At 38.1% G+C, this 144,179-nt stretch overlaps 2 protein-coding genes across 4 annotated transcripts; one reads left to right on the top strand and one right to left on the bottom strand.

The window, feature by feature from the left end:
* The first annotated feature begins 52,367 nt into the window (after nt 1–52,367).
* Nucleotides 52,368–73,934, top strand: LOC103994817 (calcium-binding protein CBP). Its single transcript, XM_009415254.3, has 5 exons — nt 52,368–52,970; nt 73,035–73,081; nt 73,171–73,346; nt 73,459–73,477; nt 73,585–73,934. The coding sequence occupies exons 1-5, from the start codon at nt 52,478–52,480 to the stop codon at nt 73,687–73,689; spliced, it is 840 nt and encodes a 279-aa protein (XP_009413529.1). The 5' UTR covers nt 52,368–52,477; the 3' UTR covers nt 73,690–73,934.
* A 7,063-nt stretch (nt 73,935–80,997) lies between these two features.
* LOC135645815 (magnesium-chelatase subunit ChlD, chloroplastic-like) lies at nt 80,998–120,645 on the bottom strand. Of its 3 annotated transcripts, none has more exons than XM_065164582.1 (15): nt 120,293–120,645; nt 117,058–117,236; nt 116,178–116,262; nt 115,776–116,092; nt 110,351–110,474; nt 107,984–108,076; nt 89,329–89,424; nt 86,726–86,860; nt 86,388–86,588; nt 85,903–86,067; nt 85,510–85,617; nt 82,122–82,256; nt 81,878–82,039; nt 81,324–81,444; nt 80,998–81,247 (listed from the first exon to the last, which is right to left on the bottom strand). In XM_065164582.1, the coding sequence occupies exons 1-15, from the start codon at nt 120,563–120,565 to the stop codon at nt 81,162–81,164; spliced, it is 2,280 nt and encodes a 759-aa protein (XP_065020654.1). In that variant the 5' UTR covers nt 120,566–120,645; the 3' UTR covers nt 80,998–81,161. The 3 variants fall into 3 exon arrangements, with proteins under 3 accessions (XP_065020654.1, XP_065020655.1, XP_065020656.1); XM_065164583.1 differs by having other exon boundaries at nt 85,903–86,058; nt 120,293–120,644; XM_065164584.1 differs by lacking the exon at nt 89,329–89,424.
* Nucleotides 120,646–144,179: the final 23,534 nt, after the last annotated feature.

Below are 144,179 nucleotides of genomic sequence, written 5' to 3'. Positions count from 1 at the left end.
AAGCCGATTTACGTCTAAATGCAGTTTTACGTCTAAATGTTGAAACTCGTTCGTAAAATTACAGAGGACAGTTTGCAGTTATCACTAGGATCAAAATGTAAGTGTAAACTGCAAAGAAACTCGTTCGTAAAAGCACGGAAGACAGTTCTGCAGAATCAAACGTAAACGTAAACTGTAATGTACGAAAATATGAATTTACGTCTGAATGCAGATTCGGAAGAACAGCACTTAGAACTTGTTCGTGAAAGCGCAGAGAGCAGTAGTAATGAAGGAGGTTTGCAGTAATGATAAAGTGCTCAAAACTAAATGCAAACCAGAGATTTAGAGTGGTTCGGTCAGCCTTGACCTACTCCACTTTTGGCTTCCTCCACCGACGAGGTCGCCGACGTCAACTAGGGGCCTTCCTTCAATAGGCGAAGGCCAAACTTCCCTTTTACAGTTTCTCTCCTTTTGACAGGCTCAGGAGACAACCTTTACAGACCTTTCTCTCCTCACTTTACAACTGAAAACTTGAAGAATAGAAGGAGGAGACTTAAAGGCTTTACAACACTTTTGAGCTCTTAGAATCACAGAAAAGATCAAGATTTCGGTGTAGGTCTATATCTTTTCAGTGCTGAATGGGTTGGGAATTTATAGGCCCCAACCCAATTCAAATTTGGAGCTCAAAACAATCAAATCCCGGAATTCTGGGATCAGGCGGTTGCACCTCTTGACTGGAGAGGTTGCACCGCCTGGCAGAGCTCGAAGACCGAGCTCAGGCGGTGCCACCTCTCTGCCAGGGAGGTTGCACCGCCCAGTCTTGCTCGAAGACTGAGCTCAGGCAGTGCCACCTCTCTGCCAGGGAGGTTGCACCGCCCAGTCTTGCTCGAAGACTGAGCTCAGGCGGTGCCACCTCTCTGCCAGGGAGGTTGCACTGCCCAGTCTTGCTCGAAGACTGAGCTCAGGCGGTACCACCTCCCGGCTGGAGAGGTTGCACCGCCCAGTCTCGCTGGGAAGCCTAGCCCAGGCGGTGCCACCTCCTGGCCTGGGCGGTTGCACCTCCTGGTGCAATCAGGGTCCGAATGGTTCATTCCATTCGGCCCAATTTCAGTCTTTCAGGGGCCCAATTGCCCCAAGATTAAGCCAATGGGATCACCTCCCATTTTCCAACTTAATCAATGTGCTAACTACGATTAAATCTAAGACAACTTCTGCAGCTTTGCTTCGGTGCGTCAATCGCTCCTTCCGGCGAGTTTCCGGCGAACTTCCGTCGATCATCCGATGAACCCTCGGTGATGCTCCTGCGGACTTCCGGCAAACTCCTGGACTTTGCGACGATCCATTTGGCAAGTTCCGACGAGCTTCGCTTGGCAAGCTTCTGGACTTCTCGGATCTGTTCTCGCAGAACCTCCGACGACCGTCCGAACTTCCGTCGAACTCTCGAACTCCCAACGTGATCATGAACTTGACTCCGGCGCAACTCCTGCTGCTTGTCTATCTTTCATCGTAGTTAATCCTACACACTTATCTCAACACATAGATTAGACAACAAATGACAATTGACTTCATCATCAAAATCCGAGATTCAACAGATACATCAAAAGGGGTTCAAACTCGTTCTTCTTTCAAGAATTTTTGTGCTAACGTTGCCTTCCTTTCTCAAATCGAACCTAAATGCATTGATGAGGCCTTAAAAGATGATTTTTGGGTCATTGCAATGCAAGAGGAATTGAACCAATTTAAGAGGAATGAGGTATGGAAGCTTGTTCCTAGACCTAGTGACCATTTAGTCATTAGTAATAAATGGGTCTTTACAAACAAGCAAGACGAATGTGGTATCGTGGTTAGAAACAAGGCTAGATTAGTGGCCAAAGGTTTCAACCACGAAGAAACCTTTGCTCCTATGGTAAGATTAGAAGTCATAAGGATGCTCCTTGCCTATGCTAGTAGTAATAATTTTAAACAATTTCAAATGGATGTCAAAAGTACCTTCTTAAATGGCTTTATTTTCGAAGAAGTATATGTCCAATACTGTTGCTAAATGTGCACCTAAGTCTTTTCAGCAGATTTCTATTGATGATGTTTATACCAATCATTTTGAATTGTTTCTTCATCGGGTGGGATACAAATGTCATGGGCAAGTAGGAATCGAGTGATTAACCCTCCATATGGCAACATAGTGTCTTTAGCTATAATATCCTTCATGTGTTGCCGTATAGAGTATCCAAAACAGTTATGTTGACCGGTCATAATCCAATACATTATGCTTATTTCTACTAGACTCATTTCATCAAGATGAAATTGCTTAGGGAATAGTATGCTTGTTATGATATGATGAAGGATTTTAGAGTTAAAGGACAGTAAGTGCTCGCAACTCTTGGGTATTATGCCGAGGTCCGGATTTACAAAAATAGTTTCGACGGCTTCGGAGTAAGTTGCTCCGATTATATTGACATCCCATTTACCTCTAAAATAGCATCCCCAATCTTTTTCGGTGATTCCAATTAGTTCACAAATAGTACTATCAAAAATTCTAATTTGTGTTCCTAGTAGGTAGGTACTTAGGCTATCATTATCCACATATAAGTTTGCATAAAATAGCCTAACTAACTTAGGATAAATTGGTTCATTTATTTGTAGCAGAGGTAGGGCATCTAGATGTGCAAACCACCTAATGGGTTCTAGGTTTCCTAGTTCATTGAGATCAACATGTTTACCCTTATGGATATATCTTGTTTCGAAGTTTGAAAACCTAAGAGCTACTTATTTGGATCTAAAAAGGTCTTGGTCATTTGAATCTCCTTCAACCCTTTTCCCTTTTGATCTCTTAAGAGCCATTATCTAGACAAGATGATAGATGAAACCGTAAGGAGTAGGTAAAACAATGAGAAGAGAGGAAGGATTTTAGATTTTACCTTAGTGAGGATTTCTTGGAAGATGGAGAGCTTGGACCAACAAGAATCTTTCTCCAAGGCTTCTAAATGCTGGAATGAAGGTTTAGAGAGGTTGTGGGAGAGTTTGAAGCAGGTTCTCACGGGTTGGGGGCGGTGTCACCGCCAGCCCTAACCCCTCAGCTTATAAAGGGGCTCTCGGGCGGTGCCACCGCCAAAGTGAGCGGTGCCACCGTCTAGCGCCCGAGTGCTCAGGCGGTGCTACCGTAGATTCTGGCGGTGCGACCACTGGCTTGTCGCGGAAGAGAAGAAAAAAAAATTCTTTCTCCCCCCCCCCGTTTTGTTTTTCAGAGGTATTTGACTCAAGATATGTTGAGATATTGGGTTGTACTTTAATGTATCATTTGGAATCGAAAGAGAAGGATGAAATCAACTCCACAAAAGAACGGAACAAGGATGATACATTTTTTGAAAAATACATTCAAACAAGCTTATTTTCAGGGACAATTTAACATACCTAGTTCCCTTCTAATGAATTCAAATTGGTCTTCATTTAAGGCTTTCATCAAAATGTCGGCTAATTGATGCTTTGTGTCAATGAATTCTAGAACGTCATTATTGTTAAGGATATGATCGCATATGAAATGATGCCTAATATTGATATGCTTAGTTCTAGAGTGCTGAATTGGATTTTTGGTAAGACATATGACACTTGTATTATCACATTTTATGGGAATGTTTTTCAAGTGAATTCCATAGTCTTCTAATGTATTTTTCATCCAAATAACTTGTGCACAGCATGCACTTGCAGCAATGTATTCGGCTTCCGCCGTAGATAGTGCAACTGAATTTTGTTTCTTGGAAGTCCAAGAAACAAGTGCATGTCTTAAAAATTGGCATGTTCCGGATGTACTTTTTCTATCTATCCTGCATCCGCCAAAATCGATATCTGCATATGCTATTAAATCAAATTTATCATATTTTGGATACCACAATCCTAAATTTGGAGTTCCTTTAATATATCTAAATATTCTTTTAACACTCTTAAGGTGAGATAATTTAGGATTGGATTAAAATCTAGTACAAAGTCCTACACTAAACATGATATCCGGTCTAGTCGCGGTGAGGTAGAGTAGACTACCTATCATTCCCCTATATGTTTTTTGATCGAAATTTTCACTATTTTTATCCATATCTAACTTAGTCGAAGTACTCATAGGGGTGTTTATTGCTTTTGAATTATTCATGTTAAATCGTTTTAACAATTCTAATGTATATTTAGATTGGTTAAGAAATATACCATCACTAAGTTGTTTGATTTGTAATCCTAAAAAGAAGGTTAATTCACCCATTAAACTCATTTCAAATTCATGACTCATACATTTGGCAAATGATTCACATAGTGATTCATCCAAAGAACCAAAAATAATATCGTCAACATAAATTTGCACAATAAGAAAATTATTTTTAAAATATTTGATAAACAATGTAGTATCAACCTTGCTTTTGGTAAAATTATTTAAAATAAGAAAGGAACTAAGCCTTTTGTACCAAGCTCTAGGAGCTTGTTTCAAGCCATAGAAATTTCCCCACCAGTAGAACACCCTGAAACACCAATTCTTAGGGGAAATGAATCTCCTCCTCCTAGTCCCTTTGGCGCAACACCTTCGGCTCCTGTTTCATCCTCCGAATAACTCATTATGGCAAAATTGTCTTAGATCAAATCACAACAAGAACAAATTTCACATCCAGCAAATTGAAATTTTGAAGAAACTACGACAAATGAATCAAAAAATAGATGTCATATATCAGCACTATGGATTACCTCCTAAGGATTAATAGATGTAGTTTCTTATTCTGTTCTGATTACTCTTAATGTTGAGTTAGAAGTTTGTCATCTTTTCTGAACAAAAATTGAACCTTTGTTGAGATGTATTGTTAAATTCTAGATAATTGCTGATTTGTTTTGGAATCTGGATAAATATTTCTTGCGAAATTAATTTTATATGATGAATTCAATTTTTGTATGATATGATCACAAACTGTGTTTCAAGTCTCATCTCCTTATTTTTTGTTGATGACAAAGAGGGAGAAGTGATGACTTTTACGTATTATGAATAAAAATGAATTTTGCGCATCGATAGCATGACTTATATGAATTGCAAAAGCTTGTCTTATATGCCTTGCAAAATCCTTGATCTTATATGCCTTGCAAAATCTTTGATCTTATATGCCTTGCAAAATCTTTGAGTATATCGCAAGATTGGTTGATCATATGAAATTATTCCTCACATTTATGTCATGAAATTTGTGTTGACAATCTTTATCATTTTGAAACTTTTAGTAATAAAAATTGTCTCTCATCATTTGACTTGAAAATGATTTTCAATAGCTGAAAATTATGAAAAATATGAAGTTTCGTATTTGCTCATGCTTAATAAGACAACGATAAGTTCAACGTTAGAACTTATCGATTTATGCTTGAATTCAAAAGGATGGAATTCAAGTGATTTTATCTTCTCACAATATAGCATATAGATAGGGGGAGTTATATTTAACTCCGTCATCAATTGATTGTCATCATCAAAAAGGGGGAGATTGTTGAAATCTCATATTTTGATGATGAAATCAATTGATGGGTTAATTGATCTAATACATATTATTGAGTTTAAGTGTGCAGGATTAACTACGATAGCCTAAAAACATAAAGTAAGGATACTGGAGTCAAGTTCGATGGACGATTGAGAGTCCGAAGATTCGTCGGTGATGCTATCTGAACCAACCAAGAAAGATCAAATATGTATCGGAACTTTCGGAAGTCTGCCGAAGAGATCATCAGAGGTTCGCAGAGATCACCGAGAAGGCTCGGCTACTCATTAAATTCGTCACAAGATCGGGAGCCTGCTGGGAGTCCGCCGGAAGAAACCCGAGGGCATATCGAAAGTCTGCCGGAAGATCACAGGAAAGCTCGCCGAAACAAAACTCGACGTTTTTCGGATGAAAACTTGCTTAGGATTATGTTTTTGAGTATGTAGTTCACATGTAATTAGGGTTAGGATTAAGGATGATCCTATATCTTGGTTAGGGGCCAATTGGACCCAAAAGTGACCTGGTTTGGGACGGAATTAAAGCCCAACCAGAGATCTGCAAGGACGGGCGGTGGCACCGCCCAGAGCCCGAAGTGTCAGGCGGTGGCATCTCCTAGCACCCGAGATCAGGCGGTGGCACAACCACCGACAGGCGGTGGCACCGCCAGTATACCGTCTGACAAACATTGACAAGCGGTGGCACCGCCAGTATACCGTCTGATAGACATTGACAGGCGGTGGCACCGCCAGTCTCGGAAACCCAAGAGAATTCAAAGTTTGGAGCCCAAATTTGAATCCTCTTGGGGCCTATAAATACCCCTCAATTCTCAGTAGAGAATACAACTTTTGCAAAGCATTAGTTTGAGATAAGAGCCTTAGTAAAGTCTTAGCAAGTCTTGTTTTCAAATTGCTTGAGTGTTCACCTCCTTTCTTCTTATTGAAAAATTGTAAGAGCGTGAACCAATTGTAAAGGTTGTAAGAGGGGTATTAGTCCTTCCCCTTCAAGTGATTTGCTAGTGGAAGTTGGAAGCCTCATTGAAGAAGGCTTCGCAAGTGGATGTAGGTCATTTGACCGAACCACTTTAAATTGGCATGTTCATTGAATCTGTGAGTACTTACCTTTCTGCAATCGTTTCCGGTTTCTTACTTTATTCAAGTTATAATCAAAGCGAAATCTCCTTGCATTTTACGAAATCATTTTTGAACTTACAAGTTTTAATCTACTGCACTAATTCACCCCCCCCCTCTTAGTGTCGCTCCGATCCTAACACAACTTTTGTTGTAAATTTGGGCATATAGCTTATTGTTATCCATTTAAAAATGTAGTCCACGCAAATTGATTTGGGCTCCTAAAAAAACCTCAAATGACTCAATGCAATAGGATAAGCTATGTAGATCAATTTTTGAGGCACCCAAGGTCAAATTGATACCTAAAAATCATCCTTTTTTATAGAAACATTTACCATCATAAGCTAGGAGCAAGAGATGATACCTTGATAGTGGATGCTCAAGGCATATGATCGGAGATCCATCTCAATTCTCTAAGCTCACTAACCTAGACGAAGGATATGTCACATTTGGAGACAACAACAAGAGTAAAATCATTGGCAAAGGAACTATAGGTAACACATCTAACTTTTTTAGTGAAGATGTATTGTTAGTTGATGGCTTAAAGCATAACCTTTTGAGCATTAGTCAATTGTGTGATAAAGGATATATTGTTAAATTTGAATATAATGCTTGTATTATAGAAAAACCACACAAAAACACATCTATGATTGCTCTAAAACAAAATAATTTATACACTATCGACATTTATGATTTTTGTAATGAAATGTGTTTTTTTATTTTAAATGATGATGCTTGGCTTTGGCATAGGAGATTAGGTCATGCTAGCATGAAACTAATCTCTCAAATTTTATCTAAAGAACATGTAAAAGGAATTTCTCATATCTAGTTCGTCAAAGATAATGTGTGTGATGCATGTCAACTAGGAAAATAAATAAAAAGTAACTTTAAACCTAAGAACCAAATAAGCATCTCTAGACCTTTGTAATTGATACATATGGACTTGTTCAGACCAATTTCTACATCAAGCCTAAGAGGTAGCAAATACGTATTTGTCATCGCGGATGATTATAGTAGATACACATGGACTTATTTTTCGACACACAAAAGTGAATGCTTTAGGTATTTCTCCAAGTTTTGTAAACTTTTTCAAAATGAAAAGGGTTTTATGCTTTCGTCAATTCGAAGCGATCATGGTGGTGAATTTCAAAACCGTGATTTCCAAGAATTTTGTGAATCTAATGGATATAACCATAACTTCTCTACTACAAGAAATCCTCAACAAAATGGAGTAGTATAAAGAAATAATAGAAATTTATAAGAAATGGCAAGAACCATATTAAATGAACATAGCCTACCCAAATATTTTTGGGCCGAAGCCGTAAACACGATATGCTATGTCATGAATAGAGTTCTAGTAAGACCTTTACTTACCAAAACTCCTTATGAGTTGTGGAACAATAAAAAACCCATTTTTTCATATTTTAAAGTTTTTGTGTGTAAGTGTTTTATCTTGAATGAAAAAGATAACTTAGGAAAATTTGATGCTAAATCCGATGAAGGAATTTTTCTTGGCTATTCTTCTATTTCTAAAGCATTTCGTATCTTTAATAAAAGAACTTTGATTATAGAAGAATCTATTCATGCTGTTTTTAATGAAGTTTCCAAAGGTAAGAAAAATGATTTTGATGATTATGTTAATTTTGATGCCTTGAATTTAAATGAAACCCTTTCTCTATCTAGCAACTTGGATGTACCTACTTCTGAAATATCCTGACCCAAGGATTGGAAGTATGTAGATACTCATCCTAAGGAGCGAATCATAGGAGATACATCTAAAGGGGTTCAAACTCGTTCCTCTCTTAAGAATTTTTGTGCAAACGCCGCTTTTCTCTCCCAAATTGAACCTAAATGCATTGACGAGGCCTTGAAAGATGATTCATGGGTCATTGCAATACAAGATGAGTTAAATCAATTTGAGAGAAATGAGGTGTGGAAGTTTGTTCCTTGGCCAAATGACCATTTAGTTATTGGTACTAAATGAGTCTTTAGAAACAAACAAGATGAATTTGGTATCGTGGTTAGAAACAAGACTAGATTAGTGGCCAAAGGTTTCAACCAAGAAGAAGGTATTGATTATGAAGAAACCTTCACTCCTGTGGCTCAATTAGAAGCCTTAAGGATGCTCCTTGCTTATGCTAGTAGTAATAATTTTAAATTATTTCAAATGGATGTTAAAAGTGCTTTTCTTAATGGCTTTGTTTCCGAAGAAGTTTATGTTGAACAACCGCCCATATTTAAGAATGATGATTTCCCTAATCATATGTTTAAATTGACTAAAGCTCTCTATGGATTGAAACAAGTCCCAAGGGCTTGATATGAGAGACTTAGCTCATTTCTAATTCATAATAATTTATCTGAAGACAAGGATGATACTACATTGTTTATTAAAAATTTTAAAATAATTTTTTTATTGTTCGAATTTATATTGATAATATTATTTTTGGTTCCATGAATGAATCTCTTTATGAATCATTTGCTAAAAGTATGAGTCTTGAATTTGAAATGAGTTTGATTGGGGAACTAACTTTCTTTTTAGGCTTACAAATCAAATAACTAAGTAGTGACATTTTTCTTAGTCAAACAAAATATACTTTAGATTTGCTAAAAATTTTTAATATGGATAGCTCAAAGGCTATTAATACTTATATGAGTACCTCCACTAAGTTAGACATTGATGAAAGTGGAGAAAGCTTTAATCAAAAAACTTATAGGGGTATGATAGAAGTTTACTATACCTCACCGCAACTAGACCGAATATCATATTTAGTATAGGTCTTTGTGCTAGGCTTCAATCTAATCCTAAGATATCTGATCTTAAAACAGTTAAGAGAATTCTTAGATATCTTAAAGGTACCACAAATCTAGGATTATGGTATCCAAAATCTGAAAACTTTGAACTAATTGCATATGCTGATGTGGATTTTGCTGGATGTAGATTAGATAAAAAAAGCATATCCGGAACATGTCAATTTTTAGGACACGCACTTGTTTCTTGGTCTTTCAAGAAACAAAACTCGGTTGCACTATCTACAACTGAAGCTGAGTACATTGCAGCTAGTGTATGTTGTGCATAAGTTGTGTGGATGAAAAACACTTTAGACATGTGGATGAAAAACACTTTAGAGGATTATATGATTCATCTTAAAAACATTCCCATAAAATGTGATAATACAAGTGCAATATCTTTAACAAAAATTCTCATTCAACACTCTAGAACTAAACATATTGATATTAGGCATCACTTTATACGAGATCATGTTAATAATCATGATGTAATCTTAAAGTTTATTGATACGAAACATCAATTAGCCGTTATCTTTACAAAACCTTTAAGTGAAGAACAATATGATTTTATTATAAGAGAGTTAGGAATGTTAATTTGTCCAAATGCATGAATTTGATGTATATCTTTTCCGGATTATCTTTTTGTATTTCATAAATAGAGCTTTCATTAACTTATTTCATTTTTATCTTCCTTGGTATCAAGTTTACTTTATACCCTTGCTCCATCACTTAATGATTTTTGATACACTTAATCACTTCATGGATTTCATTGACAAATATATCTCTTACGGGTTTATCTCTTGTGAATTTTTTTTTAGAAATGGATTTGACTTATGAATTTCTTTTTCATATGACGCTTCTTCAAACCACTCTAAAACTCGGTTTGCATTTACTTTGAGCAATTTACTTTTATAGTAAACTGCCTCTCCTCTTTACTGTGCTTTTACTACGCCTACGTCTCACAAACGCTTTCAAGTAAACACATTGTGAGATCATTTTTAATCGTACGAAGATTTAACGAAACCATCACTTTTCATTTTGTGCAATTTACATTACTGCAAATCTCTTTAATCTTCTCTTACACTTTTACGAAAAGCTTTCAAGTTTAAATTCTCTCTGAAATGGATTGAATAAAAACCATTTTCGTCGGAATCAATTTTAATCAAAACAAAGTCTTTCGAATTCGGAAAGTTTTTCACTGCACTAATTCACCCCCCCCTTTAGTGCCACTCTTGATCCTAATACATTTAAGAGGTATAGTCCACATAAGCTAATTTGTGTCCCGAATGAACTATAAATGACTCAATGCAAAATGATAATTAGGTACATCGATTAATGAGGCACCCATAATCAAATTGTTGTTGAATCTCGGATTTTGATGATAAAACCAATTCATAGTGTTTATGATTTGATCTGCGTTTTGAGTGACACAGGAAGCTTCGATCAAGGAGAGACAATTAAAGTAGAAAGAATCATGTTGGGCTAAAGAAAAATATATCGGTCGACGTAACGGCATAAGGCTTCGGGCCATGGGTTCGGGCATCGAGCCAAGAAGAGTGAAAATTGCACCAAGGAAATAGGAGTTGCAGTGGTCAACTGGCTGATTGGGAAATAGGCCGCAAGAGAGGATGATGTGCCAATGAATCGGACGAAGCGTCGATGAAACAATGACATGTCAGACAATATGATTCAAGCTTTGTAATAATTGTCTAAGATCGAAGTATGCTTTAATTGTGTAGAATTAACTATGATAGCGATCAAGGCATAAAGCAAATAAAGTCCCGGAGTCAAGAACTAGATATCGTTGGGAGTTCGAGAGTTCATCAAAAGTTTGGACATTCATCGGAAGTTCTACCGGAATTGACCGAGGAGTCCAGGAGCTTGCCAAAGAAGCTCGTCGGAACTCGCCAAGAAGATCATAATGAAGTCCAAGAGCTTGTTGGGAGTCCATTGGAACAATACCGAGAGATCGTCGGAAGTTCCCGGAAAGCTCGTCGAAAGAAACCTAGACTAATCGAACCATATTTACTTAGTATATGCCTTAAATTTCGTAGTTAATATATAATTAGAATTAGAATTGGGTCAACCCAATTAGGGGACAATTGGGCCCAAGTTTGGGTTGTGTTGGGCCAAGAGAAAGGCCCAAACAGTGATCAAACAAGTGAAACTATAATGGTACAGTCTTCGAGAATATGTCAGGCGGTGGTACCACCAGTCTGGGCGACGGTACCGCCTAGTGTTAGGCTACAGGCAGTGGTACCACCCGTACCCTAAAATTTTGAGGATTTGAATTTTGGCTACATTTTTGAAGTCATTTGGAGTCTATAAATACCCTAGCTTTTCCTACATGGAGAAACAAGAAAAGTGAACAAAAACTCTATGTTTCTAGAGTTGAAAACCATTATAAAGTATAGAGTCCCTCCTCCTAAAGTTTATAGACCATTCTAAGGGAGAGTGTGATGGAAGCTTTGTAAAAAGGAGGTGTAACGGTTCTCTCCTAAGCCTGCAAAAGGAGAATAAAATTGTAAGAAGGAGGTTGATCTTTGCCTATTAAAGGAAGATCGTTAGTGGATGTCGGTGGCCTTGACGGAAGAGGAATCAGTAGAGTGGATGTAGATCACAATGACCGAACCACTATAACTCGGTTTGCATTTACTTCTTGCAATTTATATTTACTGTAAACTGCCCTTTTTTACTTGCTTTACATCAACTACACTCTTCTGTATGCTTTTAAGTTAACATCTTCTGAAACAGGTTGAATCGCAACGAGATTTTCAAACCGAGATAATTTTTATCGCTGCACTAATTCACCCCCCCTCTTAGTGCGGACTCGTTCCTAACAGTTGATATCCGAGCCATGTTATTTCTCATTTGCTTTAAAACCTAAGAGAAATGGCTCTTTTCAAATTTCAAGAGGGGTTTTCGATCGTTCGTCCTCCTATGTTCAATGGGATGGACTACACTTATTGGAAAACTCGAATGAGAGTTTTCTTACTTTCTTTATATTTAAATTTATAGAGTTTTGTTGAAAATGGCTTTCAAAAATCTTCTAAACTAATGAACGAATGGAATGATTTGGAGAAGATTTTTTCTTTAAATGCTAGAGCTATGAACGCTCTATTTTGTACCTTAGGCTAAAATGAATTCAACCGAATTTCTATGTGTGAAATGGCTTTCAATATTTGGTATACTCTTGAAATCATACACGAAGGTACTAGTAGAGTAAAGGATTCTAAGATAAATCTATTGATATATGATTTTGAATTATTTCGGATGGAACCAAGTGAGACTATTGGAGACATGTACACTCGTTTTACGGATATCATCAATAGTCTAAAATCTCTTGGCAAATGTTTTTCGAATTTGAACTTGTTAATAAAGTTTTGCGATCTCTTTCTAAAAATTGGGACTCTAAAGTAACGGTCATTCAAGAGGCTAAGGATTTGAATACTTTTTGATCGAAGAACTTATCGAGTCTTTGATGGCCTACGAAATGACCAATATAGCATATAACGAACTTGAGAACAACCTTCCAAAGAACAGGAAGAATTTGGCACTTCGAACAAATGAAGACCACTCGAGCGAAAGCAAGTGATAATGAACTTGAACTTCTCACTATAAAACTTAAAAAGTTCATTAAACAAGAATTAAAAAATAAAAATAAACTTAAAAAGAAGTTTCCAAAGAATAAAAAAGCACTCAAAGTGACTTGGAATAAAACGAGTGCATTCGAAGACGAGGAGCTAACCAACAAAGGCAAGGTGGCAAACTACGCCTTAACGGCTTTCGACAATGAGGTAACCAAAACCCCTTTGCCTTATTTCAAAATTACTTGATGCTTTTTCATGAGTTGTTTTTAAATTAGTTAGTAAAAAATAAAAATTACAAATTACAAAAATGTTATATCATGCTTCATTTTATTTTGAGAAAATGATCACAAAAATTACATGTTTTATGATAAATGAACAAAATGTTAATATAATGCTTGTAGACCTAGTAAGATTAACTTTATGTATGTGTTTAAGAAGTATAAATGTGTATCTAAATTGATGATTTTCGAATGTGATTAAAAATGCTTCATGTTTAGTGAAATCATGCTTGATGATTCTTGTAATTTATGGTTTATTGATCTTGATGATTTCTATGATGAGATTTCCTCTTTCGATTTTAAACTATGATGTATGGTTTTCATACAAAAATCTTGAGCATCCTAATATGAAATCAATCACATAAAATGAAATACATAAAAAGAAAAATATATTATCATTAGAATCAAAATGATAAACCAAATCATTTGTTTAAAGAAGCCTTATGTTTAATGTGTTATATTTTTTGTCATGATGATGCAATTTATTTTTCAATCTTAAACGATGATGCATGCTTTGACTTGGCATAAAAAACTTGGGTATGCTTGTGTTAAATAAATCAAATAAAAAAAGGGGAAGGAAAATATTTTTCTTAAAGAATTTCTCAATCCCTAGTTTATCGATCTTTCATAAAAGAATATCAATGAATGTATGTTTGTTATTTTTTGAATCTCTTGAAAATGATTTTGAGTTGACGATTTGAATTTAAATGAGCTTTTATCTTGATTTTTCAAGAATTATAACTTGAGATTTCTTATTCATGAATCAAGTTCTCATATGAATCTATTTATATTGCCTTCATTGAACTTTTAGAAAAGTGATTTTGACGATTTGAATTTGAATGAGTTTTATCCAAATCATGATCTTGGTTTCTTAGAATTACTTGAGATTTTCTGAATCAAGATCTCTTCTTTATACTACTATGATTTTTTCTTGGTATTTTATTTAAAGAAGAGATTTACTATATGAATCATGTCTTTTGGTATTCAAATGGTCTTATTTTTTATGACATGATTTTTTTGTATTTATGATTTGTATGCCTTGTAATGATTGAAATATTTTATACTATTAAGTTCTTCCCTTCTTCTTTCTTGTTTACAATGACAAAAGGGGGAGAAGTAATGATCATATATGGTAGGATGTAATTTGACAAATTGATACCATCATGATATGAAATATCTATGACTCGGAATGATGCATGCAGTAATTATTACTTCATTATGATGATGAATATGATGTATTGCATATGATGTGAATCATGATTAAAATTGCGTTGACTTGAATTCAAGGTTTATCTCAATTATGGCGCAATAAGAATGACACTTTATCTTTCTCATAATTTAAAAATTGATGAATTGCACCATTGTATTATTATTCCCCTCTTTTTTCCAATGACAAAGGAGGAGAAATAATTGCTAGTGTGCACATCTCAAAAGAGAAAGATTTGCTAGCTTGCTCAATTCAAGAAGATGCAAAAACATGCTAGCCTACTCATATCAAAAGAAGAGCAAAGATTGCTAATTTGCTTATTTCAAGAAGCAAAAGTTGCTTTCTTGAACATCTCAAATATTGTAGCTTATATTTTCTAAAATGATGTAAAAAAAATTATGCTAACTTACATGATGAAAAACTTGTTAGAATTGCTAGTTTGAACATTGCAAAGGAAGCAAAAATTGCTAGCTTGCACTTCTCAAAAGAGAAGAAAGAATGATGCTATCATATGAATTTTGCTAAGTTACACATTTCAAGAAAATGAAAAAATGATGCTATCTTGTACATTTCATAAACTTGCTAGTTTGAACATCTTAAGGAAAAGAAAATATGCTAACTTACACATATTTAAATTTGCTAGCTTGTATGTTGTAAAACTTGCATATCTCTAAAAACTGATAGTTGCACTTCTCCTTTTTATTGATGACAAATGGGGAGAAGTTATGATGATAATCATGCATGCAATGATGTACTTGGATATTTTGAATATGCATGATTTTATGATGCATGCAATGATGTGATAAATTGGTTGTTTCAATACTCATGTTGCATACAAGATTGAAATACTATGATTTTAAAGTTTCTATCAATATGGCATATTGATAGGGGGAGTTTGTTTACTCTGGGAGTTAAGGTTAACTCCATCAATCAATTGGTTATCATCATCAAAAAGGGAGAGATTGTTGAATCTCAAATTTTGATAATGAAATCAATTGATAGTGTTTATGATTTGATCTATGTCTTGAGCGACATAGTAAGCTTCGATTAGGGGGAGACAATTAAAGTAGGAAGAATCATGTTGGGCCAGAGAAAAATATATCAGAAGATTGGACGTCGAGTCGAAGGATCGGTCGACGTATCGGCAGAAGGCTTCGGGCTATGGGTTCGAGCATTGGACTAAGAAGAGCAAAAATTGTACCAACGAAATCGAAGTTGCAGAGGTCAACTGACCGATTGGGCAATAGACTGTAAGAGAGGACGATACACCGAAGAATCAAACTAAGCGTCGATGAACCAATGACATGTCGAACAACATGATTCAAGTGTTGTAATAATTGTCTAAGATCGAAGTAGGTTTTAATTGTGTATAATTAACTATGATAGTGATCAAGGCATTAAGCAAATGAAGTCCCGGAGTCAAGAACGAGATATCCTTGGGAGTTTGAGAGTTCGTTGGAAGTTTTGACGTTCGTCAGAAGTTCTGTCGAAATTAACCGAGAAGTCCAGGAGTTGCCAAAGAAGCTCATCAGAACTCACTAAGAAGATCATCATGAAGTCCAGGAGCTTGCCAGGAGTCCGTTGGAACATTACCGACAGATCATCGGAAGTTCGTCGGAAGATCGTTGGAAGCTCGTCGGAAGAAACCTAGACTAATCGGACCAGATTTGCTTAGTATATACCTTAAATTTCATAGTTAGTATATAATTAGGATTAGAATTGGATCAACCCAATTAGGGAATAGTTGGGCCAAAGTTTGGGCTATGTTGGGCCAAGAGAAAGGCCCAAGCAATAACCAAACAAGTGAAACAATCGTGGCAAAGTCTTCGAGAATGTGTCAGGCAGTGGTACCACCAGTCTGGGCAGTGGTACCACCTATACTCAATCTCCAAGATTGTCAGGCGATGGTACCACTAATATGGGTGGTGGTACCGCCCAGTGTTGTAACATCCCCTATTTTTAAAAAAATTTAGTAAAAGGTTTGTTTGTAAAAATAAGGATTATTTAATAATTATTTTATATTAAATGATATTATATTAAAAGTTTATGGCTAGGGACCTAAGAGTAAATATTAGAAGTTTGATATAATTTATGAAAGATTCAGAATTAAGTTAAAAAAAAAATAATGGACATGTGTCACTAGCTAACCTAAGTTTGGTGCCACTTATCTTTGCTCTAAAGATGACACTTAGCCCCTTTCATGCATGCATGACACCTTACAACTTTTGCATTAGCCAAAACCCAAATAATTAGATGAAAGGTTAAAGAAAACAAACCTGAAAAGTTGCAGCCAACGTGAGTTTGAGAAGAGAAGGGAAGAAGAAGAAGAAGAAGAAGAAGAGCTTGAGGTTTTTCATCAATTTTCTCACATTTGGGATTCAAATAATTTTAAGGCAAGTATTCTAATTGTCACGCCCCGTTGAATTTTTCTTTTTTTTTTATTATAATTCAACAACAATTCATTCCAAGATCCGTTCACACATTTGAGGATACTGAGAAAACATTCAGGTCATTCATATCTATAATTTTCCAATTCATAAAACCTGTGCAGTTTATAATCATACTATAATATCACTTAATGATTCACAAAATCCAAAGCCAACTCAACTAAACCATAACCACATCATAAATCCATAAGCGTAGCAATCTATACAATCACAAAACCAACATGTATTACATGTTTATATCATTACACAGTTTAAACTTTAACATTCCCAAAATCCCAACGCAAGAGGTACTTTCCAAATATTTACAAGATACATCAATCTAGATTTGTCGTTGATACACATAAAAGAACTTATACAATATCAACTTATTAATTACGAAATATTTGCCCCAAAACCTTCTAGCTTTCCACTGCCTCAACCCAATTCTAGCTTTTCAATGCATAACAAGCTACCCTGAAAAATTTATATAGCAACGGGGTGAGCATAAAGAGCTTAGCAAGCGACTAACATATCCATGGCGATAGGAGAAGTTCAAGCAGGCTTAGTATCAAGATAACAAAAGCAGAAATACAAGTGTTCATTTGAAGTCATCTCATTTGATATAAAATCACAAAGGTTTACCTCGTTCAAAAACAGGCATTAGACATAACAATAGGAGAAAGGAAATTGGAGCATATCATTGGCATAAGGAGCATATCGATGACATATGATAATTTCAAGGCATAACAAAGACGTAAGGAGCATTTTGGATATCTATGGCATATGAAACAGTTCGAAACATATCAATGGTGAATGAAATGCTTTAGAACGTATCAATGGCATATGGAAATATTTCGGAAGCATAAGAAGCATTTCAGAACATATCAAAGAACAAATATGAAATAGAAGCTCAAACGTCGTACTCTAGCATAGTGCATGTGAGGATTAACTCAGTGGTGGCTCCACGCCGTGATGAGTTCTCGACTCCATCCATGGGTAGCCCTTTACTACTCGAGCCCTCTCACCCTGCCCAAGTGCTAGGTCGGCTCTGAATTTTATATCAAACAGATAGAAGGTGAAGTGGGATCATAACATAATATGGTCCATCCATTTCTGGATGACCACCAAGCATAAGTCTCCCACGTCTGGGAGCTCCATCCACCCACGTCTGAGTGAAGTCAATGGGGCCGGCAGAGCAATCGCGGGCTCTAAGCATAACTCCCTTTACCATTTCTGGCAAAGGTTCACAATATCCCACAAGACACTAGAGTACAAAAAGGGTAGTAAGAACAATAACATTGACACATATCAGAAGCACATGCGGAACAACGAAGATATGCATGTGCCTTTATCAAACTAGGAAATGCAAACAAAGCATTACATAATAAATTTCAGTTATACAATAATTTCAGGATGAACAATACAAGAACTTCAAAGGACTAATATAAAGCTCAATTGAAGAAGAATTTAGCAGAAATCATATTTCCAATAGGATGAAAATTGAATAGGCAAAACCCAACAAAGTTTTCAATTCTGATAGAATTTGAATGGTACATTTCCTGAATTGTTTGAGTAACCAAGCATGCTCCAAATCACTAAAAATAGATGTCATTGGAAAGCTGTATCAATCTATTTTCGGATGAACTCAGATTTATAATTTTTTGAGTTTTTAACAGGAAGTTACAACAAATAGAGTAAAGGAAGGTCAGAATTGATCATCTCTGTTTTGCAGAATTGATAGAGTCAATTTAAACAGATGTTTCAGAAGGAAAACGTACTTTAAAATTACTAAATTATATGTCAAAAGAAAGATATACGAATCTAGTTTCAAAAGAACTAAGCTTTGTATAATTCAGAATTTTCTCTAGAGAGTTATGAGCAATTTAGTAATAGAAGGTCAGATATTTCAGTCCCTATTTTGCAGAATCTGTAGGGTTAATTGAAACATAAGTCTTAGTAGGCATTTAAACTCCAAATCATTCAATCTTAGTGTCAAAATAAAGATATTTGAGTCTACTTTCAAATGGATTAGGTTTTACCTAAGTCAGAGTTTAGTGCTAAAAGTTAGATCCAAAACAATGTATAGAAGTCAGATTACCGAAAAATTTCAGATTCATGGCTTTGTATCAAAAGGAAAGAACGGTTTGGTACTAAGCTGAAATCTTTTGCATTATGAAGAATTAAAAGGAAAACAGAGATTAGGAATTCTGTAGGAAGAGGTTAGAACACTTGCCTTAAACAAATTTGATTCCCAAATGGGGGGAGTTGATGCAAAACCTCAATCAAATCTTCTTCTTCAATTCCTCTTCTTCTTCTTCCCTTCTCTTCTCTTCTTAAACTCATGTTGGATGCAGCATCTGAAGGTTACATTTAGTTTATCCTTTAATCTCTTATTTAATTACTTTTGGTTAACACAAGAGTTGCAAAGTTTCAAGGTGGCAAGCATGCATGAAAAATGTTAGGTGTCATCCTTAGAGCAAATTTAGGTGACACCATTAGGTTAGCTAGTGACACATGTCCACTAATTTTTTTTTTTAACTTAAATCTGAATCTTAAATAAATTATATCAAACTTCTAATATTTACTCTTAGGTCCCTAGCCATAAATATTTAATCATTTAATATAAAATAATCATTAAATAATCCTTATTTTTTACAAACAAATCTTTTACTAAATTTTCAAAAATGGGGGATGTTACACTAATCCCATCCCACAGTAACCTTAATCTCTATTTCCATTTTTATTCTGCAAAATTTGAAAGATTTCAACTGAGAACCAGACCTTCTTTCGTTTTGATATAAAAAGCTATGAATCTGTAATTTTTCGGTAATCTGACCTCTATGCAATGTTTCGGTCATAACATTTTGTAATAAACTCTGATTTAGACAAAACCTATTCCATTTGAAAGTAGACAAAAAATATCTTTATTTTGATACTAAGATCGAATGATTTGGAGTTTAAATGCCTACTAAGACTTTGTTTAAATTAACCCTACAGATTCTGCAAAACAGGGACTGAAATTTCTGACCTCTTGTTACTTAACTACTTATAACTTTCTGCTGTGAACTCAGATTCATACAAAGTATAATTTATTCGAAGCTAGACTCAGAAGTCTTTCTGTATATATCTGATTTGAAATTTTTGGAGTATAATTGCTAACTGAAACATCTACTTTCATCGACCCTATGGATTCAGTAAAACAGAGCTAATATTTTCAGACCTTTCGCTATGAAATTATCTGTAACTCCCTGTTGTAAATTCCAATTCTTGTAAAACTTCATTTGCCTAAAACTAGATTGACAAAGCTTTCTAATGACACCTATTTTGTATAAATTGGAGTATAATTGGTTATCCAAATAGTTTATAAAATGTTCCTATCAAATTCTGCCAGAATCGAGCTTTGGTTGATTTCGACTTTCCTTGTTTCTTCTATTTGGAAATCGATTTCGGAAAAAACTCTTACTTCAGTTAAGCTTTACATTATTACCTTAAATTCCTGTATACTTTTGTCCTTTATTTATTTGTACATCTGCAGCTATCATCTAAAGTTCATGTTTGCATCGTAATGATTCGGCACATGCATCCCATTGTTCCGCATTTGCTTTCGATATGTGCCTCTTCCATTTTCATTTCTTTGGACATTTAATTCACCTAACTTTTTTATTTCAATTAAGCTATATATGATTTCTTGAAATCCTTGTATGCTCTTGCTTTTGTTTTCTTTCAAATCTGAATACATTTATGAAAGATTATGTTTGTATCGTATTGACTCGAAAGGCATATGTACATTTTGTTGTTCCGCATGTGCTTCCGATATCTTCCAATTCATTATTTACAATACCCTTTTGTACTCTGGTGTTTGTGGGATTATTTGGACCTTTGCCAGAAATGGTAAAGGGTATGTGCTTAGAGCCCACGATGCTCTAGATTATGTTTGGTGGTCATTCAGAAATGGATGGACCATATTATGTTATGATCCCACTTCACCTTCTATCTGTTTGATATGAAATTCAGAGCCGACCTAGCACTTGGGTAGGGTAAGAGGGCTCGAGTAGGAAATGGCTACCCGTGGATGGAGTCGAGAACTCATCACGGCGTGGAGCCACCACTGAGTTAAACCTCACATGCACTATACTAGAGTACGACGTTTGAGCTTTTATTTCATATTTGTTCTTTGATATGTTCTGAAATGCTTCTTATGCTTCCAAAATATTTCCATATGCCATTGATACATTTTGAAGCATTTTATTCACCATTGATATGTTCTGAACTGCTTCATATGCCATTGATATCCAAAATGCTCCTTATGTCTTTGTTATGCCTTGAAATTACCATATGTCATCGATATGCTCCTTATGCCAATGATATGCTCCAATTACATTTCCTTGATTGTATGAACAAAACGTGCTTCGAACGAAATGACATCATAATTCTGCATTCATGATATCCAAAATGCTCCTTACGTCTTTGTTATGCCTTGAAATTACCATATATTATCGATATGCTCCTTATGCCAATGATATGCTCTAATTACCTTTCCTCGATTATATGAACAAAACGTGCTTCGAACAAAATGACATCGTAATTCTGCATTCATGATATCCAAAATGCTCCTTACATCTTTGTTATGCCTTGAAATTACCATATGTCATCGATATGCTCCTTATACCAATGATATGCTCCAATTACCTTTCCTCGATTGTATGAACAAAACGTGCTTCGAACGATACGACATTGTAATTCTGCATTCAAACAAACATGCTATTGTTTCATCTTGTATCTTTGCTTTGTATTTTGATACCTTATTTGTTTGAAACCTGTCCTCTTTGCTAAGGATATGTTAGTCATTTGCTGAGCTTTATATGCTCACCCCGTTGCTATATAAATTTTTCAGGATAGCTAATCGCTCGCTAAAATATGTAAATTGGGTTGAGGCAGTGGAAGGCTAGAAGATTTTGGGGCAAATATTTTGTACTTGATAGGTTGATGTTGTATAAGTTCTTTTTGGGTGTAATGGAATATCAATGACAAATCTAGATTGTTGTATCATGTAAATATTTGAAAAGTACCTCTTACGTCAGGATTTTGGAAATGTTAAGTTTAAACTATGTACTGATATAAACATGTAGTACATGTTGGTTTTGTGATTGTATTAATTGTCGCGCTTATGGATTTATGATATAGTTATGGTTTAGTTAAGTTGCTTTTGGATTTTAAAGAATCATCTAGTGACATGATGTATGATTATAAACTACACAGGTTTTGTGAATTGTGGATTGTAGAGGTGAATGACTTGAATATTTTTCTTAGTGACCTCAAATGTGTGATTGGATCCTGGATTGTTTGTTGAATTATAATTTTATCAATCTTGAGTTAGGTTCACACCTCCTAAATGAGAATTAAATTCGGGAGGGGCGTGACAAGTGTCAAGCTACAAGCGGTGGTACTACTTGTACCCTAAAATTTCGGGGATTTGAATTTTAGCTCCATTTATTAAGCCATTTAAGGTCTATAAATACCCTAGCTATTTTTGCATGGAGAAGTAAGAAAAGTGAACAAAAACTCTGTGTTTCTAGAGTTGAAAACTGTTAGAACCCTTGTAGATTCTAAACTTAGGGTTGATCTCTTTAGGGGATCGGCCTCCTTGGAACTCTATAGGGGTTCCTCCCTCCAAGTTACTGCTCAAAGGCTGTAGAAAAGATTCATCTATTGCTTATTAAAATAGGATGAATATATGACTATTTATAGGGTTTCTAAACCCTAACTCCTAATATGACTCCTACTCAATTAAGACTCCTAATCAAGACTCCTAATAGGACTCCTACTCAAGACTCCTATTCCTTTACAACTCATAATTCTTCTCCAAGAAATAACCTTCAAACCCTAGCTGGCCTCTTCACCTCTTTAATAGGGGTCGTCTTAGATAGGTTTTAAATAAATGCCCCTCTCAATTAGGATTCTCCTAGCTAGAGTCATAACAGACCCGCCCTCTTCAAATCAGCCTTATCCTCGAGGCTGACAATCCATGAATTCTGGGAATTTGATCTTCAAATTATCATAGTTCTCCCAAGTGACACCTTCTACTGGTAAGTTTGCCCACTATATTAGCACTTTAGTAGTGGGTCATCGTCGTCGAGTCACGATCCGTCGATCAATAATGGCACTCGACTGGGTATGGAGTTCTCCTTGGGTAGTCATATTTGGTGGGTGGCTTTGGGCTGTCTCCAAACACCTATTCACCACTTCTATCTAGTCATCGGTTTATGGGTGATACACCATACTCCTTTTCAGTTTAGTGCCCTGCATATAGAATAACTCTGTCCAAATTTTGCTCATGAAGATGTAAGTAGAATTTGGCACAAGCACAATGTGTCCCTTATAGCGTAATTCTTTTGAGTCCCAACTGTAATGAGTCTTTGGATCTTCCTGCCATTCCCTCTTAATATCCTCAGGGATGTTGCTAGTCGAAAGTGAAATGGCTAAAAATTCAACTTGCTTAGGTAGCCGTGAAAGCGCATCTACTACAACATTCTCTTTCCCCTTTTTGTAAATTATTTCATAATTATATCCCAGAAGCTTTGTTACCTATTTTTGCTACTCAGGGGAAGATATCTTTTGTTCCAAGAAATATTTTAGGCTTTTATGGTCGGTCTTGATTTGAAAGCATCGCCCGATCAAGTACGATCTTCATTTGGCCACCACATACACAATCACGAGCATCTCCTTATCATAAATAGTCATTTTGAGATGGGAAGGAGATAATGCCTTATTGGTATAAGCAAGGGGGTGGCCATCTTGCATTAGTATAACACCAATTCTGACTCTGGAGGCATCGGCTTCAATAACAAAAGTTTTGCCTAACTCGAGTAGCGCTAGTACGGGCATTGTCGTCATTGCAGCTTTAAGTTTATCGAAGGCGGTGGTGGCTTTGTCCAACCATTGGAAAGCATCTTTTTTTAGCAAAGAAGTAAGTGGTACACTGATCTTTCCATTATTTTTTATGAACTTATGGTAGTAGCCCATTAAACCGAGAAAGTCACATAGTAATTTTATGTTCCTCGAGGTCGGCCAGTTTTGCATTGCTCTAATTTTAAAGGGGTCCACTGCCACACCTTCCTCTGATATGATATGCCCAAGATATTCCACCTTCTGTTGAAGAAAGCAAAAATTCGTAGTGGTTGTTGTGCGTTCAAAATGTGGTTTTTGGTATATCTTCTTTGCACACTCGTATTTGATGATACCTGGATCAAAGGTCCAGCTTTGTGAAGACTTGTGCTCCCTTTCATCTAGCAATTCATCTACTATTGGAATAGGGTATTTGTCCTTGACTATTATTCTATTGAGAGCTCGGTAATCAACACACAATCGCCATGTTCCATCCTTTTGTACGAGGAGCACCAGTGAAGAGTAGGGGCTGTAACTTAGCCAAATAACTCCTGGAAGAATCATCATACAATGATCATACCGAAGGGTAAGAGGTAGGTTGCGCGGTTCGTCAAATATATCTAAAAATTCAACAAACAAAGGAAGTAGATTTGGATCTTCAAATTTTATTGGCTCTCCCTTAGTTTGCTGCTCAAGTTGTACCAAAAAGCTACTGCATGCTTTATACAAAACCTTCTCCATTTGTTGTATGCAAATCGTTGTTACATCGCCCTCACATTTCCCGTGCAATATCACATGTTTTTCCTTACTGTAAAATTTCATAATATTTCAAGAAACATCACGTAATGTCATCAACCATTTAATTTTGAGCATGGCCTCCTAATCATCAAGAGGGAGGAGGAAGAAATATATAATTATCTCTTGGTCCTGCAGTAGTAGTTTCGCCCGCGGGCATCTTTGGTCGCACTTTAGGGTTCTGCCGTCGGCGACCTTTACATCGGACTTACTACAACCTTCGATGTGAAGTGTCATCCGAGTTGCAACCTTACTATTTAGGAAGTTATTAGTGCTGCCCGTGTTGATAAGAACAGTGATCGATTGTTGTTTGAGAAGGCCTCCAACTTTCATCGTTTGCGGGTTTGAGTAGCCAACTAGTGCATGTACCGTAATGTCGGTTGGTTATGGCTCTTCTTCTGCATCTTCTTCTTTCTGTGTAAGGCTCTCTTCTAGATGTTCAATGACCTCTTCTTATACTAGTTCAATTATAAGAAGTCTCGATTTACTACAATAATGCTCACGGCTCTACGGCTCGTCGTAGTGCCAACATAACCCCTTCGCGTATTGCTCCCAAAGCTCTTCTCTTGTCAACCTTTTTGGTGCAGGGACTCGGTCGATAGTATATGGGGCTGAGGGCTTTAGTATTGCTGGTCGAGGAGTGACCCTAGTCCTCCAAGCTTCATGATTCAATCGCTTCTCCTGTTGTCGTGCGAAAGAGATAGCTGTCATAAGCGTGTATGGTTGTTGCGCTTTAACTTCTCCTCGGATCTCCGGCTTCAAGCCCTCAATGAAGGTCCCCAATAGCTATTTTTGAGACCAATCATAAGTTTGATTAGATAACCTTTCAAACCTGGTTTGGTACTCCTGAATGGTGGAGGTTTGTCGGATCTTTGCTAGTTGTCCGTCAATATTCTCATAATCAGTTGGTCCGAAGCGGATCAGTAGTTCTTCTTTGAAATGTCGTCATGAGAGGATTCTATGAGTGTGTTCAAACTAGTCAAACCATTGTATAGCATCCCCTTTAAGATGTATAGCCATAATTTTCACCATAGATGCGTCCGCGGTTTTGTGGCTTCGCGCACGAGATCCAACCAATCGGGTCTCCTTCTTCCCATCTAGGGAAGTCCACCCTCATGCGTGGATAGTTGGAGTTGGTCATAGAGCCTCTCCTCCCTTGGAAGTCATCTCTTTGAGCTTGGTGCGATTGGGCAAAGCTCTCTCCTTGATGTGATTTCTTCGGGTTTAGTGGTCGGCCCAATCTGAGTTCGGTAAAGAGCGTCTGAATCTTATCCTCCATTCGTGCCTCGAAGGCTTCGAATTTAGCATTGATTACCTCCTCAAATGCCATAGTATATGCCTCCAAATATATACCTCAGAGGAGAGAAGATCTCTCTTTTATTGTCGGGTACAAAGATCTCTCTTTTGTTGTTGGGTTAAAGGCATGTACAGGTTGAGAGAAGTGATGGTCGAAAGGGTTGGTGGATCGATGGATGTAGGCTATAATTTAGGCTTGTTTTGTAGTTGTTTTGGGTGCAATTTGGTGTGGTTTGGTGGAGTTTTAGGGCTGTGGATGAAAGTTTTAGATCTGTGGTAGATGGCAGCAAAGGTTTGATAGAAATCAATAGAAGTTGCTGTAGGTATATGTTGTCTTGTAAGAGCAGAATTGTCGTCGAAGAAACAATGATTTCTCGATGAAATTTCCACCAAAACTTGAAATTTGAGGAGGGAATTGACAGAAAAATCTTAGTTTATATGACAGCAAGGATGTCCAATTTAATCAAGAAAATTTCAGCAGTATAATAGCAAGGAAATTAGTGCAAATTGTGATAGCAGAATTCTCGTCAAAAAATTTTAGCAGTTTACGATGAAAATCTACAGCAACACAAAATCATTTTTAGAGATGAATTTCTCAATAGATCAATCTTAGATAGAAGCCTAAATGATCTATAAAGTGTATAAGAAATTTCATTCAAAAAAGATTGTAAATAAATGGGTTAAGGAAACAATATGCGGTTGAAATTTTCTACGGCACATATTTTCAAGTGTAGCAGAATGGATGTAAAATATCAGTAGTTTATATTAAGAATTTTCAACTAAACTAAAGGAAAATCTACTATTAGGAAGTTTCAAAGCTATCATAAAAATTTTATAGAGATTTGGATAGAAAAACTTAGTAGCAAGATCAAACAAACTGTGCTCTGCGGTTGAAATTTTACAGTGCAAATTTTCAAGTATAGCAGTTTGGATGTAAAATATCAATGGTTTATATTGAGAATTTTTTGACAAAACTAAAGGGAAATCTGTTATTAGGAAGTGTCAAAGCTGTTATAAAAATTTCGTAGAGATTTGGATAGAAAAAATGTAATAAAAAGATCAAATAGACTGTGCTATGGGGTTGGAATTCTGCAATGTATCTTTCGTCGTAGAGATGAAAACTTTACGATGAAAAGTTTATGCAGCAATATAGGAACAATTTTTTTTTAGATTTTTTAATAAGGATAACTAAATTGCAGAAGCAGTAAGATAGAAAACCAGAACCTATTGCAATTCATGGGGAGATCAAAGGATGATCTGCGATGGTGGAGATGACGATGGAATTTGGTGATGATCTTTTAAGCAATTGTGGGAATTGCTTTGGGCGGTTGTGGAGGGCTGATGGATGGCTATGGAAGGGCAGGGAGATACCAAGAACGCTGCTCTAATAACAAGTGTTAGAACCCTTGCAGATTCTAAATTTGGGGTTGATCTCTTTAGAGGATCGACCTCCTTGGAACTCTATAGGGGTTCCTCCCTCCAAGTTGCTGCTCAATGGCTGTAGAAAATATTAATCTATTGCTTATCAAAAGAGGATGAATACATGGCTATTTATAGGATTTCTAAACCTTAACTCCTAATAAGACTCCTACTCAATTAAGACTCCTATTCAAGACTCCAAATAGGACTCCTACTCAAAACTCCTATTCCTTTATAACTCCTAATTCTTCTCTAAGAAATAACCTTCAAACCCTAGCCGGCCTCTTCACCTCTTTAATAGGGGTCAGCTTAGGTAGGTTTTATATGAATGCCCCTCTCAATTAGGACTCTTCTAACTAGAGTCCTAATAAAAACCCTTGTAAAATATAGAGTCCCTCCTCCTAAAGTTTAGAGACCATTCTAAGGGAGAGTGTGAGGGAAGCTTTGTAAAAACGGAGTGTCAAGATTTTCTCCTAAGCCTGCAAAAGGAGAATGGAGTTGTAAGAATGAGGTTGATCTTCGTCTATTAAAGGAAGATCGTTAGTAGATACCGGTGGCCTCGACGGAAGAGGAATCAGTGGAGTGGAAGTAAGTCGCGACGACCGAACCATTATAACTCAGTTTGCATTTACTTCTTGCAATTTACATTTACTGCAAACTACCCTTCTTTACTTGCTTTAAATCTACTATACTCTTCTATATACTTTCAAGTTAACGTCTTCTGAAATGGGTTTAATCACAACAAGATTTTCAAACCGACGTAATTTTTACCGCTATATTGATTCACCTCTCCCCCCCCCCCCCCCCCCCTCTTAGTGTTGACTCGTTCCTAACAATTGGTACCTAAAAGAAAACCCTCTTTCTTATAGATATGTTTTCAATCATAAGCTAGAAGCAGGAGATGGTACCTTGATAGTGGATACTCAAGGCATATGCCGGAGATCTAACTTAATTCTCTAAGCTCACTGGCCAAGACAAAGGGTTTGTCACCTTCGGAGACAACAATAGAGGTAAAATTATTGGCAAAGGAATTATAGTTAATAAATCAAACCTCTTGATTGAAGATGTGTTATTAGTAGATGGTTTAATTAGAGGATATATCATAAGATTTGAATCTAATGCTTGCATTATTAAAAGACCACACAAAAATACATCTATGATTGCCTTAAAACATAATAACATGTATACTATTGACATTGATGATCTTTATAATGAAATATACTTTTCAACTTTAAGCGATGATGCTTGGCTTTGACATAGGAGGTTAGATCATGCTAGCATGAAACTAATCACTCAAATTTCATCTTAGAGAACTTATAATAGGAATCTTTAGCATCAAGTTTATCAAAGACAAAGTGTATGATGCATGTCAACTAGGAAAGTAAATAAAAAATAGTTTCAAGTCAAAGAATCAAATAAGCACCTCTAGACCATTTCAATCGATCCATATTGATTTATTTAGACTAATTAATATAATAAGCCTAGGAGATAGCCAATATACTTTTGTAATTGTTGATGATTATAGTAGATACACTTGGACATACTTTTTGGCACACAAAAGTAATTATTTTAAGTATTTTTTTAAAATTTTATAAACTTGTTCAAAATGAAAAAGACTTATGATTACATCTATACGTAGTAATCATAGTGGTGAGTTTCAAAACTGTAATTTTCAAAACTTTTATGAATCAAATGGGTACAACTATAATTTCTCTACTTTAAGAAACTACAATGTTTTTGGATCGAAGCCATTAACATAGCTAACCTAAGCCATTACAATGTTTCTGAGCTTATAAGAAATGGTAAAAACTATGTTAAACGAACATAGCTAACCTAAATGTTTTTGAATCGAAGCCATTAACACGACATGCTATGTCATGAATAAGGTTCTAGTAAGACCATTACTTTCCAAAACTCTTTATGAATTATGGAATAAAAAAAATCTAATATTTTATATTTTAAAGTTTTCAGTTATAAATATTTTGTTTTAAACGAAAAAGATGCTATAAGAAAATTTGATGCAAAATTAGATGAAGACATTTTTCTTAGATATTCTTCTACTTCTAAAGAATTTTGTGTGTTTAATAAATAAACTTTAGTCATAGAAAAATCTATTTATGTTATTTTCAATGAGGTTTTCGAATTTAAGAAAAAAAATTTTGATGATAATTTTGATTTTGACGCTTTAAATTTGAATGAAACCTTATCTCCCACTAGCAAATTGGATGCATCTTCTTCCAAAGAATCCTTACCTAAGGATTGGAAGTATGTAGATACTCATCCTAAAGAGTTAATCATTGGAGACACATCAAAAGGTATTCAAACTCGTTCTTCTCTTAAAAATTTTTGTGTAAATGCAGTCTTTTTATCTCAAATTAAACCTAAATGTATTGACGAGGCCCTGAAAGATGATTCATGGGTTATTGCAATGCATTAGGAATTAAATTAATTTGAGAGAAATGAGGTGTGGAAGCTTGTTCTTAGACCAAGTGATCATTTTGTAATTGGTACTAAATAAGTCTTTAGAAACAACCAAGATGAACTTAGTATCAATATTAGATTAATGGTCAAAGATTTCAACTAAGAAGAAGGTATCGATTATGAAGAAATATTCGTTCTTGTAGCTAGACTTGAAGCCATAAGCCATTAAGCTCCTTCACTTATTGGGTGAATTAACTTTTTTCTTAGGATTGCAAATTAAATAACTAAGTGATAGAATTTTTATTAGTCAGACTAAGTATGCTTTAGATCTCTTAAAACGGTTTAATATGGATAGTGCTAAAGCTATTAATACACCAATAAGCACTTCTACAAAACTAGATATAGATACTAATGGAGAATATTTTGGTCAAAAAACTTATAGAGGCATGATAGGTAGTTTATTATCCAAATTCTAAAAACTTTGAGTAACATGCTTATACCGATGATGATTTTGCTGGTTATCAAATAGATAAAAAAAGCACATAAAGAACATGTCAACTCTTAGGTCATGCAACTGTCTGTTAGGACTCTAGCTAGGAGAGTCCTAATTGAGAGGGACATTTATGTAAAATCTACCTAAGCCAACCCCTATTAAAGAGGTGAAGAGGTCGGCTAGGGTTAGGAGGTTGTTTCTTAGAGAAGAATTAAGAGTTGTAAAGGAATAGGAGTCTTGAGTAGGAGTCTTATTAGGAGTTAGGGTTTAGAAGCCCTATAAATAGCCATATATTCCTCCTCTTTTCTTAAGTAATAGATGAATCTTTTCTACAGCCTTTGAGTAGTAACTTGGAGGGAAGAACCCCTATAAAGTTCCAAGGAGGCCGTGTTAGAACCCTTGCAGATTCTAAACTTGGGGTTGATCTCTTTAGGGGATCGGCCTCCTTGGAACTCTATAGGGGTTCCTCCCTCCAAGTTGCTGCTCAAAGGCTGCAGAAAAGATTCATCTATTGCTTAAGAAAAGAGAAGGAATACATGGCTATTTATAGGGCTTCTAAACCCTAACTCCTAATAGGACTCCTACTTAAGACTCTTACTTCTAACCAACTCCTAATAGGACTCCTACTCAAGACTCCTATTCCCTTACAACTCCTAATTCTTCTCTAAGAAAAAACCTCCTACATGAATGCCCCTCACAATTAGGACTCTCCTAGCTAGAGTCCTAACAGAATGTCCCTCTCAATTAGGACTCTCCTAGCTAGAGTCCTAATATTTTTACATGATTGTCCCTCTCAATTAGGACTCTCCAAGCTAGAGTCCTAACAGACCCGCCCTCTTCAAATCAGCCTTGTCCTCGAGGCTGATGATTCATGAATTCTGGGAATTTGATCTTCAAGTCGTCATAGTTCTCCTAAGTGGCATCTTCTTTTGGTAGGTTCGCCCACTGTATTAGCACTTCATTAGTGGGTCGTCGTCGTCGAGTCACGATCCGTCGATCAATAATGGCACTTGGCTGGGTCTGGAGTTCTCTTTGGGTAGTCATATTTGGTGGGTGGCTTTGGGCTGTCTCCAAGCACCTGTTTAAAACTTCCGGTTGGCTGTTGGTTTGTGGGTGATATGTCATACTCCTTTTCAATTTAGTACCCTGCATATAGAATAACTTTGTCCAAAATCTGCTATTGAAGATGTAAGTAGAATTTGTCACAAGCACAATGCGTCCCTTATAGTGTAATTCTTTTGAGTCTCAATTGTAATGAGCCATGGGGCTTGGTGCTTCCTCCAATTTTTTTATAATCTTACTAGTATCTGAATCTTCCTGCCATTCCATCTTAATATCCTCAAGGAAGTCGCTGGTCGGAAGTGAAACGGTCGAAACTTCAACTTGCTCAGGTAGCTGCGAAAGCGCATCTGCAAGAACATTCTCTTTCCCCTTTTTGTAAGTTATTTCAAAATCAAATCCAAGAAGTTTTGTTACCCATTTTTGCTGCTCGGGGGAAGATATCTTCTGCTCCAAGAGATATTTTAGGCTTTTATGGTCGGTCTTGATTTGAAAGTATCGCCTGATCAAGTATAATCTCCACCTCGTTGCTGCGCGCACAATGGCGAGCATCTCCTTATCATATGTTGACATATTTTGATCGGAGGGAGATAATGTCTTGCTAGTGTATATGAGTGGTCGACCATCTTGCATGAGAATGGCTCCAATTCTGACTCTAGATGTGTCAGCCTCAATAATGAAGGGTCAGTTGAAATCTGGTAGTGTTAGCACCGGCATCGTCGTCATGGCTGCCTTAAGTTTGTCGAAGGCAGCGGAGGCTCTGTCCAACCATTGGAAGATATCTTTTTCTAGTAAGGAAGTAAGTGGTGCACTGATCTTTCCATAGTTTTTCACGAACTTGCGGTAGTAGCCTATTAAACCCAGAAAGCCATGTAGCAATTTTATGTTTCTCGAGGTCGGCCAGTTTTGCATTGCTCCAATTTTGAAGGGGTCCACTGCCACACCTTCCTCCGATATGATATGCCCAAGATATTCCACCTTTTGTTGAAGAAAGCAAAAATTCGTGGTTGTTGTGTGTTCAAAAGGTGGTTTTCCATATGTCTTCTTCGCATGCTCGTATTTGATGATACCTGGATCAAAGGTCCAGCTTTGTAAAGATTTGTGCTCCCTTTCATCTAGCAATTCATCTACTATTGGAATAAAGTATTTATCCTTGATGATTATGTCATTGAGAGCTCGGTAATCAACACATATTCGCCTTGTTTCGTCCTTCTTGCGTACAAGTAGCACCGGCGAAGAGTAGAGGTTGCAACTTAGCCGAATAACTCCTGTTTCGAGCATCTCTTTTATAATCCTTTCTATTTCATCCTTCTGGAGATATGGATACTGATATGGCTGAGCATTTGCTGAAGATTTGCCTGGAAGAATCATTATACAATGATCATGCCGATAGGTAAGAGGTACGTTGCGCGGTTCGTCAAATATATTTGAAAATTCAGCAAGCAAAGGAAGTAGATTTGGATCTTCAAATTTTGTTGGCTCTCCCTTAGTTTGCTGCTCAAGTTGTACCAAAAAGCCGCTGCATGCTTTATGCAAAACATTCTCCATTTGTTGTGTGCAAATCATTGTTATGTCGCCCCCACGTTTCCCGTGCAATGTCACATGTTTCTCCTTACTATAAAATTTCATAATTAGTTTCATAAAATTCCAAGAAATATCACCTAATGTCGTCAACCATTTAATTCTGAGCATGGCCTCATGATTGTTAAGAGGGAGAAGGAAGAAATCTGCAATTATCTCTTGGTCCTACAGCAATAGTTTCTCCTGCAAGCGCCTATGATCACAATTCAAAATCCGTCCGTCGGTGACCTTAACATCAAACCTGCAGCGATTCTCGATAGGTAATGATATCCGAACAGCAAGCTTACTATTTAGGAAGTTAGTAGTACTGCCCGTGTCGATGAGAACAGTGATTGGTTGTTGTTTGAGAAGGCCTCCAATTTTCATCGTTTGCGGGTTTGAGTAGTTAGCTAGTGTATGTACCGTAACTTCGGTCGGTTGTGGCTCTTCTTCTGCATCTTCTTCTTTATGTTCAAGGCTCTCTTTTGGATGTTCAATGACCTCTTCTTCTATCGGTTCAATCATAAGAAGTCCCCCTTTACTACAGCGATGCTCACGGCTCCACGGCTCATCACAATGCCAACATAACCCCTTCGCATATCGCTCCCGAAGCTCTTCTCTTGTTAACCTCTTTAGTGTAGGGACTTGGTCGACAGTAGGGGGGGCTAAGGGCTTCAATATTACTGGTTGAGGAGAGACCCTAGTCCTCCGAGCTTCATGGTTCAATTGCTCCTCTTGATGTCGTGCGAAAGAGATGGCTGCCATAAGCGTATACGGTTGTCGCGCTTTAACTTCTCCTCGGATCTCCGGCTTCAAGCCCTCAATGAAGGTCCACAATAGCTGTTTTTGAGACCAATCATGAGTTTGATTAGATAACCTTTCAAACCTGGTTTGGTACTCCTGAATGGTGGAGGTTTGTTGGATCTTTGCTAGTTGTTCGTCAATATTCTCGTAATCGGTTGGTCTGAAGCGAATCAGCAGTCCTTCTTTGAATTGTCGCCATGAAAGGACTCCATACATCCCCTTCAAGATGTATAGCTGCAATTTTCACCATAGATACATCCGCGGTTTTGTGGTACCGAAAATATCGCTCCGTGCGCGAGATCCAACCAATCGGGTCTCCTTCTTCCCATCTAGGGAAGTCCACTCTCATGCATGGATAGTTGGGGTTGGTCATAGAGCTTCCCCTCTCTTGGAAGTCATATCTTTGGGGTTGGTGTGATTGGGCAAAGCTCTCTCCTTGATGTGATTTCTTCGGGCTTAGTGGTCGGCCCAATCTGAGTTCGGTAAAGAGCATCCGAATCTTATCCTCCATTCGCGCCTCCAAGGCTTCGAATTTAGCATCGATTGCCTCCTTAGATGCCATAGTATATGCCTCCAAATCTATGATGTTAAGATCTCTCTTTTGTTGTCAGGTTAAAGGCATGTATAGGTTGAGAGAAGTGATGGTCGAAAGGGTTGGTGGATCGGTCGATGTAGGCTACGATTTAGGCTTGTTTTGTGGTTGTTTTGGGTGCAGTTTGAGGGTGTGGTTTGGTGGAGTTTTAGGGCTGTGGATGAAAGTTTTGGATCTGTGGTAGATGGCAGCAAATGTTTGAGAGAAATCAGTGGAAGTTGCAACAAGTATGTGCTGTCTTGTAAGAGCAGAATTGTCGTCGAAGAAACAGCGGTTTCTCGACGTAATTTCCACCAAAAACTTGAGATAATTGAGGAGGGAATTGATAGCAAAATCACATTTTATATGACAGCAAGGATGACTAATTTAATCAAGAAATTTTTGGCAATATAACAGCAAGGAAATTGGTGCAAGTTGTGATAGCAGAATTCTCGTCGAAAAATTTCAGCAGTTTACGATGAAAATTTATAGCAACACAAAAATCAGTTTTAGAGATGAATTTCTTAATATATCAATCTTAGATGGAAGCCAAGATGATATATGAAGTGTATAAGAAATTTCATTCAAAAAAGATTGCAAATAGATGGGTTAAGGCAACGATATGCAGCTAAAATTTTCTGCAGCATAGATTTTCAAGTGCAGCAGATTGGACATAAAAGATCATTAGTTTATATTGAGAATTTTTCGATGAAACCAAAGGGAAATCTACTGTTAGGAAGTTTCAAAGATGTCATAAAAATTTCGTATAAATTTGGATAGAAAAAGCACAGTAGCAAGATCAAACAGATGGTGCTATGCGGCTTGAATTCTGCAATTCAAGTGCAGCAGATTGGACATAAAAGATCAGTAGTTTATATTGAGAATTTTTTTGATGAAACCAAAGGGAAATCCACTGTTAAGAAGTGTCAAAGATGTCATAAAAATTTCGTAGAAATTTGGATAGAAAAAGCACAGTAGCAAGATCAAACAGATGGTGCTATGCGGCTGGAATTCTGCAATGTATCTTTCATCGTAGAGATGAAAACTTTGTGACGAAAAGTTTATGCAGCAATATAGGAACGGTTTTTTTTTTTTGGATTTTCGAATAAGGATAACTAAATTGCAGCAGCAGTAAGGTAGGAAACCAGAACCTGTTGCAATTCACGGGGAGATCAAAGGATGATCCGTGGTGGTGGAGATGATGACGGAATTCGGTGACGATCTTTTAAGCAATTGTGGGAATTGCTTTGGATGGTTGTAGAGGGTTGATGGATGGTTGTGGAAGGGCAGCGAGACGCCAAGAACGCTGCTCTGATACCAGGTGTTAGAACCCTTGCAGATTCTAAACTTGGGGTTGATCTCTTTAGGGGATCGGCCTCCTTGGAACTCTATAGGGGTTCCTCCCTCCAAGTTGCTGCTCAAAGGCTGCAGAAAAGATTCATCTATTGCTTAAGAAAAGAGAAGGAATACATGGCTATTTATAGGGCTTCTAAACCCTAACTCCTAATAGGACTACATGGCTATTTATAGAGCTACTTGCTAGTCATAGGTGCCCAGCAAGCCAATCACGTGAGTAATGACACGTGTGACTTGATACATAATCTTTTTGCTTGTTATATTTTGGCGTATATCACTTTATAACTATTGCATAAATGCATACATATATTGTGATGTCCTTGGATTTGTGCAATGGGAATCGGATCGTGATGAGATCACGATAATAAGATCGATTCACCTTTAAACACATATCCTAAATAATCCCGGTCATAGGTTACTCGAGAGGGACATCATGATAACCGGATAGACTGGTGTGCTGTATACCCGTCCATATGATGGATGCAGCTGGTCTCATAGCTGCTCATGTAGGGACACTAGGGATACAGTACAGGTGCTCATTGGAGAATGAGTTCACTAATTGATCCGCTTACGGAATGCTGGATGGTTGATGATGCCTTATTGTCAGACAGCGATTTCGTAGTCCTAGTGGTGTATCTGGTCCTTAGACTTGAGACACCAAGGATGTCCTGTATGAGTGCTCCACTCTTTGATACCAGACTTATAGGTTTGGCTGTCCCCAGATCTAGTACAGCTGGTCATTGGGAGTGGTAGTCGACCTTACGAGGGCTATTGAGTGTCAATAGAGGACCATCCACTCTCGGCGTCATGAGAGGAATATCCTATGTGTTCTTGCTCAGACAAATCCCTGGCCAAGGTCATTCGGGTTGAGAGAGAAAGAGTTCTCCGGGAGAATCCGATTAGAGCAAGACTCGAGTAGAAACCGTATGGGTCTAACAGCACCATGCTCGATATACAGTCTCTAGGATATTAGATGGATGAGGGACTATAGGTACATGGTAACTGAGGACAGACAGGTCCAATGGATTGGATTCCCCTATATCGTCTGGGGACTACGGCGTAGTGGCCTAGTACGTCCGTAGTCGATGAGTCAAGTGAATTATTACAGAGATAATAATTCACTCAGTCAGAAGGAGTTCTGACAGGTATGACTCACGGCCAGCTCGATATTGGGCCTAGAGGGTCACACACATATGGTAGGCATTGCGATGAGTAGAGGTTCGGATATGAGATATCCGACGGAGCCCTTGTCTTATTGGATGCAGATCCAATACCCACTAGGGAAGAACCCATTAGGGTTTGACACGGGATCTCTATAAATAGGAGGGATTCACAGCCTCATAGGCTAGAGTCTTTGCTTGCCTTTCCTATTCTCCTCTCCCTCTCCACCTCAGAGTAGGCCTGGAGTTTTAAGGAGCGTCGTCGCAACCCTGCTGTGTGGATCACCGCTAGAGAGGAGGACGCTTGACCTCCTTCACCCTCTCCTAAGGATCTGCAAGGAAACAGGGATATACGATCTCCCTAGGTAACACAATCTCTATACGCAGTTTTGTGTTTTGTAGATTTTTGCGCACCAATCTTCGCACGACGACGAACATCTTTTTGGGAATCGGGGATTTTTGTTTTCTTGTTCTTCCGCTGCGCATATGATGTCGCCCCCAATGATTTCCCAATAGTGGTATCAGAGCCAGGTTGTTCGTGCGAATGATTGGTTTTGAACTGCGTGTGTTGTGTTTAGGAAGAATTTTGACGTCAAAATCGTTGACGCAAAAGTGAGGAAGGGCAGCAACAGTTGCTGCCCTCGATCTGCATGTCTGCAGCCACCTGCAGCGGCAGCCGCAACCGCAGCCAGGCAGCACAGCGCCGGCGCATGCGCAAGCGCTGTGCCTGCAGCAGCCGGCCGGCGGTCTGCTTGCAGCAGGCTTGCTGCTGGCGGGGCTGGCAGCCCACGGGCAGAGGCGCCGCAGGGCAGCGGCGCTTTCCGCCGCTGCTCCCGCGGGCGAAAACCCCCCCCATAGTGGTGGCCGCCCGGCGGGACAGCACCGCCTGCGGAGGCAGCGACGCCCGAAAGGGGAGCCCACCTGCAGCGGCAGCGCCGCCAGCGAGCGTGCCGCCTGCAGGCGAGGGCAGTGCCCTCGCCCCGCCGCACAAGCCGCCGCCGGCAGGGTGGCGGCGGCGACAACAGCAAAAAGGGGAAAGGGTATTAGGGTTTTCTGGGCAAAAGATAGTTTTGCCCCTCGGAATTTGAGAAATTCCAGTTTCTATCTTTTGTCCAAATTATGAAAATACCCTTAGGAATTGAGAAATTCCCTACATGTCCCTGATTTCAGAAAAATATTAATTAATTAAAAGGTTTAGTTGATTATTATTTTTATTATTATCTAGTAGTCCTACATGATGATGATTATTTATACATGTGATGTATGATGTGTGGACGGATGATCATGGACCGTGTGATGTATGTACTTGTGATTATTATTATTGAGGTCTACGAACCTCCATTATATTTCTCGTTTATTGTCGGGCCTACGTGCCTATGATTAAGTTGTAATCACATGAGGAGGCGCAGCGGGAGCGTGGATGCGATAGCGGGACCCACGAGACGGACGATCGTGATGCATGGAGATGCATCAAGATGTCGACGAAACCGACGAGGACGAGATGAACGTTCACAGGGCATGGAGATGCACCGTTGCACACATAGATCTTGATGTGAGTGATTAGGCCTATTGGCTCGGGCCTAATCATATTAGGTTGTGGTCCATGATCATCTGGTGTGATTGCTTATACACATACTAGATATGTATATATATTTGCATGCGATGTAGATATATATTAAATATGTATATGTGTGACATGTCATATTAGGAGACCAAATTATAGAAACATCTCTCGATAATATTAAGTCGGTAAACGTGAGGCAATTAGATTGACCCACGTGGCCTTCCATCGTTATGAGTAGGAACCGATTCCCGGTGTAGGTTGAGTTGGTCGAGTCCCTCGAGACTCACCTATATCGCGATTCGCTATCTTGCTTACGACATAGAGATGTCACCGGTGACCTGAGGGCATGGTATGCTTGGTCGAGTCCCTCGAGGGTATATCATCAAATCAGACTCATCTTGTAACGAAGGTGTTGACTTAACCGAGCATCATGGTTGGTCGAGTCCCTCAAGGCCATGGTGATTCGGAGGCCGAACAAGACGGGAATCACAAGGAGTTGTGATCGGCAAGAGTTGCCTACCTTTTAGGCTTAGTGTGATTGGTCGAGTCCCTCGAGGTTACACTAAGATGCTGATTGGATCCTGATCCCCACTAGAAGTCTGCCAGAGACTTCCGTTTTACGTGCTGAGGGTGTCACGTGACTCGATAGTAAAATAGTGGGAGCATATTAAGATAGAAGTCCATATCTTGATAGTTTATTTCTTGCAAAATCTGCATGTTATTCATTTCTGCTACATCTTTATTTTCAGAAAATGTCGCTTTCAAATCCCTTACGTGGCATACTTGATGTCAACCGCCTCACTGGTCCAAATTATACGGATTGGCTCCGTAACTTGAGAATTGTTCTCACAGCGGAGAAAATCGTGTACGTCCTTGATACAGTGATGCCTACGCCCGAAGAAGGGGCAAGCGAGGATGAGATCGCTCGCTACGTGAAGTACATTGATGACTCCACTCTTGCTCAGTGCTATATGTTGGGCTCTATGACTCCAGAGTTACAGAGACAACATGAAAAGATGGATGCCAGATCCATTCTCCTACATGTCCGTAAATTGTTTGAGGAACAGGGAAGGACTCAACGATATGAGATATCCAATAGCCTTTTCCGCGCTAGGATAACTGAGGGGACACCTGTTCAGAACCATGTCCTAAAGATGATTGAGTGGATAGAGAAACTCACAGGTCTAGGAATGGTCCTAGAGGATAACTTGTGTGTGGACATTGTGCTTCAGTCCCTACCAGATTCCTTTTCACAGTTCATAATGAATTTTAATATGAACAAGCTTGAGGTGACTCTCCTAGTGCTCCTCAATATGTTGAGGGAGGCAGAGAGTACTATTAAGAAAGAGAAGCCAGTTCTCTACACTGGTGAGACCAGAAAGAAAAGGAAAGCAGAAAGGTCCCTTAAGAAGGGAAAGGGCAAGGGCAAACAAGGTAAAGCAAAGGTTGCTAAGAAAGACCCAACAAAGGACAAAGGCCAGTGCTTCCACTGTGGTAAAGATGGGCACTGGAAGAGAAACTGCAAAGAGTACCTTGCAGAAAGGGCGAAACAAAAGCTTGATGAAGCTTCAGGTACATTCATGATCAGTCTCTATTTGTCAGACTCTTATGATAACACATGGGTATTGGATACCGGTAGTGCTTATCATATATGCAATTCGTTGCAGGTTCTGGCAAAGCCTAGGAGACTAGAGAGAGGCGAGATGGACCTCAAGATGGGTAATAGAGCAAAAGTTGTTGTATTAGCTGTTGGCGAGGTCACCCTACATCTGCCTAGTAGAGCTTTTATTGCATTAGATGCATGTTATTTTGTTCCTTCTATTATCAAAAACATTATCTCCATTTCATGTTTAACAGTTAGTGGATATAAATTTATTTTTGAGAACATGGTTGTTCGATATTATTAGATGATAAGATCATCACGAAAGGAACATTGCATAATGGTTTATTTATGTTAGACACCACTCCACATATCATGAATGTAAATGTGTCCAAAAGGAAACGAGATGAGTTGAACAGTGCATACCTGTGGCATTGTAGGCTAGGTCACATCCATGAAAGAAGGATTCAAAAGTTGCTAAATGATGGATATCTAGATCCATTCGACTATATGTCTTATGCAACTTGTGAGCCTTGCATTCGTGGAAAATTGACCAACTCTCCATTTAGTGGAACTGGAGAGAGAGCCACTGAGTTGTTGGAACTCATACATAGTGATGTATGTGGACCCATGTCAACTCATGCCATTGGAGGTTACTCATACTTCATTACATTTACTGATGATTTCTCAAGGTATGGATATGTGTACTTAATGAAGTACAAGTCCGAGACCTTTGAGAAATTCGGAGAGTATAAGAATGAGGTGGAGAACCAGACTGCAAAGAGTATCAAAACTCTTCGATCAGATCGAGGAGGTGAGTACTTAAGTACAGAGTTTACTCAGTTCCTCAAGGACCATGAGATATTATCCCAATGGACACCTCCTTACACACCTCAGCTCAATGGTGTCTCTGAAAGGAGAAATCGTACTTTATTAGATATGGTACGGTCCATGATGAGTTTCGCTGACCTACCCATCTCATTCTGGGGATATGCCCTAGAAACCGCAGCTTACCTTCTGAACAGAGTTCCAACTAAGTCGGTAGTGTCTACACCATATGAGATATGGAAAGGGAAGAAGCCTGATCTTAAGGTTGTTAAGATTTGGGGCTGCCCAGCCCACGTTAAAAGACACAACCCCGATAAGTTAGAATCAAGGACAGAGCGATGCAAATTTGTGGGATACCCCAAGGAAACTTGTGGGTATTATTTCTATCATCTCGAGGACCAAAAGGTCTTTGTAGCTAAGAGAGCAGTGTTCCTTGAGAAGGAACACATTCTTGGTGGAGACAGTGGGAGAATGATAGAGTTGAGCGAAGTTAGAGAACCAAGCTCAAGCACCACTCTACAGCCCGAGTCTGTTCAGGTACCTAATACACAAGTTTCAACTTTACGCAGGTCTGATAGAGTATCTCATCCTCCTGAGAGATATGTGGGACATATTAGAGGAGAGGATGCTGAGGATATTGATCCTCAGACCTACGAGGAGGCTATTATGAGTATAGACTCCAGGAAGTGGCAAGAAGCCATGAATTCTGAGATGGATTCTATGTACTCCAATAAGGTTTGGAACCTAGTTGATGCGCCCGAAGGTATTATACCCATCGGTTGCAAATGGATCTTTAAGAAAAAGATCGGAGTAGATGGAAAGGTAGAGACCTATAAAGCAAGGCTAGTGGCTAAAGGGTATCGTCAAAGGCAAGGTATTGACTACGACGAAACCTTCTCACCCGTAGCAATGCTAAAATCCATCAGAATTCTATTGGCTATTGCAGCACACTATGATTATGAGATCTGGCAGATGGATGTGAAAACTGCATTCCTCAATGGGAACCTCGAGGAGGAGGTGTATATGATGCAACCTGAGGGATTCGTGTCCAAGAACTGCCCAGATAAAGTGTGTAGGTTGCTTAAATCCATTTATGGACTAAAGCAAGCTTCCCGAAGTTGGAACATAAGATTTGATGAGTCAATCAGATCTTATGACTTCGTTAAGAACGAAGATGAGCCTTGTGTGTACAGGAAGGTAAGTGGGAGCGCTATCACCTTTTTGGTGTTATATGTGGATGACATCCTCATCATTGGGAATGACGTAGGAATGCTATCCACAGTAAAGACTTGGTTATCTAGACACTTCTCCATAAAGGACTTAGGGGAAGCATCCTATATCTTGGGGATTAGAATCTATAGAGATAGATCCAAGAGGATGCTTTGGTTGTCCTAGTCCAGGTACATAGAAACCATTGTCAAAAGGTTTGGCATGGAAAATTCCAAAGGGCAAACATGAATATGATACCTTATACCTCAGCAATAGGGTCTATCATGTATGCCATGCTATGTACTAGGCCTGATATAGCGCATGCTCTGAGTGTCACGAGCAGGTATCAGGCGGATCCAGGCTTGGAGCACTGGAAAGCAGTAAAGTGTATCCTTAAGTACTTGAGAAGGACTAAGGATCTTTTACTAGTATATGAAGGTAATAGCCTTAAGGTTGAAGGCTTCACTGACTCAAGTTTTCAGTCTGATGTCGATGATAGTAAGTCGAATTCAGGGTATGTGTACACCTTGAATGGAGAAGCAGTGTGCTGGAAGAGTTCCAACCAAGATACCACTGTTGACTCGACCACAGAGGCGGAGTACATTGCTGCATTAGATGCAGCAAAGGAGGGAGTCTGGGTGAAGAAGTTCATCACAGATTTGGGAGTCGATACAGATAGCGACAAGTCGACTTCCCTTATTGCAACAACTATGGGGTGATTACTCAAATAAGGGAACCCGGGTCTCATCAGAAGTGTTCTGAGGAGGTTCCAACTTATCAGAGAGATCGTAACCCGAGGAGATGTAGTAGTGGAAAGAGTTCCATCCGAAGATAACATTGCAGATCCACTGACAAAGCTGTTGTCTCAGATTGTCTTTGAGCGTCACAGGAGTTTGATAGGGATCAGACACATAGGTGATTGGCTTTAGGTCAAGTGGGAGATTGCTAGTCATAGGTGCCCAACAAGCCAATCACGTGAGTAATGGCACGTGTGACTTGATACATAATCTTTTTGCTTGTTATATTTTGGCGTATATCACTTTATAACTATTGCATAAATGCATACATATATTGTGATGTCCTTGGATTTGTGCAATGGGAATCGGATCGTGATGAGATCACGATAATGAGATCGATTCACCTTTAAACACATATCCTAAATAATCCCGGTCATAGGTTACTCGAGAGGGACATCATGATAACCGGATAGACTGGTGTGCTGTATACCCGTCCATATGATGGATGCAGCTGGTCTCATAGCTGCTCGTGTAGGGACACTAGGGATACAGTACAGGTGCTCATTGGAGAATGAGTTCACTTATTGATCCGCTTACGGAATGCTGGATGGTTGATGATGCCTTATTGTCAGACAGCGATTCCGTAGTCCTAGTGGTGTATCTGGTCCTTAGACTTGAGACACCAAGGATGTCCTGTATGAGTGCTCCACTCTTTGATACCAGACTTATAGGTTTGGCTGTCCCCAGATCTAGTACAGCTGGTCATTGGGAGTGGTAGTCGACCTTACGAGGGCTATTGAGTGTCAATAGAGGATCATCCACTCTCGGCATCATGAGAGGAATATCCTATGTGTTCTTGCTCAGACAAATCCCTGGCCAGGGTCATTCGGGTTGAGAGAGAAAGAGTTCTCCGGGAGAATCCGATTAGAGCAAGACTCGAGTAGAAACCGTATGGGTCTAACAGCACCATGCTCGATATACAGTCTCTAGGATATTAGATGGATGAGGGGCTATAGGTACATGGTAACTGAGGACAGACAGGTCCAATGGATTGGATTCCCCTGTATCGTCTGGGGACTACGGCGTAGTGGCCTAGTACGTCCGTAGTCGATGAGTCAAGTGAATTATTACAGAGATAATAATTCACTCAGTCAGAAGGAGTTCTGACAGGTATGACTCACGGCCAGCTCGATATTGGGTCTAGAGGGTCACACACATATGGTAGGCATTGCGATGAGTAAAGGTTCGGATATGAGATATCCGACGGAGCCCTTGTCTTATTGGATGCAAATCCAATACCCACTAGGGAAGAACCCATTAGGGTTTGACACGGGATCTCTATAAATAGGAGGGATTCACAGCCTCATAGGCTAGAGTCTTTGCTTGCCTTTCCTATTCTCCTCTCCCTCTCCACCTCAAAGTAGGCCTAGAGTTTTGACGAGCGTCGTCGCAACCCTGCTGTGTGGATCACCGTTAGAGAGGAGGATGCTTGACCTCCTTCACCCTCTATCTGCAAGGAAACAGGGATATACGATCTTCCTAGGTAACACAATCTCTATACGCAGTTTTGTGTTTTGCGGATTTTTGCGCACCAATCTTCGCACGACGACGAACATCTTTTTGAGAATCGGGGATTTTTGTTTTCTTGTTCTTCCGCTGTGCATATGATGTCGCCCCCAATGATTTCCCAACACTACTGAGTTATTAGAACTCATATATAACGATGTATGTGGTCTCATATCAACTTATGTCATAGGTGGTTACTCCTACTTCATTACTTTCACTAACGATTTCTCTAGGTACGGACATGTGTACTTGATGAAGTAAAAGTCTGAAACTATCCAAAAATTCAGAGAGTATAAGAATAAAGTAAAAACTAAAGTGGAAAGAGTATTAAGACTTTTCGATCAGATCAAGGAGGCGAGTACTTGAGTATGGAGTTCACCCAATTCCTCAAGGATCATGGGATTATGTCCCAATGGACACCTCCTTATACACCATAGTTCAATAGTATATCAGAAAGGAGGAATCACATGTTATTATATTTGGTGCGGTCCATGATGAGTTTTGCCAACCTACCTATCTCATTTTGGGGATATGCCCTAGAGACCACAGGTTACCTTCTGAACAGAATTCCATCTAAATCAGTAGTGTTTACACCATATGAGATATGAAAATGGAAGAAGCCTGATCATAAGGTTGTTAAGATTTGGGGCTGCTCTACCCACATTAAAAGACACGACCCCGATAAGTTAGAATCCAGGGCGAAATAGTACAAGTTCATGGGATATCCTAAGAAAATATGTGGGTATTATTTCTATCATCCTAAGGACCAAAATGACTTTATTGCTAAGAGAGCAGTATTCCTTGAGAAGGAATATATTCTTGGTGGAGATAGCATAAGCATGATATAGTTGAGTGAGGTTAGAGAACTTAGCTCTGGTACCATTCCGGAGATCGAGTCTGTTCAGCCACTTGACACATAAGTTCCAACTTTGTGTAGGTCTAGTACAATGTCACACCCCCTGAAAGATATGTTGAACATATTAGTAGATAGGACACTCAAGATGTTGATTCTCAAACCTATAAAGAGGCTATTATAAGCATAGACTTTGGGAAGTAGCAAGAAACCATGAATTCTGAGATAAAATTCATGTACTCTAATAAAGTTTGGAACCTTATTGATGCACCTAAGAGTATCATACCCATCGGCTGCAAATGGATCTTCAAAAAGAAGATTGGAGTAGAAAGAAAGGTAAAGACTTATAAGACAAGGCTAGTAGCTAAGAGGTATCGTCAAAGGCAAGGTGTTGACTATGACAAATCCTTCACACTCGTAACTATACTAAAATCTATCTGAATTATATTGGCTATTATAGTACATTATGACTATGAGATCTAGAAAATGGACGTGAAAACCACATTCCTCAATAGCAACCTCGAGGAGGAGGTGTATATGATATAACCTAAGGGATTCGTATCTAAGTAGAGTCCAGATAAAGTGTGTAGGTTGCTTAAGTCCATTTATAGGCTAAAGTAAGCTTCCCAAAGTTGAAACATAAGATTTGATAAGACGATCAAATCTTATGACTTTGTTAAGAATGAAGATGAGCCTTGTATATATGAGAAAGTAAGTGGAAGCATTATCACCTTCTTGGTATTATATATGGATGACATTCTAATCATTGGGAATGATGTAGGAATGCTCTCCACAGTAAAAACTTAGTTATCTAAATACTTCTCCATGAAGGACTTAGGGAAAGCATTCTATATTTTGGGGATTCGGGTCTATATAAATAGATTCAAGATGATGCTTGGCTTATCCCAATCCGGTACATAAACACCATTGTTAAAAGGTTTGACATAGAAAATTTCAACAGAGATTTTATTCCAATGAGACATGAAATTTCACTTTCTCATAGTATGTCCTTAAAAATTCCTAAAGAAAGAGCAAACATAGATAGGATACCCTATGCCTCTATGATAGGATCTATCATATATGTTATGCTATGTACCAGGTCTGATATAACACATGCTGTGAGTGTCACAAGAAGGTATCAGGTGGATCCATGCTTGGAGCATTGGAAAGCAGTAAAGTATATCCTTAAGTACTTAAGAAGGATTAAAGATCTTTTACTAGTATACGGAGGAGGTAGTCTCTAGGTTAAGGGCTACACTAACTCGAGTTTCTAGTTCGATATCGATGATTACAAGTTGAATTCAAGGTATGTGTTCACCTTGAATGGGGCAGCAGCGAGCTAGAAGAGTTCCAAGCAAGATACTACCATTGACTCGACCACAAATGATACATTGCTATGCTATGGTAGAAGTGGCAAAAGAGGAGGTTTGGATGAAAAAGTTCATCATCGATTTAGGAGTCATATCGAGCAGCGTAAAATCGATTCTCGTATATTACGATAATAATGGGGTGATCCCTTAAGCAAAAGAACCCAAGTCTCATTATAAGTGTTTTGAGGATGTTCCAGCTTATTAGAGAGATTGTGACCCATGGAGATATAGCAGTGGAAAGAGTTTCATCCGAAGATAATATTACAGATCCATTGACGAAGCCATTGACTCAAATTATATTTGAGTGTCACAAAGGTCTGATGGGGATTAGACATATAGGTGATTAGTTTTAGGGCAAGTGGGAGATTGTTAGTTATATGTGTCCTATAAGCCAATCACATAGTGATGGCACCTATGACATGTCGCGATGATCTCTTTGCTTATTATTACTAGTATTTTATCATATATTATTCGGATATTATGATTGCTAGTCATAGGTGCCCTACAAGCCAATCACGTGAGCGATGACATGTATGACATGATATATATTCTTTTTGTTTATTATTATTATGATATTTTCTCACTTTATATTGCTTATTGTACGTATATATTATGATGTCTATGGATCTGTGCAATGGGAATCAGATCGTAATGATATCATGATAACGAGACTGATTTATCTTTAAACACAAACCCTAAATAATCCTGATCATAATTTATTTGAGAGAGACATCGAGATAACCAAACAAACTGATGTACTATATACCCGTCCATATGATAGAGTGTAGAAAAATCTAGGGGCGACATCACATGTGTAATGGAAGAACATAAAATCAAAATCCCAAATTTCCCAAAAGGTGTTCATCGTCGTGCAAAGATTAATATGCAAAAACCTACGAAACTAAAAATCACGTGGGAGATAGTTGTGTTACCTAAGGAGATCGCATATCCCTGAATTCTTACAGATCTATGGGAGAGGATGAAGGAGGTTAGGCGTTCTCTTCTCTAGCGGTGATCCACATAATAGGGGTTGCGAAGAAGCTTAGTCTATGGCTCTTTGGTTCTTTCCTATTTATAGAGGCCCCTTGTCAACTTAACCCTAATGGATCTTACCCTATTTGGTATTGGATCTTCATCCAATTACCCTATCTTCTTAGATTAGTGGATCTCTATCTAATAATCTCTCATTGATTCTTATTGGATCTCATCTAAAGATCCAATAATTCAGGGGTTTATTGGATATCTAATAAGACAAGGGATCCGACGGATATCTTATATCTGAACCTCTATTCGTCGCAACACCAACCATATGTGTGTGACCCTCTAGGCCCAATATCAAGCTAGTCATGAGTCATACCTGTCAAAATTCCTTCTGGCCTAGTGAATTATTATCTTCATAATTCACTCGACTTATCGATTGTGGACGTACTAGGCCCAATAAATTATTATCTTCATATATTTATATGATATGCAAGTATACCATTATTCGATCTAAAAGAAGCTATGATGTTGATCTGCAAAAAAAATTAGACTCACATTCTCTTTTTCTTATCTTTCATAGGACCATTTTATGCGATGAAATTAGAATAGAGACAAAGGAGAGATGAGAAAAGATTTATAATCTCTCAACTTATAACTTAACGTCACATTACATCATGTATTGAGTCCCTAGAAGAATCTGTTTATTTATAAGTGAGACCAGAGAGTCTAGGATAAATAATTAATAGAGTTCTTCTCATCAAAGTCATCTCCTAAAGAATTCTATCATAATAAAAATAAAAAATATTAGTCGATAACTATAACCAGAATCCAATTAGACATCTCAAGATCTAGAGATGAGGTGCTTGATATATACTGGTTCTGTTTGTTTTGTTCTTTCAACATTGTTACTACCATAACGAGGTGGAAGTTTGATTGTTTCGAGCACCTACCAAGATGGATACAGTGAGTTGGAAGAAGAAAAACTTACGGTATGGAGTGTAACATAAAAATTGAGCTATAAGAGGGGTTTTATCATCATTCTAATAGAGGAGATAATTGAATTCATTATCAATTGTTAGTTGGTAGTGTTCAAATGTTTCTATTCAATGTCGGTGATTTCAAGTTGCAACAATATGATGCCAAAGTTTGTGACATGCAAAGTAGACACACACAAATTTGGTCGACTATCAAATTTATGGTCGATGACTGCCCTATCAGACCTTGTCATGGAGATTGTGTTGTCATCATTGGCATTTCAGATGACTCCGATTACAGGTAGATGATCTAATTTTTTCAAATTTATTTTTTTTTATCCTGTTTTGAGTTTATACAAATTCTTGTGTGGTTTCCTCGATGAATTATTTGCAAAGCATCTTATCTGTACTTTTGGTAAAATATAAAAATACACCTGTGAAATTATTTGCAGTAGGCTTTGAACCTTCAGTCATAGCACACCTTTGTGAATCTGCAGCTAAGCATTGTTTCGATATCAATTTTGTAGTTACAGTATGATCTTGCAACATTATGTATAAAAAGTTTGTTATTCTGGGAATTTGTGTAAAGTCTCAATTCAATAAGCTGGAGCAGAAATGTGTTTGGTGTGACAGAACTCTAACAATTTGTGTTTTTATTTCTTTTTCTGGAATGTCGTGGTGAAGATTGTATTCGTTATATACTCTGTTTGGATAAACTTTTGATGTCTATTCTCATCAGTAGACTTCAACAATTATTGAAATGCTGTTATGAGACAGCATTTGCTGCAGAAGATCCAACTGAGTTCCCTCCTTTTACTTAAACTATACCCTGCATGGAGTTCCTCTGTGTTGTCGCCTTCAGCGACCTCTGGACCTAGTTTTCTTCTCCTTTTATTACGCGGCTCCATATCTGGAGAATAGTTGGCCTTCCCTTACCACCATCATACCATGAACGAAAGTGCACTTTAGGCAAAGCTGCAGAAGATCCAACTGAGTTCCCTCCTTTTACTTAAAACTATACCCTAATGCTACATAGGCTTAGAGATGTAATTTGTAGGATAAGAGTTTAGGTCAAACTTTACTTTTTGACCTACTAATATCTTTTTCACCAAAACAACTGGTAGATTGATGAACCTTAGTTCATGAAGATTATTATTGACAGTCCTCATTTATTATTTATGTTTTTGTTTTAATATTTTTTAATATATCAAACTATCCCTTTATAAATATCCTCTTCTTCCTATTCTTTGTACCCCTCTTTTTCTTCTCCTCTTCTTTCTCGTTCATAGACAATAAAGTTGACGGAGACTGTGTTGTCAAAAGATTAATAACAGACAAGTAAGCTGGAGTTGGCAATCAGTGATAATAGCTTCCTCCTCTTTTAAAACTAGTAGAGTTAGTAATGATGGTGTCAGCAAAAGATAGATGGCAAGCAAATAGGTTGGAGTCGACGATCAACGACAATGACTTCCTCATCTTCGGAGCAAAAGAGCCTATGACGATGTTAATGAAAGATCAATGGCAAGCATGCAAGCGGGTGTCGAACGATGTAATAGAAGCTTCCTCTTGTGGACAATGATCGACATTAATTGACGATGGAAAGAGTTGATAACAATAAGAATGGTGGATAGTAGAGTGGGCAGGTAGAAGCCATATGGAAAAAGAAAGCAGATGAGAGTCAAAATAGAGTTAGAGTGATTATGAATAATTAATTAATTAATTAATTTATTATTATTATTATTATTATTATTTATTTTTAAAAATTATTAAAAATAGTATATTGTCAGAATCTGTTCGACCAATCTTTTCAACATAGGATTGTTTCTATCCATAAAATTTCTTCATCCAGAATTCTATTCCAAATACGATCATAATTAGATAACTTCATCCTATCTGGTACTCATAATTACAAAAAAAAACTTGTCTATCCTTGTAAAAAGTATTAAGAATTTTTTTTTTAAAAAATTATTAGCAATGGTTTATTTACAAACAAGTGGCACCAACCGTGGATAGAGAATGTCTTTCAGCATAATGACCAATCTTTAGTCACCATGAATGAAAGAAATGGTGATCTTCTTCTATGATGGATAAAATTAGTAATAGATATATTATTTGTGGCTATGATCATTGGATTTGAGATTCCCATTCAGAGTAGAGATACTCTACTTTCAATTTGATTCGTCTTAAATATATCATTTAAGGTAGGTTATATAATTTAAAATTTATGAACAAAATGTTCTATCCGTTGGCGTTGACAATTATCTTATATATAGGTTTGATTGTCAAGTAAAAGAAAAAAAAAAACTTCTTTAGGGAGGAAAAAAGATCATAAAATATATAGGTTTGATTATCTTATATATAGGTGTGGAGGGAGGACATGAGAGCAGTGCGGGTGGTGAGTTTCTTCTTAATTGATTGTGGGTAATTTTTCTAGAAAAAAAATATTCAGTTTTTGAAAAGATGAATCATTTTGGTTTTTTACAAATGATATCTCCTAATTCAAATGATAGTTCAATTATCCTTCAAAAAATTGATTTTATTATTTTGCCTATGTTCCAGGCATCCTATGGACTGGTATGGGTACCCGATCCAAGTGGACAGAAAAACACTATAAATTGAGTTGTTTATATACAGAAAATATTATAAGTTGAATAAAAAATATTGTAAAAAGAGTTTTTTTTTTTATATTCTTGTCATTCATTTCACTTTATATCATGTCAACAAATACAATATGATGCAATTTGCATTAATACATTTCATACAAGTTGTGTTTTCTCTCATAGAAAACAGTGTAAACAAATACAATATGATGCAATATGACATAGTTGGCACTTATGGATTTCATATAAATCATAAAAATCATTTAGGGTGTTTTGGAACATCATTACAATATTTTCGTTTAGAAAAAACTATAAAATGAATAGAAAAACACTATAGATGGGTCATTTCTCAAATTCTTGTCATTCTGTGTCAGCAAGTGCAAAAGGATATAATTTATACTTATGTATTTAATATATGTCATAAAAAGTCACTTATGGTGATTTGGAACGTTGAAAACATATAGCTATCTTCCAAAACACCCTAATACAAATTATGTCTTATTGCATTTATTGACATAGTATAAAATGAAATGAATGATAAATATTTGGAAAATATTCTTTCGATAGTGTGTTTTTTGTTTGCTTTACATTGTTTTTTTAATATATGAATGAAAATATTATAATGTTCAAAAACATCCTAAATGACTTTGTCCGATTTGTTTGAAATACATTAGTACAAATTATGTCAGATTATATTTATAGACATAATATGAAGTGGAACGAACGACAAGAATGTAAAAATAGTGTTTTCATAATGTTTTTCTATATATGAACAATCGCTTTATAGTACATATTTTTTTAATCCATTTATATCGGTGGATCCTATGGACTAAAACATGGGTAGGGATGATACTATCAACTTTTATTTTTGAATATAAAGAAGGATTGTGGAACTATAAATCTCTTTATTTTGAAAGTGGATCATATACCACCCCGCATCGCTATGCTCTAACTCACCAATCGCCCATCCACAGCCCAACTATCTTATCCTTGTTAAGGCGTATGACCTGAACGAGGATAATAGGAAAACCATACGATAATTTCATCCGAGTTGGAATTTGGGTTTGCGAGACGGGAGGGATTTAAATCTGGAATCTATTATCTATCTGAATTTGGGCCGAATTATAAGCAGACTGGGATTTAAATCAATTCGAAAACTGACTCGACTCAAATTTGGATTTGGGTTATTAATTTTGGGTTGTTAAGATGTCTGACCCGAACCTGAATGACAGGAAAACCATACCATACGATAATTTCATCTGAGTCGAAATTTAAATCTCAAATCTGCTGTCCGGATTTAAATTAATTCGAAAACCGACTCGTTTGCGAGACGTGTTTTTCTCTATTAATTTTGGTTTTGATATTTGGGTGTTAACCATGCAAAAACGTGTTGGGCCCTAAAAGGCCACACCCACACCCTATGGCGCCACTTTGATATTTTCCCTGCCGGAACACCGCTTCCCTTCTCCTCCCATCTCCACCTCTCCATCGACACAATCCTGATGGCAGGCTATCCTCCGGGTTCCGGTTACCCACCCTACGGCGCACCACCGGGAAACCCCTATGGCGCTCCCCCGTCTTACGGCGTTGCGCAGCCACCCTACGCCTCCACCCTGCCCTACGGTGCTCCCGCTCCCACGCCGTCGGCACCGCCGGCCGAAGTGAAGCCCCCGAAGGAAGGTAAGGCACAGGGTTACGGGGGCTACGGGCAGCCTTCTGGGTACTATGGCCATCCCCCTCTGGCCGCGTCAGCACCGCCTCCTCCTTTGGGGTCGTACGGCGCCGGCCCGTTCGCGGCTCTGCTGCCATCGGTGTTTCCTCCGGGGACGGACCCGAACGTGGTGGCGTGCTTCCAGGCTGCGGATCGGGACGGCAGCGGGTTCATCGATGACAAGGAGCTGCAGCAGGCGCTGTCGTCCTACAACCAGAGCTTCAGCTTGAGGACCGTCCATCTCCTCATGTACCTCTTCACCTCCTCCAATGTGCGCAAGATTGGTAATCTTTTAGTGTCTCGTTTCCCATCCTTTGCAAACCACCTTTTCTTTTTCTTGTCAATGTTACCCTCTAATTAATACCTTTAATTAATTGTATAATGTTGTCATTATTTTAGCGTGTACCTCACTTAAGAAACTTATGGGGACTCTTATCTTTTTCTTGATATCCTCTGATTCTGCAAAATCATTGTGACTCGTTTTCAGATACAAATTAGATATTTTGCAGAAGTATCCTTTCATATGCCTATTTCCAGAATTAATTCTCTTCCATTCTTTATCTTCCAAGTTTTAGTTGTCTCTAAGTTCATCCAATTTCTTCATGTCTAATATATACTGAGTTTGTAGAACGTCCTCCGTCATGACTTCTTACAGCATAGAGAAATGTAGAAGATGATTGAAGCTTAAGTGATTAGTTCACTCAGTAGTGAATTATAGCTACGAAAGTTCAATAACAGTTGATAACTTAATGTCTTAGATCTTCTAAGCAACTTTTACTTGATTTATTGACAGTGATTTTCTATTTACTTGACTTTTAGAACACATGTCTCATGTGATAAAAAAGGTTGGTGTATCCATAGGTTTTAGCTAATCTCAAAAACTCAATGTTAGGCAGATCAGTCAGATCAAATCAGCAGGAGCAGAATCGGCTAAAAATAATCTGAATTTAAAAATAATGTATGAAAATTAAAGAAAATTATCTATTAGTGAGGGCATACTTCTGATCAAGAGGTTGGAACCATTTTATGATTAGACATTTTCACAAAAACACCTATTTGAAAATGCTAACAGATTTTTTAAACCTTAGTATCCTTAACATAGAATTACTTGGCATCAAAACGATTGAAAATAAGACGATGAGAATGATAAAGTGCCAACAAAAAATGATGAAACATACATTTGAAATTCCATGAAAAAAGAAAAAGTGTGACCTAAATTCAACGGGACTTAAAATTAGACTAAGATCTTACCTAACTACTAATTTTCTTTTGAAGGATTTTTATGGTGGAGTAACCTAATCTTCTAAATTTTGACTTGGCTAGGACCTTTTATGCACGTCAAAATCTGGTTGGACCAGCACATACCGTTTGAAATTTACTAGTCCAACCTATTTGTGGTATGTGAATCAGACAATTTTGTCTGACCTGATCAGAAACAGATTTTTTATTTTATTTATTTTTTAAAAGGTGTACAGTTGAAAAAAAGTTGTCATTTAGCTGTTGACAATGAATGTTGGCAGTCAATAAAAATTAAACATAGAGGGAAAACAACAGTAACAGCTCTTTCTCTTTCCATTGCTCAGCTATCGATCAAAACCTTTGTCGCCAATGCCTTGTATCCACCTTTTCCCACTTTGCCACTGTCATTTGCGTTGCTGCCTTCTTCTATGGTACACAGCCATCTCCTCCTCCTCCACTTCCTCCTCTTTCTTATCTTCCTTTCCTATTCCTCCTCTCCTCCTCTTCCCTTCTCCTTCTCCTCTCTTCTCTTCATCTTTTCTCTTTGGTCCGTGTTGGCTGGTACGAGGGCATACCATGCGTCAACTTGCTCCACGTATTAGGATTTGTACTGGTCTGACCAAGAACTAATATGAGACTCGGACCAGAATTTGAAACCTTACTTTGATGCATGACTCATTTTAGCTTTGTGGTATTATGTCATAATTATCTGATATGTTTTTATCTTTTTCTTGAGCACTATATGGCAGATAATTATGGTCAATCCTCACATGATAAGGCTCATCTGTACATTAAATTCACTGAGGTACTTCTCTTCATCAAATTGCTCATAAATTGAAAGAATCTTGTGTAAAACTAGAAAAAAAGACAAATTTAAGTAGATGTTGAGACTTCCAACAACTTGTTTGAGGGCATGATCAAAACTTACAAACTTGGATTCAGATATGGAATTCTTATAAAACTAGTTTAGTTCAATCCAAACCCCGGATCAGAATCAACTGAAGCTAGTCAAGTCCTTTTAATGGCCGAGGGTTCATCTAATTATTTTTGCATTGCATATGTTAGCCAACCTAGCAATAGTTTGACTTGCCAAAATATGGGAGTCAAGTGGCCTTTTGGTGAGTCAAGATGTACTTGTGAATGTTCAAACTATCTATAGCAGTACCTACATTGATTTTAGAGGGTTAGGAGTTGGACTTTAGCTTGAACAAGAAACCATATGGATAAGATAGACAACTCTTCTTGAGTGCATTCTTTCTTTGAGGGAAAAAGGTACCCTCTAAGAAGATTGGAGAGTGAGAAGGAAAGACTGTGAGGTGAATTACAGGAGAGAGGAGAAGAGAAGGGAGCGGAACTGTGAAGGGACTATTATTAGTTTAAGTATAAGGCATACGCTTAAGGTAGACTATTGGGATTTGGAATTCAATTAAGACTTATATTTTCCTCGGTAATTCTATCCTCATGTCTTGGCTGACACACTAGGACTTAGAAGTTACCTTACTGGTCTATCCTCATATCTTGGCTGATCCTTTTGTGATGATAAAGGGGTGGTTGGCCACATTTAGTATTGGTTGGCCCCATTCAACGATTGGTTGCCTCTAGCTTGGGTGACAAAGTTGTCACTTCTCAGTGAGCTGTGAAAATGGATCTAAGTCTTATATTCTTTCTTCAAGCATTTGTTATCTCACTTTTCAATTAATTAAAGGACTATTAGACTAAGTTTGAATGAAATTAAACCCTAGCCACTCTTCTTTATAGGATAGAGGCGACTAGGTGGGGTTTATTACAATCTCACAGGGTTTTTATTAGCTGCTTCTTGGTTGAGTAGGACCCAACCCTTGTCACGGACTTAGCTGGGTTTGCCTAAGTCGTGCGGTACGCTTACGTGTCCGTCCTGAGTAGGACCCAACCCTTGTCACGGACTTAGCTGGTTTTGCCTAAGTCGTGCGGTACCCTTACGTGTTCGTCCGCAAAGGTCAGCCTCCCCAAAACCTCCCATGGTCCCTTGGGACCTACAAAAGAGAAAACGGGTTAGAGAAAGCGCCTCACTCGGGATCCACAAGCAAACATTTCAGGAAACACTTAATAGACAATGTAAATTACAAACAGACTTTACAAGCTCTGAACGGTTGCACAACAAAGGGTCAAAATGATCCACTACAAACCGAATATCTCTCATAAGTGTCCACATGACACAACCTTTATTTACAAGCCTAAAACGACCACCAAACCCAACTAAAATGGGGTTGGTAAGCCTTTAACCGTCCCTCTACATGCTGTGCAAAGTATGAACAAACCAAAAGACACGGACATACATAAGTATTACATCAAACATCCTGTTTAGAATTTTGTCCGTGACATTCTCCCCCACTTATTCCTTCGATGTCCTCGTCGAAGCCTTTGCCGACACTGCAACTCCTCGCCTTTGCTGAGTCTTCAATCTTCTGCTCCAACTGCAATGCGCCTCTTGGCTCCCAACTGCTCTCCGTTGCTGTTGTTGAGTAGTCGAACTTTTGATTCGCTATGTTGTTTCCACTCGCCAATGACTCTGACTCTAGTGTAGGGTTGGTTGAGTTGTGTTGATCCCTGTTGGTTCCTGCGGATCCTCCAAATGAAGGAAAAAACCATCCTTACTATGCGCCAGTCTCTCAAATGCCTCATGCTGCTTGAACTGGGTGGATGCTTGTTGGAGCTTTAACGAGCAACGCCTCGTAAACTTTAGAAGCTTTGGGTCTTTCCTCCACAAAATTTGTCTATCGACTTTTATTTCACTTAGTTGTCACTTCCAAGTAGATTCGCATCACTTCTGCTTTCGATTGACATTCTGTTGGGAAATGAAGCGGATAATCTACTCTCAGTAGCACTGATCACCATTGGTGAGGATTTGACAACTATTGTCTTTCATTATCTTCGAACGGTCTTTGAACCTGTGTAGAGCTCCTCTACTGGATAGATAAGAGAATTGGGGTACTCGGTTTCGCCCATTCTCTTAAGAGTTGAGAAGACAATAGTTACTTGACTTCGCCCGCCTCCTCAAGGGTTGTACTCCATGCATCGAGCTGGTTACTGACCTTCGCCTACTCTTTGCTCACACTTCTGAATCACTCGAAGTGTTTGTACTCCTTGCATTGAGTTAGCTACTGTGATTCACCTTCTCAATGCCATCAAACTTCTGGAATGCAGGAAGTTTTCACCCCAACTTGGAGTAAGTCTCTAATAGTTTTGGTCGCCTCTAGGATTGTATCGTCTTCTCTATCAACCCTGTCGTCTACTCCACTGAGTAGCAAAGGTGCAACACCGCATACTGCCTGCTTTGTTCCATGGTCGTGCACTCTTGCATGACCCGAAGTCCTTCACTTTCGGTTATTTTGATGAGAAGCTCGTTGACATCGGTCGAAGTTCCTTGGCCTTTAACCTTCAACCTTGTCTCGATATTTGGAGTTTGCCTCTGTATACTGTACCTCCTCGGCCCCTTTCACGAACAAGCGCTCTCCCTCAATGAGAGTAAGGGATCAATGACTTTCATGGAAGTTTCGCCTTTGCGGTACCATGGCGTTGCTATGCCCATGGCCCTACTATCCGTCGCCTCGTATTTGCATCCATTTTCTTCACGATCAATAGATATGTCCCTGTGGCTCTCCTCCGAGTCCACCTCCATTCTAACTGATGCTTGATTTTGGGTAGCTAAGTCCTTTTGGACTCATCATCGCTTACTCGACCCTTTCGACCCCCTGCTTCAACACCTCTGTGTTATCCAAGCAGCTCCATTTTGTCGATAGAAAGACAGATTGTAACTCTCATGCATGGCCTCTACCATCATGTATTAGGGTTTGCATCGATTCTGTTCTTCTTAGCTTCCTTGGTAGCAACGTTCGCTTACTCGACCTTGTCCTCTGATTCGTCGGGCTCTCTTAAACGAATATGGGCTTTGGAGCAGTCCAACTCTCCAGCTGCTTCGATTATACCTCTGCATGATCAAGTCTCTCCCTTGGGACTCACTGGTACTTGCATTCGAACTTTTCCCTTAGTGGAACACAGCCCCCATATGCTGATAACCAAGGCTTTCATCCGATGCAAAACTCAATGCACGCACGGAAGACCCGCATCTGCGGTACCATGGCCTTCACTCCTTGAATCCATAGTCCTTCTTGTCATCGTGTTGTTCACCGAAGTGGCGCTCCCAATAGCTCCTGATCATACCTCTGTATGATATAGTCCCTCACGGGACTTGATTCGTGTGTATCGCATTGCCACGAACTATTCCACCACGATCCGTTGCACCATGTCGCCTCCTGGTGACATCTCCATTGCATTCTGATCCTTGTGGGATGAACTCGAATTATGATCCCTCTATGTATGGCCTCGACAAATACATCGCAGAGTCTCTTCCACCTTCGATTTTGTTCGCTCCTTCAGCAATCGACCTTCATTCACCCGCTCTTGGGTCACACCTAGATGAAGCACTGCTCTAGGACAGTCCATCGCTTAGTAGCTCCCGAAGTCCACTGACTTCGCTGAAAATGAAGCACCATTATCTGGATCCTGGGCCTCTGCCCCTAACAGCACAATCTTCGCTATGCATCGCTTCCTTCATGGGAACTTGCATGGCAACACTATGGCATATTCTTCAAGAGTATCCGCCTTCGTGTCCTCTTGCCTCGTGTCAAGACCTTCTGAACCCAACTTCGCCTCCGCAAGTTGAGTCGCCTTAGTTCCTCCATCAAATGCTTCTCCGAGATAAGGTGCATGTGCCCAGAAGCTCCCTTCGTCTTTGACACCATACAAGATGAGTCCGCTCCATCAGAATGAAGGACCCATGGAACAACATGATCCTGCTCTTGCCTATGCAAGAGTTCATGTCTTTGACCTCTGTCTAAGGAAAGAATTATGCCTCCACTCCATGTTCCATCTTCTATGCCGGCTCCCTTCATGCGGCTTGGGTACTTCGCCAAGTTACACTCAAGTTGCTCCGCTCCTCGTTTTGCATTGAGTTGATGGTGGCCCTCACGCCCACCATTCCACGGGTTTGCCCTCTCTTAAGTCTGATCTTCATATCGACTCCAAGTGTGCCTTCAGTTATGTTGCTTTGGGTCATTCCCCTACATGATCTCGCAATGCATCTACCAATGCATTCTCTCAAGCGAGATCATGCGATGACTCCTCACCGCTCGCTCGGTCCATTGAGCTTCATGGAGTTGTTGTTTTTGAGGTACTCCTCCTCAACATGTGCGGTCTGTTGCACATGATTCTCCCTTTGGAGAACCGGGACCTATCCCTTCTGGATATCTATCCCGTTGGAGCAACATCTCTCTTCACTTCTTTCTCTCTGAAAGTTTCGGAGACCATCATCCCCTTGGACTACTCCGATTTGCTGAACAAACTGTGCATTGTTCTGCCTCCTGCAAACACACTTGCTAGATTGCGACTCCACGTCAATACAGCCCCCGCTGCACCACTCAAGACCTAGCAACGTGCTGAACTCGCTGCACACTTCAGCCTCCTACGGACATATCCTTTACATGCCGAAGAGAAAGTTTCAATGCTCCATGGCGTTAAGTTTTGGTCGCCTTGGGATGACCGTGAACATTCCATCATCCGCATATAAGCCCATGCATGAGTATCGAATTCTTCGAGTTAGTAATTTCCCTCACCTCTGTGAGTTTTGCACAACTCTTTCGGTCGCTGAGCAATTCATTCCACCTTGCATGGTCTCATTCTTTACCAAGCGCCTCGCTTGCCTTGAGCATCATCAAGTATGGTTGTCAACGTCGAGCCGTAGCTCGAACTTGGCCATCCCAGCCTTTGCGCTACGCATTCTTCTAAGCTTGTTCTCGTGGTCCCTCTTGCGCGAAGGGTTGGCCATTCCTCTGAATGCCAATCTCAGATGCCCGCTCCTTCGAGCGACTCCTTTTCCCTACATCTTCATGCTTGTTTTCCCCCAAATGGTCGCGCGTGTGTTGACTGCCCTCAACGCAGCCCCGCTAGAATTCCTCTAGGGTTCTAACATCTGGTATCAGAGCAGCGATCTTACTGCTTTTGCTGCCACCCCTACCGCCCACCACCAGCCAAGCAATTCTCGCAATTGTTCTTGACGTCGCCATCTCCACCGTCATCTTCTGGCGTAGATTAAATTAATTTATTGTCGTCACCTCCAATTGCATCAAGAGATCTGGTATTCTCCTATCACCAATATCTTTTGCTGTTGTAATTTTTCATTCAAAATATCAAGAAAAAGTCTTTTTATCTATCCCGTGCTGCGAATTTCTTTCGTCGTAAAAGTTATTATCTTTACGAACGAAGGATTATTGCAGAAAATTTTAACCTTATATTATTACTTTTAACCGATTTATTTGCTATCCTTTTTGAACAAAATTTCTTATATGCTTCATAGATAGTCTTGGCTTTCATCTGAGATTGATCTATTGAGGAATTCATTTCTAAAACGTTCTTGTGCTGCTGCAAATTTTCGTCACAAACTGTTGGAATTTTTCGACGAGAATTCTGCTATCGTAACTTGCATCGATTTCCTTGTTGTTATACTGCCGAAATCTTCTTGATCAAATTTGTCATCATTGCTGTTATCTAAATCGAAATTTTGCTGTCAAATTCCCTTCTCAAATCTCTCGATTTTTGCTGTAAATTTCGTCGTGAAATCACTGTTTCTTCGACGACAATTCTGCTCTTACAAAACAGCCACAAAACAAGCCTAAACCGCAGCCAAGATACACCAATCCACCAACCCTTTCGGCCACCACTTCTCTCAACCGATATATGCCTTTAACTCGACAACAAAAGAGATATCTTAACATTACATATTTGGAGGCATATACTATGGCATCTGAGGGGGCAATCAATGTTAAATTCGAAACCTTCGAGACGTGAGTGGAGAATAAGATTCAGACTCTCTTTACCGAACTCAGCTTGGGTCAACCACTAAGTCTGAAGAAATCACATCAAGGAGAAAGCTCTAACCGAAGAGATGACTTCCAGGAGAGGGGAGGCTCTGTGATCGATCCCTGCTATCCACGTATGAGGGTGGACTTCCCTAGATAGGAAGGAGACCTGATTGGTTGGATCTTGCGTGCGGAGCGATATTTTCGGTACCACAAAATTGCGGACGCATCTATGGTGAAAATTACGGCTATACATCTTGAAGGGGATGTTATACAGTGGTTTGATTGGTTTGAACACACTCATGGAGTCCTCTCATGGCGACTATTTAAAGAAGGATAGCTGATCCGCTTCGGACCAATCGATTGCGAGAACATTGACGGACAACTAGCAAAGATCCGATAAACCTTCACCATTCAGGAGAGTACCAAACCAGGTTTGAAAGGTTATCTAATCAAACTCGTGATTGGTCTTAAAAACAGCTATTGGAGATCTTTATTGAGGGCTTGAAGCCGAAGATCCAGGGAGAAGTTAAAACGTGACAACCGTACACGCTTATGGTAGCCATCTCTTTCGCACGACTTCAAGATGAGCGATTGAACCATGAAGCCCGGAGAACTAGGGTCTCTCCCCGACCAGCAATACCGAAGCCCTTAGCCCCCATTATTGTCAGTCGAGCCCTTGCACCAAAAAAGTTGACAAGAGAAGAGCTTCGGGAGTGATTTGCGAAGGGGTTATGTTGGCATTGTGACGAGCCATGCAGTCACGAGCATCGTTGTAAAAAAGGGAAACTTCTTGTGACTAAACCAGTAGAAGAAGAAGTCATTGAACATCCAGAAGAGAGCTTTGAACATAAACAAGAAGATGCAGAAGAAGAGTCACAACCGATCAATTTTATGGTACATGCGCTAGTCGGTTACTCAAACCCGTAAACGATGAAAGTTGGAGGCCTTCTCAAACAACAACCGATCATTATTCTTATCGACATGGGCAGCACTAATAACTTCCTAAACAACAAGGTTGCTGCTCAGAAGACACTCCACATCGAAGGTTGCATCAAGTTCGATGTAAAGGTCGTCGACGGTAAAATCCTAAAGTGCGATCAAAGATGCTCGCAGGTGAAACTATTACTGCAAGACCTAGAAATTATCGTCGACTTCTTCCCCCTACCAATTCATGATTATGAGGCCGTGATTGGCATAGAATAGTTGACGACGCTAGGTGATGTCTCTTGGAACTTTTTCAAATTAATTATGAAATTCTACTGCAAAGGCAAACATATCATCCTGCGCGGTAAGCGCGGAAGCAACATAACCACCGTTTCGACCCAACAAATGGAGAAAGTTCTACACAAGGTAAATTGTGGGTTTTTTATGCATCTCCAGTAGCAACCAGAGGGGAAGAAAATAGAAATTGAAGGTCAAAATCTTGCCCAATTGCTTGCTAAATTTATCGATATTTTTGTTGAACCGGGCGATCTTCCGCCTACTCGGCAACATGACCATCAGATTCTAATTCTTCCGAGCAAACCACCAGCGAACACTCGGCCGTATCGTTATCCTTACCTCCAGAAGGATGAAATTGAAAAGATTGTAAAGGAGATGCTTGAAACAGTGGTGATTCGGTCAAGTTGCAGCCCCTATTCCTCATCGGTACTACTTGTGCATAAGAAGGACAGAACTTGACGGATGTGCATCGACTATCGAGTTTTAAATGACATCACCGTCAAGGACAAGTACCCAATACCAATGGTGGATGAACTTCTTGATGAGTTAAACGGAGCTCGAATCTTTACGAAGTTGGACCTTCGATCCGGTTACCACCAAATTCAGGTATGTGAATACGACATTCCAAAAACTGCATTCCGCACACTTAACGACCATTATGAATTTTTGGTAATGCCTTTTGGACTCATTAATGCTCTTTCAACCTTGTAAAGTCTCATGAACGATATTTTTCGGAACTTTTTTCGTAAATTTGTGATGGTATTTTTCGATGATATTCTCATTTATAGCCCTTCTCTTTAGACTCACTTTCAGCATTTACGGATTGTTTTGACGATCCTTCGGGAGAATACTCTTTTTGTTAAGCAGCCAAAGTGCAGCTTTCTGTAGCAAAAAGTAGAGTACCTTGGGCACATAATATCAGGAGTGGTGGTAGACCCAACAAAAATTGAAGCAATGCAGGGTTGGCCGAAACATACAAACGTGAAATTACTACGTGGGTTCCTTGGACTAACGGGCTACTACCGAAAATTTGTGAAGGACTATCGGAAGCTAAGTGCACTTCTCACTTCTCTATTAAAAAAAGATGCCTTCCAATGGTCGAACAAAGCCTCCGTTGCCTTCGACAAACTTAAGGTAACCATGACGACCACGTCGGTACTAGCGTTACCAGGTTTCAGCCAGTGATTTAAAAAGGCGCTCGGGCGCTTGCATAGGCGCTCGGGCGAGGCGAGGCCCGAGCGCCTCGCTTCACTTCCAAGCGGCGCACTTTAAAGAGGCGCTGCCTGGGCGCTCGCTCAAGCCCAAGCGCTGGGCGCTTCGAGCGAGCGCCTGGGTTAAACCAGGCGACCGAACCAAGATTTTAGGTCTGGTTTGGTCTCCGGTGGTTAGTTGGTTCAATCGAACCAACTAAAATCGATGTCAGTTGTCGCTGCCCAACCCTAACCCTGCTCATTGCCGCTCCCGCTCCTGCTGCTCGCCGTTGTCGTTGCTCGCTGCCGCTGTCGCCGCTCCCGCTGCTCGCTGCTCCTGCTCCCGCTCCCGCTCTCGCTCCTACTGCCGTTGCTCGTCGCTGTCGCTGCTCGCTGCTCGTTGCTCGCTGCTACTGCCGCTGTCGTCGCTCGCCGCTCCCGCTGCCTCCTTACACTCCCGCTCTCGTTGCTACTGTCGCTGCCGTTGCCGCTACCGCTTCCTCTTTTCTCAATCAGCACCCCCTTACACTCCTCTTCCTTCTTCTCCTTCTCTATACTGTTAACAGTATACTAATAATAGTATTTGTACTTATTAGATTAATAATATATTATTTTGATTTTAATACTGTTAATTTTTTTTTAATTTAATAGTATATTTTTATTTAAAATTTTAAATAATTATATTTATTAATTATATTATATATTTTTATATTTTAGCGTCTCGCTTCGCTCGTGCGAGCGCTTGGGCGAGCGCCTAGCACCTCGGGCGTTTTTGGACCTTAGCGCCTTTTGTCGCCTAGCGCTTTTTAAATCACTGATTTCAATCGACCCTTCATCATTGAGGTCGATGCATCTGGAGTTGGAATTGGAGTCGTTCTCATGCAAGATGGTCGACCACTCGCATACACCAGGAAGACGTTGTCTCCCTCTCATCAAAAAATGTTAATATATGATAAGGAGATGCTCGCCATTGTGCACGTAGTAATGAGGTGGAGATCTTACCTGATCGGCCGACGATTTCAAATTAAAATCGACCATAGAAGCCTCAAGTACTTTTTGGAGCAGAAGGTATCCCTGAGCAATAAAAATGGGTAACCAAACTTCTAGGATTTGATTATGAAATTATTCACAAAAAAGGGAAAGAAAACGTTGTTGTAGATGCATTATCACTAGATTGGCTAGAGTTGAGGGCAAAAGGGGTAACTCACTTAGGAAGCAGCCCCTAGGGCTAGGGTTTGGAGCCGTATAAACGCATGTAGCCTCCATCTCTTTAGGAACAAGATCTATCTACAATTACAGCCATATGGCCGACTTCTAGAAGGGTGGAACCCCTATAGCGTTCCAAGGATTGATCCCCCTCAAAGATCAATCTATATAGAATTCCTCTGGGGTTCTAACATCCGGTTCAGCAAAAATATCGGTAAATTCAGCAAGCAATTGGACAAGATTTTGACCTTCAATTTCTATTTTCTTCCCCTTTGGTTGCTGTTGGAGATGCATCAAAAAGCCACCATTTACCTTGTGTAAAACTTTCTCCATTCGTTGGGTCGAAATGGTGGTTACGTTGCTTTCGCGTTTCTCGCGTAGGATGATCTGTTTGCCTTTGCAGTAGAATTTCATAATTAATTTGGAAAAGTTCCAAGAGACGTCACCTAGCGTCGTCAGCCATTCTATGCCAAGCACGGCCTCATAATCATCAATTGGTAGGAGGAAGAAGTCGGCGACAATTTCTTGGTCTTGCAGTAATAGTTTCACCTACGGGCATCTTTGGTCGCACTTTAGGATTCTGTCGTCGACGACCTTTACGTCGAACTTGCTACAACCTTCGATGTGGAGAGCCATTCAAGCTGCAACCTTACTGCTTAGGAAGTTATTAGTATTGCCCGTGTCGATGAGAACAATGATCAGTTGTTGTTTGAGAAGGCCTCCAACTTTCATCGTTTGTGGGTTTTGAGTAACCGGCTAGCACGTGTACCATAAAGTCGGTCGGTTGTGGCTCTTCTTTTGCATCTTCTTCTTCATGTTCAAGGCTCTCTTCTGGATGTTCAATGACATCTTCTTCTACTGGTTCAATCACAATAAGTCTCCCTTTTTTACAACGATGCTCATGGCTCCACGGCTTGTCGCAATACCAATATAACCCTTTCGCAGATCGCTCCCGAAGCTCTTCTCTTGTCAACTTTTTTGGTGCAGGGGCTCGATTGGCTGAGGGTTTCGGTATTGATGGTCGGGGAGCGACCCTAGTTCTCCGGGCTTCATGGTTCAATCGCTCCTCTTGAAGTCGTGCGAAAGAGATGGCTGCCATAAGCATGTACGGTTGTCACGCTTTAACTTCTCCTCGGATCTTCGACTTCAAGCTCTCAATAAAGGTCCCCAATAGCTGTTTTTCAGACCAATCACGAGTTTGATTAGATAACCTTTCAAACCTAGTTTGGTACTCCTGAATGGTGGAGGTTTATTGGATCTTTGCTAGTTGTCCGTCAATGTTCTCGTAATTGATTGATCCGAAGCAGATCAACAGTCCTTCTTTGAATTGTCGCCATGAGAGGACTCCATGAGTGTGTTTAAACCAGTCAAACCACTGTATGGCATCCCCTTCAAGATGTATAGCCGCAATTTCCACCATAGATGCGTTCGCGGTTTTGTGGTACCGAAAATTTTGTTCCGTGCGCGAGATCCAACCAATCAGATCTCCTTCCCATCTAGGGAAGTCCACCCTCATGCGTGGATAGTAGGGATTGGTCACAGAGCCTCCCCTCTTGGAAGTCATCTTTTCGGTCAGAGCTCTCTCCTTGATGTGATTTCTTCGGGCTCAGTGGTCGGCCCAAACTGAGTTCGGTAAAGAGAGTTCGAATCTTATTCTCCATTCGCGTCTCGAAGGCTTCGAATTTAGCATTGATTGCCTCCTCAGATATCATAGTATATGCCTCCAAATTTGTAATGTTAAGATCTCTCTTTTGTTGTCGGGTTAAAGGCATGTATCGGCTGAGAGAAGTGGTGGCCGAAAGGGTTGGTGGATTGCTGTATGTTGGCTGCGGTTTAGGCTTGTTTTGTGGCTGTTTTGTAAGAGCAGAATTGTCATCGAAGAAACAGCGGTTTCACGATGAAATTTTTAACAAAAATCGTAAGATTTGAGGAGGGAATTTGACAGCAAAATCTCGGTTTTGATAACAACAATAATGACAAATTTGATCAAGAAGATTTCGGCAGTATAACAGCAAGGAAATCGATGCAAGTTGTGATAGCAGAATTTTTGTTGAAAAATTTTAGCGGTTTGTGATGAAAATTTTCAGTAACACAAGAACGTTTTATAGATGAATTTCTTAATATATCAATCTCAGATGGAAGCCAAGACAATCTATGAAGCGTATAAGAAATTTCGTTTAAAAAGGATAACAAATAGCTCGGTTATAAGCAATAATATAAGGTTAAAATTTTCTGCAGCAATCCTTCGTTCGTAAAGATGATAACTTTTACGGCGAAAGGAATTTATAGCACGGGATAGATAAAAAGACTTCTTCTTGGTATTTTGAATGGAAAATTACAGTAGCATAAGGTATTGGTGATAGGAGAATACCAGATCTCTTAATGCAATTGGAGGTAATGGCAGTAGATTGATTTGATCTACGATAGAAGATGACGGTAGAGATGGCGACGTCAAGAGCAATTATGGGAATTGCTTGGCTGGTGGTGGGTTGCAGGGGTGGCGGCAAAAGCAGTAAGATCGCTGCTCTGATACCAGATGTTAGAACCCCAGAGGAATTCTATGTAGATTGATCTTTGAGGGGGATCAATCCTTGGAACGCTATAGGGGTTCCACCCTCCTAGAAGTCGGCCATATGGCTGTAATTGTAGATAGATCTTGTTCCTAAAGATATGGAGGCTACATGCGTTTATACGACTCCAAACCCTAGCCCTAGGGGCTGCTTCCTAAGTGAGTTACCCCTTTTGCCCTCAACTCTAGCCAATCTAGAAATCCTACAAAAAAAAGGCAAGGAACGAGAATTAAAAGAGTCTTAAGATTCAAGAGGATAGGTTGGAGATTAAGTTAGAAGATGAAAGAAAACTCATGTTAGTTAGGAAAATATTATATCTAATTTCTAAAACGATTCTAGCTTGACACTATAGATAACATGTCCCATGATAAGGGTTGATAGCCTTATTGGTGTAGATTCTCCTATTTGGTGCTTAAGCTTAGGAGTTTAGGAACAAGAACAACAATAATCATAGTCGAGTTGGGGAGGGATTTCTTTGATATTTTTAGCATATTTCTCAATGTATTTGATGGATTATTGTTTCTACTTAGGTTTGGATTTATGGCCCGTCATACAAATTGACATATTAGTAAACCCTTTAGCTCATTTTTGGAAACATGTACTTTTCTAATTCAATAAAAATAGTTTGTTTATCTAAGGTGCTTAGTTGCTAGCTTAAGAGGGTGTTTTTTCTTCTCCATGGAGACAAAACACTTGAAGTGTCACTTCACATGAAATCATTTTAAAACCTTTACAATTGAGAAGTTAGTCTCAATGAACTCTTACTCTTTGGATTTTAGGTTAAAAGATACTGATGATGAAATTTTATGTTGAATGATAAAGGATATAAACTCTCCGGGTTGAAGCTTCATACCTTTATATGTCTTTTATGTGGATGATGAAATTCATACCATTGGGAAAAGAAATGTAGCCTTACATCCATCGAACATTCTGTGGAAAACAAGGATTTGAATATCGTACTGTATCGCCCGGTACGGGCGGTACATATCGGTCCGCTAGTTGATCGGCACGCGGATCGCATGCTTCCGGGCGGTATCAACTGGCGGACAGGTGGAGGAGCACGATGGCGAGGAAGACGAGGCTGCAACGCTCATTGGACGAAGAAGGCATGATGGAGAATGGAGTTGGACATGGCGGGACACGAAGAAGCGCTCCGTTAGGTGGAACGCGGTAGGGGGTGGGTCCTCGCTCCATCATGCGAAACACGATAGGGGGCAAAGGGATCATGGCTGCTGTGGTCAGGGAGGTTGCGATCGACGATGAAGGAAGGGATCCTGGCCCAGGTTAGAGTGTTGCTTCCCCTTCTCGCTCTTGTCGTCATCTTGGTCTTCTTCCTCGCAGTTGTTGAGGGCGATAGCGGTGGGGGAGCGGGAGATGAGCTTGCCCTGAGTTGGATCCTCATCAGATTTGGCTGTCGCAGGAGTATTGCGGAGTGCCTTGTGGGGGATGAATTTGAGCTGGGGACGGAGGTGACCCGCCACATCCTCGCCCGCTCTGCCATCACCCCCTTTTCACCTCTCGAAACCTTCTCGCATTCCCTTTCCATCACTCGGTACATCGGTACAGTATGAAATTAAAAACCTTGGTGGAAAGAAAAACTTCAACTCCTTCAATAATCTTGTGATCTAGAATTACGATTTCTATCCTACTTTTTATATTAATTAAGTAAAAGGAAACAAGTTACAAAAATAGGAAGAATTGACTAACATTTCATAAATAAAGGCATATTTATCATTTTATCAATATATTTTCATATTTGTTTTGACAAATAATCTTCCTTGATGAAGTATTTTATTGATACGCTTCCTTTTTTATTAAGTCTTCATCTATCATGAATTCTTAAATCTTTAATCAACCCCAAGATATCAATTTCTTTTTTCTTTGAACCCTTCTGATGAAGTCTAAGATTAATCTCCTTTGATTTTTTTGTTTGTCTTTTTTTTTTCCTTTTGGATAATCTTAATAACTAGTATAGGATTATGGAAGCTGTTGTCAATTGACAACCTATGACATTTGCAAAATCTTTCTAAACTACTAATCCAAAATAAACTAGATAATCTTGCAGTTTCCACTACATGTGAATTTGTTTCAAGTTTAATTGATTGAAATTTGGATCAGTTTTGATGATTTAATATATTGGCTTAAGTAGCAGATCTGATACCAAATCTGACGAAGGATAGGTGCTCTGATAACAAATCTAGGGTGGACAGTTGCTCTGATATCATCATACCTGATAGACGAGCATGGCAAGCAGGGAGAGTGAACTTTTTATGGACTTGAGAAAGGTAAATAGAGAGGAACTTAAAGAAAATTCCGGCATATTATGATGTCAAAAGATAAGAGTGTATAATATAAAAAAAATTAATTATGAGTCTAGCTCAATGACTAGATTAAAGGGATGAAGATATTGTATTACTATACATCTTACATGTGTGATGAAATCGGACCATAGAAAAAGTCGACCTTACGCCACTCGCATATAATATGAGAAAAAAAAGTTAATCTATCAATTTTCTATAATTTTCAACTACAATCTGTCCCTCCTTTTATAGACCTCAAGTACAAGAAAAAAAGGGAAAAGTTACAAAACAAAGAAGGATTTGATGAGATTCTATTTGAACAAGGCATATCAAGCATTTCATCTTTTTCTTTAATGAAAAGTATAGTTCCATAATAATTTTTGACAATTTTTTCCGTCTTTGTTAATTCTTCAATTATGACTAAAGTTTCTTATAGTGATGTTTTTGACAATTCTTTCCGTCTTTGTTAATTCTTCAATTATGACTAAAGTTTCTTATAGCGATGAAATCTTCAATGAACCGTTTAAGTCTTAATCAAACCTAGATCTATTAATTTTTTTCAAATCTCTAATGAAATATTAGATAATCTACTTTTTGTTTTTTATTTGACTTCCTTTGTTTTTCCATCTTTTGTACAATCATGGTCGAATATCAGTTGGTTCTGGTGTCCCATGTTTCGGTACGTTGAGACATATCTGTATTCCCAAAAAAGAACAAAAGATAGCTTAGATTTCAAGAAGAATTCTATTTTAGAGTTAATTTTATAATTTCTTGGTATATAAAATTATATTTTGATAAGAATAAAGTGTATCTAAGTCATAAATGAATAGAAATTCTAGGTTATAAGGATGAAAAATTGAACTTGTCTTTCCGGATCCGCCGAGGAACAACTTAGTCGGGAGAATGGACCTAAACGTAATTAGCCCTAAATATCCCAATTTGGGCCTAAACGTAATAGAAAGGATCTAATTGGGCCTAAACATAAGAGAATGGTCTTAATCATGCTTAATCTTCCTAAATATGCATTAATATGTTCCTAATTATATGAAATGATAAAACATAGAAGTAAAATACTTTTGATTGGAGAGAAATTTGATCAGATTCAATCCCTCTTTTATCCAAATCAAGAGGCTGATTCCCACTAATTGTCGATTAGGAAGATTAAACGAGTGTAAGAAAGAGTGAGAAAGAGAGTGAGAGTCAGTGAAGAGGGGAGAGGAGGATTTAAAGGGTCAAAACAGGGTCCTACAGTCAATTTTATCTGATCATTGGAACCTGATTTGACCTGTAGAAGACTGGTATAGTTGAAATGGTCTGACTGTTACCAACCTGTATCTATCGATAATGGTCGAGTTTCGTCTGTATCAACCGATACAAGAGGCATACCAACTCGTACACCCACCCCTAACCATGTACTACCTAAAATGAGCTGGTTAGCTGGCAGACCGATAGGTACTGTCTGTTTCATATCGGGCGGTATGTCAAACCATAATGGTAACTAATATAAGATTGTAAAAGATATTATGTGACAACTTGTTACATTTGTAAAATACCCTCTAAACTAATAAATTTTCTTCAAACCTGATATAAATTAAAATGATCTCACTGCCTGATCCCATTCTAGTGATAAGCTATTGAGAAAAATTCATTTTTCTTTATGGGATCTGGAAGCAATTAATACCTTATTATGTCTTCTAGATCCATGGAGAAGAATCTTTTCTCCTTCTATGAAGTATGAACCATGTGGGATGTTGTCTTATGCTATACAAATGCCTTTGACCTTCGATATTTGGCACCTTTAGTGATCATAGAACAAATTAATCATTTCAATGAAATGATGGGAGGTGGTGGCATAAAGAGAAATGTGGAAGGCAGAAAGGGGTTAGAATTAGGACAAAATATACAACAACAATAAAGCCATAAGTCTCAATTATATGGGATCGACTATATGGAACTTTTACCGCCATTCAGATATGTAGAAAGTCATATGTTTTGTTAAGTTTAGAGTACTTAAATTCTTATTTATAGTTCGTATTAAGGTCTCTTTAAGTATTCCTCTCTCTCTCCTTTTAACTTAAATCCTTAACTAGGACAAAACATGTTAAAAAAAATTAAAGAATGATAAAAAATGGCAACTGCCCTATAAAACAAATTTTCATTCGTTGAATTTACATTTTAGTCAATCTTTTAACTAGACCCTCTAAAAAGTAAAACATATGTTCTCCTTTTAACCTTTTAAGGAATTATCAAAAAAGGAAAACTTGAGGAAAAAGATCCTTTTTCATGAAAAATTCATCATCTCATACAATGCCATATGAAGAGGCTTGTAGACTGCTTCAAGATGCAAATTCTACTAAAAAGGACATGTTAGCATCAATGCCACTTAAAATAAGATTGAAAAAACAGAATACATGGAAAAAGGAAAAGTAGAAAATCATAGTCTGAATTCAGTTGGAATTAACCTAGAGTAAGATTAAGCTAACCTACTAAATTTTAACTCAAGTAGAAGCTTAGATGCTCTAGAAGATGCATTTTCAATTGCCAAAATTGGGAAATTATAACTAGTTTTCTAGTTCTTAAGGCATCCTTTTTTTTCATCTTTAGTGTCCAGAAATTAGCCTCAACAAATTCTGACTTCTTTCTCAGAATTTTCTAGAACTTTCTACAATTGGATCTAGATCTGCTTCTTCTAACAGATCTAGAACTCATAACAACACTGATTTGTCACCATTTCCTTTTGTCTAGTTTTGGGTGGGATTTCTATATTCTAATAAATTTATTGCAAATAGAAGACTTTATATGTCAGGAGGAGAGAGATTTAATGCTCATAGTGATGGGCCTTCAATGCAAATTCTTGTTGTTGAATTGATATTATTGGATGTGAAAAATGGTTTATACAATAGTTGATCCCAATTTTGTGATGAGTTGTGGAGAAATTCTTTTTTTTTTGTGCAAATGGGATAGTATAGTATTTAATACTTTCTTCTGTCTTGTAGATACATAGAGAATACTCTTATTCCTTCTTTGAACCATGTGGGAAGATATCCCATGCCATGCTGAGTGCTTTTGCCTTTGATATTTGACACCTTTACTCATGATACAATAAGCTTACGGATTTTTTTTTTCTTTTAAGAAAATTTGTCATCCCTTACAATTTGATGTAAAGAGACTTGCAGAGTACTTTAGACGCAAGTTCTAACATGTCAGATTCAACACCAATTAAAATAAGACGAATGTCATGGAGCCTGCAAAGACAAATATACAAGCAAAAAGGAAAAGTAGAAAGCTGTGGTCTGAATTCAGTGGATTCAACGTGGAATAAGATTTGTTCTAAAAAATCTGGAATAAGATTGAAGCTAACCTACTAAATTTTTACTCGACTATAACCTTGGATGCTTTAGATGGTGCATGGAATTGAGAAATTATAAGTAGCATTCTGGTTTCTAAACCTTTCTTTTTTTTTTTGTAACTGGAAATGTGCAGATTTCACTTCGGTTCATGTCTTACTCAAGAAAACCAATCATGTACATATGCTAGTCTTAAAACTTAGGAAACTTGACATGCGTGCCTGTTTTCTGTGATTGTCAAAGACCAGTTCTACTTTTTTTCCAACTGTGTCTGTTTTGAGTGGCTTTTCTTTGTTGTTTGTTGACACTTATTTTCTGTCTCATCTAATAAGGATGCAGTAATATCTGATTTTGTTCTCTTTCCTTCAATACACCGCAGGGCCAAAAGAGTTCTCCGCTGTCTTCTACAGCCTGCAGAATTGGAGGGTACAAGATAACTCTTTTGCCACCAATATTGAGCTTTATTTGCTATCTGGTCCTTGATATACGACATATGGTAATGGTTGCTTTTCCAGGCTATCTTTGAGAGGTTTGACCGTGACCGGAGTGGTAAGATTGATACATCAGAGCTTCGTGAGGCACTTCTGAGCCTTGGGTTTGTGGTTTCTCCGACAGTTCTGGATTTGCTTGTGGCCAAGTTTGACAAGTCCGGAGGCAAAAGCAAAGCCATTGAATACGATAACTTCATAGAGTAAGAGTTAGTTTATGTTTCTGGAACAGGATAAACTATATCTTATGCACGGTGGTATCTAGCCTTGACCTCTCTGCTTGCTTATGGTTGGTTTGTTTTATTTGAAATGCAGGTGCTGCCTCACGGTCAAGGTAATAATTTTGCTAGATGCTTATATGATGTATATGTATATAAAATATTTCCACAGGTTTATTTATTTTTGGGTTTTCATGTGAATGATTAATGAACTGTGTCGCAGGGGCTGACAGAGAAGTTCAAGGAGAAGGATACTCAATATTCAGGATCAGCAACTTTCACCTATGAGTCTTTCATGTTAACCGTGTTGCCCTTTCTCATCGCATAGGGGTGATGGCCTTGGTTTCTCCTTGAGATTGTGTGACATCACAATTGTTGCTTGGTGATAGGCTATATTCTAAGCCTTATGCTTCTATTAACGTGGGTTGTCTGTGGAACATCAAGAGAACCCATTTTGCCAGTGTTGCTAGGGAGATTTCAAACATGATGGGCTTGTCGGGCTCATGTAGGATCGAAGCAGTAATGTGAATGTGGATTGACTGCTAAATATCGACAGAATCGTTTGTGCTTTTACTTTTGTGCGAATTACTGGTGTAATAAATAAAAGGTAGTAGTGCCACTTACCGACATACTCTTTGCAACACTTTCAGTGGACACGGTTGAGATTGGTATCCATGATCCTTCCTTGGTATTATTGGGTATCATATAAATATATATATATATATATATATATGTATATGTATATATAAATATATATATATATATATATATATATATATATATGTATATGTATATAAATATATATATATATATATATATATGTATATGTATATATATATATATATGTATGTATATATATATATATATGTATATATATATATATGTATATGTATATATATATATGTATATGTATATATGTATATGTATATATATATATATATGTATATATATATGTATATATATATATATGTAAACATATATATATATATGTAAACATATATATATGTATATATGTACATATATATATATGTACATATATATATATGTGTATATATATATATATGTGTATATATATATATATATGTATATACATACATATATGTACATATATATATGTGTATACATATATATGTATACACATACATATATGTACATATATGTATGTATACATACACATATATATACACATACACACACACACACACATATATATATATATATATATATATATATATATATATATATATATATATATATGTATGTATATATATATATATATATGTATGTATATATATATATATATATGTATGTATATATGTATACATATACATATGTGTATACATATGTGTATACATATATATATAAATATATATGTATATATATATGTATGTATGTATGCATGTATATATGTACATATATATATGTACATATTTATATGTATATATATGTACCTATATATATGTATATATATATATGTATATATGTACATATATATATATATATACATATGTACATATATATATATACATATATGTATATATGTACATATGTATATTTATATATATACATATATGTACATATATGTATATATATGTATATGTACATATGTACATATATGTACATATATACATATGTATATATGTACATATATATATATATATAGTACATATATACGTATGTACATATATATATATGTACATATATATGTACTTATATATATATATATATATAGTGTAATATCCCTCTTTTAAAATTTATTAATAAGGATTTATATGTAAATAGGAGGATCTATATGTAAATATAGAAATTTTAAGGATTAAATTGTTAAGTTGCAAAAAAAAAAAAATTTGAGGAGCTGTGGGGCATGGGGGGAAGAAGAAGTAGAGGGAGAAGAGAAGAAAAGAAGAAGAAGAGAGGAGGAAGAAGAGGGAGAAGAGAAGAAAAGAAGAAGAAGAGAGGGAAGAGGGAGAGGAGAGAGAGGTAGCTACAGCAGTTAGGGCTGCAGCACCTCTGTTTCCAGTAGGAGGAAACAGAGGAGTGCATGTGTGGGGCGTCGGGGAGAAGATGGGAAGAGGAAGAAGAAGAAGAAAAGAAGAGGGTGGCTGCGGCAATAGCTGCAACGAGGAGCTGTGGGGCGTTGGGGAGGAGAAAGGAAGAAGAGGAGAAGAAGAAGAAGAGAGAGGAGGGTGGCTGCGGCAAGGGCTGCAGCGAGGAGGTGTGGGGCGTCAGGGAGGAGAAGGGAAGAAGAGGAAGAGAAGAAGGAGAAGCGGGAGAAGAGGTTGTGACACCTCTGTTTCCTGCAGGAGGAAACAGAGGAGAGGGTGTGTGTGGTGCCGGGGAGGAGAAGGGAAGGAGAGGAGAAGAAGAGAAGAAGAAGAGCAGGGGAGGAAGAAGAGGCTGTGGCTGCAGCGGCAGCTGGAAGAGAAGAATGAGAGGGAAGAAGAGGAAGAGGGGAAGGTGGCTGTGGCTGCAGCTGCAGTAGCAACTGTGGCGGCGCGGTGGCTGCGGCAGCGGTGGTGGCTGCAGCACCTGCTTTTGGGAAAGAGAAAGAAAGGAAAGGGAAAAAAAAAGGGGCTGCGGCCATGATTGCGGCTACGGCGACAGCGACTGTGTTTGCAGCAGCTACGAAAAAAGGGGCTACGACTGTGGCAGCGGCAGCGGCGGTGGAAGGGGCTGCGGCCATGATTGCGGCTGCGGCGACGACGGCTGTGTTTGCAGCAGCTGCGAAAAAAGGGGCTACGATTGTGGCTGCGACAGCTGCGTTTGGGAAAGAAAAAAAAAAAGAAGGAATGAGAGTAAGGGAGAGCAGGTGAACGTGCCCCTATGTTCTGCACGAGCTGTAGTTGTGGAGGAAAAAAGAAGATTGGTACAAAAATAGGGAAAGGAGACAGAGAAAAATAGAAGAAGGCTTCGAGTGTACACCTTCTTCGGATCTTCGGATCAAAATCTTCGAAAGGCAAGTATCCCGATCTTTTCTCCTACAAGTGTTTTGACCCTTCCTATTACAAGTGTCCCGATCTTTTCTCCTGCAAGTGTTATCTTTTTTATTGCAAGTGTTATCTTTTCTATTGCAAGTGTTCTGATCCTTCCTACTACAAGTGTTCCGATCCTTCCTATTGCAAGCTTTCTAATCTTTCTTATTGTAAATGTCCCGATCTTTTCTCCTACAAGTGTTCTGACCCTTCCTATTGCAAGTGTCCTGATCTTTTCTCCTACAAGTGTCCCGATCATTTCTCCTGCAAGTGTTATCTTTTCTTTTGCAAGTGTTATCTTTTTTATTGCGAGTGTTCCAATCCTTCCTATTGCAAGTGTTCTGATCCTTCTTATTGCAAGCTTTCTAATCTTTCCTATTGCAAGTGGTCCTGATCTTTCCTTACTGTAATTTTATCTCTACATTTGCTTTGAATATGAGGAACTTTGAATTGTTCGAGCCTTGCATTTGATATATCTCCTGTTTAGACGTAACGATTTAAATATGTGAAACTTCCGAGATTATGACCTTTTTACCTTATTATGGTTATAACTTTATACATTGACCTCTGATTTGGACAAAACATGTTTGATATGAATATAGACTCATAAACCTTTCTTTCGATAACTTATTTTAAGAATTCAGAGTAAGTTTTCCTGTCCAAACTTCTGTTTCAAATGAGCCTACGAATTCTGCAAAACAGGGATCGTAATTTCTAACCTTTTGTTACTGTACTGCCTATAAGTTCTTGTTGGAAACTTTGATTTATTCCAAACTTATTTCATTTTAAACTAGACTCGTAAATCTTTCATTTGATACCTAGATTGAAAGATTTAGAGGCCAAATGTCTGCCCAGTTTTTTGTTGAAACCGACCTTGTGAATTCTGTAAAATTGAGAATTGTTCTTTGATCTTGGGTTACTAAATCTATTGTAACTCTTTGTTAGAAACTTCGATTCATACGAAACTTATTTTATTTGAAAATATATTGAAATATCTTTCACAATAGCTTTCTTGAGTATATTGGAGCACAATTGATAGTTTGAATCATTTGTTTAATGTGTCTCTCGAATTCTGTCAGAAATCGAGCTTTGGTCGATTTCGCATATTCTGGTTTCATTTCTTTGGAAATTGATTTCATCTAACCTTCTTATTTGAATTGAGCTATATGTGATTGCTTGGAATCCTTATATGCTCTTGCTTTCATTTCCTTTTAAATCTGAATACATTTGTGAAAGATTATGTTTGCATCGTATTGACTCATAAAGGCACATGTACATTTCGTTGTTCCGCATGTGCTTCCGTTATGTTCCAATTTATTATTCACAATACCCTTTTGTACTCTGGTATTTGTGAGATTATTTGGACCTTTGCCAAAAATGATAAAGGGTATATGCTTAGAGCTCGCAATGCTCTAGAGTATGTTTGGTGGTTATTCAGAAATGGATGAACCATATTATGTTTGGAATCCCACTTCACCTTCTATCCGTTTGATATGAAATTCAGAGCCGACCTAGCACTTGGGCAAGGTGAGAGGGCTCGAGTAGGAAAGGGCTACCCATGGATGGAGTCGAGAACTCATCATGGCGTGGAGCCACCACTGAGTTAAACCTCACATGCACTATGCTAGAGTACGACGTCTGAGCTTCTGTTTCGTATTTTGTATTGATATGATCCAAAATGTTTCTTATGCCATTAATATATTTCAAAATGCTTCACATACCATTGATATATTCCGAAATGTTTCATTTGTCATTGATATGCTCTGAAATATTTCATACGCCATTGATATGCTCCGAAATGTTTCATTTGCTATTGTTATTCTCTGAAATGTTCTAGATGTCATTGATATGCTTCGAAATGTTTAATCTGTTATTGGGATGCTTCGAAATGTTCTATATGTAGTTGATATGCTCCGAAACATTTCATACGCTATTGATATGCTCCAATTACTCTATGCTCCATTTGTTATGTACCAAATATGTTTTGAATGACATGACACATATGATTTTGTATCTAATGATAGGATATCTTGAAAATTCTTAGATTCTATCTTGCATTTTGATATCTTGTTTGTATGAAGATGTCACTTCTCGTTCTAAATATGCTTTGTCAATTACTGAGTTGTTTTTAGCTCACTCCGTTGTTATATAAATCTTTCATGTCAACTTGTCACTCTCTAAGATGTTTTTATTGGGATGAAACAGTGGATAGCTATTCGGACTTGTGGGCAAATATTGTTGGTTATTATGTTATTATTGTATAAGTATATTTTGTATGTAATAAAATGTTGTAGATGAATCGAAATTAATATACCATGTAAAAGTGTTAGAAGATCTCTCTTATTTTGAATTTCGAAATGTTAAGTCTAATTTATGATAATATGAATTTATGATAAATGGTTAGAGTTCTGATTGTATAAATTACTAAGCTTATGGATTTATAAATGTTGTTCATGTTTGTTAAGTTGGCTTGAATTACCAAAAATATAAATTATCGAGTGATATTATATATATATATATGTACATATATATATATATATGTACATATATATATATATATATGTACATATATATATGTACATATATATATATATGTACATATATATGTAATACGTAAATATATATATACATATATACATATCCATATGTACATATATATATATATGTACATATATATGTAATACGTAAATATATATATACATATATACATATCCATATGTACATAAATGTATATGTACATATATATATATATGTATATATGTACATATATACATATATATATATGTACATATATGTATATATATATGTATATGTAAATATATATATATATATGTAATATATATATATATATGTACATATGTATATATATATGTATATATATGTACATATGTATATATATATATATATATATATATATATATATATATATATATATATATATATATATATATATATATGTATATATGTATACATATTTACATATATACATACATACCTATATATATACATATATACATATATATTTATATATACATATATATATACATACATATATACTTATGTATATGTATATATGTATATATACATATATATATATGTATATATATATATGTATATATATATGTATATGTATATATACATGTATATATATATATATACATTTATATATATATATATATATATATACATATATATATACATTTATACATATATATATACATATATATATATATATACATATATATATATGTATATATTTATATAAAGACTTGATTAAAACTATCAATGATATTTCCAAATATTTAGGCCCATTAAATGATGGACTTTATCACAATATGATCAATTAATTGTACCATTAAAAGCTTTTGTCAAATCAGGTATTATCTAACAGTTAGTTCCACTGATTCTAATTAATTTCTTCTAATTATGAAATGTTCAAAATGTTTCACCAAAGCCATAGAAACACATTATCGACTTTTTTATGCCATTAAAACTTTATCCTTCACAACAATCAAGCGCAATTAATTAGATGGCTATAATCAGTTGGTGGTTTTCACATAAGAATAATGACGCTCACTCCATCCTGTATTAACGTATGAATGGGAGGGTATAGGATTAAGATTGATGTATTACATTTGATTTCTTTTCTTAGGCTTCCAAGTTTTCCATTTTAGCAGTTTCGATGGATACAAATTTTCCTGGGAAGTGGAGAGATGCATTTATAATACATAAAAAAATTACTTGGGTTTTATTAAAAAAACTTGATAATATCTCACGGCATTAAACAAAGTTATAAAAATTATCTTTGCCACTGTATAATAAAACCAAACCAGATCCGAGACCGGTGGGTCAATTGGTATATTTGATTAAAAATATTTATAATATATAAAATTAATCAAAATTATATGTAGTAAAAAATTGAAATATTAAAATTAATAAAAATAAATAACACATGATAATATCTAAAATGTTATCACATTAATTCAACCCAAAATAAATTGTACAACAATATAAAAAATAATTTATTTAACATAATTATCATGACTTGAATAACAACAGGCTTACATAAATTTTTCATAGATCAAAATAGATTTCACTTTAGTCATCAAACTATTCTAAGGAGTTCACTATTTATCTTGTTCTGAATTTTAAGATATTTTTTATTTGTTGCAACATTTGGTTCATTCTTCTAACGTTTACTTCTAACGTTTACTTTGACGACTAAAGGAAGTCGTCAATGGTCGATCAGAAGAGAGGATAAAGGGAGTCGTCAATGATCGGCCGACCAAAATGATAGAGGCGAGAATGATCACTTTTTTTCTCACTTTAACCTTAATTTCAAAACTCACATCAATATTCTTTAAAATACATATTGTTTTAAAAAAAAAACCAATGGCATTTAAGTAATTTTAAGTAAAAAATGGATTAATTTTATTTACGTCTATTCATTAAGTTAAACCATGTGAGTTATCCAAAAGTGATCGAGTTCAATTTATTCATTTCGATTTTTTAAAGTAACGAAACCATTAAAAAAATCAAACTCAATCAATGCCTAATTTTTCTGGTCCAAACATTTGGTTTAATTGGGTTGAAGTAACTATTATGATAATAAGCTGTATAAACGACCTGACTTCTTGTGTCCTAGTGAAAAATACACGAGGACATCATTCTCTCATTCCTATATTTTCTTCACTAGTAAAATGTATGACAAAGCTGAATACAAAGAACTTACACTTGCAATTTTCCCTCTTACAAATAATCTACAAAAGTTCCGAGTACAAAACAAACCTTTGAAACATACATCAAAAACCAATATTTGTCACGTCGATTATGCACTTTTCAAGGCTGACAAAGCTTCCTTGGTTGTCGCAGAGATAACAGCATCAGAAGCATTTGGCAAGTAATAATACTTCCCTGTCAAGTATAACAAGGCCTTATTATTATTACATGAAGCCATTGTTGGTATTAATATACACATGGGAGTTCATACCTTGGGCAACTCGTGCAATCTCCTTGGCAAATCCGGTAGAAACAAATTTGTTCTCTGTGTCTATCACTAGAAGTGACATCCCTGCCTTGTATATTTTCCCAGCTACATCTAGAATCTCATCCTTCAGGAGATAGAAATTGAATATGATTATTGTGAATGTACTGTGATTTTATACATAAATACTATAGAAAATGAAGCAATAATATCATCATAGAAACACAAGGATAGTAAATACTCAATATTATACCTTCGATGTTCTGTGCGTAAGAAGATTGAATGGACAACAGATACAACACAAGAAACTGAACTTTCAAGAGGAGATGCAATTCAATTTTGTTTCAGACTTCAACCGTATTATGATTTGTAGATCTATGATGATCAACATTTGTGCATTGTACCTTTGTCATATTGTGTAGATTTAAGTATTTATAAACTGAAGACTTCTACAGAAATGCAAGTATATATCAGATTGAAAAAAAAGGATTGACAAACAAATTTTATCAATCAACCATTATGCTTAGAAATCAATAGACCTTCTTGTGTTATTTTTCTACCTTGAGTTCCTGAGAAGAAGGTTTAGGAGTATCTGTAGCAGCAGCAGCTTCTGGGTCAGTGGATCTCTTCAAAGATATGTTAGCCCTTCCATCAGTAATTGCAACAATCATAACACGTCCAACATCTCCACTTTTTTCAGCATTTAAACCAACCCTAACTGCCTACGAAAGGGAATTTAGATTAGCCATGGAAACAGAAGCAGCAAAGCAATTTCTACAAGATTACTAAAGTATAATTTGATACCATGCTTAGACCATGAGCCAAGGGAGAACCACCACCACATGGGAGTCTCTCAAGCCGTTTTCTGGCCATTGCTATTGACCTCGATGGAGGAAGCAAAACTTCTGCATAATCTCCACGGAATGGAATGATTGATACCTGATTAAGAGCAATTACAAAAAGATCTGAATGATGAACAACAGAAACAGGTAAAGGGTATATTCAATAATATCAACAACAGAAACAAGTGATTAATGAAATTGACTAATATATTTAAATGGGATTTGATTAAAAGTGATCGACTATTCATACTAAAGAAACTGTGCACCAGAAAGGTAAAGGATAAGAATTAAAGAACCACTGTGCTCATTCTTTGGTGAAAATTTGGAAGAAAGGAGCATTTAGACTTGTCCATGGTTGTCTATCCAAAAGTCAGGGTCTGCCACAACTCTAGAAGTTTTTGAACTTTTTAAATTAATTCTTTTGTATTCTCTGAACTTTTAGTTTATTCGAGTGATCAAGGCACCTAGAACACACCTCTAGACTGGTCCTTTCCTTCGTGGGGAAAGCATTGGTACCAAGTTTCCACCTGCACCACCAGAAGAAGGTACGACCCAACTCTAAGAACACTTTTAAGAGGATATAGAAGGCGCTGGTGGCCCATTAAATGGAGAGGACAAAGTTCCATAAGTATTGGAGGTTTGAATGACGTTTAAGAGGAAGACCCCATGGACTGGTTGAGAGCATCCTCAAGCCAGAAAGTGAAATATAACAAGGTCAGTTTAAAGCAAGGTTCGCCGTACCGTACCGTACCGGCATTTCGACCCGGGCTCAGTACGGTACGGTACTGATGTACCGGGCAGTACATCAGGACGTACCGAGCGGTACACCCTGGTGTACCGAGCGGTACACCCTGGTGTACCGAACAATTTTATACTTTTTCATACTGTAGCAGTGCTACAGTATAGTACTGTAACACTGTAGTAGTGCTACAGTATAGTACTGTAACACTGTAACAGTGCTACGGTATAATAATGTAGCATTGTAGCGGTACCGGACGGTCCGCGTACCAGTAACCTGTCGGACCAGTATGTACCGCCTGGTACGGGCGGTACACTTCGATATGGCAGACCTTGACTTTAAAGGTTATTTAAATGGATGAAGAAGCTCAACACCTTTGCATCCAGAACAGAATAAGTCTTGGATAGCCTCTTCTAGTGTTTTTTTTTTCCCTCTTACCATGACTAATTAATTATTCTTTCGATTATAGAGATGCTTCAATGTAAATGATGCCTACAATCATTACTGGGAATTGATTCATGCACAATACCTTGTGGTGGTGATGCTACTTGAGACTCGCACCAACCTCTAAAGTCTGTCTCAATAACTCGTTCGATAGAAACTAGATCTCTTTTGATGTCACTGCTATTGGTAGTTATAGAGCAGTGATTATTGCTTGGAAACAAAGCACTGGTACAACATGGTTCCTCAGATCGATGGATCCTATCCAATCGTGTTGTGATAATTCTATAAGATTCATTCAATTATAGTAAAACTCACAAGAGAGAAAGTGAAAAAGATGTGTTCATGAGATTAAAAATCTAGTGAATCACACAATAGGACAGTTTAATCACATGATGGAATCAATACTTCTGTATCTGTGAATGCCTTACCCAATATGAGGCTAATGTGAGACCTAGACTGGCACCCTTCCCACAAAAGAGTAAGTCTGGAAAGGGTAAGTTTAGATTTGTTACTGATTTTCTTATCATTGTCAAGATATTCTTCCCTTCCTCTCCTTATCATATTGTATAAATTAAATGCATATATTTTTACAACATAGAATTTTATCTCCAATTCATTCATTTCTTCAAAGCCTCTGATCTAGCACACCTGGTTTACAATATTGTTTTCTCTATGATTCATTAAGAGTTTTTAAAGAACTCAGGTTATCACCTGTCGCAGCTATTTCACCTGTTTGTAACAACTTTAACACCAATGTTAACTGGATAATAACAGAAAAATTGGGTGGTCAACCATTCAACCTTTAGACTAAAGTCCACAATTTTCATGGTTGCATTTGTCATCCCCAGATTTAGGCTTGAAGTCTAAAAGCTGCCACTTCATTTGGAGTAAAGCAAACATAATTTTGCAAGGATCAGGGAGAGATTAGGCTGAATGTCTGCTAAACCTGATTGGATGTTTCAGTTTGTAGGGCTAGTAATTTGGAAAAGATAGATGCAGTGTCTTTTCTGGTGAGAACATGGAACATCTAAATAATATCTTGAGAAGAGCTTTATCTACCCCCTAAAAATTGCACACAGGCATTGCATAGATCATGAAACTTGATTATCCAAATCATCAATTTTAATCTATAAATCTTAAAAGACTATTTATAGAAGAGATAACTTCGTTTTAGACCACAAGAATGAAGTTAACATATTATATTCAATACGTTTGGATTCTTTCAATTTAGGATCACATATGAGCAAGTACGAGATTGTGAAAATAATTGAATTTTTTTTCTTGGCACCTTAGTTTGCTAGAGCATCCTTGATGGTGCTAATTTGTTATATAAATTCTTCCAACTCACAAAGTTATTGCTTCTAAATAATCATAGCATAATACATGAATACAGGTAACTGTATATATACATATTTGTCAGGTGAAAACTCATGTAACTATTATTTACAATCCCCACAAGCAACTACATCCTATGATACTTCAATTCCCTTACAGCAGAGAGTATATCCACAAGTGCCTCAAATATCTAACAACCAAAACAACTAACGAGGCAAAACAGCTTATGCACACAGAATAGCAGATCTGAAATTTATTTAAATTTGTCAGGGCATAAGTCTGAATTTACATCTTGAAAATTAATCTACAAAGTATAGGCACAACACCAGATAAACTACTCTACAATACAAATAATCCATAAAAGTTTTAAGTTGTATACTAAATATTGCCTCAAAAAATGAAATAAGTACTACAATTTCACATGAAGCAGGACCTAGATGCTTCACTTGATTTACATACGATTTATTGGAAATCGACATTTTCTAGAAGCAGAGCATGCCAAGAAATGGGTGAACTGGCAATGAGCAAACTACCTGCCAGATGTGTAGTGGCTTTTATCACTTGCATCAACTATGGCAACAAAGCAACAAACTAGTGATTGGAGTCTAGAAATGAGGATTTACGCCTAGGTGACACTGCTCATTTCAAAAAGTACCATGAAGCAATCAATTATTACTTCACGTATCTACATTCATTAGAGCTATATAAGATCAGATGTGGCAATTTTCATCCCCTGATAGTCAAACGCAGATACTATTTAAGTTCAAATGCTGAAGATGCTATTCCATAACAGGAAAAAAAATCTTTTATCTATGTATGAAGCACATCCTACCTGATCCCTGCTCGTATAACTTTCTGCTAGCAATTGTAATGCCGCACCTTTTGCATTCTGCATACGATTTAGTGCCATGCTTCCACTAGCATCAACCACGAAAATTACCTGTCAATACAGAAATAACAGTTTGCTCAAACAGTCACAGTTATGCTACATAAAGACCAAGGAGGCTCTAAATATGATTCACGTAGAAAAAGATCAAAGAGTAAAATGACAACTTTAAGAGACTTCAACCAAATATTCTTGTATTTAAAATATTAACACTACTTAATTTTCAGACTGAGATCAATAAAGTATGAAACTTTGGCAGTTCATTTTGCAATGTGTGTGGACAATGATAAAAAAATAAATTGAGTCAAAGAAAAAAAAAAAAAAAAACTTGAAACATACAAGAGCACCAGCTTTTCGTGCCATTCTTTTTGCTCTCATGTCAGATTTTTCTACAAAAACTTTTCTTGATTTGTTAGTCTCTTTCTCCCTTCGTAGCTTTTGATATGGTGCAGCAGCTCTTAGTGTTGCATCAACAGCCAGTCTCTTTACAGGACCCTGCAAGTGCTAAACATTTTATTTTTAAACGACAATTATGATTAAGGGAACATATGATGGTGACACAAGCAAAGAAGCACTTGCCTCTTGCAAATATGAGCTAGCTCAAAATAAAAGGTTCTTTTGTCCAAGAAATGTGAAAAAATAGCACTCAATGATTTATTGAAAAAGAAACAATTGACAACAAAGATTTTATCAGACATACAGATAGAGCTGAAATAGTAGAAAACGCAGGAACAATTTGACATGAAAATAATCTTAACTAATAAGAGCCACCTGCTATGTCAAAAATAAACATTTAGATGACTGAGAAAAGATAACCAGGGAACCTTTGGAAGCATAGGCTTGATATATCTGCCCCTGTCTTCTGAAAAGATAACATTCTTTGCTCGCCCAGCTTTACCTCGACGTCTTTGTGCTTGTTGCGCAAAAAAGAGAAGCTTTTCATCCACGACCCCACCTTCAGCATCAAAGATAAACTCATCAGGTATTTGCTGCTCTTGCTGTTCATTCTCCTGGTCATTGTCTTCCTGTTATCATAGAATTTAAAATTCTGAAGCATGATTTTATGTTTCTAATACTAAAATGGAAAGCTATAGACAATGAGTATTGCAAAAGTTAAACAGAAAATCAATAAAAATTCCAAAAAGTAATTTTTTTTAATTACCTCTTGATCTTCTTCTGGATTTTGATCATCTTCAGATTCTTGATTTTGTGGAGGTGGTGGTGGTGGTGGAGGCTGATTCTGCTGTTCTTGTGGGTTCTCATTAATAATTGAACGAGGTAGGATAACTAGCTCTACCTGAGTATGACAAATACTCATCATTTGGCTTCTTGCCATAAAGTTTATGTTCCAATCATGATAGAATGAAGCTGGATGGCGGTGAGATGATAATTATAGATCTAGATGATGATATCAAACCATGAAAAAAAGAGATTAAATTGAACCAAATAAGAACATTCATGCAAACCAAAGATTACCAATCATTAAAATTAATGATCATATCCATCACAACTCAGTAAATATTAACCATTTCAAAGTCATCTTATGAATGCAGTTTTTCTCAGATTTTCAATCATATGATTAGTGAGAACACCTTGCTGCCATTGATTTTTTGATCAAAATATCACCAGATGGTGAGAAATCCACAAGTAATCTCTAGCAAAATCAGCATTCACAAGTGCAACAAATTACTTTGCTGACAAAATAATGACCAAAACTAGATATTTAGCAAAAGCTATCTGATGACCAGATTATTTGTGAATAGTGCTGTTAAATTAAGGATCAAAACATAGTCATTAAAGATTCAAATTTATAAAAATATGCTTTCTATGAACCTGGTTTGATAAAGGGACATTCATATCAAGGGGGCTCCAACCAATGCGGTATCTGGTGGGGAGGGTCAATGTATACTACCTCACCTCAAATATAGAGAGAGATTGCTTCTATGACTTGAACCATCTACTGGGTCCTTTGATTAAGTTACAAATATCAATTTATAAATAGGCAACGGTAGACCTACCAAGCAACCATAGATTCCAAGGATCAAATAATTGTTTTGGAGATCTAAAATTAGAAGTTACCATAATTATACTTGGACACAAATTTGTAAAGCATTTCATATGATGTCACATGTTTAGTAATAAATACTCTTCAAAGTGCTTTGACATTCAAAATACTTATATGGGTATTAGGCAAGAAGAAGTGATCCTCAAATCACAATGCACAAAACCAGAAAAGTTGAAAGGGAAAAGATAGATAATTGTGCATATGCAATAACATGATGGTAATTGTCTCTGAGTCCAAACATTTTAATACAATAACTACAGAAAAGGAGAAGAACAAAGGAGTGCTTCCTACAATTAGGCAGTTAACTGCAGGGTAAAAGTCAAAACATTTAAATTAGCTATTAAGTATTAACATCAATTAAATGGGACCCTCACTTTTATAGATATTTTTTGAGATGGTAGGTGATCATATGACGAGTGTGAGCAACATTTCTAAAAGCGTAAATGGAAGATGCTCCAATGGTCACCATTTTAACGATAGAAGTGAAATAAAAAAAATTCTTGTGCATGCAAGACAAAATCATTATTTCACATATATATAGATCTCATGAAAAGGAATGTGAAAAAAAGTTAGTATGAACTCGCATGGAATCAAACATGCCACTAGAGTTATATCATTGCCATAGTAAGGTATACTCTTATAGTAAAACAAACTAAACTTGTCTTCAAATCTGAAAAGCACTCAGGTTGCCTAAGAATTTTAGAATTAGCAATTAGGAATATCTTCAAAATCTAATTTCTAGTAAAATAATTGTAAGAGTAGAAAGTTAGATTAAGAAAGAATCATTATGAAAATATGCTGTAGGTTAATTATTTTTTAAAGAAGATAGAAAGAAGGAACAATTAGAGTTATGATCAGGGTCTTAAATAATATTGATGCTTGTGATGGAATCTTATTGGAATTTACTAACTGATATGGTATGGTGCACCGTCGTACATTAATAAGAGAAAAAATTATAAAATTGATTATAGATCATACCAGATAGTACGATCAGCACATCAATATGCTGGCATGATACAGTGATTACGATCAGTATGACATGGTGTTTGAAACTGTCTATGGTTGAGGATAACATCATATAACTGTTTAAGGTGGTACAGGCATGTTTGAATGAGACTTATAGATGCATTAGCAATATGAGGCAAGAAACTTAGGATTAGTGCTCCTAGAAGAGCTACATCTAGACCTAAGAAAATGTAATTAGAACCAATGGGAAGGGATTTGATGAGTCTTCATCTGACTAGTGATATATGCCCTAGCAAAACTCGATAGGAGGAAAACATCCATGAAACCAAGCCCAAATTGTTGACATTACAGCTTTTTTCTATTAAGTTACACTGATTTGCTACCAATGTATACAAAACTCAAAAGAATGTGCAACCAACTCCAAACAGATGAGGCTTGAGACATTACAGATATATGCTATGAGTGCTGTTGACTTGCCTACATAGCATACAGAATAATATGCACCAATTTTACTATGCATACTTTTGAAAATTGAGAAGTTGATCATAATACATACAAGCTTCCACAAACCACCTGAGGCAACAAAACAAGATCAATTTAGATATGCTAATAAGAAAGAAAATATGATAGAAACCAGAAGCTATCCATTTTGAGTGGTCACAACAAGTGACTTGCTTAAATAATTGGACAGCATTATCAGACTAACAAATTCTGGACAACTGAAAGGAGCTTACAGCTTTCTTGAGATCATCCACAGAGACTTTTTCACGCCCCTCCAGAGCAGCTAGACATTTTGCTACTCGAGCAGCAAATAACTCAGCTCTATGCCCCTATAAGAAGGCCCTTGCTTTAAAAACAGAAACACAATTGTATAATATGGTAATCAACAGTTGCATTGTCCATATATGTGCATAAATCAACTACTTAATAATTTATCATTGCTTCAGTCAATATAAGATATGTAATTTGAAAGCCCGAAAGAAAATTGTTGAATCTCGGATTTTGATGATGAAATCAATTGTAATTTGTTTGATCTAACCTATATATTGAGAAAAGTGTGCAAGATTAACTACGATAGCAGTAAGACATAAAGCAGGTATTGTGCTGGAGTCAAGATCGAGATCACGTTGGGAGTTCGAGAGTTCGTCGGAAGTCCTACCGAAACCAACCGAGAAGTCTAGGAGCTTGCCAACGAAGCTCGTCGGAACTTGCCAAGATGATCGTCGTAAAGTCCAGGAGCTTGCCGGGAGTCCGCCGAAGCATTGTCGAGAGTTCGTCGGATGTTCGCCGGAAGTATGTTGGAAGCTCGCCGGAAGAGCAATTGACGCACCGGAACAAGAAGAGCTGTGATCTTATCTTAATTATCGTAGTTAGAGCATAAATTAAGTTAGGATTGGGAGGTAATCCCACTAACTTAATTAGGGGCCAATTGGGCCCTTAACAGGGCTGATTTGGGCCGGATTGAATAGCCCAATCAGCCCTTGAAAATATGGCCGGCGGTGGCACCGCCCAAAAGACCCAGTCTCCCAAGTGGTATGGGCGGTGGTACCACCCCTGTCAGGCGGTGGTACCGCCAAAGCTCAGTCTCCGAGCTTTGTCAAGTGGTGGTACTGCCCAGACTGAGCGGTAGTACTGCTCAGTGTCAGGTGTCAGGCGGTGGTACCACCCAATAATGGCGATGGTACCGCCAGGACCTCGGAAATCCAGGATTAGACACTTTTTGGCTCTATTTTTGCCTACAAAAATCCCACCCTTTCTTGCATGAAAAGGCACGAAAGCATTGAGATAATCTTGAGTTGTTGGGATGTAAAAGTGTTGTGAACAAGTGCTAGAGTCCTCCTCCTCCCTTTCTAAGTGTTGAGATCATTCAAGATAAGTGTGAGACTTGTAAGGGTTCTCTCCTGAACTCGTGAAAAGGAGAAAGCGCTGTAAAAGGTGCCTGGTCTTCACCTATTGAAGGAAGGCCTTTAGTGGACGCCGGAGACCTCGTCGAAGGAGGAATCCGAAAGTGGATGTAGGTCACGTTGACCGAACCACTCTAAATTCTGGTTTGCTTTTCATAAGTGCAATTTACTTTAACTGCAAATCATTTCATAGCAAACTGCTTCTCCTCCTCATCTTGCTTACGCTCTCATACGTTTCAAGTTGCTATCTTCCGATTCAGTTTTCATCGAACGTACGAAATATTTTATACGAAAATCGAAGAATTTTCCGTTGCACTAATTCACCCCCCCCTCTTAGTGCTGCTCTTGATCCTAATAATTGGTATCAGAGCAAGGTTCACTCTCGTTTGGTTTAAAACCCAAGAGAGATGACATTTGCCGGCAACCAAGAAGGTCATTCAATTACACGTCCGTCCATGTTCAATGGGACGGATTACACATTTTGGAAGACTAGAATGAGGATCTTCGTAATTTCAATGGATTTTGAGCTTTGGAACATTGTCGAAAACGGTTTTCAAAAGTCATCTCTTCCAATGAACGATTGAAATGAGTTGGAGAAGAAGACTTTCACTTTAAATGCCAAGGCTATGAATGCCTTGTTTTGTGCATTAGATAAAAACGAGTTTAATCGAGTATCGATTTGTGAAACGACTTTTGATATTTGGCACACACTCGAAGTGACTCATGAAGGCACTAGTAGAGTGAAGGAGTCGAAAATTAATCTTTTAGTGTACACTTATGAGTTATTTCGGATGAAACCGAGTGAGACTATTGGAGACATGTACACTCGATTTACGGATGTTATCAATGATCTAAAAGGACTTAGTAAAGGTTTCTCGGATTTTAAACTCGTTAATAAAGTTTTAAGATCCCTTCCAAAGAGTTGGGACCCTAAAGTCACGGCCATTCAAGAGGCCAAAGATTTAAATAATTTTCCTCTCAAAAAACTAATTGAGTCACTAATGACCTATGAGATGACTTGTAAAGCTCATGAAGAGCTTGAGGACACCCTTCCAAAGAACAGGAAGGATATGACACTAAGAACCCAAGAAGATCACTTGAAAGAAAACTCAAGTGATGAGAACCTTGATGAAGACTTGACACTTTTAACAAGGAAATTTAAAAAAATCATAAAAAGGAATAAATTTAAAAATGACACTAAAAATAAATTTGAATCCAAGAAAGATCAAGTAATATGTTATGAATGCAAGAAGCCAAGACACTACAAGAACGAATGTCCCCAAACCAAGAAGAGGACACCAAAGAAGAAAGCTCTCAAAGCAACATGGGACGACTCAAGTGCATCCGAAGAAGAGGAGCCAACCAACACTGAGCAAGTTGCTCACTATGCACTAATGGCCATTGGAGAAGAGGTAACAAGTTCGATTAATGCAAATTTATCATTTGATGAACTATTAAATGCTTTTCATGATTTATTTGATAAATGCAACTCAATTAATAAAAAATATAAATTGTTAAAAAAGAAACATGATTCTCTTGTTAGTGATTACAATAGATTAAACGTTGAGCATAATGATAGTTTAGCTCCATGTACGAAATGCCATGAAGTAGAAACACTTAGAAAGGAAAACTTGCTACTCAAAGAAACCTTAGAAAAATTTGAGGTTGGTAGCAAGTCCTTGAACATGATCCTTGCCAATAAAGGTCACGTTCATAAAAGAAGTGGAATCGGATTTGTGAGTAGCTCTCACCAAAATCCAACCACCTTTGTTAAAGGCCCTATATTGCATATTTCACCATAAAACAAATGCAACTTTTGTTGCAAACTTGGACATGTAGATTATCATTGTCCATTTAAGAAGTGTAGTCCACATAAATTAATTTGGGTTCCTAAAGGAACCGTAAAGAATTCCATGCAAAATGATAAGTTAAGCCGATCGATTTTTTAGGCACCCAAGGTCAAATGGGTATCTAAAAATCATCCTCTTTTGTAGAAACATATACCATCACAAGCTAGGAGCAAGAGATGGTACCTTGATAGTGGATGCTCAAGGCATATGGTAATCAACAGTTGCATTGTCCATATATGTGCATAAATCAACTACTTAATAATTTATCATTGCTTCAGTCAATATAAGATATGTAATTTGAAAGCTCGAAAGAAAATTGTTGAATCTCGGATTTTGATGATGAAATCAATTGTAATTTGTTTGATCTAATCTATATATTGAGAAAAGTGTACAAGATTAACTACGATAGCAGCAAGACATAAAGCAAGTATTGTGCTGGAGTCAAGATCGAGATCACGTTGGGAGTTCGAGAGTTCGTCGGAAGTCCGAACGTTCGTCGTAAGTTCTACCGAAACCAAGCGAGAAGTCCAGGAGCTTGCCAAAGAAGCTCGTCGGAACTTACCAAGAAGATTATCGTAAAGTCCAGGAGCTTGCCGGGAGTCTGCTGGAGCATTGCGGAGAGTACGTCGGATGTTCGCCGGAAGTATGCCAGAAGCTCGCCGGAAGAGCAATTGACGCACCGGAACAAGAAGAGCTGTGATCATGTCTTAATTATTGTAATTAGAGCATATATTAAGTTAGGATTGGGAGGTAATCCCACTAACTTAATTAGAGGCCAATTGGGCCCTTAATAGGGTTGATTTGGGCCGGATTGAACAGCCCAATCAGCCCTTGAAAACATGGCCGGCGGTGGCACCGCCCAGAAGACCCGGTCTCCCAGGTGGTCTAGGCGGTGGTACCGTCGGCAGTTATTACTGCCAGCGGTGGTACAATCGACAATTATTACTGCCAGCGGTGGTACCGCCCAGACTAAGCGGTAGTACCGCCTAGTGTCAGGTGTCAGGCTGTGGTATCACCCAGTAATGGTGATGGTACCACCAGGACCCCGGAAATCCGGGATTAGACACTTTTTGGCTCCATTTTTGAAGCCATTGGGGCCTACAAAAACCCCACCCTTTCCTGCATGAAAGGGCACGAAAGCATTGAGATAATCTTGAGTTGTTGGGGTGTAAAAGTATTGTAAACAAGTACTAGAGTCCTCCTCCCTTTCTAGGTGTTGAGATCATTCAAGAGAGGTGTGAGACTTGTAAGGGTTCTCCTAAACCCGTGAAAAGAAGAAAGCGTTGTAAAAGGTGGTTGGTCTTCACCTATTGAAGGAAGGTCTTTAGTAGACACCGGAGACCTCGTCGGAGGAATCTGAAAGTGGATGTAGGTCACGTTGACCGAACCACTCTAAATTCCGATTTGCTTTTCATAAGTGCAATTTACTTTAACTACAAATCATTTCATAGCAAACTGTTTCTCCTCCTCATCTTGCTTACGTTCTCATACGTTTCAAGTTGCTATCTTCCGATTCGATTTTCATCGAACGTACGAAATATTTTATACGAAAATCGAAGAATTTTTCGCCGTACTAATTCACCCCCCACCCCTCCCCCCCCCCCCCTCTTAGTGCTGCTCTTGATCCTAACAAAAAGCTCTAAAAAAAAAATAGTTAGCATCAAGGGGGAACAATGATTTTAATGATCAAATGTATAGCACCAAAGTAAAGACCCAAAATAATTATTAACTCTTTATGGATTTCAACAATTGATGACTTTATTAACTCTTCGTTTATTTATTTTTAGGATTCAATTTGGCAACGTTATTTGGCTTCAGCCCTCTCCTTTCTCTGGATCATATCTCAAACATTATGGCTAATTGAATATTTTTTAATCATTATATGCCTTTGTGTGCTCTTTTTTTGTCTTGGGTTTATAGCTAACCATTGATGCCGAAATGTCACAGCATAACTTCTTTTGAGTTACAATCGGGAACATCTTATGATGGTGTTGGTGATTACAATAATGAAGTAGATGTCTAACAATTTGTAATCATTTCTGGAATCTGTTTGCCTCTCTCTCTCTAGTTGGATTTGTAATATGATCTTGATGTTCATAATCATTAAGGATGGGTGGACAATGTTTTTGGATTTTAGCTATCTATATTGGTCATGGACTTCCTTGAAAGCATATTAAGATATTGGCAAACAATAACATGAGGATTTTGAGGTGGACTAGTTATAAAACCAAGGGGTTTTCCATAACGTCTCTCTAGCATTTTGACGTTCAATTTATGATAATCAATTACTTGTAAAGTTATTGTGTTGGATGAAGAAGTGATAACATTATTTGACACTTTGCATCTTCATACTTAAGTTTTTTAAAAGTGACATCGAATTTGTTGGATCTATCAATTGCTAAGGTCACTTTGTCTATTGCAATTCTCAGTTTTTGTGGCATAGTTGTATTAGATTGGCATTTCTCAGTTTTTAATTTCTTGACTTTTGCCCCATGTCAAAATTACAAGGGGAATATACTATGTGATGGTATGGTCCTTAAGAGTATTAATTTATTGACAGTTTGCTGCACTAATGAAGAAGTAGACTTGGCTGAACTATGATATAACCTCCATACTGCAGTTTACTAAGCTTTTTTCTGAGGTATAGTGTTTGAAGCAGATTGAAAAACACTTAGACGTATTCATGATTGCATAAGATATATTTGGACAAGAATATAGAGGGAAAGCCATGGTTCATATTACTAGTCTATACCAATGTACCGACCAGCTGTTGGTACGATACATACCGAGCTATACATAGCATATCGACATATGATATACTGGGGTGTACCGATGTACAATCCGTATTGGTCCTCTATCAGATCGGTACATACTGTCCGTACTGAGTAATACAATTCGATACATCAAACCTTGGGGAAAGCTACTAAATTTTGTTGTAACAGTCTATGTTTTGGTGTGATCTTTCAACATTATGACTACTATAGTGAACATGAAGTTTAATTATCTCAGGAACTTACTGAGATGGGCACAGTTGAGGGAGAAATGTATAGTTTAGGTGTGACAAAGAAAAAGAAGTATAATTTTCATCTAACAGGCATTTGGTTTTTTTTTTTAGGTCTTTTTAATAGAGAATTGAATTTATTATCTACTCTCTATGACTATATAATCTGCTTTTTATGCATATAGCTGGAGTTTCTTGATTTGTTTTGAAAGAGCTCTCTATCCAAAAATATAATTCTTCTTGAAAAGCTCATAAGATATTTCTTTGAAAGGATTTGACCATATTCAGGTGTACTTAACTGGATACTGGATAGTATGAGGTTTCTCCAAAATGATCATTTTTCTTATTCACATTGTTCACATCTTTGTGACCAATGATCTATATGTTGTTTGTCTTTTGAGCTTTTGCTTAATTTATAGTGTCTGTACCAGATGAATAGAAACTCAGATTTGTTCTGACTTCTTAGATTGCTTAATTTATATGTTTATTGGTTGAGTCTTTCAACATCACTATATTTTTATTTGTTGAAAGTTTGATTATTCTAGGATCTTTTTTGAGATGGGTATGATAATATAATGCAGAAACATGAGGTTGGAATTACATTGTGCCCGAATTATTCTTATCTTTTGTTAGATAATTGAATTCATTATCTAGCCTCTTTGGCCAATTTATTTTTTCTTTGCAACAAATAGCTTTTTTTCTATTGAAAGAGCTATTTAGCTTTTTTGATCTAATTTCACTTTTCTATTGTACATCCTGATTTTTTTAATTTAACTGTGTGATTTATTTAATATGAATTGTTGTTCTGATATGGTTTAATAATTTTAACATTTGGGCACACAAATTTTACGGTTATTTATTTTCGTTAAAATTAATTCTTTTATATACTTATAATTCATTTTATTTCTTTTTATATATCTTTGTATTACTTTGTTTAAGATTTATGGCTAAGCATTGATATTTAAATGATTTATTGTGCATAGTTCCTTTAAGTTTTAAAGGGGTTACTAAATCCTGCAATAGAGTTGTCTGAGCTTTTATGGTTGTTTGAGGTTTTAAGAAACTACAATATGATTCTCATTTTTACAACTGATCCATTGTATTTGCAAAGAATTAGAAGACGTTTTTTTTATCGACATATATCTATAAACAATCAAAATATCTAAACAATTTTATGTTGATCTTGAGATCAGTGATTTTAATAGGCGCTCGGGCGCTCACCGAAGCGCTCGGGCAAGAAGAGGCCCAAGTGCCTTGTTTTATTTCTAGGCGGCGAGCTTCAAAGAGGCGCCACCTGGGCGCTGGCCCGAGCCTAGGTGTCGGGCGAGCGCCCAAGTTAAACCAAACGACCGAACCAGCATTTTAGGTCTAGTTCGATCTCCGATTCTTTAGTTGGTTAAATCGAACCAACTAAAGCACTGATATCAGCCTTCCTCTCGTGATTTCCCAACCCTAACCCTGCTCGCCACTCCCGCTCTTGCTGCTACCGTTGTCATTGCCACTATTGCCGCTCCTGCTGCCGCTGCTCGCTTCTACCGCTGCCGCTGCCACTGTCACCGCTCTCGCTCCCACTGCCGCTACTGACTGCTGCCGCTGCTGACTGCTGCCACTGCCGACTACTACCGCTACCACTGCCACTGTCGTCTCGCCACTCTCACTCCCGCTCCCGTTGCCGCTACTTGCTGCTACCGCTGCCATTGTCACTGTTGTCACTTGCCGCTCCCGCTCCCGCTGCTCGTTGCTACCGCTGCCACTACCACTGTCGTCGCTCGCCGCTCCCGCTGTCGCTGCTCGCTGCTACCACTACCGCTGCTCTCGGTCAGCAGCCTCAATCTTCCTCTTACTCACACTCTTCTCACTTCGTATATTGTTAACAGTATATTAACAGTATACTACTAACTGTATACTAGTAACATTATTTTTATTTATTAGATTAATAATATATTATTTTAATTTTAATACTGTTAGTTTTTATTTATTTGAAATTATTGTTATTGTTTTGAATTTTGAAACTTTTTGTTAATGTGATATTGTAATTTTACAAGATTTTCTTAATTTAATATCATATTTTTATTTAAATAATAATATTTATTAATTATATTATATATTTTTATATTTTAGCGCCTCGCTTCGTTCGGGCAAGTGCCTAGTGCCTCGGGCATTTTTGAACCTTAGCGTCTTTTGGCGCCTAGCACTTTTTAAATCACTGCTTGAGATGGATTGGTCAATTGAAAATTATATGATTTTCATCATAAAAGATAATGTTTTCCTTTCACTTTCATCATAATAAATAAAGTAGAAGGAAGACCTATTCTGTTGTGATGAAACACCTATAATTCACCTTAAAATCACCATATTTGTGCTTATAGATATCCTTATATATTCTTGATTACTTATAGATACATGTCACTAAAAAAAGAACTAATAATTCATTGAAAATAAATGGATCATCAATAAAAGCTCAGACACACATGCCAATAAGAATCATACTATACTTCATACAAGAGAGAGTTGCATTCAAGTAAAATTAATGACTAAAAAGTGTTAGATGTCCAAATTGTATACTGGAAAGTCTATGATAAGACTTAGTTATTTGAAAATCACAATGAGACATTTAAATACTAATGTTTAGTCACAAGTTGAAAGCAAAAGAATACAAAGGCATATAAAATGAAATGAAATGGGTTGTAAGTAACAGACAATAAATAAAAAAATTAATTTGAATACAACCATATAACCACAACAATTATAAATGAGTCATACAAAAATTTGTGTGCCCAAATGCCAAAGCTACTAAGCTACATCATAACAATAATTCATATTAGATAAATTACATGATAAAACAACAATTCATATTAAATAATTCACAGAGTTAAGTCCAAAAAATCCAAACGTATAAAAGAAAAGTGGAATTAATACAAAATCTATATATCTTAAAAAGGCTATATGTTGTAAAATATATATACTTCACTTCAGTTAAAACTTAATTCCGACCACATGTTTTTGCATTAGCTTATGATACCCAAGGTTTGTTGAATCGATGTGTACCGCCCGGTATAAGTGATATGTACCAATCTGATAGGGTATCAGTATGTGAACTGCTCTATACCGGGCGATACCATTACATAACCCCGTATCAAGTGATACAGGGTCTATACCAGTGATTTAAGAAACGCTAAGTGTCAAAAGGCACCAAGGTTCCAAAACGCCCGAGGCGCTAGGTGCTCGCCTGAGCGAAGTGAGACGCTCTGAAATATTAAAATATAAAAAATATATAATATAACAAAATATAAAATTATTTAAATAAAAATATGATATTAAATTAAAAATATACTATTAACAATATATTACTTACTGTTAACAATAGTTAAGGGGAGAAAAAAATGTTAATAGTAACAAAGGATTAGTTTAAGATTGTTACGGCAGCACTACGAACGACAACAGCGGTAGCGACGGAAGCTACAAACAGCAATAGCGATAGCGATGGAAGCTATAGACAGCAATAATGACAGCGACGAAAGTTGCGGATAGCAGCAACAGCAATGGCAGAAGCTATGGACAACAGCGACAGCAGCGAGAGTTGTAGATAGCAGCAGAACCTGTGGACAGCAACAGCGATAGCGACCGAAGTTGTGGACAGCAGTAATGACAGCGACGAAAGCTGCGGACAGCAACAGCAGCATTGACGAAAGCTGCAGACAACAATAGCAGTAGCGACAGAAGCTCTAGAGGGCATCCGTCGATGGCGAAGGAACCTGCGATCCACTCCCTCGATAGTGGAAGGAACTGCACATGGAAGGATGACGGAAGGAAGCTACAGGGGCTGTCGGACTCGTCCGTCGGCAACAGAGGAAGGCTTGGTCCGCTGCATTTACGGTAGAGGCAGAAGCAACGCTAGGGTTCCTCGGGGTCACATAGGCGTGAAGGGTGGCTTTTGAGGTAAGAAACTACGTTATTTAACCAAACCAGACTTAAAAGTCTGGTTCGGTTCGCTTAATTAAACCGGGCGCTCATCCGAAGCGTCCGGCGCCTGGTCTCGAGCGAGCGTCCAGGCAGTGCCTCTTCGAAACACGTCGCCTAGCCCTTAAACGAGGCGTTCGGGCCTCGCCTCGCCTCTCCCGAGCACTTTTTTAAATCACTAGTTTGTACTAGTCAATAATGATCGAAATTCGATTGGTAGCAATTGGATTTCGACCATTACCAACCAAGGGTTGAGATTGTCCTATTTCAAACGATCAAATTGACCATTTGAACCATTGAAAATGGTGTTTTAATCATTTTCTCTCCCCTATTTCAACCTATTTCACTCTCTCAATCTCTTCAACTCTCTCAAACTCTTTCTCACTCATCTCTCTCATTCTCATGTTTTCATTCTCTTAAACTCAACAAAGCTATGATTTGTGGATTGGGTCAAATTTAGGAAGATTAAAACAAAGAACACTCTAATCAAGAGGTATGTATTCTCTTTCTAGATTTTTATTGATTTATGAGATGATTAGGCCTATTATATGTGGTTAATGATTTAATATCTAATATATTGTTTGATATGTTTTTTATGGTATTTTAGTGTTAATTAAGGAGTAATTAAGACCTTTAGTGTTCTGATTACTATGTTTAATGCTGAGATTTTCGAAATTAGACACCTAATAGGTCAAATCTTTGTATTTCATGCATATTAAGTTGATTTATATGTTTGTAATGGTATAATAGATCTAATTAGGTTTTAATTAAGATTTTTAGTACTGTAATTAATGGTTTTAATGATGATTTAATCAAAATTTAGTCAATATTGGGTCAATTCAATGTCTTTAATACCTATTAGGGAGTTTGATATGTTTATAGTGATGAAAGAGAACTAATTAGGGATTAATTAATTATGTTAATGTAGTGATTAGTATATCAAATTATGATGATATCGAAATTTGACACATATTGGGTCAATCAAATATATATGTATGAGGAAGCAATGAGGCATCGACGACCTGACTCACAATGGGAGCTTGGTAGTGGCAGTAGGCTTGCACCATAAGGAATCCAAAGGTCGGCTAGCATGAGGTAGGCAACTACCCCTCCTCAATTAAGCTGAATTGGTAGCACAAGATAGTGTGGAATCCGTGGTTTTATGAGAGAGCTTAGCAGGAGGTTAGCACCAGATATTATTGATATTGATCTGCAAGTCTACCCTCCACAAACAACAAAACCGGCACGGATTGATGATACATATAAAAAAAAAAGCAAGATATTGGGAAGGCAATTGCAAAATAATTTAACTTCTATGGATTCTAGCAAACATAACCCAAGGTTCATATTATCAAAGCATGGTCTCCTCTATTCAAAAGTTTGGCACGGGTTTCCAACCTCCAACACCAAAGGAGATCCACGACATATATTTAAATGAGAAGGTGGAAAAACTGAAGGATTGGATCAAATCCTTCAAGATGCAACAGGATTGAATATGGGGTGACACTTATGTGTGATAGTTAGATAACATATCATTAAATTTCTTGTTTATTAAAATAGACAAGTGATTTTTCATAAGTCAGTTAATGCTTCCAACAAGATTCAAGATTCAAACTATATTGAAAACCTAATGGATATCATAATAGAAGAGATCAGATAGTACATTGTAAACCTAATGGACATCGTACATTGTCTAAATAGTCACCGACAATGGAGCCAATTTAAAGAAAACCGATTTACAATTGATAGAAAAAAAAAACATTGTTTTGGACTCCATGTGTAGCTTATTGCATGGATCTAATACTGAAAGATATTGGTGAGCCATCAATCAGTAAGTGTGGCTCAAGCGCGATCAATCACGAAATTTTTATATATTCATCACAGTGATTTAAAAAGCGCTAGGCGCCAAAAGGCGCCAAGGTCCAAAAACGCCCGAGGCGCTAGGCGCTCGCCCGAGCGAAGCGAGGCGCTAAAATATAAAAATATATAATATAATTAATAAATATAATTATTTAAAATTTTAAATAAAAATATGCTATTAAATTAAGAAAATCTAAGATACAAAATCACAATGTCACATTAACAAAAAGTTTCAAAATTCAAAACATTAACATTTTACATCAAAGTCATTCATCATAATCAATATTATCGTCATTTTCACACAAATCATCTTCATTGAATTCGTCTTCTTCCTCTTGTTCTTCGATTCCTTCCTCTTCATCAAGATATGTTTCATTCTCTATGTCTTCAACAATAGCAGGAGCCGAGCTTGATGCTTTTGCACTCATTTTTCTCTTTGACATCTGTCTTGTATATGTTTGTAATTCTCCAGCACCTGAAGCTCTTGCCACATCTCCCCACGTCAATCTATCATCTTCAAATACAAGCTCATCTTCAGCATCTTGCAAGTTAGCACCAATTTCTCCTACTAACCACTCATTTGAATCATCAATATCTTGCAATGAGATTGAATCAAATCTATTTTTCAAATCATGACGAGTCTTCAAAGCTTGATTATACTTTATGTAAACAAGATCGTGCAATCGTTGATGTTCTAACCGATTTCTTCTCTTCGAGTGAATCTGTCATGTCATATAATTTAAAAATATATTAATACATATATCTAAATAAATAAATTAATTAAAATAAAAATATTTAGTAATACTTACATGCTCAAAGACACTCCAGTTTCGCTCACAACCCGAAGCACTACATGTCAAACTAAGTACTTTGACAGCAAATTTCTGTAAGTTCGGGGTGGAATTTCCAAATAGACTCCACCATTCAGCTGCAAAATTTATGTTATTATTAGCAATAACATAGTAACATAATATATATGAAATTAATTATATCAAATTATTAATACCTGGAGAGGTAGTTGTCCTGGATTCAACGGCAATTGGAATTCCAAAAAGACCTTCAGCATTTTTATATAAAGATAATTCATGAATAATCTTATCTTGAACCTCAATGCTGGGAACTAATCTTGCAACACACTGATATAACCCACCCAAAACTTCTGCATCAAATCCAACAGATTTAATCTTATAAAAGAATTCAGGGTTCAAATAATATCCTGCTGCATGTAAGGGACGATGAAGTTGACAATTCCATCTTTCGTCAATGATTGTAAAAATTTTCTCATATTTTTCTTCATTTTCATTAAAAGATCTTTTGATCGTCTCCTTTGCTCTATCCATAGCCTCATAAATATATCCCATTGCAGGCTTATTTTCATTATCCACCAATCGAAGGACTCGAACAAGAGGGCCCATTACCTTTAATATATAAACTACATGATTCCAAAAGGATGGCATTAAGATGATATCAGCAGCCCTCTTGCCTTTTGCTTCTTTTGCCCATTTGCTTGTCACCCATTTCTCAGAGGTAAACATATTTCTCAGAGTATGTTTTTGACGATGCACGCTCTGTAATGTCAAGAATGAAGTAGCAAATCGGGTAACACCATGTCTCACTAATTCTTTATTCCCTGTAAATTCTCTCATCATATTCAAAGCCCCAATGTGATTATAAAGAAATCCAACAACAAAAATTGCCCTTTCTAAGGTTTTCTTGATTTCTAAGATCTTTCCAATATCTTCCAACATTAAATCAATACAATGTGCTGCACATGGAGTCCAATACAAGTGTTGTCTTTTTTATTCAAGCAATTTACCTGAGACAAAGGATAACAAAAATGATAAGACTTAAGAGTTTAACACACTTAATTGAAGATAAAATAATTAACAAAATCAAAAGATGAATATTACCAGCTAAAACATAGTTGCTTCCATTGTCGGTTATGATTTGAACGATATTTTTTTCTCCAATTTCTTCCACGAAGTTGTCAAGTAAATCATATATTTTGTCTCCAGATTTTACAAAAGATGAAGCATCTATTGACTTCACAAACATAGTCCCTAAAGAACAATTAACCATAAAATTAATTATACTCCTGCGCCTCCTGTCAGTCCAAACATCTGACATAATAGAGCAACCATGTGTTGCCCATGATTCTTTATGACCCTTTAGTAAGTCATTTGTATAATTCAACTCTTTTTGCAGCAATGGAACTCGCATCTCATAATAACTTGGAGGTTTTAATCCTGCACCATATCTTCCAATAGCTTCAATCATATCCTTAAAACTGTCTAAACGAGTTGTACTAAGGGGAAGACCAGCCTGATAGAAGAAGCGAGCAATGTGCTGAATTGTTCTTCCTCTTATTTCTTTATCACAAGCATCACTTATATTTGTTTGTCTCAATTTTGAGCCTCCTGCTTGCCCTTGTTGTTTCTGGGATCCTTGAAGCATATATAGATCCATCGGTCCTTTTCTACCTTTTTTAGTACTCATAACTTCTTTTCCCTTTTTGTCGTATACTCTTTTTTCACTTGGGTTAATACTCGTAGAATAATCTTCTTCTTCATCTCTGATATGTTCAACATTGTCTTCTGGTAAATTCCCATAAGATTCATTCTTTTGTGTCTTCTTTTCATTCATATAATTCAGCAACTCTTCTTTTACCTCAGGTGGACATTTTTTGCAAGCTACTGCATTCTTGAAATTTCCTACTAGATGTTGTTTTGCACGAAAAATACCACCTCTGGTAGTCTTATCGCAGAATATGCAAGTCACTGCATTAGGATCTTTCGGATCCTTCAAATAATTATACTTCCACGCAGGATCTTTTTTTGATACCATTGGAGACTCTATTGAGTTGCTTTCTGCACTTGCCATTTATGTTGAAACCTAACAATAATTTCAAATAAATAAAAATTAATAACATTAAAATCAAAATAATATATTATTAATCTATTAACAGAAAATTAATCATTTTAAAATTCAAATAAACTTAATATTAAGAGTATACTGAGCCTGATGAAGAAAGGAGGAAGCAGCGGCGAGCGGCAGCAGCAGCGGCGGTGGCAGTAGCGGCGAGCGGCGGCAGCAGCGGCGGCGGCAGTAGCGGCGAGCGGCGGCAGCAGCGGCGGCAACAGCAGCGGCGAGCGACGGCAGCGGCAGCAGCAGCGGCGAACGGCGGCAGCAGCAGCGGCGAGCGGCAGCAGCAGCAGCAGCAGCGGCGAGCGGCGGCAGCGGCGAGCGGCGGCAGCGGCGAGCGGCGGCAGTGGCAGCGGGAAAGGGAAAGGGAGAGGAAGGCGCGAGCAGCGGGAGGCCTCAAGGGAGGCGCGAGCAGCGGGAATGCTCGCGGGAGGGCTCACAGGAGGCGAGAGGGCTCGCGGGAGGCGCGAGCAGCGGAAGGGCTCGCAGGAGGCGCGAGCAGCGAGAGGGCTCGCGGGAGGCGCGAGCAGCGGGAAGGCTCGCGGGAGGCGCGAGCAGCGACACCGGCGAGCAGCGGCAGCGGGAGCAGCGGCAGCGAGCGACGAGATCGCGATCGGGATCGGGATCGGGATCGAGAGCGGCAGCGGCAGCAGGTTAGGGTTAGGGTTAGGGTTGGGGTTATATCGGTTTAGTTGGTTCGATTGAACCAACTAATAACCGAACCAGGACCGAACCAGACCTAAAATTCTGGTTCGGTCGCCTTGGTTTAACCAGGCGCTCGCCCGAAGCGCCCAGCGCCTGGGCTCGGGCGAGCGCCCAGGCGGCGCCTGTTTGAAGCGCGCCGCCTGGGACATTAGCGAGGCGCTCGGGCCTCGCCTCGCCTCGCCCGAGCGCCTAGGCGAGCGCCTTTTGCAATCACTGATTCATCATTGCGTCCATTCTTTAATGCAAAAGTATATAATGGTGAAATACTCAAATCTAGAGTCACTTGGTTTGCTATAAATTTCGTTGCCTTAAAGTCAATACAACAAAAGAGACAAAGCCTCAAGGCAATGGTCACCTCACAAGAATAATCTGATTCCAGGTATTCGAGATCAAACAATGGAAAAAAGATGGAAAAGACTATTCTTTCTTCTAGATTTTGAGAAATTGTAAATAAAATCATAATAGGAGTACCAGGAGTGGAACCACTTTATGTTGTCCTCCATAAAGTCGATATGGACAAGCATCCCTAAATATCTTAAACATATATTGATTACAACAAGAGAAGAGGTCAAGAAAGCATTCAAAGATAATTTTAAGGCTGAGCAATGCTTATAGATCATCAATCGCAAGATTGAAAATCATATGGACCAAGATACTCATAATACAAGTAAATTCATATTCATTGTAATTTAATTCATAATTTTTAATATTCAAAAAATTCTTACTAACAAAATTATGTCTTATAGTGTATTATCTAAATCCAACCATTCAATTCTGATATAGTCTTGGAACGCGATCAGATTTATTGTCTACACTAAGAAATATTATATATCGGCTCTTATTAAAAACTGTCAATGCAGCCAATGCTATTATGGAGGGCCAATTATTTCGGTTTACAATTGGTTCAGTCTCTAGAGTTATAGCTATATTGTGTCGTCACGATATGGATCCTAGTGAGGAAAAGTTACACATATGTCGATTATAAACTATATTTGATATTGATTATTTGTTATGCAAATAAAGTTCTATTTATATCTTTTTGCAGTCGAGTGATAGCTACAATTTGGAAGTGACACACCAAATCTAAGGAAGGTTGTCGCCCGTGTACATTCGCAGACAACGACATCTGGTGGTTGTGATGTGTTGAGCTGGACAAGGAGCTAGAGGAAACAAAGATTGATGTTAGAGTCGATCAAAGCAGTGGAGAACCAAAAGGATCCTCTACTTGATGCGGCGAGAGATCCTCAACGTCCTTTGCATTTTATCATCGATGCAATAGAAGAAGAGAAAGCATATCCCTAACAGAAGGAAGATCCCCTTCGATTAAAATGTGGTAAAAGGAGCCGAACAATATCAAGTCAGACTGCTCGAGGAACTACAGACACCCAACTGTCATAGTCATTCGCCCAGTGTGCAAAGGTAAAGGCAAAGGGGAAGGTAGTAGCACCAACCGCACCATTAGAAAGAATCAAGTTTAGCGATGAAACATCTTCTCAATCGCATTCAACAATGAGCTCAAACTGGACATAACAACGACGTGGACAACAGTGCCTTAACCGATGATGATGGCGACGCCAAGGAGTCGATGGTCTCATCCACACAATTTGAGAGTGGTGCATGGACCGAGTAGTACTTTACACATGCCACTCAAGATTCTGATCATGAAGCTCGATAAGGTGCTGATTAAGTTTATACACGAAAAGGGAAGGGGAAGGCAGTGGATAATTCTAAGCAAATGCGATAGAGCATACAGGATGCAGACATAGAGTGAAGCTCATCGTACTCACAACAGTCGTTTTATGGAGAATCTTATAGGCCAATAGTAGTACAGTGATAGTTGGTCATACTTCTCCGAACAGCAATATAGTGATCGATCTTATGATATAGAGTAGCAAATCAGTTGCAAAAATAGAAGTTCAAACATTATTCTCTATGCTCTGCACTAATACATGCCACAATCGTACTTGCTTCAGGAGCCACCTCAAGCATATGTGGTTCATGACAATCAGACTACAACCATCACCACATTGATACACTAATGACATACGGTGTATTAGTAAACTACGTCATGGGATCAATTTCAAGATTGGATCTGACAAACATATCAACTTGATATACAGATACATTATATCGAGAATCTTAATCCACTACTCGTGGAGTTTCGTCGTTCCTTTTAGTGGTAGAACCAGTCAACCAGATATATCCATCGATTGATTACTTGATTCATTTGAATCTTAAAGCTTAAGTTGTTTAAAAAATATATAACAATTCAAATCATTTCTTTATAGATAATTCATAATTAATAGAAGGACAGTCCAAAATGTACCATAAGTACTCCTCAAAGTCCAAAAAAAGATGTGTTATTATTCTTTCCTAATTTAGATTATTTTTGCTAAAATTATACTAAATATATATTTATTTTCAACTTAAAAACCTTCTAATTTTTTTCTATTTTTAGGTATTTTTAGGTTTATTTTCGATGATTTTGGGCATACCATCAGTATGCTCCGATACATATCGACATATGGTATGTCGTCTCGATGTATGGTACATAGGTACGTACCATACCGATAGTTAGTTAGTACATCGATATAGACCAGTAAGACGAACCTTGATGATACCCATCTCGAAAGATCTTGAAATAATTGAACTTCGAACAAATAAAATATCATGATCTTGAATGACTAAGCAAAAACATGTTTCATAATGTATCCTCTCTAGATCCATATTCTTATATAGAGGTGTCATATGGAACCTAAGAACAAATCCAAGTATATATTTATCAGTTACAACCAACCACTATTTATCAGTCCAAGCACGAACCCGAACAAGGATCACCCCTGTTTCAGGCAATTCAATCCCTTTTTCTTTAAGGGAGGTGTCTAGTTTTTATTCTTTTAAAAGGACTGAACCAAACAGTTCTGAATCTTTCGAGTTTCGATTACCCTCTTCCTTCTTATTTCTTCCTTCTCCTTCGTTCTTCTCCTCTCTTCCTTTCTTGTACAAAACGCCACCACAAAAACAATGAATACTAAGAATGAAAGAGATTAGGGGCCTCCAAACAATAAAAAATCTCCCAACATCCAGTAATGAAAACAATAAATAGGCAAATTATAAGAATCCAACTGACAAGAAGAAAGGGCTGAAGATAAGAGTGATTTTAACTAATGAGTTCTAAATTATGAACCTGGCAACCGCCTCGTATTGATTCCATAACCAGATATTTCAGCTGCTCCCTAGTGATGGTGACATCCTTCAAATACTCTCTTGCCAAAATGATCTGCATTAGCAAAGATTTTCATGTTTAGATCTCAAATAAGGAACAGAACAATGTAAATTACATTTGAGATACAATTTGTCATATTTTATCTTAACAAATAATACAAAAGATACTGCATTTCACACCAACAAAGCATATAACATTTCGTTGACAAGACATGCTAATCATAGAGTGATGATTACCTCACAATGGCTAAATTTCTTAGGGACCTTGGGAGACCACAATAAATATCATATAATGCCTGTCGAAACTCAGAAGAGTGAAAGTCTAAATTGAGGAGGTTCCGCAACAAATTGAGAACTTTTTTCTGTCTACAACTCAGTTTATCTGTTTAAAGCTATTGGTATCAAAATTATACAAATGCACCTTAGAAGGTACGCCTTACCTAAAAGCTAACACAAGGGAAGTAGGTAAGGAATTTCTCAATATGTTTAAAATCATGCAACGAAGGAAGCAACAGTGCACAATTCAGGATTCCCCACATTTAGGAAATCTGGCATAGTAAACTTTTCAATATAAAGAACACCACTGTTTCTTTTGTCATAGCAGAAAGTATTAGAGAGAATGGAAAGGTTCCTTGATAGAATAGAGGTAACATCAAGATTAAAACAAAGCATAACTTTTCTTGATGAGTTCTATTTAGATTTAAACAACTAATCTTCCTTAAATATATCTATATCTATATATATATATATATATATATATATATATATATAGTGTCAAACCTTGTTGGTTACTGTAACCACATTGTTTTCGAATTTTATGTGTCGAAGGAAGTGTAGAATTCCTAAAGCAATGAAAGAAGCATACAACACAAGGAAGTGTCATGAAATAGCTTTCTCAAGGAGTGGCATTTGAGAATTGCTTTCAGGACAATAAAAGCTCTCACTTTTTTGGTGGAGATATAGAGTTAAGAAACACTTTGCAAAGTACCAAAAAACTTGCATAGTAGACATTCATAGTGCAAAAGGCTTAAAACATGCACAACACCATGGTAATGTTTGTCAACTTTGGATTATCAATTTCCTTCATTTAGCTCTTTAAACAAGAATATTTTATTTGTTGACCATGTCACGAACAACCTTTTACTACTTCTAGCTTCCACTCTGCTCTTACAACAATTGATACCAGAAAGTGACATATCAGATTGGTTTATAAAGCATCCTAAACATGTTATTGGTTGCTTTTCAGTCATCACTATCACCAACCAGAAATACTAATTTAATTTCGATAGAAAACCAAATCCAATATGTGAATAACAAGCATAAAATTTATCTCTTGCCATTATTCTTGCATAAGTCAGGAAACTAGTTTTTGTGATTGGCATACACTGATGTCACAATGCCCATTCAGAAGTCTAGGCTTCTGCTAGAACATTATACTCATACCTAAGGTCTAATCCAATAGCACATCTTATGCACTGGGCCACCCTTTTATAAGCAACTATAACAGTGCAATAAACTGTCTCCTACCTAACTAGCATGGTGAAGACTGAGACCTTTACGCTAGAGGAGATGATATGCTATTCACTCATAAAAGCAACAACACCACCACTTCACATCAAAACAGTTCAGCTGGAAGTCCTATTATACACTTATGATATGTTTTGTTAATTACTTAACTACATATATTGATTAAATCTTGCTAGTATTTCTCCAGTTATACTCGGTTGTTCATTTGTTTATCCTATCTTGAAAAGAGGTTGCATCTTATGTCCTTGTTCAGATTTGACATTGTCAAGGTCAATGACACTAATCAAAGTGATGAGAAGTCTGGCTTCGTATTGCAACAGTATCTCACATGTTCCAAGCAATATAAGAAAAATAATTATTATATTCAAAACATTAAAACCAATATCGCATGATGTTTTCAAACTGACTGACATGAAAAATATTTTTTTCTTTTTCATTATTTATCAGTTTTGTCAAAAAAATTATGAAAATAGAAATTGTCTTTATTTCTGCAAAAATATATCTACAAAAATCATGCCACAGATGTTAAGATTAGAAGTTCAGATATAATGGCTCTTAACTTTTTTAGGTTTGTAGAAAATCTATAGTCTCTTGTTGCAAAAACATTTGAAATGCCAATAGTATATACTATATAAGATTAAAGATTTAGTAGCTACACAGACATACTTTCATTTTATTGTTATTTTAAAAATATCCCAAAAATGTAGATTTTATCCGATGAAATTATGTGAAGCCCAAGGTCATTGTTGAACAGAAAAACAAAATCTATGATTTGGAACCATTAAAGACATTTCAGTGCTACCTGGGTCTTTGCATATTCAGTTTCTTCCTCTGCTATTTTGAAAACCTCCTTGCTTGTTTCCTGAAATTTCGTTGCAACACCAACGGCAGCAACTCGGTCATCAAGGTTCATGGGAAGATCTGCACTGAAAATGAAAAAAAAATCTTTTCTGGTTATAAACTTAAGAAAGTGAATAAATATGATCCCAATTTAAAAATCTTGGACAGAATCATCTTTATCAATCTACTGGTATAGGCATCTTTATGCTTGATTACAACTTCTAGATATATATTGATATAAGGTCATTTAGAGGTACAACTTTAGCTACAAAGTTTTTGTAAATATAGCAAAAAATCCAGCAAATCTTCAAATGCCACAATATTTTGGTCATATTATTAATTATATAAATGATGAAACAATCATACCCTTGTATCACAACAATTTCTAGGATTACCATACCGATAGGTCCATGCTAGTCAATAAGATTCTAGTATTGACAGAACCATGGATTCAGATCTCGGTCGAATACTGGTCCTTGGCCAAACCAATATGATACTAGTACACACTACCTTCCTATCTGTCGATACGAATGGACTGTCACGAACTTTGAGATTTGTCTACGCTGTAAATCATTATGCTACACCTGCTAATAAGAAGTCATCAGCTTACTTTCAACCTTGCAGATGTCATAATTCTTGTAAGAGAAAATGAAAATTGGCCGACAAGCGAATGCACACCAACTAAGGGCCCAATGGTAGAGAAAGGTAACATGAACACCAAGCATATGCACCAATTGAATGAAGTTATGATACCGTTTTTTCCAAACTTACGTAAGCCCTAGAGACCATCCAGCTTTGTGCCACCAGGGGGTTCCTTAGAGTTGAGATGGCTGATATTTGTCGGCCACTCCACTACCAAAGAATCCCTAACAACAGCCTAGGAAAAAGGGCCCAATATTACCTCATTCAACACCTACATGATGGTTCAGCTTATGACAATTTAAGTACATGTTTAAGGATGTAAAATACAAGCAAGGTAAGATTATCAAGCTATCTTAGATCTTGCTAGCTTATAGTGATGCAAGAACAACAACAAAAACAAAGTCGTAAGTCCCAACTATTTAGGGTCGGCTATATGAATCTTTTGTCATCATTAAGATCTGTAAAAAGCCACATGTTTAGTTAAGTTTAGAGTACTTAAATCCATGGTTTGCATTACTGGTCTGTACCAGTGTATCGACTACCCATCAGTACGATACATACCGAGCAAAATCGAATTGTACTGAGTATGCTGACACATGGTACACTGGGGTGTACCAATGTACCACTCGTACTGGTCCTTTGTTGGACCAGTACGTACCACCCATACTGAGTGATACGTTTCGGTACGTCAAACTTTACTTAAATCTTTACTTATAGTTTCTATTAAAGTCTTTTTAGGTCTTTCTTTATCTTTATTCGTATCACTAACATTAATCATTTCACCCCTTCTAACTATCGTATTCGGAGGTCTCCTAAGCACATGTTCATACCATCTTAGACCTCTCATCTTATCCTCTATCTAAGCGATACCTAATTATTTACGAATAAAAGTATTTCTTTTCCTATCTTTCCTAGTAACTTTATAAATCCATCTCAACATTCTCATCTCGACAATACAAACTTTTTGTATATATTGTTTCTTATCTACCCAACACTCAAATCCATAAAACATTATTGATCTTACAACTGTCTTATAATTTTTTTCTTTTAACCTCAAAAGTATCCGATAATCATACAAAACTCCTGACGCTCCTGGCCATTTTAACCATCCTATTTTTACGCTATGAATAATATCTTTAATGATGATCTTTCCATCTTGTTGAATAATTGATCCAAGATACCTGAAGCTTTTACTTAAAGAAACTTTTTTTTTAATCCAACTTAACTATATTCTCTTGTCTATTCCTAAAATTACTAAAATTACATTTCATATATTCAGTCTTAGTCCCTACTTAAACCAAAACCTTTAGTTTCTAAATATTGCCTCTAAGGATTGCATCCTTAAACTAAAACCTTAAACAAAATTGCATCTAAGGATTGCATTCGTAAACTAAAACTTTAATTTCTAAGGATGCAAGAAGATGTAACAAAATAAAATGATAGACTAGACATTTAAACAAAATTATTGTCATTGCAAGTTATGGCTACAATCTAAAGACATGTTCCCCTAACTTAATTGTCAACGTCCTCACCAATATGCATCTGAATTCTGAAATGATTTTATATTCATGTCTTAAAGTGTCTTTTATCTCCCAACTCGCTTCTAACTTGGAAAGCCTTATCACCATCAAGTACTCCACTTGCTTTGCATCGTTGGGCAATGTGCACTTTTGGACCATAAAAAATGCTTCCAATTGTCTCTTATATAAAGTTTTGGTGGGGTAGCCAAATTGGAGCTTTCCAAAGAAGGGTCTTGTGGAATGGAGTAGTACGAATTTAGGCATCTTGCGTGGAACATGTTGTACACCTTGAACCATATTAGGAGCTGAACTCAATATGACAGATTGCCTAGATGAGTAGATGATGGGAAAATGACTTCCATACATATTTACTAATCCCCTATGAACCTAGACCAAAGGACTAGAGGGAAAATGGTTGGAGCGTAACAAAAACCAAATTACTGATCTTGAAGTCTTATGGCCATATCATGAACTAGGTACCACCACTGAGTCTCGTTAGACTTGCTACTCTCATATGCAAACAGATGGCCTTCTTGCATTAGGACCCCTCTAATGGAAAATTTTGAAGCAGCAATCTAGGACTTTGAAAGGTTTTCCATAGTTTCCGGTGTTGGCTCTACCAATACAACCTTTAGGTCCTGGAATGATGACTTGCATTCCTTCAACCACCTCCAAGGCTGATCTTCGTTCAAACACTTCTTAAGTGCGGCTATGCGCTTAAAGTAATCAGCAATGAGGCACTGACAACAATTATAAAACCCAACAAAGGATCACAACTTGGGCATCTCATAGGTTCACCATTCCTCCATACTTTCGCTTTAGCATCACGCATCCAAATTGAGCCATCATTGACTCAGTGCCCAAGAACATGATCTCTTTTTTTGCAAATTAGCATTGCTCCTGCTTCGCATGTAAGAAAGTCACCCTAAGGATCCTGAAGATAGTCCTTTAGTGTTGAATATACTATTGGTTAATCAACCAATTAATTTATATGAACCAACATGCTTACAAATTTATTCCAACAAATCACAGTGTCAAACAGTTGTTTGTTTAAACAAATTTGTCCTGGATAGGAGGGGCCTTTTGTGTCCGTACATTCGACATGAGCTGGGAACTGAACAGATAGGCAAGATCTAGAGAGCATTCCTTGGTTTTGAGAAGTGCTCCTTTCTTGTGCTAGGATCCTCGGTTTGTGTACTTGTTAGATGATTTTCTATCAAGTTATAATCAAATGTTCGGTGCTAATACTTGGAATCAGCAGTACTCTAGATGTACAAAATGTTCAACTTGTTCCCCTAAAAAGAAATTTTCACTGTAGAAAAGTTTGAAAATTCTTCTATGCTTAAATGTAATTTAGTTCTTACCAGGCAGTATGCTCAACTTCCAACCAAACAGAATTACCTGATTCACATATTGGTCAAGCATCAGACTGGTAATACCAATCCATACGTCGATATAACCATGATGATCAAATCCATGGGTATCAGTACAGGTACCAATATTTTAAACCTTAATGTTGAGTCCTAGATGAAATTGAACGGACAAAATGAATAGATTAATGAATTGACTATTACATCTTATCTATACGAAATATAACAAATAACCTAGCTCATATTAGAGGACAACCATAGTGAATATTTACAACAATGAGCAACCTAAGACGAATCACATTTAGCCTCGGGGGCATAATTTTTCAGGAAAGGTCAAATTCTGGTTAACTTTCCATCATTAGAGATATTTGAGACCTTAAAGTAACACCTAGCACCCAAAGCCAAAATCCAAAAAGTTTTTGGGATCTAAAATTGGTATTACGTATAATAATATTTTAATTTTAAGATATACTTTAGGATATATAATTTCAAATTAGGTTTGGATGTCTGTAATATGTTAGCTTTCAAAATGCAAACTGACTATAGTTCTTTTCTTGCCGATTAAAATCAAATTAAATCCTATATCCATTTTAATCTAGACATTCTTCTAAAACTACAATTAGCTGGTGCAATTTCTTTAGTGCTATTTAAATATATGAACTAAGAAGATATACAACCTTATGATAAATTATCTTCAATTTTGAGAAATTGATTTAACCATTCATAACCGATTTGAGTTAAAAATTAAGCATTCATTTAAGAACTTTTCTTTCAAGCTTTGATCATTATGTTATTGCATATTGGAATAGTGAATATTTGAATGCTGATTAACATACTATTATTAGTTTCAAAAGTTTAGATGTATAGTTGCAACACTGCTATGCTTTTAAGATCATGATATCTTGCTATTTCATAGGAATCGGATTGGCAATTCATAGTGGTAGAAAAAAATATTTTACATGTGATTGGAAGGTTAGTGTCTTTAGTTATCTCCAAAATCCTTAATATTTATTTTAATTAAATAAAACATTTTTCAAATATTTAAATTTATAAGAAATAGCAATTATAAGTTTATTAGATTACTTATTTTGTCTAGAGAAGTATAACTTGTTAATGAATTCATGAAAATACTTATTTTGTCTAGAGAAGTATAATTTGTTAATGGATTCATGAAAATACTAAGTCATGTATTTATAGTGGCAAGTCTTGTTAGGCAAGGTTTGCAATCTTGTAGACCCCCGTACATGGCCTAGGCTAGACTGGTGCATACCATGGATGGTAGCATACTGACATTCAATACACTAGTGCATATCGACACTCTTGGAAGAGAGAGAAGAGGGGAGGATGCCGGGGGAAGCAAGAGAAAGAAGGAAGAAGAAGAAAAAACAAGAGGCAATAGAAGAAGAAGAGATACAAGACAAAAAGAACAAGGAGAAGAGGAGGAGAAGGCATACTAGAAAGAAATGGACAATGTGTGGCCAACGTTGGGCTTTAGGTGGTGAGCGGCTCATGAAGGAGGATTGATAGCGATGGGCTCATGGAAGAGGAGAAGAGGGTGGTGGGGTCATGGAAGAGTGAGAGGGTGGCGAGCTCACAACTTCCTCTATGAGCCCTAACATTATTAGTTTTTTCTAATGCACTAGACTAGTCCACCCGAAATGGAGGTGGTCCGCATACTAGTTCGCACCCAGACCAGTAAATACCAGTTGGTACAGTCCAGTCCAAGCAAAATCACAAACCTTACTATTAGGTATAAAGCATTATCATGTGCTCATCCCAAGAGTGAGACTTAATTGGGCATGACTTACTATGGAACCGTAGGCTTGAGACTTGATATTTATTATATGGTACATACCTTAGATTAATTGCTATGCGATCAAGCAAGTGTTCACGTACTGAACCTTCTTCTGGGTTGTAGGTAGCAATAAGAAGTGGCTTGCAAGGATGTTGAAAGCTTATTCCTTCTCTCTCCACAACATTAACTCCATCAGTTAGAACATTTAGAAGCAGATTACTGATACCCTCATCCAAAAGGTTTATCTCATCAACATAGAGGACACCTCTGTGTGCTTCTGCAAGTAGACCTGGTTGAAATGCTGTAGTTCCTGATTTTATAGATTCCTCAACATCAACTGATCCTATAAGCCTATCTTCTGTAACACCAAGTGGAATCTGCAATACTTTATTAAATGGTGTTAGATATGCAAATGAACATTTATGATTCTATAATTAATATTAAAGTCATATGAGTAATCACCTGCAAGAAAGGTGTCCTAACAATTTGAGTCTTGATATTACCAGCAGAGTCATATTCAACTCGTTCAGCTAATCCATCTTCCCATCTAAAAAATTACCTGTCTGTTAGCGGTTGTAACCAATTTGAGCATCAAATAAATTACCATGTTGCATGTAACATAATATCTCATTTAGATATGAAGAACAAATTAATCACACTCAAGATATATAGTGACCGGAAATAAGATAGCAAAAAGCAAACTATCTCAATGACAGTTTCCATGCTATGTTTATCACTCACTCGTATTTGAACCTGTTTCCTAGAACTTGAAAGATCTTAAACAAAAAACTTTGATAAGATGACAAAGGATTAAAGACAGGTGCTCACAGGATGTAACAAGTCTTTTCAGAGTTACATGCAAATGTTGATGTTACAAATTCTAGATAAATTTACCAAAGATTTTATACTAAATATACTAAAGGAAATAGAACAATTTTTATAAGAAATCCAACCCTAATGTTAAAACCTGTTCATATCTACTTAGTTCCAAATATCACAGCAATTGGACCCTTTGACCTCACTCAAATCATTACATTGTTAAAACAAAAAATACCAATTAGTATAGTACGTGTAGTTATTAATATTACATGGTGTTACTAAATAACTAGTTGCAGTAGGTCAAATTGGTGCATTCCTAATATAAATTAAAAGTCAGGATTCATGATTAAGTTGAACTTGCTAGTTCATAACTGGATTTTTTTTTCTTTACTGTTCATTAAGAAATGTGTCACAGATGCACTGACCACTATATAGCAGTTCTCGGCATTTACAAACCATGGGTCTATGCAGTTTATTTAGCTCATTAAACCAATTCAAATGGACCAAAGCATGGTAACCTTACTCTTCTGGGCGATTGGGGTCTGCATTAGATATCGAACCTGCCACCACTTCAATTGGTGGAAGCATAGCATGTAATCCACGTGCCATCACTGTCTTTGCTGTTCCACGCTTACCTGAGATGGCAATACCTCCTATCTCACGATCAATAGCCCCAAGAAGTAGTGCTGTTTTTATTGCATCCTTTTCAGCAAAAGGATAAAAAGGTTAAAATAATCATTTTGAACTAATGATACATATTAAAATTTTAAAAAATGTAGCAAAAATCCATCTTGTCTAAAAGTATACAGAGATGCAGATGACAAAAGTAGAGGAAACTCCCAAAAGAGAGTTTACATAAAATATGTAAAATTTTATATGCTTGCATTAAAAAATATAATTCATTTTCTTTGCTTTGGTGGTTTGGTCAAGTACAGAGACAAAATAATAATCCCTATGAGCATATCAGGCTAACTATAACAACCAGTAAGGTTTATTGGCATATGGTTCTTGTAAGGTTGACAAATAACAGAATGCATAAAATTGTTTAAAAATAAATAGGTAAATAATTATGTAAAGTAACCATTATGATTACCAGTATGAAACTTTAGGTGGTCAAGCTAGGTGGAGATGGGAATTGGTTTATAATTAGGCCTCACTGACAATAAGGAAAAGTTTCTGGAGAAACAGATTGTCAATATTTAAGCATGATCTGACAATATTTACAATTAGGCCTCACTTACCATTGAATCCAATCTCCAACTCTATCACAAGAAATCTTTAATTTCAAGAATTTTGCACACAATTGGACTTTTTCTGCTTAATGCAATGCATAATTTATTCCACAAACACCAAAAATGTGGTGTCTACTGAAGCCATTTTGGCAGAGTTTTGGTTTATCTAGTTTAAGAAAATCTTGTACTATCCAGTACAGTACTTTAAGCAAGTTCAGTAACAGAAAGCATTATGTTTCGTTTCATTTCATGTAAATGTCGTCTAGGAAAAAGGATTTTTTTTTTGTAACAAATGCAAATGACCAATTAATATTATAAATAACATTCTACACTTATAAGTACTTATGTTACATGCAATGTAATCGTTGACTTTTTTATACATTGACAACTTTGGCAAAGTAGCAGCTCAGGTGTCAATTGTGTCAGTAACTGTTGGTTTCACTTTGAGAAAGGGATAGCCATAAAGAATAATGAAAAACCAAACAGTATGTCCCCTGTATTCCTCTATTAGTACATTTTCCTTTGCTTTTCTAAATTTCTATATTTTTTTTCTTTTTTTTCCTTGATCAGTAATATTCTCTTACCTACCTATGAAAGTTTAGAAGTACCATGCATCTAGAGTAGTCCTGCTTTTACCGGGAACCGAAGTTAGGAGGCAAACAATGATTTGACAAATAGTTGGCACCATATGCTAAATACACAGATAATCAGAGGAAAACCGAAAGTTCGGAGAAACAGAGAGACAGACAGACAAAGAGAGAGAGAGAGAGAGAGAGAGAGAGAGAGAGAGAGAGATCTTTCCAAAGCATTTTACATGTGGTTGTTAGGAAGTCTTTGTAGAAAAACTTCATCAGCACAGAAAAACTTCATCAGCGCTTAAGATGTGATCTAGCCAATCACAAGGCAGCATGAGCCTTGGGAAAGTCATGCTGGCTCTTACCGTATAGAGTGGAAGTAAGATCATGATGGCCATTGCTTTTAAGGCATGCAAAGAGAGTTTAAAAAGAGTTCTTATATCTTTCTGTTTCTCTTGCTGAGGTGTTTATAATCTTTTTTAGTACTTTTTCTTGTTGATCTTGTGATCTCAATCATCAGAACATTTTTCTTATATAGAACTCTTGTCAATTCAGAGAGAAAATAGTATCCTATTTCTCAAACAATAAATGTCTTCTATTAAAAGATGCAACCAACCACTAGGCTTAAGTCCAAAATGCATCTCATCAAAATAAGATTTATATGTTGACATTATTCTACAATATATAATAAATAAAGGTAAACAGAGTGTCTTTGAAGACTGATTGATGTTTTAACCATTTATATCCTACATTTGTCTGAATGATTTACTTCGTCTATCTCTTCAAGAAGCAAACAAGAGGCTCCACAAAATTTTACATAGATAATCATATAAAATTTTACATAGATAATCATATAAAATTTTACACAGATAATCATATAAAACTTTACATATTCTAGCATGCTAAGTTGCAATATTTATTACACATGCAAAATTTTCAAGGGAAAAAATCTTGTAACATACCATGCTAACATTTTTGTTGTATTTGACATTGAAACTCTATCTGAACAGCAGTCCACAAAGATAAACTTTGCCTTCAGAGAAAATTGTTTCAAGAATATTGTTTATCATCTCCTCCATTTAAGTCTTAGGTACTGTTATTTAAATTCAGTAAATCCACATCATCTCCCATTCTGTATGAACCTCCCCTAAAGTACCAACTCTTGTTGTGAAAACTTTTCCTTTTGGTACCATATCAATTTATAGATGCAAGCTGCTTATACCAATAGTTTGATAACCTAAAAGTTTCCTGGTTCTCTCCAAATCTTGAAAACCATAAGCATCTTGTCCCCATTCTTTGTAAATAATTATGTCAAGATACTATCCAAAGATTCATGTTCTTTTAACACAATCACAATGCTACTGAGACCAGAATTTTTTGTGATGGTACAAAATTGAAGTACTACCAGCAGTTACCAGTAGAGAAATTCTCACTTAACAAGTTTAAGAAGGGTAACATAGATGTCTATGCTACCAGCAGAATGACAAATCATATTTTCTTTACCAAATTGCAAAAAATTACGATATTGTACATTGCTATCCTCCAGATGGACATTGTACCGTCATCTAGTTTAGTCCTGTTATTGCTGTATATTGTGGCCAAGAAAGAAGCAAGGAAAGGGATAACTAGGGCCGGTCTCTGATGGGTCTCTAGACAGGCAAGCATTCAGAAAACCATCTTCACAAAGAATTAGTAGGTGCAAAATTTCAGTGGCCTCTAACCTAATGTCGAACTAGATTCTATACGACCAACATCCCAGCAGAACACTAACCAGCAAAACCGTAGTTTGCATGATTCATCTTGATAAAATACAAGAAGACACTGCCCTAACAATTATCAATCTGGAAGAAGCAAAAATATGCCACAATCCCGAAGGGTAAAAAGAAATAATGAAAGAACAAAAGAAGCATTTGAATGCTGAGAATCTGTGTAGAATAGGGAACTCGTGAACCTGCCCAACCACAGCGGCCAAGGGGAAGAACTGCCTTCCATATTCCGCGCTGTCGATGGGCTTCTGTTCCGTTGCGGAGACAGCACCGTTGCTGGAGTCGATCGTCGCGGCGGCCGAGGCGACGATGAAGCGGCGAGGGGACGGCCGGCCTGCGGCTGCCTTACGAGGGCAAACGGATCTCTTGGTAGAGGGGAGAAGAGGCCTGAAAGATGAAGGGAAGATGATGGACTTCGAGAGAATGAAAGAGGAGGCGGCGGCGGCAGCAGCAGCCATTTGTGAGCTCTGCTAGATAGAATGGCCGAATGAGTCACTGTTATCAGCCTCCTCTTATCTTGGTTTGTTCTCTCGCAGCCTCGGTCGCCTTTTCCCGGGCAACTCTCTTTTAGCTCTTCGTGACCAATGGCAGCACAACACGTCACGGACGAAAAATAGAATCGTTCCCTTCGAGCCGAGTCATAACAGAACCGTTTCATCGACCCGAATCGCCTCGGAGATGGGCCGGCGGATCAATCGTCCGGTTCGGATCGCAAGTTTAATACGATTTATAAAATATTATATGTTATATATAAAATAAAACAAAAAACAGATCATTTACTTTTTGATTTATTTCTTCGTTCTGTCATCTTTTATTCTTATTCACTTTCTTTGGATTTGTTGCTTATTTGATCCTTTTTGTTTTATTTTTGGTCTAAGGATACGTTTCTTATTTTCATCCACATAATGTTATTAATAAAATAGGTTTATTAAAAACAAAATTTCCAGTTGATCAACAAAAAAAAAAGTTTTCTTGATGGATTGAATGTAAAAACTTTTAGAATAGGAATATAATGTTCGGGTTTTAAATGGATATAATATCGAAAAACCATTCTTTATAGGGATACTTAATTGTTATTAATTGGGTGCAGTCAAGAGTTCCATATAATACAAAGTTATAAAGAGAGAAGAATCGAAAGGCTTGGTCAATTTTACGAAAACAATTTGTTATTTGGAACGCTATGGATATGCCTCCAAACAAAAACCGGTAGCAAAAGAGATATAACTTATAGTAAATGCCCAAGACACAGAAACAATTATCTTACATAGTTTTTAAGGCTAAAATGAAAGATATATCTAACTTTATCAGTGAACCACAAAAAATCATTTATCACCCAAGAGTGACCTAGGCATATCGATCTCCTTGGTATTGAAAGGTATCAAACCAAGAATAAAACTAATTGTCAAAATCGATATAAGTGTCTCTGCTCCCAAATGAGAAATATAGTGTTGAGAAATACATGTTAATCAATTTGATTAATACTATTGAATCTTAGATTTTGATGATGAAATCAATTGATAAAGTTATGATCTAATAAGCATTTGAGTGATGCAGGACTAATTTTGATCATACAAAAATAAATTGATTGAAGTAGGAAGAATCAGACTTTAGGCTTAAGAGCATCATATCATATATTGGATGTTGGGCCAGAGGATTGGTCGACGTATCGGAAGATAGACTTCATGCCATGAGTTCAAGCATTGAGCCAGAAGGATCGGGCATTGCGCTTGGAAGATCGGATGTTGTGGGAGGTCAAAATACCGATGGATCGGGCAGTACACCAAAGGATAGAATGATGCATCAAAGGTTCGGACAAAGGTAGCATGCAGCCTTGGTTGAGAGCACCACCTTGCTGCTCTCGGCCTAGCTAAAAGCTACAAGGAGCTCTCGACCATGGGGTGGCAACCCTTGTAGCAAAGTTTCCTAGCTACTAGGGGCACCCCTGGCTACTAGGGTTTCTTGGTCGTAGGGGTTACCTTGGTGGCCAAGACTCTTGGCTGCATGGGGCAAGTTGGCAACCTAGGTTTCCTGGCCGCCCATGCTAACCCTGTAGCTAGGGTTTCCTAGCTACATAGATAACCTTAGGGGCCAAGGATCTCTAACCGCCCAAGGCAGTCCTACAACCAGGGTTTCCTAACCGCATGAGGCACCCTAAGGTAGGGTATCCCAAAGGGCTACAAAATAATTAATTAAATAATTTAATTAATGATTATTATTATTATCTAGTAGTCTTACATGATGATGTATACATGTGATGTGTATAGATGATCATAGATCATGTAATGGGATGTATGTGTATTATGATTATTATTATTATTGGGGCCTACGAGTCTTTATTTTTTTTTTCTCATTTATTGTCGGGCTTGCATGCTTATGATTATATTGTAATTATATAAGGAGGTGCAACGAAAGCATAGAGGTGATAGTAGACCCACGAGGTCAAAACAGACGATCACGACATATGGAGATGCGCCGAGATATTGATGGAACCGACAAGGATGAGATGGACGATCATAATCAATGGAGATATACCGAAGCACACATAGATCATAATGTGAGTGATTGGGCCCATTGGCTCGAGCTTAATTACATTATGGTATGGTCTATGATCATCTAGTATGATTGCTCATATGATGTGTAATTTCTTGTATATTTACTAGATATGTATATATATTTGTATGCGATGTAGACATATATATATTAAATATGTATGTGTGTGATGTTAGGATCGGAGCGGCACTAAGAGGGGGGGGGTGAATTAGTGCAGCGGTAAAGTGTGATAAACTTTTGACGATTTAAACACTTTCGAATACTTCGTACGATAAAAGTAATGTTTTCGTTTGAAACCGTTTCGATTGTGTTTTAGCTTGAAGAGATAAGTAAGACGGAGACAAAGAAGTAGAGCATTAAAGTGCAAATGGTTTGTAGTAATGTAAATGACAATAAGTAAATGCAAACCAGAAATCACGCCGATTTTACAGTGGTTCGGTCAAATGACCTACATCCACTTGCGAGGCCCCTCTTCGATGAGGCTCCCACCTTCCACTAGCAAATCTCTTGAAATGGAAGGGCAAATACCCCTCTTACAACTTTTTACAAGCGGTTCACTCTCTTACAGATTTTCAGCAAGAAAGAAGGAGGTGAACACTAGCAAATTGAAAACAAGACTAGCAAAGACTTTTCTAAGACTTTTCTCTCAAACAATTGCTGCTCAAAAAGTTGTATTCTCAGCTGAGACTTGAGGGGTATTTATAGGCCTCAAGAGGATTCAAATTTGGGCTCCAAAAATTTGAATTCTCTTATGTTCCTGATGTTGGCGGTGCCACCGCCCAGCGCTCGGGTGCTGGGCGGTGCAACCGCCTAGCCCAGGAGGTGTCACCGCCCAGCCTAGGCGGTGCCACCGCCTAGGCCAATTCAGCTCACTGGTTGGGCTCCAAACTTGGCCCAAACTAGTCCGAACTCAGGCCCAATTGGCCCCTACTTGGGTTATAGGATTAACACCTAATCCTAACCCTAATTAATGTGCTAACTACGAATTTAAAGACATTTTCTAAGCTATTACAAAGTCCGTAAGTCAAGACTTCTTCCGGCGAGCTTCCGGCGAACTTCCGACGGTCTTCTGATAAACTCTCGGAAACCATTCTGCGGACTCCCGGCAAGCTCCTAGACTTCACGATTTGATCTTGGCGAGTTCTAACGAGCTTCTTCGGTAAGCTCCGATCTTTCTCGGTGAGCTCCGCGAACTTCCAACGAACCTTCCGGCGAGCTTCCGAAAAACCCTTCGGCAAGCTCCCTACTCATTCTCGGCTAGTTCCGGCAGCATTCCCGACGAACCTTCGGACTTCCGTCGAACTCTCGAATTGTTGAATCTCGTATTTTGATGATGAAACTCCTTGATATATGTTTATGATTTAATCTGCGTTTTGAGTGACGCAGGGTGCTTCGATCAGGATGAGACAATTAAAGCAGGAACATCATGTTGTGCCGGAGGAACATGTCAGAAGATTGGACGTCGGGCCGGTGGATCGGTCGACGTATTGACAGAAGGCTTTGGGTCGTGGACTCGGGCATCGGGCCAAGAAGAGCGGGTATTGTGCCAAGGATATCGGAGTTGCGGAGTCAACTGGCCGATTGGGCAATAGGCTGCAGGAAAGGACGATGCGCCGAAGAATCGGACGAAGCGTCGAGGGACCAATGACATGCCGGACAACTTGATTAATTGCTTAGGATTAATTGTCTCGATCGAAGTTTTTGTTTTTGTGTGTGCAGGATTAACTACGATGAAAGAAAGACAAGCAGCAGGAGTTGCGCCGGAGTCAAGTTCATGATCACATTGGGAGTTCGAGAGTTCGACGGAAGTTCGGACGGTCGTCGGAGGTTCTGCGAGAACAGATCCGAGAAGTCCAGAAGCTTGCCAAGCGAAGCTCGTCGGAACTTGCCAAGTGGATCGTCGCAAAGTCCAGGAGTTTGCCGGAAGTTCGCAGGAGCATCACCGAGGGTTCATCGGATGATCGACGGAAGTTCGCCGGAAACTCGGCGGAAGAAGCGATTGACGCACCGAAGCAAAGCTGCAGAAATTGTCTTAGATCTAATCGTAGTTAGCACGTTGATTAAGTTGGAAAATGGGAGGTGATCCCATTAACTTAATCTTGGGCCAATTGGGCCCGAATTCGGACTGGTTTGGGCCAAGTTTGGAGCCCAACCAGTGATCTGGAATAGTGCCAGGAGGTGCAACCGCCTAGGCCAGGAGGTGGCACCGCCTGGGCTAAGCCTCCCAGCGAGACTGGGCGGTGCAACCTCTCCAGCCGGGAGGTGGCATCGCCTGAGCTCAGTCTTCGAGCAAGACTGGGCGGTGCAACCTCCCTGGCAGAGAGGTGGCACCGCTTGAGCTCGGTCTTCGAGCTCTGCCAGGCGGTGCAACCTCTCCAGTCAGGAGGTGCAACCGCCTGATCCCGAAATTCCGGGATTTGATCGTTTTGAGCTCCAAATTTGAATTGGGTTGGGGCCTATAAATACCCCACCCATTCAGCACTGAGACAGCAAGAACTCAAGCCGAAATCTTGATCTTTTCAGTGGTTCTTAGAGCTCAAAACTGCTAGTTTTCCTCCTCCTTCTGTTCTTCAAGTTTGAGTTGTAAAGAGAGGAAAGAAAACATTTGTAAGGGTTGTCTCCTGAGCCCGTCAAAAGGAGTGAATCTGTAAGAGGGTAGTTGGCCTTCGCCTATTGAAGGAAGGCTCCTAGTTGACGTCGGTGACCTCGCCGGTGGAGGAAGCCAAAAGTGGAGTAGGTCAAGACTGACCGAACCACTCTAAATCTCTGGTTTGCGTTTATTTTGAGCACTTTATCATTACTGCAAACCTCCTACATAGCTACTGCTCTCTGCGCTTTTACGAACGAGTTCTGTGCAGTTTACGTTCACATCTTAATTCCATTTACAAACTGCACTCTGCTCTCTGCGCTTTTACGAACGAATTCTGTGCAGTTTACGTTTACGTCTTGATTCCATCTACAAACTGCAAACTGTCTCTCTGCGCTTTTACGAATGAGTTCTGTGCAGTTTACGTTCACGTCTTGATTTCATTTACAACTGCAAACTGTCTTCTGCGCTTTTACGAACAAGGTTCTGTGTAGTTTACGTTTACGTCTTGATTTCATTTAGACGCAAACTGCGTTTAGACGTAAACTACGCTTAGACGCAAACTGTGTTTAGACGTAAACTGCGCTTAGACGCAAACTGCGTTTAGACGCAAACTGCGTTTAGACGTAAATCTGCGTTTAGACGTAAATCTGCGTTTTAGACGTAAAACTGCGTTTAGACGTAAACTACGTTTAAACGTAAAACTACGTTTTAGACGTAAACTGAGTTTGGACGTAAATCTGCGTTTAGACGTAAATCTACGTTTAGACGTAAATCTGCGTTTAGACGTAAAACTGCGTTTAGACGCAAACTGCATTTAAACGTAAATTGTGTTTAGACGTAAACTACGTTTAGACGTAAACTGCACTTAGTCATAAGTTATCTTTGAGTCGGCTTTTGCTTCAAAACTGATTTTTATCGAACGAACGCAGCTTTTGTTTTTAATCGCTAAAAGATATCCGCTGCACTAATTCACTCCCCCCTCTTAGTGCTCTCGATCCTAACAATTGGTATCAGAGCGGGGTATTTCTCATTTCGGATTTACACCCGAGAGAAATGGCTCTTCAAGAGGGCTTTTCGGTCTTTCGTCCACCGTTCTTTAACGGATTGGACTACACTTATTGGAAAACTCGAATGAGAGTTTTCTTGATTTCTCTAAATCTGGATTTATGGAATATCGTTGAAAACGGTTTTCAACTTCCCTCTAAACCGACGAACGAATTGTCGGATTTGGAGAAGAAGTATTTCTCTTTAAACGCAAAGGCTATGAATGCCTTATTTTGTGCTTTGGACAAAAATGAGTTCAATCGGATTTCTACGTGCGAAACAGCTTTTGACATTTGGCGAACACTTGAAATCACGCACGAGGGAACTAGTAGAGTCAAAGACTCGAAAGTTAATATTTTACTGCATGATTTCGAGCTTTTTCATATGAAACCAAGCGAAACCGTTGTTGACATGTACACCCGTTTTACGGATGTCGTCAATGGTTTAAAATCACTTGGTAAAAGCTTTTCGGATTTTGAACTCGTTAACAAAGTTTTGCGCTCACTTTCTAAAACTTGGGATTCAAAAGTAACTGCTATTCAAGAATCGAAAAACTTGAACCAATTTCCACTTGAAGAACTAATTGGTTCATTGATCACATATGAAATGACGTGCAATGCACGTGAAGAACTTGAGAACCACCTTCCAAAGAACAGGAAGGATTTGGGACATAGAACATTTGAAGACCACTCGAGCATAAGCTCAAGTGATGGTGAACTTAAACTACAAATGAAACAAAAATTAAAAAGTAAAAAGAACGGAACTACTTGCTTTGAACGCAAGAAGAAGAACAAAAACTGGGATGAATCGAGCTCCTCCGAAGACGAGGAGAAAATCAACAAAGGCGAGGTGGCAAACTACGCCTTTACGCCTTTCGACGCTAAGGTAATCAAAATGCCTTTAATTTACTTCGAAATTACGTGATGTTCTTCATGATGCATTTTTCTTTTTCTTTAAATTTTCTTGAAAATTATATTTTTAATAATTTAATAATGTAAATGCAAAAATATGAAATAATGATATGGTTGCTATTACTGATAATGATATGGTTGCTATTACTGATGTTGATATGATTGCTATCATTGCTATATGCCCTGTATCAAGATATCAAACAAAAATTTGCATCATACGAGCTGATATCTTACCATGTGATGCAATGCTACACTTGCTAAAATATTCGAAATGTGTACATCATGCCCTGTATCAAGATATCAAACAAAATCTTGCTTCACACTTTTACGCATTGATATCTTACCATATGATGAAATGCTACAATTGATGAACACTTGAAATGTAATCCTCTATCTTATTGATTTTTTAATAAATCTATGCTTGTCATACATGAATTTATTGAACGTAATTTTGAGGATGATTTCAGATTTGACAAAAGCTTGATTCGTATTTACGACATAAGATACACTTTAAATATGAATCATGCATTAATGCTTCAATCATTTTCTATCTCTAGAGTTCTCGATTTTGATGAAATACAAGTGATAAATTCATTTATGATATCTTGTAAATCACTTGAGTTATGAATGAGTTTTTTTTATGATGTGTTAAAAGAATCACTTAAAAAGAAAATGCTTTTCCCATCTTATCGAGATTAATGATTTCATGATATTGTGTGAATCTCGAAATTGATTTTGATGAAATAGTAATAACATTATTCATGTTATGAATCTCAAAAATGATAATATGCTTCATGTGATAATATGAATACACGAAACACTTATGATATGATTTTTATACAATTCCGTGTATTCATAAAATATTTATCTCCTCATCCAATAACTTTTCTTGATATTCCTTATGAGATGAAATGAAATAATGCATGAAATACAAATGAGGAGTTATTGATCATGCATGGTAGGATATAATTTGACAAAATTGATACCATCATGATATGAAACATTTATGATTTGCAATTATGCATGCAATACTTGTGCTTTCTAATTATGATGTGATGTATTGCATATGATGTAAATCATGATGAGTGCTAAGTTACACATTTTGAGAAGAAATTGCTATATTGAAACATTAATGTAATTATGAATGATGATATGATATTATGCATGTAATACTTCAACTTATGATAATGCAATGATAAAATATTCATGATGAAAAATTGTCTTGACATTCATAACTTGATTATTCATCCTTTGTCATGATTTTGAAATCGTTGTAAAAGGAAAAAGAACTACAAAACTGTATTCTTCCTTTCTTTTTGACAATGACAAAGGGGGAGATAGCTAGCTTGCACAAGTCAAGAAGATGCAAAAACTTGATTGCTAGCTTGCCTATCTTAAGTAGCAAAGATTGCTAACTTGCTTATTTCAAGAAGCAAAAGTTGTCTTCTTGAACATCACCATCTTGAATATCTCAAGAAGCAAGACTTGCAACCTGCACATTACAATAGGAAGCAATAATCATGAGCCTACACAAGAAAGTTATCTTGCATTTGCTTTCGAAATTTTTGCTAGCCTGTATAGTGCGAAACTTGTATATCGTAAAAATTGCTAGCTTGTAGTCTAAAGAGAAGCGAAAAGTTGCTATCTCAAAAGAAGCATATGTGCTATCTTGCCTATCTCAAGAGGCAAAAATGCTAACTTGCACATCTAGCAAAACTTGACAAATTTGCATATTTCAAGAAGCAAGAGTTGCCTTCTTGAACATCTCTAATTTGCTAGCTTGCATGATATAGAACTTGCTAACTTGAACATCTCTAATTTTCATACCAAGTGCTATCTTGTATGCTATAAAACTTGCATATCTAAAACTTGATAGCTTGAATATTCTAAGCATGATTCAAAACTTGCTATATTTTCTAGCAAAATTGCATGATGATAAAACTTGATAATATGTTTTTCATGCAATAAGTTGAACCAATATCACAAACACTTGATTGTGATACTTCTCCTTTTTGTTGATGACAAAGGGGGAGAAGTATGTTGATGACATGACATGTGATGCATAAGTTTATGCATATGTTCATGTTGACGTGTTGCAAGTATTCATGATGAATATTGCAATGACTTGAATTCAGTTTGAATTCAAGGTTCTATCAATATGGCATATTGATAGGGGGAGTTTGTTTAAACTCTGGGAGTTAAGGTTAACTCCGATTATGATGACATGTTGCTTAGATTTTTGAATCTAAGAGTTTCTATCAATAAGGTATATTGATAGGGGGAGTTTGTTTCAACTCCGGGAGTTAAGTTTAACTCCATCATCAAGTAGTTGTCATCATCAAAAAGGGGGAGATTGTTGAATCTCGTATTTTGATGATGAAACTCCTTGATATATGTTTATGATTTAATCTGTGTTTTGAGTGACGCAGGGTTCTTCGATCAGGATGAGACAATTAAAGCAGGAACATCATGTTGTGCCGGAGGAACATGTCAGAAGATTGGACGTCGGGCCGGTGGATCGGTCGACGTATCGACAGAAGGCTTCGGGTCGTGGACTCGGGCATCGGGCCAAGAAGAGCGGGTATTGTGCCAAGGATATCGGAGTTGCGGAGTCAACTGGCCGATTGGGCAATAGGCTGCAGGAAAGGACAATGCGTCGAAGAATCGGACGAAGCGTCGAGGGACCAATGACATGCCGGACAACTTGATTAATTGCTTAGGATTAATTGTCTCGATCGAAGTTTTTGTTTTTGTGTGTGCAGGATTAACTATGATGAAAGAAAGACAAGCAGCAGGAGTTGCGCCGGAGTCAAGTTCATGATCACATTGGGAGTTCGAGAGTTCGACGGAAGTTCGGACGGTCGTCGGAGGTTCTGCGAGAACAGATCCGAGAAGTCCAGAAGCTTGCCAAGCGAAGCTCGTCGGAACTTGCCAAGTGGATCGTCGCAAAGTCCAGGAGTTTGTCGGAAGTCCGTAGGAGCATCACCGAGGGTTCATCGGATGATCGACGGAAGTTCGCCGGAAACTCGGCGGAAGAAGCGATTGACGCACCGAAGCAAAGCTGCAGAAATTGTCTTAGATCTAATCGTAGTTAGCACGTTGATTAAGTTGGAAAATGGGAGGTGATCCCATTAACTTAATCTTGGGCCAATTGGGCCCGAATTCGGACTGGTTTGGGCCAAGTTTGGAGCCCAACCAGTGATTTGGAATAGTGCCAGGAGGTGCAACCGCCTAGGCCAGGAGGTGGCACCGCCTGGGCTAAGCCTCCCAGCGAGACTGGGCGGTGCAACCTCTCCAGCCGGGAGGTGGCACCGCCTGAGCTTAGTCTTCGAGCAAGACTGGGCGGTGCAACCTCCCTGACAGAGAGGTGGCACTGCCTGAGCTCAGTCTTCGAGCAAGACTGGGCGGTGCAACCTCCCTGGCAGAGAGGTGGCACCGCCTGAGCTCGGTCTTCGAGCTCTGCCAGGCGGTGCAACCTCTCCAGTCAGGAGGTGCAACCGCCTGATCCTAGAATTCCGGGATTTGATCGTTTTGAGCTCCAAATTTGAATTGGGTTGGGGCCTATAAATACCCCACCCATTCAGCACTGAGACAGCAAGAACTCAAGCCGAAATCTTGATCTTTTCAGTGGTTCTTAGAGCTCAAAACTACTAGTTTTCCTCCTCCTTCTGTTCTTCAAGTTTGAGTTGTAAAGAGAGGAAAGAAAACATTTGTAAGGGTTGTCTCCTGAGCCCGTCAAAAGGAGTGAATCTGTAAGAGGGTAGTTGGCCTTCGCCTATTGAAGGAAGGCTCCTAGTTGACGTCGGTGACCTCGCCGGTGGAGGAAGCCAAAAGTGGAGTAGGTCAAGACTGACCGAACCACTCTAAATCTCTGGTTTGCGTTTATTTTGAGCACTTTATCATTACTGCAAACCTCCTACATAGCTACTGCTCTCTGCGCTTTTACGAACGAGTTCTGTGCAGTTTACGTTCACATCTTAATTCCATTTACAAACTGCAAACTGCTCTCTGCGCTTTTACGAACGAATTCTGTGCAGTTTACGTTTACGTCTTGATTCCATCTACAAACTGCAAACTGTCTCTCTGCGCTTTTACGAATGAGTTCTGTGCAGTTTACATTCACGTCTTGATTTCATTTACAACTGCAAACTGTCTTCTGCGCTTTTACGAACAAGGTTCTGTGTAGTTTACGTTTACGTCTTGATTTCATTTAGACGCAAACTGCGTTTAGACGTAAACTGCGCTTAGACGCAAACTGTGTTTAGACGCAAACTGCGCTTAGACGCAAACTGCGTTTAGACGCAAACTGCGTTTAGACGTAAATCTGTGTTTAGGCGTAAATCTACGTTTTAGACGTAAAACTGCGTTTAGACGTAAACTACGTTTAAACGTAAAACTGCGTTTTAGACGTAAACTGAGTTTGGACGTAAATCTGCGTTAGACGTAAATCTACGTTTAGACGTAAATCTGCGTTTAGACGTAAAACTGCGTTTAGACGCAAACTGCATTTAAACGTAAATTGTGTTTAGACGTAAACTACGTTTAGACGTAAACTGCACTTAGTCATAAGTTATCTTTGAGTCGGCTTTTGCTTCAAAACTGATTTTTATCGAACGAACGCAGCTTTTGTTTTTAATCGCTAAAAGATATCCGCTGCACTAATTCACCTCCCCCTCTTAGTGCTCTCGATCCTAACACGAACTCCCAACGAATCCTTCGCGCTTGACTCCAACACTTTGTTTCGCTTTATGTCTTCATCGTTATCGTAGTTAATCCTTCACACACAAACGAAAACTCAACTCCGATCTAGACAATTATTACAATGCGAATTGACATTCTGTTGCCCGGCACGTCATTGGTTGGCGCTTCGTCCGATTCTTCGGTGCATCGTCCTCTCTTGCAGCTTGTTGCCCAATCGGCGGTTGACCTCCACAACCCCGATATCCTTGGCGTAATTTCGCTCTCCTTGGTCCGATGCCCGACGTCCGAAGCCTTCTGCCATCCAATATCCTAACGTGATCTCCTCCGGCACAACGTCAATTCCTCCTGCCTTAATTGTCTAATTCTGATCGAGTAGACCTGCATAACTCAAAATGCAGTTAAACATAAACATAATTATCAATTGGTTTCATCATCAAAATATGAGATTCAACATGTGACACGTCATAGTGTTAGGATCGAGAGCACTAAGAGGGGGGGGGTGAATTAGTGCAGCGGAAATTTTACAGTGATTAAAACCGAAAGCTGCGTTCGTTCGATAGAAACTATTATGATGCAAAAGCTGATTCACAGTTTATATTTAAGTGCAGTTTGCGTCTAAGCGCAGATTGCGTCTAAGCGCAGTTTGCGTCTAAACACAGTTTGCGTCTAAGCGCAGTTTTGCGTCTAAGCGCAGTTTGCGTCTAAACACAGTTTGCGTCTAAGCGCAGTTTTGCGTCTAAGCGCAGTTTGCGTCTAAACGCAGATTTACGTCTAAGCTCAGATTGTGTTTAAGCGCAGTTTGCGTCTGAGCGCAGTTTACGTCTAAGATCAGATTGCGTCTGAGCGCAGTGCAGTTTGCGTCTAAACGCAGTTTTACGTCTAAACACAGTTTTACGTCTAAACGTAGTTTTACGTCTAAACGCAGTTTGTGTCTAAACGCAGTTTTACGTCTAAACGTAGTTTTACGTTCAAAAGTAGTTTACGTCTAAAACATAGTTTTACGTCTAAGCAGAATCAAGACGTAAACGTAAACTGCAAAGAAACTTGTTCGCAGAAATCAGTTTGCAGTTATAAACAGAATCAAGACGTAAACATAAACTGCAAAGAAACTCGTTCGCAGAAATCAGTTTGCAGTTATAAACAGAATCAAGACGTAAACGTAAACTGCACAGAACCTTGTTCGTAAAAGCGCAGAAGACAGTTTGCAGTTGTAAATGAAATCAAGACGTAAACGTAAACTGCACAGAACCTTGTTCGTAAAAGCACAGAAGACAGTTTGCAGTTGTAAATGAAATCAAGACGTAAACGTAAACTGCACAGAATTCGTTCGTAAAAGCGCAGAGAGCAGAGGCTAAGTAGGAGGTTTGCAGTAATGATAAAGTGCTCAGAATAAACGCAAACCAGAGATTTAGAGTGGTTCGGTCAGTCTTGACCTACTCCACTTTTGGCTTCCTCCACCGATGAGGTCACCGACGTCAACTAGAAGCCTTCCTTCAATAGGCGAAGGCCAACTACCCTCTTACAGATTCACTCCTTTTGATGGGCTTAGGAGACAACCCTTACAAATGTTTTCTCTCCTCACTTTACAACTCAAACTTGAAGAATAGAAGGAGGAGGAAAACTAGCAGTTTTGAGCTCTAAGAACCACTGAAAAGATCAAGATTTCGGCTTGAGTTCTTGCTTTTTCAGTGCTGAATGGGTGGGGTATTTATAGGCCCCAACCCAATTCAAATTTGGAGCTCAAAACAATCAAATCCCGGAATTCCGGGATCAGGCGGTTGCACCTCCTGACTGGAGAGGTTGCACCGCCTGGCAGAGCTCGAAGACTGAGCCTCTGGGCGGTGCCACCTCTTGACAGAGGCGGTTGCACCTCTCTGCCAGAGCTCGAAGACTGAGCTCAGGCGGTGCCACCTCTCTGTCAGGGAGGTTGCACCGCCCAGTCTTGCTCGAAGACTGAGCTCAGGCGGTGCCACCTCCCGGCTGGGGCGGTTGCACCTCCCAGCCTCGTTGGAAGACTTAGCCTGGGCGGTGCTACCTCTTGGCCTGGGCGGTTGCACCTCTTTCACTATTTCAGCTCACTTGGTTTGGCTCCAAACTTGGTCCAAACCAGTCCGAACTTGGGCCTAATTGGCCCCTACTTGGGTTATAGGATTAACACCTAATCCTAACCCTAATTAACGTGCTAACTATGATTTTAAAGACATTTTCTAAGCTATTACAAAGTCCGCAAGTCAAGACTTCTTCTAGCGAGCTTTCGGCAAACTTCCGGCGGTCTTCCGATGAACTCTCGGAAACCATTCTGCGGACTCCTGGCAAGCTCCTAGACTTCATGATTTGTTCTTAGCGAGTTCCAACGAGCTTCTTCGGCAAGCTCCGATCTTTCTCGGCGAGCTCCGCGAACTCCCAACGAACCTTCGGACTTCCGTCGAACTCTCGAACTCGCAACAAATCCTTCGCGCTTGACTCCGACACTTTGTTTCGCTTTATGTCTTCATCGTTATCATAGTTAATCCTGCACAATTAAAGAAAAACTTCGATCGAGACAATTAATCCTAAGCAATTAACCAAGTTGTCCGGCATGTCATTGGTCCCTCGACGCTTCGTCCGATTCTTCGGCGCATCGTCCTTTCCTGCAGCCTATTGCCCAATCGGCCAGTTGACTCCGCAACTCCGATATCCTTGGCACAATACCCGCTCTTCTTGGCCCGATGCCCGAGTCCACGGCCCGAAGCCTTCTGTCGATACGTCGACCGATCCACCGGCCCGACGTCCAATCTTCTGACATGTTCCTTCGGCACAACATGATTTTCCTGCTTTAATTGTCTCATCCTGATCGAAGCACCCTGCGTCACTCAAAACGCATATTAAATCATAAACATATATCAAGTAGTTTCATCATCAAAATACGAGATTCAACACATAGGAGACCGAATCAAAATCTCCTCTCTCGATAATATTAAGTCGGTAAATGTGAAACAATTAAAATGACCCATGTGGCCTTTCATCGTTATAGAGAGAAATCGATTCCCGATATAGGTTGAGTTGATCGAGTCTCTCGAGGCTCAGTTATATCATAATTTGATATCTTGCCTATCACATAAAGATGTTACTAATAATTTGAGGACGTGGTATGCTTGGTCGAGTCCCTCGAGGGCATATCATTGAATCAGACTTATCTTATAACGATGGTGATGACTTAACTGAACATCATGGTTGGTCGAGTCTCTTAAGGCCATGGTAGTTCGGAGGTTGAATATGATGGGAATCATAAAGATTATGATCGACAAGAGTTGCCTAGCTTTTTAGGCTTAGCATGTTGGTCGTGTCTCTCAAAGTTATGTTAAGATATTAATTAGATCCCGATCCCCACTAGAGATTCGTTGGGTGTCTCCGATTCATATACCGGAGAGAGTTGTGTGTTTCATAAGAAAATAATGGGAGTATATTAAGATAAAAGTTCATATCTTGATTGTTTACTTTTTACAAAGTCTGCATATTATTTATTTATGCTCCATGTTTATTTTCAGAAAATGTTGCTTTTAAATCTCTTACATGACATCTTTGATGTCAACCATCATATTGGTCCAAATTATACGAATTGGCTTCTCAACCTAAGAATTATTCTCATAATAGAGAAGATCACGTATGTCTTTAATATAGTGATTGTTAGGATCAAGAGCACTAAGAGGGGGGGGGGGTGAATTAGTGCAGCGGAAATCTTTCTACGATTAAAACTGCGTTCGTACGATAAAAGTGATTTCGGTGTGAAAGCCGATTCTAAGATTACTTTAACTTAAGATCAAGCGAGATGACGTTAAAATAAATCTATGAAGGCAGTTTGCAATTATGATGGAAATCAGAATATAAGCGCAAACTGAAATACGACGTTCGTACGATAAAAGCGATTTCGGTATGAAAGCCGATTCGTAAACCACTTTAACTTGAGATGAAGCGAGATGCAGTTAAAGCAAAGATATAAAGGCAGTTTGCAGTTATGATGGAAATCAGAACGTAAGCGCAAACTGAAATATGATGTTCGTACGATAAAACTGATTTGCATCTAAACGCCGATTCGGAAAGCACTAAACTTTGAAACACGTTCGTAAAAGCACAGAAGGCAGTAAGCTATTGAGGAGGTTTGTAGTAAAGATAAGATGCTCAAAGTAAATACAAACCGAGATTTAGAGTGGTTCGGTCAATCTTGACCTACTCCACTTTTGGCTTCCTCCACCGACGAGGTCACCGACGTCAACTAGAGGCCTTCCTTCAATAGGCGAAGGCCAACCACCCTTTTACAGTTTCACTCCTTTTGATGGGCTTAGGAGACAACCCTTACAGAATTTCCTTTCCTCTCTTAACATATTAGAACTTGGAAGAAAAGAGGAAGAAGAACTTTCAACTCATACAACACTTTTGAGCTCTAAAAATCATAAAGTAAAATCAGAATTTCGGTGGTTTCTAGGTGCCCTTTCAGTGCTGAAAGGGTGGGGTATTTATAGGCCCCAACCCAGTTTGAATTTGGAGCTTAAAGCTGTCAATTCCCGGAATTTCGGGATCTGGCGGTTGCACCGCCTGACTGAGGCGGTTGCACCGCTTGACTGAGGCGGTTGCACCGCCTGGCAGAGCTCGATGACTGAGCCTCTGGGCGGTGCCACCTCCTGTCAGGGGCGGTTGCACCTCCTGCCATAGCTCGAAGACTGAACTCAAGCGGTGCCACCGCTTGACTGAGGCGGTTGCACCGCTCAGCCAAAGCTCGGAGACCGAGCCCAGACGGTGCCACCTCCTGTCAGGGGCGGTTGCACCTCCTGCCAGAGCTCGAAGACTGAGCTCAGGCGGTGCCACCGCCTGGCAGAAATCAGGGTCCGAATGGGTTGATCCATTCGACCCAATTTGGGTTTTTCAAGGGCCCAATTGCCCCAAGATTAAGTTAATGGGATCACCTCCCATTTTCAACTTAATCATTGTGCTAACTACGATATTTCCTAAGACATTTGCTGCAACTTGCTCCGGTGCGTCAATCGCTTCTTTCGGCGAGCTTCCGACGAACTTCCGTCGATCATCCGATGAACCTTCGGTGATGCTCCTGCGGACTTCTGGCAAACTCCTGGACTTGCGATGATCCACTTGGCGAGTTTCGACGAGCTTCTTTGGCAAGCTCATGGACTTCTCGGATTTGTTCCCGCAGAACCTCCGACGATTGTCCAAACTTCTGTCGAACTCTCGAACTCCCAATGTGATCATTGTCTTGACTCCGGCGTAACTCCTGCTGCATATCTTATTTTCATCGTAGTTAATCCTGCACACTTATCTCAACATATAGATTAGATAACAAATGACAATTGACTTCATCATCAAAATACGAGATTCAACAGTGATATCTACACCCAAGGAGGGGCAAGCGAGGATGAGATCACTTGTTATGTGAAGTATATATATGACTTTATTCTTGTTCAGTGTTATATGTGGGGCTCCATGACTCCCGAGTTACAGAGACAACATGAAAAGATGGATGTTAGATCTATTCTCCTACATTTTCATAAATTATTTGAAGAATAGGGAAAGACTCAACAATATAAGATATTCAATAGTCTTTTCCACGCTACGATGACTAAGGGGACACCAGTTCAGAACCATGTCCTTAAGATGATTGAGTGGATGGACAAACTCACAGGTCTAGGAATGGTCATAGTGGATAACCTATGTGTTGATCTTGTGCTTTAGTCCCTACGAGATTTCTTTTCTCAATTCATTAAGAATTTTAATATGAACAAGCTTGAGGTGACTCTCATGAACTCCTCAATATGTTGAGGGAGGCCGAGATCACTATCAAAAAAGAGAAGCCAATTCTCTATGCTAGTTAGATTATAAAGAAAAGAAAGGTAGAAAAGTCCCTTAAGAAGGGCAAGGGCAAAGGTAAACCGGGTAAAGCAAAGGTTGCTAAGAAGGACTCGACAAAGGACAAAGGCCAGTGCTTCCACTATGGTAAAGACAAGTACTGAAAGAGGAACTACAAAGAGTACCTTACAGAGAAGGTGAACCAGAATCTTGAAGAAGCTTCAAGTATATTCATGATCAGTCTCCATTTGTTAGATTCTTATAATAATACATAGGTATTGGATACCGGTAGCGCTTATCATATCTGTAATTCGTTGCAGGTTCTAGAAAAACCTAGAAGATTAGCGAGAAGTGAGATGAACCTTAAGATAGGTAATGAAGCAAAAGTTACTGTAGTGGCTATTGGTAAGATCACCATACATCTACTTAGTGGAGCTATTATTGCATTAAATGCATGCTATTTTATTTCTTTTATTATCAAAAAATATTATTTACATAAATTAGTGGATATAAATTAGTTTTTTAGAATAATAATTATTTAATATTATTAGATGATAAGATCATCACGAGAGGAACATTGCATAATTGTTTGTTTATGCTAAACACTACTCTATGTTGAATCTCGGATTTTGATGATAAAATCAATTGATGGGTTAATTGATCTAATCCATATTATTGAGTTAAGTGTGCAGGAGTAACTACGATAACCAGAAAACACAAAGCAAGAATACTGGAGTCAAGTTCGATGGACGTTTAAGAGTCCGAAGAATCGTCGGAGATGCTGCCGGAACCAACCGAGAAGAAATCGGGAACCTGTCGGAATTTTCAGAAGTTCGCCGAAGAGATTGTCGGAGGTTCACGGAGATCACCGAGAAGGCTCGGCTACTCGTTAAAGTCATCACAAGTTCGGGAGCTTGTTGGGAGTCCGTTGGAAGAAGTTCGTCGGAAAGCTCGCCGGAACAAGACTCGACGTTCGCAGTTGAAAACTTGCTTAGGATGTGTTTTGTTATGTAGTTCACTTGTAATTAGGATTAGGATTAAGAGATAATCCTATATCCTGGTTAGGGGCCAACTGGGCCCAAAATTAGACTTGGTTTGGGCTAAATTTGAAGCCCAACAAGTGAACCGAAGGGTTTGGCTGTGGCACCGCCCAGCACTGTCAATGTCTGACAGTGACAAGCGGTGGCACCGCCACTAACAGGCGGTGGCACCGCCAGCATCGGGAACCCAAAGAGAATTCAAATTTTGGAGCCCAAATTTGAATCCTCTTGAGGCCTATAAATACCCCTCAAATCTCAGTTGAGATTACAACTTTTTGAGCAGCAATTGTTTGAGAGAAAGGCCTTAGAAAAGTCTTAGCTAGTCTTGTTTTCAATTTGCTAGTGTTCACCTCCTTCTTTCTTGCTGAAAATTTGTAAGAGAATGAACCGCTTGTAAAAAGTTGTAAGAGGGGTATTCACCCTTCCCTTTCAAGAGATTTGCTAGTGGAAGATGGGAGCCTCATCGAAGAGGGGCCTCACAAGTGGATGTAGGTCACTTGACCGAACCACTTTAAAAACGGCGTAATCTCTGGTTTGCATTTCATTACTGCTATTTACATTACTGCAAACCTTCTTACTTGCTTTATTGCCTCATTACATTTGCTGCACAACTTTGCGAATACGCTTTCAAGTTAAGCACTTCCGATTCCGATTTTTATCGTACGAAAGATTTGTCGAAACCAACGTTTTAAGCCGCTGCACTAATTCACCCCCCCCCCTCTTAGTGCCGCTCCAATCCTAACACTCTACACATTATGAATATAAGTATATTCAAGAGAAAATAAGATGAGGTGAACTATGCATACTTGTAGCATTGTAGGCTAGCTCATATTCATGATGGAAAGATTCAAAAGTTATTAAAGGATGGATACCTAGATGCATTCGACTGAGTCATATGCAACTTACGAACGTTGCCTTCGTGGAAAACTAACCAACTCTCTATTTAGTAGAACTAGAGTGAGATATTGAGTTTTTGAAACTTATACATAGTGATGTATGTGGTTCCATGTCAACTCAGGTCATATATGGTTACTCATACTTCACTATTTTTATTGACGATTTCTCTAAGTAAGGACATATGTACTTGATGAAGTATAAGTCTGAAGTCTTTGAGAAATTTAAGGAGTATAAGAATAAAGTAGAGAACCAAACTAGAAAGAGTATCAAGACTCTTCGATCAAACTAAGAAGATGAGTACTTGAGAGTACAGAGTTTACCCAATTCCTCAAGGACCGTGAGATTCTATCCTAGTGGACACCTCCTTATATCGTTGAATCTCGGATTTTGATAATGAAACCAATTGATAGTGTTAATCTGATCTATATTTTGAGTGACGTAGGAAGCTTCGATTAAGGAGAGACAATTAAAGCAGGAAGAATCATGTTGGGCCGAAGAAAAACATGTTAAAAGATTGGACATCGTGCTGAAGGATTGGTCGACGTATCGATAAAAGGCTTCAGGCCATGGGTTCAGGTATCAAGCCAAGAAGAGCAGAAATTGCATCAAGGAAATTGGAGTTGCGGAGGTCAACTGGCTAATTGGACAATAAGCCGCAAGAGAGGACGATGCGTTGAAGAATCGGATAAAGCATCGATGAACCAATGACATGCCGGACAATATTTCATTCAAGCTTTGTAATAATTATCTAGATTAAAGTAGGTTTTAAGTGTGCAGGATTAACTATGATAGTAATTAAGGCATAAAGCAAAATGAAGTCCCGGAGTCAAGAACAAGATTTCGTTGAGAGTTCGAGAGTTCGTCGAATGTCCGGGCATTCGTCGGAAGTTCTGCCGGAATTGATTGAGAAGTCTAGGAGCTTGCCAAGAAGATCGTTGTGAAGTCCAGGAGCTTACCGAGAGTCCGTTGGAACATTACCAAGAGATCATCAGAAGTTCGCTGGAAGATCGCCGGAAGCTCGCTTGGAAGAAACCTAGACTAACCGGACTTGATTTGCTTAGTGTATGTCTTAAAATTTAAGGTTAGTATATAATTGGGTTGGAATTGGGCTAACTCAATTAGGGGCCAATTAAGTTTGGGCTGTGTTGGACCAAGAGAAAGGCGCAAACAGTGACAAATAGGTGGAACCATCGTGGCACAATCTTCGAGACTATGTCAGGTGGTGGTACCACCTAGACATAGTCTCCGAGACTGTGTCAGGTAGTGGTACCACCCAAACACAGTCTCCGAGAGACTGTCAGGCGGTGGTACCGCCCAGCACAAGCGGTGGTATTGTTAGGACCTGGGAAACCTAGGATAAGACACTTTTAGGCTCCAAGTTTGAATCCACTTGAGGCCTATAAATACCCCTCTCATTCCTAGTTAATACACACAAGAATTGAGAGCAAAAAAGGAAGAAAATGCTATTGTAATCTTGTGTGAACTCCTCTCAAACTCTAAGTGTTACTGTGGTTTAAGAGAGGAGTAAGTGGGGGTTGTAAAGGTTCTCTCCTAAACTTGTCAAAAGGAGAATTGAATTGTAAGGGTAGTTGATCTTCACCCATTGAAGGAAGATCGCTAGTGGATGCCGGTGGCCTCGATGGAAGAGGAATCAGGAGTGGATGTAAGTCACGACGACCGAACCACTATAAAACTTGGTTTGCATTTCTATTCTTGCTATTTACCTTCACTACAAACCGCCTTACTTGTTTTACTTCCATTATGCTTACAAACATGTTTTTAAGTTAAACATATTTCCTATACAGGCTTTGTCGATATCGATTTTAATCGAATGAAAGTTTTTCAAAACCGACGTTTTTATCTACTGCACTAATTCACCCCTTTGTGCCGACTCGATCCTAACAGTTGGTATCATAGCTATAGTTTTTCTTATTTAGTTTAACACCTAAGAGAAATGACTCTTTCAGATTTTAAGAGGGTTACTCTATCATTCGTCCTCCCATATTCAATGGAATAAACTACACATATTGGAAAACTCAAATGAGAGTTTTCTTGATTTCTTTAGATTTCAATATTTGTAATATCATTGAAAACATATTTCAAAAGTCTTCTCTTCCAATGAACGATCGGAATGATTTGGAGAAGAAGACTTTTTCTTTAAATGCTAGAGCTATGAATGCTATATTGTGCGCCTTAGACAAAAATGAATTCAATCGGCTTTCTATTTGCGAAATGACTTTTGACATTTGGCACACACTCGAAATCAAACACGAAGACACTGTTTAATCTCAGATTTTGATGATGAAGTCAATTGTAATTTATTTGATCTAATCTATATATTGAGAAAAGTGTACAGGATTAACTACGATGGCAGTAAGACATAAAGCAGGTGTTGTGCTGGAGTCAAGATCGAGATCTCATTGGGAGTTCGAGAGTTCGACGGAAGTTCGGACGTTCGTCGAAAGTTCTACGGGAACTAATCGAGAAATCTAGGAGCTTACCATAGAAGCTCATCGGAACTCGCCAAGAAGATCATCGCAAAGTCTAGGAGCTTACCAGGAGTCCGCCAGAGCATTGTCGAGAGTTCATCGGATGTTCGTCAGAAGTACATCGGAAGCTTGCTGGAAGAGCAATTGACGTACCGGAATAAGAAGTGCAATAAACATGTCTTAATTATCGTAGTTAGAGCATAAATTAAGTTAGGATTGGGAGATAATCCCACTAACTTAATTATGGGCCAACTAGGCCCTTAATAGGGTTGAATTGGGCCGAATTGAGCACCCAATTCAGCCCCTGAAAACATGGCCGGCGGTGGCACCGCCTGAAAGGCAGTGTCCATGGTTTTCCGGGCGATGGTACCATCGGCAGTAGTGCTGCCAGCGGTGGTACTGCCCCTGTTCGGTGGTGGTACCACCCAGAGTCAAATCAACGACGGTAGTACCGCTAGTATCCCAGATTCCGGGGATGTGACACTTTTTGGCTCCAATTTTGAAGCCATTGAGGCCTATAAAAATCTCATCCTTTTCTGCATGAAAGGGCACGAAACCTATTAGCATAATCTTGAGTTCTTGAGTCTTAAAGTGTCGTAAAAGTTAGAGTTCTCCTCCATCTCTTAGCCTTAAAACCATCCAAGAAAGAGGAGTTAGACTTATAAGGGTTCATCTCCTAAGCCCAAGAAAATGAGAAAGTGTTGTAAAGAGGTGTTCGATCTTTATCTATTGAAGAAAGGCCTTTAGTGGACGCCGGAGACCTTGTCGGAGGAGGAATCTGAAAGTGGATGTAGGTCACGTTGACCGAACCACTCTAAATTCTGGTTTGCTTTTCATTAGTGCAATTTACTTTAACTATAATTTTTTTATAGCAACCTGCTTCTCCTCCTCATCTTGCTTATGCTCTCATACGTTTCAAGTTACTATCCTTCCGATTCGATTTTCATCGAACGTACGAAATATTTTATACGAAAATCGAAGAAATTTTCACTGCACTAATTCACCCCCCCCCCTCTTAGTGCTGCTCTTGATAATAACAATTGGTATCAGAGCAAGGTTCACTCTCATTTGGTTTTAAACCCAAGAGAGATGACATTTGCCGATAACTAAGAGGGCCATTCAATTACATGTTCACCCATGTTCAATGGGACAGATTACATATATTGGAAGACTAGAATGGGGATCTTCCTAATTTCAATAGATTTTGAGCTTTGGAACGTTGTCGAAAATGATTTTTAAAAGTCTTCTCTTCCAATGAACAATTGGAATGAGTTGGAGAAGATGGCTTTTACTTTAAATGCCAAGGCTATCAATGCCTTATTTTGTGCATTAGATAAAAACGAGTTTAATCGAGTATTAGTTTGTGAAATAGATTTTGACATTTAGCACACACTCGAAGTGACTCATGAAGGCACTAGTAAAGTGAAGGAGTCAAAAATTAATCTTTTAGTACATTCTTATAAGTTATTTCGAATGAAACCGAGTGAGACCGTTGGAGACATGTACACCCGATTTACGGATGTCATCAATGGTCTAAAAGGATTTGGTAAAGGTTTCTCAAATTTTGGACTAGTTAATAAGATTTTAAGATCCCTTCCAAAAAGTTAGGATCTTGAAATAACGATCATTCAAAAGGCCAAAGATCTAAATAATTTTCCTCTTGAAGAACTAATTAGGTCACTAATGACTTATGAAATGATATGTAAAGCTCATGGAGAGCTTGAGGATACCCTTCCAAAGAACAGGAAGGACATAGACTGAGAACACAAGAAGACCACTTGAAAGAAAACTCAAGTGATGAGGACTTTGATGATAACTTGACACTCTTAACAAAGAAGTTCAAAAGATTCATAAAAAGAAATAAATTTAAAAATGATACTAAAAATAAATTTGAACCTAAGAAAAAACAAGTGATATGTTATGAATGCAATAAGCTAGGACACTTCAAGAGTAAATGTCCCCAAGCAAAGAGGAGGCAACCAAAGAAGAAGGCTCTCAAAGCTACATGGGACGAC

Source organism: Musa acuminata, chromosome BXJ3-8 (assembly GCF_036884655.1).
Source record: "Musa acuminata AAA Group cultivar baxijiao chromosome BXJ3-8, Cavendish_Baxijiao_AAA, whole genome shotgun sequence".
Taxonomy (NCBI): domain Eukaryota; kingdom Viridiplantae; phylum Streptophyta; class Magnoliopsida; order Zingiberales; family Musaceae; genus Musa; species Musa acuminata.
This window is presented reverse-complemented; position numbering and strand designations above follow the sequence as displayed.

Bases quoted from the DNA above. Each gene is read 5' to 3' on its own strand.
- LOC103994817 (XM_009415254.3), top strand. From the start codon at position 52,478: ATGGCAGGCTATCCTCCGGGTTCCGGTTACCCACCCTACGGCGCACCA. The intron at 52,971-73,034 runs GTAATCTTTTAG...AATACACCGCAG, and splicing joins CTCCAATGTGCGCAAGATTG to GGCCAAAAGAGTTCTCCGCT. The intron at 73,082-73,170 runs GTACAAGATAAC...TTGCTTTTCCAG, and splicing joins ACAGCCTGCAGAATTGGAGG to GCTATCTTTGAGAGGTTTGA.
- LOC135645815 (XM_065164582.1), bottom strand. From the start codon at position 120,565: ATGGCTGCTGCTGCCGCCGCCGCCTCCTCTTTCATTCTCTCGAAGTCC. The intron at 86,068-86,387 runs GTTCCCTGGTTA...TAAAATGTTTAG, and splicing joins TCAAGCCTATGCTTCCAAAG to CACTTGCAGGGTCCTGTAAA. The intron at 82,257-85,509 runs GTAGGATGTGCT...GCTCTTAATCAG, and splicing joins GTTATACGAGCAGGGATCAG to GTATCAATCATTCCATTCCG.